The 122,098-nt window shown below is 44.5% G+C and overlaps 1 protein-coding gene across 1 annotated transcript; it reads left to right on the top strand.

Moving 5' to 3' along the window:
• Nucleotides 1–46,914: 46,914 nt before the first annotated feature.
• ASPSCR1 (ASPSCR1 tether for SLC2A4, UBX domain containing) lies at nt 46,915–120,642 on the top strand. The gene is made up of 16 exons (XM_088474813.1): nt 46,915–47,112; nt 47,567–47,622; nt 55,526–55,640; nt 61,999–62,102; nt 63,286–63,346; nt 68,072–68,145; nt 68,228–68,747; nt 68,830–68,969; nt 80,065–80,146; nt 96,120–96,186; nt 96,277–96,339; nt 98,915–98,967; nt 105,572–105,623; nt 119,885–119,954; nt 120,046–120,224; nt 120,390–120,642. The coding sequence occupies exons 1-16, from the start codon at nt 47,023–47,025 to the stop codon at nt 120,398–120,400; spliced, it is 1,737 nt and encodes a 578-aa protein (XP_088330939.1). The 5' UTR covers nt 46,915–47,022; the 3' UTR covers nt 120,401–120,642.
• Nucleotides 120,643–122,098: the final 1,456 nt, after the last annotated feature.

The raw sequence follows: 122,098 nt of genomic DNA on the forward strand, positions 1-122,098 counted from the left end.
TAATTATTTATTGCTGTTGTAGATTTATGAAAAAAATACAAAGAGACTAACAGTGCAATAACAGGGACAAACAGCTAATCCTAAATTTCCACAAAAATTCAGTTAAGGTCAAGTAGAACTGTGATAAATGAAGATGAAGAGCAACATGATCCCAGAAGGACACAATTTCCAGAACTCCAATGTGTTGACAACGCCATTTAGAAGTTAGGTGAAGATAGGGGGCCAAATGTAATAGGGTGCAAGTTTTTAGTGTGGGACAAACTCAGAAAGTGTGAGTTTGTCTTAAAACATGCAAATGTGTTTTGGGACAAATGTGTGCGAGTTTTAGTGTCACAGTTCAACTTGCATGCGAGTTAAACAGAAGCCTTGACAGATCAGTGAGATATATGAAGGCTTCTATGTTAAAAATCCTATTAAAATTTAATAAAAAAAAAACCAAAAAACAATGATATGGGGTACCCTCCTAAAAGCAGAACCAGCACCGGGATTTTCTGAGCCAGTCCTTGTTGTGAAGATACATGGGGAAATAAGTAGGGTTCCCCTGTATTTTCATAAACCAGCACTGAGCTCAGTGAGCCAGTCCTGGTTGTGGAAACGTGGGACAAAATGAGTAGGGGTTCCCTGTATTTTCCACAACCAGCACCAGATTATTTCTAGCGGGGGTGTAATGCCACAGCCATTGGACTCCTTCACTGGGTGAAGCATTCATCACCTGACCACTAGTCAGGGCAGGCCGTGGATCCCTGGGGAGGTAGGGACTCCCCCCTTCTTCAGGACACCCCAGGCATGGACTGATATTCATTGCTATCCCCGGAACCCCTCAGTGCCAGATTTACTGCCAGGCAACCTAGGACCCAATGGGTCCCATGGAACCTGCGGACGGGTCCCTCGAAATTCGGCCCTGATCATCTGGCAGACTCAGTGGTTGACATATCGGCGGTGCTGGTGCCATCCTTTGCCTCTCCTTGTCACTCTCTCTTTTTCACCCTCTATTTCTCCGTTACCATCTCTGTGTCACCCACTGCTTCTCAATATCACCCTCTGCTTGTCACCCTTTCCCTGTCACCCTCTGCCTCTCTGTTACCCTCTCCCCATCACCCTCTCCCTCTCCCCATCACCCTCTGCCTCTCCCTGTCACCCACTTCCTCCCCCGTCACCCTCTGCCTCCACCTGTCACCCACCGCCGTGGGGCATATTGTGAAATGTACATATATATATTCCTTCATTTATATGGCGCCACAAGGTTTCCGCGGAGCCTAACAAAGTACATGAATTGTTTGAGGGAGGGTGGACCCCAAACCTGTATGTTGCCTAGGGCCCCATGATGTCTAAATCCGGCACTGGCACCCCTTGGTGGTTGGTGTAAAAATTAGATTAAATAATATTGTCTTTTACAGTAGAACTAGAGGTCTCCACCGCATGCCGGTACATGGAGAACCACAAGTACCAGCATGCGGGGCATTAAGGGATCGCTGGTCCTCTAGTTCACATGCAAAATAGATATTAAAATAAACACAGGACACACACCATGAACGTACAAGTTTATTTACACACACACTCACACATACTAACAATCCCTGTAGCCATTCCCGTCTTCTTCTCCATGTAGCATCCACGTAACTTGGGTCAGTAATAGTGTGCGAGTTAAAAACTTGCACTCTATTACATTGGCAGAGTTGTATTACCACAATGGCAAAACATCTGGATGAGATTTTTGCCATTGAGAGTTGCGGGGGTGTGAGAAACATGCAAGTTTGCATGTTCTCGCACCCTGTTACATAGGGTGAGTTTAAAAATGTGTGAGTATAGCGCTGTAATCGCACATTTGCAAAACTCGGACCCTATTGCATTTGACTCAAGAGCTTAATGAACATGAATACCTTATGGAAACAATAGTCAATGAGCTCAAATTCGAAACTTAAGAACTTACACACCTATACAATCACACATTTGATGCGACGGTTCGTTTGTCAATGCTCCTTTTTGAAAGTGCCGATCACAGTGCCGATACGTGCAAACACACATATACAATCCAATGTGCGGCCTTCGATCCCGCGCTGCCAAAATATCGCAAGGAAATGATTGTACCAGCGTACACATTTTCCCAATTTCAGGCTGATAGTGGGTGTACCTAAAATCATCATAATGGGCAGGGAGGGGTGTGATTATGAGATCAAAACAAGTGTACGTGAATATTTTCAGAGCTATTACTTGCGTTCGTTTCTGAACTAGCTAGTTTTAGTTTAGAACGTTCTTTTGTCTTTGTCATTCTCCAGCATGAGTTTGATTTTGAGAAAAAGGAAGGCTCGAGCTTGTATTCTTGCAGCTATGGCAACAACAATTCAAGCTATCAGGAGGAGAAAGAGGAACAGAAATTGGAGTTGTTGGACCAGGGATTCCAGGTGGGACACCTTCTCCCACATACCTCTCATTCAAGAAATACGTGAAAACAACCCTGATGACTTTCCAGAATTTCTTATGTATGGATGATGCATCCTTCAAGGAGCTTCTCAGGCTAGTAACCCTGCTCATCGAAAGGTAGAACACCTATATGAGGAGGGCCATTTCTCCGGAGCAGAGATTGGTTGCTACACTGCGCTATCTTGCTACAGGGAGGTCACTGGCTGATCTACGGTACAGCACCGCCATATCATCTCAGGCCTTTGGGGCAGGGGTGTTTCAAGACAGGAGGGGGCCTGTGTGCAGTCACCATCACGGGCCCCCTCCTCTCATTCTGGCGCCCAGCAGCGCACTGAGCGCAGCGCAGTCAGCGCCACACTGATAGACTCTGGGCACTAGAATGTGGCCAGAGTCTATAGTGCATGCACAGGTCACTGGGAATATGGTCACTGTGGCCATTTTTCCTGTACTGCGCATGCTCAAAATGAAGGGAAAATGGCCGCAGTGGTCATTTTCCAGGCGTTGTTACAGCGCTGATACCGGCGTTGATGTGGGACTCCGTAGAGGTAAGTATAATATCGGTACACGGTGCGCCCCCCTTGGACCCAAAGGCCTGTGTGCACCGCACACCCTGCACCCATTATAAATACGCCCCTGCGTAGGGGCATTTCTAGTGAGGAGGGGGCCCGTGTGCAGTCTCCGTCACGGGCCCCTCCTCTCCGTTCGGCAGCCGGCAGTGCTCTGAGCTGGGCGCGGCCAGCGCCAGAGTTATAGACTTTGGGCACTAGGGTGTGCTCAGAGTCTATAGCGCATGCAGAGGTCACCGGGAAAATGGGCATGGCCATTTTCTCTGTACTGCGCATGCGCAAACGACAGGAAAATGTCCACTGCGGCCATTTTCCAGATGTTTTTACAGCGCCGGAACTCCGGGTTGACGTGGGGCTCCGGAGAGGTAAGTATATTATGGGTGCGGGTGTGCGGTTCGGGGGCCCCCTGGACCCAGGAGCCTGTGTGCCCGCACTCCCTGCACCCATCATAGATACGCCCCTGCTTTGAAGTTCATATTCTCACATTGATAAAGGGGGATGCCCATGGCAACACCTTACTTGGAAAGACAGAACTGTCCAGAAGTCCTTCCCATTGTATTCACAAAGCTTACTATTATGTGACAAGGTCCTCGGTCTGTGCTAGTATATACATTTGAATTTAGACAATGGATGGGAGATACTGAAAGCAATATGCTGCTAAGAGGCATCAATATCGGCTATAATGATGCAGTTAAAGATGAAATGTCCCTGTCAGGTATCTGTGTTTTGTTTGTGGGCACAGGAATTGGGACCACTGGGATGTGCTTAACTGTTAACAGTATTGAAGTTCTTTATTAGCAATGAACAGCTGGAACCATAAGATGACTGGACTGGGACTGAGACCGGACTAGAACCGAGAGATTACTGGATTATAACATGTATACTGGATGCTGGGCTGGGTCCAGCTAGCCCCGGATACTGGGCTAGAACAGGCTAATGCACACTGGACCAGACTGGAACCGGTAGACACAATGGATGCCGGGCTTGGATTAACTAATGCACACTGGACTGAATTGGGACCTGTAGGCTCAATGGATGCCGGCGTGGGACCAGCTAACGCACACTTGATCAGACTGGGACCGGTAGGCTGGATGCTGGGCTGGGACCGGCTAACACACACTGGACCAGACTGGGATGGGTAAACACAATGGATGCCGGGCTGGGAGCGGCTAATGCACACTGGACTGGACTTGAAATGGAATGCTGAGAACCAGTTTGGGACTGGAATGCTGGAGAACTGGAATGGGACCGGAATGCTGGGACTAGTATTTGCTGGAAGGAGTAGTACTGCAGAGCTGATAAATGCTGGAAGCAGAAGTAACCAAACTGGGACTGGTATTTGCTGGAAGCAGTAGTGCTGCAGACCAGGTGACGGCCCTGTATCAGAGGTCCAATAATTTGATCTGCAACCGAGCTGCATCTTTGAAAAACCACTGGTGGATGTCTCAATACAATCCAGGCGGCTGTGACATTTGCATATTTTCGCGCAGCCACTGCGAACAAATTCATAGCTGCGGCGGCATTAGCGTATATCCCAGAATTAAGCCCAGCGACATTAACAGTGGTTTCAGAGAAATGTTTATTTAATTTATCTTTTATAATCAGTGTTACAACACATAACCCAGTATATACTAGAAAAATTAGTATGATATCATTATTTCTCCATTGATATATAAGATTGGGCAAACAAAAAGTCAGTCATTTCAGTGATTACAATGGATCCTAATCTCTTTGTGGCAGGGTCTGCAAGCTAAAATTCCCAGCTGCAGCGTGTGATCCTTAATCTATATAATAAGCGAGAAACGTGTCTGTCTGTCCATCTATTTGTCCTTTATGCAAGGCCAAAGTTTTGGACTTAGCTCCACCAAATTTGGCAGGGTGGTGTAGTTTGACCAGGATTAGGTTTTTCACCTAGGTTTGAACTTCATGAGGGCCACACACTGTCACACAATTCCTAAAAATGGGGACACTTAAATTACACAGGTTCTGGGGCTGGCTCCAGTGGAAATTGGCAGTCTGACAAAAACCTGTGAGAAAGCTGCAAAGTATCCTTTTAAACTCAGTCTGAGCAAACTTGATGACTCATTCAAGTTCATATTAAATCCAGAGCCTCTGTGTTTGTATGCAAGGGCGTAACTAGAACTTTGTGGGCCACAAAGCAAGATCTTAAAAGGGCCCCCCAGAGGTAATAAAAAACACATACATTTGCCCCCACACAGAATCCATTCATATTATGTCACACAGACCCCATTCAGGTTGTGCCACACAGTAGTACCCCTTATACACATTATGCCATGCAGTAGTAGTGCCCCTTATAGATTACACCACACAGTAATGCCCCTTACACATTATACCACACAGTAATGCCCTTTACAGATTATGCCACATAGTGGTAGTGCCCCATATAACACATTACTGCACACAACTATAGTGTCCTTTACACATTATGCCCTCCCCCCTCGGCAACTCACCTCCCTGTGTACTATCAGCAGCCGGCAGGTGTGGATTTGGGGCCGGGCCACCAGTTAATTACAGCTTGCGCCCCTGCAGGCAGTGGCAGACATGGACAGACAATGCCTGTGCAATTTGAATCTGGTGCCGGTCGCCTGTCAATTGGAGCTCACGGACTGGCAGCCAATCAGGAGCCAACACTACTGATTGGCTGCTTATCCGCGAGCTCTGATTGCCTCGTGACCGGCAGGCACTGTCTCTCCATGACTGTCTGCCAGTGTGCGAGCTGTAGCACCAAAGCACCAAATCAACATCACTGACACCTGGGCCCCCCCAGCTTGTGTTCATGACTGGGTGCAGGGGATGCAGCGAGCCACAGAGGCTGCTCAGGCACCATAGCATCCACACCCCATGCAACCACATTAGTTACGGCACTGTTTGCATGCATGTTAGCAAACAGTGGGTCCTTTTCAGGATCAATGGAATGGGGTTATAGGACAATGTAAACAAATAAAGGCTGCAGGTGTACTTCAGGGTTCAGTCTTCAACCTAGTCAATGCCGGGTATCGCAGCTAGTAAACAATATAATTTACTAATTTTTTTGTATTAGCGGCATGACGAATGGCTGTAATAGCTGCTTGTTGTATAGAGCCCTATTTATCACAATCCGTATCTCAGATGCGGAGTGATGTGATAAATTTGCCATGTGATGCAGCACAGACGGCATAATGGTTAGCATTACTGCCTCACAGCACTGAGGTCATGGGTTCGATTCCCACTATGGCACTAACTGTGTGGAGTTTGTATATTCTCCCTGTGCTTGCGTGGGTTTCCTCCAGGTACTCCGGTTTCCTCCCACACTCCAAAAATATACTGGTAGGTTAATTGGCTCCCCACAAAATTGACCATAGTGTGTATGTGTGTGAGCATGTGATAGTGAATATAGATTGTAAGCTCCACTGGGGCAGGGAGAGAAGTGAATGGTAAGATATTCTCTGTAAAGTGCTGCGGAATGTGTGCGCGCTATATAAATAACTGGTAATAAATAAATAATAAATGTGATATTTGAATACATTGAAAGGATGTATCAAATATCGCATGCAGGAACAGATCTTGAGAGACAGCTCTGTCCCTGCAAATCCTCTCCTCACACTTCTCAGGCTATTTTTCACAAAAAAACACCCTGAAAGTGATTCTGCGCATGCACTGCTGCCGCTCTCCTATCAGTGTCACTCTCTAGGAGGGTGTGTCTAATGTTTCAAGGGGGTATTTAGTTTTGTTACTAAGTTTCTTTTATATTTGTCTTCTATGTATATAAATTAATTGCCATGTTTATGTATTGTTAAATCATTAGCTGCAAAAAGTCAGCTCATGGCTAATGTATTTGTTCCCATTATATCTATACTTTGTATCAGAAATTATTAATTGATTATTTGGATTGCAGACACATTATCAATTAGTTGTTTAATTATCAATATTGTCAGTATATAGTTGACAACATAAAGTATGTATAAACCCCAATATATTAGTATTAAATGACATATTGTTCTGTTTATTAAAAGATAGACGATATTATATACATATTCATGGGTTAATGAGGCTGTGTATTAATACCATATTACATAATGTATATATTATATTATGTATTGATATATAGGGGTAAATTTACTAAAGTTAGAGTTTTTAGAAGTGGAGATGTTGCCCATAGAATCCAATCAGATTCTAGCTATTATCTGCTAGAAGGTGCTAGTTAAATGTTAAGTAGAATCTGATTGGTTTGCTATGGGCAACATCTCCACTTCTAAAAACTCTCACTTTAGTATATTTACCCCATAATGTGAATATATTATTTATTGTGTTTATACTATATCTATAATTAGTTTTGATTGTGTCATAGTTAGAAAAAATAAGAACTATGAATTAATAAATAATAAATACAAATTTTAATTTAATATGACTGAAAATGCAGAGCTGTGATAAAAGTGATATTCTATATCTGAACTATTAAATTATATTTGTTGGAGATTCATTGTTTTTTTTGTGAATGAGTTGTTAAATATAATAAAATTAATAACAGCAGGTGTATATCTTACTAGTATGCATAGTGAAAGGTAAAATGTGATGGTAGTATTGTAGTAAAGAGTGTAGTGTTAAAATAAAATTTATATTATGTTATGCTCAAGAAACTTGAGAAATTAAAGGATACACATGACAAAAATATAATAATGAATACAAAAAAGAGGTTTCTACATTTAATAATATTGATAGTATAGTTGTTGTGTAAGCTGTAATTTAAATCACCTATTATTTTCTCTGGGTAATATAATCAAGTCAAGAATGCTGTGTATTGATTGATCTTGTTCTTATTTATTTATTTATTAACAGTTTCTTATACAGGTTGAGTCTGCCGTATTCAAATATTCCAAAATACGGAATCATTTTGGCATGACTGAGATAATGAAACCTTTGATTTTTGATGGTTCAATGTACACAAACTTTGTCTAAGGCACAAATTATTAAAAATATTGTACAAAATTACCTTCAGGCTGTGTGTATAAGGGGTATATGAAACATAAATTAATTTAATTTCTGTACACAAACTTTGCTTGAGCCACAAAATTATTGAAAATATTGTATAAAATTACCTGCAGGATGTGTGTATAAGGTCTATATAACACATAAATGCATTCTGTGTGTATATTTGGGCCCCATTCCCAAGATATTTCATTAACATATGCAAATATTTTGTTATCCAAAATACCCCTGGTCCCAAGCATTTTGTATATGGGAGACTCAACCTGTATAGCGCAACATATTCCGTTGCACTTCACAATTGGTTCTCATTCATGCCATGTGGTCCTATACTATCCATTAAAATTATTTTGTCTCTCATTTCTTAGTTCTTGTGTAGTGTCCCCTCCTCTAATTCCTACATTTACATTTTCCATTCCAAAAGCCTTCAGGAATTTGGGGTTTCCTTCATGATGTGCCAGGAAGTGTTTAGACACGCTAGTTAAGGTTTTAAACTTGTCCTTATCAAATCTAGCGTTCCTAATATTCCCTGCATGTTCCAAGATTATTTGTTTTAATTGCTCTTGGTCATATCAATATAATATTTATTACAGGGACATATTAGACAATATATCACTCCATAGGTGTTACAATTGATAAATGTATTTATTTCTCTTGTTCTTTGATACTTTTCCTTGTACTCATTTTTTGTTGTTCCATATGTTGACATGCTTTGCAATTCCAACATTTGTGACTTCCTATAGTCTTATTATCATGTCTTAGAAAAGTAGAATAATGGCTATCAGTGCTTAAAGTGGTCCTAAAGAAGCGGGGGAACTCACCCTCCTACTCCTAAAAAAATTACAATGCGCGCCTTAGGCATGCGGTGAAAAAGGGGTGTGGCTCTCAAAAGAAAGGGGCATGGTCACAAAATAAATGGGCGTGGTCGCACAATTGTATTCCCAATTCAAATTACACCACTCAGTAGCACAATCTTGATTCACCCGATTCACATTATGCAACATAGTAGTGGCCCTTATTCATGTATGACACACAGCAGTGTCCTTTTTACACAATGCCCACATTTGTGCACCTTATACACAATGCCCACAGTAGTAGTGCCTATTATACAATGCCCACAGCAGTAGTGCCCCTTATGCAAATGCAATTCCCATTGTAGTGGTGCTCCTTATTCAGTGCCTCCAGTAGTGGTGCCCATTATGCAGTGCCCCCAGTAGTGGTAGTGCCTCTTTTGCAGTGGTCCTAGTAGTGGTAGTGCCCTTTATGCAGTGCCCCTTATTCAGTGCCAATAGTGTGCCCCTTATGCACTGCCCCTAGTAGTGGTGCTCCTTATTCAGTGCCTCCAGTAGTGGTGCCCTTTATGCAGAGCCCACAGTAGTGGTAGTGCCCCTTGTTCAGTGCCCCCAGGAGTGGTGCCCCTTGTAGTAGTGCCCCCTAAGTAATGCCCCCAGTAGTGGTGCCCCCAGTAGTAGTGCCCCTGTAATTGTGCCCTGAGTAATGCCCCCAGTAGTGCCCCCTGTAGCTGTGCCCCTAAGTAATGCCCCCAGTAGTAGTGCCCCCTAAGTAATGCACTCTGTAGTAGTGCCCCCTGAATAATGCCCCCTGTAGTTGTTCCCCCTGAGAAAAGCCCCCTGTAGTTGTGCCTCTTGAGTAATGCACCCCAGCCCAGTATTGTGAAGCCGATACAAAAAAAATAAAACGTAATACTTACCTTAAGTCCCGCTCCCGCGTCCACTGCCGTCGCCTACTCCGCCGGGCTGCTCCTCTGAACCATGGGAGTGACGTCATGACGTCTCTCCCATAGTGCACTGCACTCAGCGGGAGCCAGAAGCCGGAGCTCATGAGTGAGCTCTAGCCTCCGGCTGCCGCTGGTGCTGTGAGGAGGGAGCTGGGTGCCCACTGGTAACAAAATCTCAGCGGGCACCGGGCAAATGCAGCCTCCCTGTGTTAGGTGGGTCGGAGGAGGCAGAACTGGTTCCGTCTCCAAAAATAAGTGAGGGAACGCAGTTCTGCCCCACTTTAACCCCTGATGGCTATTGACTAGTTGATCTTTCAGACTTGGGGATTTTCTACAGCTTAGTTTGTCTCCCAATGTATGTTAGAGGACTACCTCTGTTGTGAGAACCTCCAAATGTTTCTGTAGTACCCTCTTTATTTCTTTCCACTGTGTACAGAAGGTTCAGAGAAATCTGGTTTGGTTATCCTGTTGTGGTTCTGATGTCTTGTGTTGTGTGTATATTAACACTTCCCTTTTTTGTTTTCCCTGCTTTGTTATATCCTTTCCTTATGGCTTTTTTGCTATTACCTCTATTTTGGAATGCTCTTTTAATTCAAAGATTATTTCAAAGGTTTTTTGGTCCAAACAGTTTCTCCTTATCTGCAAAAATTCTCCCCTGAGAACCCCTTTAAGAGTCACAGGTGAGAACTTGATTACTGAAAGATAATATTAGTCAGCATCTTTTCCAGTGTATATATGTGAAGATGTTCCCTTCTTCATTGATCTTAAAATCTAAGAAAGTTATTATTTCTTGTATAATTTTTAAGTTAAGTTGTAGATTTAAGAATTAATAGTGATTTAAGCAATAGTGATCCGTAATGAATCAGGTCTTCTATTACAATCAATCATCTGAATAACCTTCAGGTTACTCAGGATGGCCGGTGGTTTCACACATGCTGAAGCCAGTAAAGCTTCAGTCAAAGACGCAGCCACTGACTTCAGCATGCCAAGAAAACAGGGCCAAAACGCGTGTATTTTCTGGGATGCTGCCAGATGCCGCCCCCTGCAAACAGCCGATCATTCAGGCTGCAGCATCTGAGCACTGAAAGCAAGCTCACAGATCTGCACATGCACAGTACAGATACTGCGCATTCCGCAGGTCTTCTAACTTCGGAGTTGATCGCAAACCATCGGGTTTGCGTACAACTCTGAAGCAGGCCAATAGATTTTGAGATCTTGACAATATCATGTTCACTAATTATTTTCTTCAGTGCCCACACAAATGATATCTTGGGTTTTTTTCAGAAGTGTTTTGAATTTCAGTAAATACCATTAGACTTTTTTACTTCTTTTAACATGTCACATAAAATGTGATCAAATTGGCTATTACAGTGGCTCTAATTCAGAGCCGCACACAAAGCTGATGTTCATGTAGCCTAATTTTGTGATTTTTTTCAAATGCATATGCACCAAAATTCTTAAAACTCCTACGGCAAATGCCTTACACAGGCGCTGTTGTGATCGAGTTGCTCAGTATCAGAAATGTAGTGGAAAAGCGATGGGCATAACTGGGCGGTGACTGGGAGGTGGCTAGAAATGCATGCAAAATGGTCCGTTCAGTGGGTGTGATATGGGATTGCAAAGTGGCGGACTGGGCCGGGGGGCAGGGTGCCATCTGCCCCCCGGGCTGGCACAATTTAAGTCCAGGGGGGCCGCCAGCTGACTGCAGCCATTTTCTGCATACACATGATGGGCCGGCACTGTAACCTCATCACCGAGGGGGAGGATTGGAAAGGAGCGCCACGCTCGCAGCTCCGCCTCCCCTCCTGGACGTTACGGCTCAGTGCTGCATACTCTTGTTAGCAGCAGCCTGCCCGGGGCTTCCGAAGCCCCGCCCCCAACCGCAGGCCCCACCCCCTCCAGCGACCCTCCTCCTCCTGTAATTTCAGACAATTTTTATTTATTGTGATTGCTGCCGGGCAACTGCTACTACTGGCAGCTGGCAATATAGCAGGCGCAAAAGCAGCCATGCCCGGGAATCTCCCAGCAGAGCTCAAAGAGGCGGAGCTTCTCAGACTCAGCCTCCGGGTATTGTTGTGATGAGTTTGGACTGGAAGACCAGCAGTGACCGGCATCAGGTAAGGAAGTTTTTTTTTTTTTTTAAATAATGCTGCAAAGGGGGGATGTTTGTAAATTCTGCTGGTGTTAGGGAGGGGGGAGTGTGTAACTGGTGTTGGTAAGGTGGGGGGATTGTGTAACTGGTGCTGAGGTGTTGGTAAGGGGGGGAGTGTGTAACTGGTGCTGGGGTTTTGGGGAGGGGGGAGTGTGTAACTGGTGCTGGGGTGTTGGGGAGGGGGGGAGTGTGTAACTGGTGCAGGGGGGGATTGTGTAACTGGTGTTGGGGAGGGGGAGTGTGTAACTGATGCTGGGGTGTTGAGGGGGGAGTGTGTAACTTCTGCTGGGGAGGGAGGGATTGTGTAACTGGTGCTGGGGTGTTGGGGAGGGGAAGTATGTAACTGGTACTGGGGTGTTGGGGAGGGGGAGTGTGTAACTGGTGCTGGGGAGTGTGTAACTGGTGCTGGGGAGGGGGGGATTGTGTAACTGGTGCTGGCATGTTGGGGAGGGGGGAGTGTGTAACTGGTGCTGGGGAGGGGGGAGTGTGTAACTTCTGCTGGGGAGGGGGGGAATTGTGTAACTGGTGTTGGGGAGTGTGTAACTGGTGTTGGGGAGGGGGATTGTGTAACTGGTGCCGGGGTGTTGGGGAGGGGGGAGAGTGTAACTGGTGTTGGGGAGGGGGGAGTGTGTAACTTCTGCTGGGGTGTTGGGGAGGGGGGAGTGTAACTGGTGCTGGGGTGTTGGGGCGGGGGGAGTGTGTAACTGGCGCTAGGGTGTTGGGGAGGGGGCAGAGTGTAACTGGTGCTGGGGAGGGGGGAGTGTGTAACTTCTGCTGGGGTGTTGGGGAGGGCGGAGTGTGTAACTGGTGTTGGGGAGGGAGGAGTGTGTAACTGGTGCTGGGGTTTTGGGGAGGGGGGATTGTGTAACTGGTGCTGGGGAGGGTGGGGTGTGTAACTGGTGCTGGGGTGTTGGGGAGGGGGGAGTGTGTAACTGGTGCTGAGGTGTTGGGGAGGGGGGAGTGTGTAACTGGTGCTGAGGTGTTGGGGAGGGGGAGTGTGTAACTGGTGCTGGGGTGTTGGGGAGTGTGTAACTGGTGTTGGGGAGGAGGGAGTGTGTAACTGGTGCTGGGGTGGGGGGAGTGTGTAACTGGTGCTTTTTCAACTGCGAGGAGGGGAGGGAGAGGGGAGGTTAGGTTTAGGAACTAGGGGTGAGGTTAGGTTTAGACACCGGGGAGGGAGGGTTACAGTTAGGGTAGGGAGAGGGGGAAGGTTGAGTCACTGCTCATGGGCTGGTGCTTTGTGCTTGCCCCCCAGGATAAAATTCACCAGCCAGCCCATGGGATTGCCGTAGGCATGTCATTAAAAGCCGCTGAGTACATAGATCCACAGCCACAGGAGGCCATAGTCAGACGGAGAAACTGCACCTGCCATAAGTCAGATGCCAGTGTCAATGGTGCGCTGATGGATTATCTAGAACCATCACCGGTGTTACAGCAGACACGGGAGCTGAAACTCAGGGCTTGCACAATCAGGCACACGCAAGTACACAAGGCATACTTGCCGACTATCTGGCTGCGCCTTCCGGGAGAGAGCAGCCAGATCGGCTTGACTGGGGAGGCGTGGCCAGCAAACTGAGGCGGGGCCAGCCACACAAGTTTGCGGGCGGTGGCGGAGCCACATGATCTCGTCATTTGGCCCCGCCCCTGCTACACACTGCCGATATTACAGGCAATGTGAAGCAGGGGACGGGGCCAAAATGACGCGATTCTACGTGAATCGCGTCACAGGCCCCCCGCTGCCAGGGATTTTCTTGTAATTGCGGTGGGGAGCAGGAGGGGTCGGCAGCTGCCGGGAGACTTGCCTGCCTTCCCGGGAGCGGCACCCGATTTTCGGGAGGCTCCCGATCAAATCGGAAGGGTAGGCAAGTATGACACAAGGGGAAGGCTAAAACTAGCATTTGCATATTATTTCACCTGCAACTCTGGCAACAGACACTACAGCAAACACAGCAGCATCTACATCTGAATCAGGCCCAATAACTACTGAGGAACCCTTTCATTTGTATTTCAAATTTGGGTGCCCACGGATTTATGGAGGCCAGGCTAGGGGAGAGCTTCCTTCATTCCTGGGCTCCATAGTTTTTCTGTTAAAAAGATTGCCTTGTGATTACACTGACCGCCAGGCAATAACTTCTATTTGAGCCCCTAGTTTGAGTGACCTCAGCATTCTAAGTGCCATGGTGGGGAAGACATATGGACATAAAGTCCCTCTCCCATTCTTCAGCATGTTTTTTTCATTAACAAAACTATTGTTGTGCAACATTTCTCTAAACAATACACTGGTACACTGGAATCCACAAACAGGCATGAGAGGTAGCAGCTCCTCCTGAAGAGGATTAAAGGGAGACTATTAGCGAATTGGAAGCCTACAGCTCAATCTCAATCTTAATCATGGAAAATACATATATCTGCTATCAACTTTATTACCAATAAGCTTTAAAAAATGCTTGATTATACCCCCTCTACCTGTTGGCGAGGATGTGGACAAATGAGTATGTTTACATATCTGGTAGACATGTCCACAGGTCTCCTCCTTCTTTGACACAATTATTCGCTCACTCCTCCCATGCCCTGTTCAGAATATTTTTTTTTCTTTGCTATATAAAAATATTGATAGCCTTCTAGCAAAATTAGCCTCCAGCATTCTATCTGCTGCAAGGTGTCTGATAGGCAAGAACTGGAAAAAGGCTGAACTGCCTTCATCTGATTTATAGTACAAATGTAGATCAACTATCTACTCCATGCCAAAGAGGACACATTTTATCAAATATAGGCCCATTGATTATATATGTAATTCTATTCTCACCCTCCACAGAATGACTCTTGTATAACCCTCCCTAGGCTTCCTTGCACAGTCCCATTAAATGGGTTGAGCCCCCACTCATCTTCTTCATATCAGCACTCCTAAACATTTGCTAATGGATTTTGGCCCTCATTCAGAGGCGTTCGGAGGATGCAAGCGGTCACTCAGAAACTGGGCAGCCACTTGCATCCTGACCGCCCGCCTCTGTTGCGGTTGTTAGGCTATGGGTTAACACCCACAGCTCTAACGACCGCTCGAGTGATGGTCGCGATGGTCAGAGACCATCGCGACCATCGGGGCTTACGACGAGACCCTAGGGTAGGGTCTCACTTGTCGTAAGCCCCGGAGAGCTTCTGGCTCTGTCAGAGCCGGAAGCTCTCCACTGAAATCACTAGTGATGTCAGTGGGGCCTCCCCCAAACGGGATGTCAGTGGGACCTACATGAGGTGCGAGGTAAATCACGACAGCGGGGGACTCGCGCGCGGGGTCTCGTGGACACCTGCGCGTGGAATCCCTATTAATTGACTCACCACCAGCGCGATAATTAGTCGCGGGGTAAACTCCGCGGCTAATTGTATATACCCCTAAGGCTTCCGCTTCTTTTCGCTGTTCTGCTGACAAGTTGTCTGCCAGCGGGACTTCTGTAGGGCTAGGCGAACTAGAGCGGCCCCCAGGAACCTGAGGGGTGGTGGTTTCCAGCACATCCATGACAACATCTTTATTGGATATAACATCTCTGCCAATATTTTTGTCTGGCCATAACCGATCAAAGTGTTGCAGATTTCTTTCCTCAAACATTAATTGCGCAGAGGTTACCTCTCCAAAGAGGACTGGCCCAGGTGCGTTTCTAGTGAGGAGGGGGCCCGTGTTTAGTCTCCGTCATGGGCCCTTTCCTCTCCGTTCAGCAGCCGGCAGCGCCCTGAGCTGTGCGCGGCCAGCGCCGGAGTTATAGACTCTGGGCACTAGAGTGAGCCCAGAGTCTATAGCGCATGCACAGGTCACCGGGAAAATGGCCACGGCGGCCATTTTCCCTGTACTGCGCATGCGCAAATGATGGGAAAATGGCAGCTGCGGCCATTTTCCAGACATTTTTACAGTGCCGGACCCCGTGGGACTCCAGAGATGTAAGTATATTATGGGTGCAGGGAGTGAGGGGCCCTCCTGGACCCAGGGGCCCCTGTGCCCCACACACCCTGCACCCATTATAGTTACGCCCCAGGACTGGCCGTGCTTTTCCACTCTTCTCCCTGGGCAATTATGCTAACCTGTATTGTGCAATCTTGATATTCTGCTCTGTGCAATCCTGCTGAATTTGCACTGGACAATCCTGCTAACCTGCACTGTACAATTCTAGGCCATCTTGCTGAATTTGCACTGGGCAATCTGATATCCTGCTTTGGGCAATCCTGCTAAATCCTGATCCTGCTAGACCTACACTATGCAATCCTGCTATTCTGTTTCAGACAATGTGCAATCCTTCTGTTCAACATTAAAGTGGAGATGTTGCCCATAGCAACCAATCCGATTCTAGCTATTATCTTCCAGCAGGTGCTAGATAAATGTTAAGTAGAATCTGATTGGTTGTGAGGACTTATAACTTTAATGTATGCGGTTCCATCATGATTCAAAAACTTGAGATCACTGAAATATTGGACTATGGAAATTATTCATCATATCTTATGGTGGCCTTTTATGTCAGCAGAAATATATGGCTTCTTACAATATTTGTTAGGAACAGTAGGTGACTGTAGTGTTCTTAGGACTCGATTCAGACCCGCTCGCTAGATGCGTTTGCACGCACCTAGCGTATGCAAATCTGGCAAAGGCAGACGATCGAACAGCAAGGCATTAGCACGCCCACTATGTCTTTGCGTGTGATCGCTCTGTGTATGCAGACGCCTGTATTAAGACGCCCATTTGCGCACGTCATCTCCAGGAAGTGTTTGCAACCATCAGTACTATCGGGTACCATGAGAAGCGAACGGAGCACTTGTGGATAACCATACCCTACCACAAGCACTGCGAGCACTTCAGTATAAAATCCAGCCAGGTGACGTGTACTTTGACGCTACGTCTTAATTATGCACGCCTCTGAAACGCTGTTGAGATGCTCAGGAACGCCTGCGTTTGCACCTCCACTCCCTCGTTTTCTCAGACCAACCCCTGCCACCACCCACAAACAGCTTCTCCTGTCACTCACTCAGCAGGGCAGTCTATGCTCTGCGAACAAATGCTTCCCGATCACTCAGACTGGTTCGCGCACGCGCACTGCGATGCGTACGCATGTGCAGAATGCAAAAATCATCTGGCTGCGTGCGAACGCTTCCTAGTGAGCGGGTCTGATTTGGGCCCTTAGTGCATTCAGGCTGTCTATGGTTAGTTATATTCAGTTGCTGTAGTGTTATGTTATTGATAGCCATATGTCCTGCAAGCTTGTGGTCACATGTATAGGTGTCAGAACAAGGGAAGGGGGCATGGCAAGGGGATGGCTTGCTACCCCAAACATTTCAGAGGTGCCAGTCTGACATTTGAGATGCACCAAAGGAGCAGCGGCCGTGGACGGTCAGGAGCTGTGCATTGTAGCAATAGGCTGCAAGGCCCCTGCACTCCATGGAAAAGGAGGAGGTGTAATGTGCGGCCTTTTAAGTTAAAAGACCACTAATTACACCTCTTCCTCCGTGCAGTGCAGGTGCTGTGCAGCCTATTGCTATAATGCACAGCCCCTGCCTCCTACTCCACTGTGGTGCCCCTATTCCTCCCTGGTGGTCCTGCCCTCCACTTCTTCTGTGGTGTGGTACCACCTCTACCTCCACCCAACTACAGGTAACTTGAAAGGGGGGGTGCACCAAAATTAAATTACATCTTGTCCCCCAACATAAAAACATTTTGACACCCCTGGTCATATGCTTTTATATTCTCTCCATTCTTTTGGAGGATGGTCACATACCGATCGGTATTTGCTGTTTAAATTGAAGCTAAATTGAAGTTTAAATTGAAGTCCTTGCTGATTATAGCATTTCACAATAGTGTCCCATGCTCATTATGCCTCGATGACAGCTGCCTGTGTACCCCTATTCTGCTTTGTGTATGGTGCCTGGACTGACTGCTGTTTGTATACCCTGACTCTGCAATTTAAATGTCCCTTGGACCTACTACTGCCTGTATCCTCTAGTCTGCTAATTGTATACAGCCTACGCTGACCTGCTTGTGTATCCAAACTCTGCTGCATGGATCATCTATTACTATTATTTGTTTTTTGCATCTATCATATCTTGCTTGGATTATTTCTTCTGTGGCTCTGTCTTGGCTGCTCACTACTGCTGGACTGCTCTCACTGCCTATGTTTGATACTACATGCTGCTGACATCATCTGATGCCTTGGTGTGGAACCTACAGGATGGTCACTACTAACTAGTTATACATGATTTCTTGCTTATAGTGATACAGCACTTGATAAATGATCACTACTTTGTGTAAGTACTTGGTTGTCCTGGGGACAATCGATTGCTGGCGAACACTTAGCATTTCATGGTAAAGGGGAAACAATAGATGAAGGCATCTCCAAGTTTTGTCCTGGTAATTAAGTGCATGAGTTTTGTGACAATCTTATGAAGTATGAACCTGATACAAGATTCCTCCACAATTCTCCCAAATCTTTTACCACCTCATCTATTACCCTTTGCCACAGGGTACCGTTATTATTGTTATAATTATAATTTATTTATAAGGCTCTACAAGAGTTCCATAGCACTGTAAAAGGGAAAAAATGGTCAATAAGATACATAGTTACACACTAATACAGACAGTATATAAATTGACAAATACATAATTACAGTGTGTAGTTAGATTAATTATGTACAGAAGACAAAGAAGAGAAGGTCTTGCACATATGAGTTTACAATCTTTACAGAGTATGGGTGGACACAATCGAGAGAAGAGAGCAGGGACTGCAGACTTAGGAGAATTGGGGAGCTAGAATTAAAAATTAGTTTTAGCAGCAGGCTTGAAAGCTGGATGAAAGTCTAATGTAGGGATGGACGGCATTCCAGAAGTTAGGAACAGCATGGGAGAAACACTGAATACAAGACTGGCGAGTGGTGATCTAGGATTAGGTGAAACAGCACTCATTAGGATAGAGTATATAAGAAAATGAGCCTGGATATGTAGGGAGATGTGGTGAGGCTGAGAGTTTTGTACGTGAAAGAGAGGAGTTTAAATTTAATTCTGAGTGGTATAGGAAACGAGTAAAGCAGGGCCGTAACTAGGGCGGTGCGGCCGTGCCGCTTTAGAGTGCGCAGGTTGCTCCGGGGGCAGAACCGGCCACCTCCGCAATGTCATTTTGCAGGACGCCCACTGGTATGCTGTTACCAGCGGAGCACCCAGTGGCTCCTTCACACTGGCCGGCCAGACTGTTTGATGTATGTGACCCCACCCCCAGTTGCATGTCAATCACGACCATTGTTGTATGACAGGCACTAGCAGTCCGCCAGTGCCTGTCATTAGCCCTCAGCGTGGAGCAGCTCTAGGCTTCTGAACTCACGAGGAGATTGTCCTCTCGTGAGACAAAGCTCCTCACCATGTGGGTGCATGATCTTCTGCTCTGCTACAAGATGGCCATTCCTACTCTGTTCTCCTCCTACTGAACCCACTGCGCGGCTGTTAGTGCCGTCTGCAACAGCTGCAGCGGAATGGGTATGAAGTCCCGGCAGACCCGGTGAGTACTCTATCCCTACCCCACCCCCCCGACCCTCCCTTAGTGGTGCCTAACCCTAGCCTTCCCCCCTAGTGCCTAACCCTAACCCCCCCTTATCGCACCCTGAACCTAATTCTCCCGAGGGGGCCTAACCCTAACCTCCCCCCGGGGGTGCCTAACCCTAACCTTCCCTAACCCCGATATGCTCCCTAAACCTAACCCTCCCCTCCACGGCTAACGCTAAGGGCGCCCCCGGACTTGCTTCGTTTGGTCTGGCGTCCATCGGTGTTCCGGCGTCGGGATTAAGCGTTGGTATTTCGAAGCCTATCTGAAGTCCCTTGCCGGGATTCGGATGTTGGTATTGAGACTGGCGGCCTTGCGCCTGCTGGTCTCATAACTACATCCCACTGCAGCAGCAGAGTCCCGGCAGCAGTAAGTAACCCCCTCTCCCTGGTCGCTGAAGTCTTTTGTGAAGCAGCAGGTAGAAGACGAGTGGAGAAGGGGGGTGATGCTGAGCTTTAGGAATGAATGGTTGCAAACAGATGCCCCCCACTGTTCCTTCCACCCCTACAACATGCACCTTTTACCTCTGCACCCTGTAAGTACCAACCCTGTACAGTGTAACTGCCCCCCCTGCAACTGAAACCCCACACCATAAAATTATTCCCACTCCACCCTGAAACTGCCCCAAATGCAAGTGTGATACCCCTGAACCCTTCAACCTTCCCCCCTGCTCCCTGTAACTGCAAGGGGCATTACTAAGTAACATAAATTGTAAGGGGCATTACTGTGTGGCATAATATGTAAGGGGCACTACTGTGTGGTGTAATGTGTAAGGAGCATTACTGTGTGACATAATTTGTAAGGAGCACTACTGTGTGGTGCAATTTCAGTTGCGGGTACTATTGTGTGGTCACTTTCCCATAAAGACCATGCCCCTTTTTAGGACTGTGGGGGGGGACTACTAATGCACTTCCTGGCACAGGGCACCAAAATGTTATGGCTCTGCTGTGGAGTGACTGGCAGGTAGAGGCAGAAGAGGTAGAATATAAGGAGAAAAAGGATGCAGGTAGCAGAGTTGAGGATAAACTGTAGTAAGGCAAAGTTAAGGTTAGAAAGGCCAGAGAGAAACCGATTACAATAATCAAGGTGGAAAATGATTAGCACATGAGAGAGTTTTAGTAGCCGTCATGGTGAGGAGGGACCTGATTCTGGAAATAAAGCAGAGGTGGAAATGGAAGGATTGGGAAAGGGACCATGGCCCTGATTCAGACCCGGACGCAAGTGGCCGTTCGTACGTTCGGCGTACGTGCCGAAATATGTTAATTTAAGCGCTCGCTCGTAATTTCGTACGCAGCTAAACTTCCACCCCAAAGTCTCCCAACCCCTCCTCTAGCTAACGAGCGAGCCAAATAGCGAGCGTACATCCCCAATGTGGCTTGCAGGGAACGCTCGCACAAGTACAAACCGGAAGTGGGCCCGTCAGATTTCGATTACCTGCTCGTTCATTCTGCCTACCTACTTCAATCGTATCATGCCAATCAATATATCAATTAGGTTAATTGCTCTTCACGTGTTCAAAACCTTTTTTTTTCATTTTCAATAAACTTTACTCTTGTCCGTGTTTTTGTTTAACCGCAGAATACGTACGGTTTAAACAATGGTTTTCTTTATCCAAAATACATGTTTGATCCAATTATCAAATTGTTTTCCGTGTTTTTACCCACGCATATTTTACTTGTTTAATTTCTTTATTTAAATTAGCTTACGCATGTCACTGCATCAAGCCTATCATAACTCACAATAGATTTTTTGGCCTGTAGAACACATGACTCATACACTAACCAATAGAATGGTTCCTGTTAATTTCTCAACTACATTAGCCAATCAAAAAATTTTTCTGGTCTTTATTAAAACTGTTTTAGTAAAAATACACCATTGCCATCATGAGAGCCTCTGCATTCACCAAGCGGGAGCTTATTGTCCTGACAGAGGTGATGGACTGGCGTATCACCAGCCAGCCTCCCCCCATTAGCAATAGGGAGAAGTGTTCCGCCTATGCGGAGGTTCGCCGCCGCCTGCGTTCCTTCGGCTCACGCCGACAGATCGGCCAGCTGGAGTGCAGGTGGTCCGACCTTCAACGGCGGACGCCCCGCTTGCTGGCATGTTTTCGCCAGCGTATAGCGGAAAGTAAGTTATGTTTTGTTTGGTTTTCATGTTTTTATTTGCGGCCCTATCTGCGTGTTCATGTATTCTTGCTTGGCCTGTTTCTTTTTTTCACACATATCTGCGTGTGCATGTTTTCTTGCTTGGCCTGTTTCTTTTTTTCAAACATATCTGCGTGTGCATGTTTTCTTGCTTGGCCTGTTTCTTTTTTTCACACATATCTGCGTGTGCATGTTTATCTTGTTTGGCCTGTTTCTTTTTTAAAAACATATCTGCGTGTGCATGTTTTCTTGCTTGGCCTGTTTCTTTTTTTCACACATATATGCGTGTGCATGTTATCTTGCTTGGCCTGTTTCTTTTTTAAAAACATATCTGCGTGTGCATGTTTTCTTGCTTGGCCTGTTTCTTTTTTTCACACACATCTGCGTGTGCATGTTATCTTGTTTGGCCTGTTTCTTTTTTAAAAACATATCTGCGTGTGCATGTTTTCCTTTTTGTTTGTTAACCAATTAGCGTTTAGAAAGGTGAATTTAAAAACTAACCTCAATTGTTATCCATCATTTAGGGGCCTAGCGAAGACTATGGCGTCATCGCCTGCGAAGACGTCGCCCTCGTCCCCTCTCCCCAACTCCTAGCCAAACTTCCTCTCCCCAAAATTCCCCCTCCACCCCAGCCTGCCCAGACCCTGACGCCCCTCCCTCTTGGAGAATTCCCATCCCTCCAAATTCCCCCTCCCCTCAACCCACCTCTCTTGACCACCCCATCACCACTGTCCGAAATAACCCCGCCGACCTCCTTAGTCAATTGTCCCACCTCCGAGGAGGACGATGGTGTGGTTCCTGGTCCAGGCGTCATTCTGAACGGTATGTTTCCCTTTTAACCATTTTTTTTTTTTTTTTATGTGTTGATGTAATCCTTTGTCTGTGCCATTTCCATTTTTTTGTATTTTTAAACATTGGTTATATATATCTTTGTTTAAAAATTTCTCAGATGTTTTCCCCATACACATATCACACATGTCCAAACACTCATACTTGTATCTCTTGTTTACGGTAGCAAGAATGGTTTTTTTTGGGTTGTTTTTTTTTAGTTTTTTATTTGAAAAATGAATTGGTGTTTTTTTTAAAACAATTGTCACTTTTTGCTAAGTCGATTTTGCTTTTGAAGTTTTTTAGAATCATAAATTAAGGATTCATTTTAGTAAGCACCACAATTTTATAACCCACAGAGGACCAGAGGCGGTTGGCGGAGCTAGCCGGGTGTGTCCAGATGTTGAGGGGGCATGTTATCGGCCTGCTGGTGGTCCTGGATAAAATGACGAGGATCCTGTGCCACTAATTTTTTATTTATTTTTTTGTTTGCAACATTTTTTAAAACAATAAACATTTACATTTTGAAAACAGTCTCATTCCTTGTCTGTAAATCTTAGATTGTTTAAACTTACATAAGTAGACTATTGCAGCAAGTATTTGAAAGTAATGTAACTAAGATTTTGTAAAGCTGATTTTTTTAAGCAGGCACATGAAACACCTAACACTAACAATAGGTTTGGAGAGTTACCAGCATTTGTGTATTTAAATTTTTGTTGGGTTCGGTAAATATTATTTTAAACCTGCTTAGGCCGAGATTATAAAACATACTGATTCTACATAATACCTTTTGGTGTTGGTTTTAACCCACAAAGTATAGTAAAATACTGAGCAATTTTACACATTACAGTATTAGCCATTAAGCAACTTTTCCTTGGGTGAACCAGCTTACACTTGCTTGTAATGTCGAAAAGAAATTATGTTTTTAAAATAAGCGAAAATTTATTAAACATAAATAATAAACACAAAGTGTTGGGTCACAATCAATACACACAGTGAAAACAATCTCAAAAATCCAGCCTACACCATAATAAAAAAGGCAAAAAACAATCAAGAACTGGTTGACGAATTAGCATGCCAACATGATTCCACAAATGTGGCGTTGCAAAATTACGTCCAGAAGATATATCCAATGTGGCCACAAGAAGTCATTTTTTGGGAACAGGAAGTAGTCATCGTTTCATTCCAAAATATTATGAAATAAAACACAAGATGGGAAATAAAAAACCGATTAATGTGATTTTAAAATAATGACCTTTCTACATTGTGTCAAATAACTTATTTTGTGGCAATAATTACCTAAAGAATCTGGCCACCACATCATCGCGTATGGCCCCCCCACATACTGACCTCCGACCAACCTCGGGGGGGCCATCCTCAGGGAAGGCATCCTCTGGCTGCATTGGGACACCACTCCTTATGGCGATGTTGTGAAATATCCCACACAGGACCACAATTTTCGAAACCATATCCGGCAAATACATGAGCTCGCCACCAGAGCGGTGGAGGCATCTGAATCGGCCTTTTAAAAGGCCGATACAGCGCTCCACCACTTGCCTGGTGGCTGTAAGTGTGGAATTAAAATCACTTTGTGGGCCTGGTGTGGGAGCCAAATAAGGAGTGAGCAGCCAGGGCATGCAAGGGTAGCCACTGTCTCCTGTGAAAAAGAAGTGACAACATCAGGATCACTGTGTATCAAGCTTTGCATTGGTATCTACTAAAGGTCTCCACTTACCCAGAAGCCACGCATCACCAGCTTGTAGGTTGTTTAATTTTTGCCAAATCCCTGATTGCCGGATGACGAATGAGTCATGTGCACTCCCGGGTAATTTTGCATTCAGGGACAGGATCTGGAGGGAGGCATCACATACCACCATTACATTCAGTGAGTGATAGTGTTTTCGTTTCCGAAAAATTGCCTTCAGCCGTGCTGGAGGCTGAAGTGGTATGTGAGTACCATCCACAACCCCTATGATGTGTGGGAAGCCAGCTATCTGGTAAAAAGTGGCCTTGGCCACACTAAGGGAACCCATATCCAAAGGCGTTTTAATAAAATGATGGAGGTGCTTGAAAAGGGCCTCCATCACTGCCCTCAAGATCCTTGAAAAGGAGGATTGGGATATTCCCGCAACTATTCCCGTGGTTTGAAAGGATCCTGAGGCACAGAAATGTAACACCGCCATAAATTGTGTAAGTGGTGGTATTGCTGTAGGACTGTCAATTTGCCGCTCAAGATCACTCTCTATTAATGAGAGAGTGTCTATGATGATTTGGGGCGGAAGACGGTAGCGCCTTAACACCTCATCATCGGGCATTTCAAAAAGGGTGACACGTGTTCTATATATCTGGGGCCTTGCACGCCTACGATGCCTACGCCTGGGACGAGATTGAGGTTGGTCGGCTTCCGGTAGCATGGCCACAATAATACGACCAACATCAACCTGAAATGGTAAGAATTGTAGTTAAGGTATGTTGCCCCAAAAAAAGACTGAAAAATACTTATCTTTACGATACAATCCAAAGATGCTTACATGCCGGGGTATTGTCATGATTTCCAAAACCTACATTTCAACAGACCATAAAAAGTAAAGATTTTGGGGTGTCCATTTTGTAAGCTTGATTTTTGAAAAGGCACAAAAATAAAGGGGGTAAACACACATTTCTACAAATAGCAAACCGACATTGCGACGACTTCCACAATTTGGCCCCCAAAAAACAACCCAGATTGTGAACGCTAAATAGTTTGCATTTTAACAAGGGGAATCAAGCCTACAAAAGTGCGCTAAATAGTTAGCAGTTTTACAAGGGGAATCAAGCCTACAAAAGTGCGCTAAATAGTTTGCAGTTTTACAAGGGGAATCAAGCCTACAAAAGTGCGCTAAATAGTTCGCAGTTTTACAAGGGGAATCAAGCCTACAAAAGTGCGTTAAATAGTTTGCAGTTTTACAAGGGGAATCAAGCCTACAAAAGTGCGCTAAATAGTTTGCAGTTTTACAAGGGGAATCAAGCCTACAAAAGTGCGCTAAATAGTTCGCAGTTTTACAAGGGGAATCAAGCCTACAAAAGTGCGCTAAATAGTTCGCAGTTTTACAAGGGGAATCAAGCCTACAAAAGTGCGTTAAATAGTTCGCAGTTTTCACATCCCCAAAAACCCGGAAGAAATCCGTAATGTCCCCAAAAGATGCGAAAAACAAGTCATGAACATTTAACAAACAAGTTAAAATCCAAACTTACCAATACACGATAAAGAAGTCACAGAACAAAAAGGTCGTTGGGGCAGAGCCAAAATAAACCTACAAAAAAAAAAAAACAATAAAAATGAATTTTGAGCCAAAACCAAACAAAAAGGAGAGCCATATTTTACAAAAGGATGACGGGAAAAAACTTACACAAAAAATACACCACAACTAAAAGAACCACACCAAAAAATGCGAATGGAAAGTTAAACACAAAAAAAACGCCTCTAACAAATTCTAAAACACCTCCAAACACAACTCCCGCCAACAATCCACTCCGGCCAACGTAACCTCCAACAAACAACACCCGCCACCTCGACTCGAGTCGCCAAAAGCCATAGTGATTTTTTTCCCGCTCAAATTAAGGACGGATCATAGGAACGCACAATCAATGATGCGGCCGAATAATAAGGACGCATGTATAAATACGTCACGGAAAAAAACAAACGGTCTGGTGTAGTACAAGTTTTGGCATGAAAAATGGCTACAGACCAGCCAAACAATGGTCAAAAGGCGGCCGGTAAGTATTTCTCACATTTCTAATCAAGGCTTAGTTTGAACCAGAATATAGTGAAAGATTGACATCTAAATTCAAACTAATTTAATGTAAATAGGTGTTGAGGATGACATGGAAGAGGCTGCTGGGCCCAGTATTCCGGCCAAAGCTGGCAAAAAGAAAAGGCAGCCACAATTCACAAGAAAGGAGATGGAGGTTTTGGTTCAGAAGTGTGTGGACATCCTGCCACAGGCAGACAGGAATATGGGTGTAAGCCAGAAGTGGAGAATGTGGGAGGAGATAGCCAGTGCTGTCAATAGGGTGGGTGATTATGTCCGTCTAGCCCGGGATGTCAAACGCCAGTAAGTAAAAACTTGACCCACAAAAAAAAGGGTCGAATAATGCCTACTTTTTCACCCACAGATGGCAAGACTTCAAATATCGCCTAAAGCAAAAAATGGCTGACAGGGCTAGGCATGCAAGGGGGACAGGTGGGGGTCCCACCCCTTTGTCATTGGAGTTTAATGATTTGGAAGAGCTGGCACAGGGGTGTGTGCAGGATGTGGAGGTGTTTGGCGTGTCCAACATGGATACGGACATGCCAGACTTTGCGGCTCCTCATGTTGTCCCAGGTAAATGTTGTGATGTAACCAACTCTGAAATGTAATTGTGACAATATGTAGATTGTAATGTTCCTCTTTTCTCTTTTTACTCACAGACACAGGCGGATGAGTCTGCTCCAGAGGGGAGCCTTGGCCGCAGAATTTCTGCTGGCTCTGCAGGGGAGGAACCAGTACATCCGGCTGAGGACCCTGCAGAAGCCAGTCCTGGGCAATCCCCCTTGCAGGCAGTGGCACTCCTCACAGAACTCAATTTTAAATCGGATTACCATATGGAGATTCTTCAGAGGATGGACGCCAGTCTGCTATGGGCGGCTGAGGCCCTGGAGCAAAATGCTGCTGCCAACGTGACCATTGGTCAGGCCCTGGCTTAAAAATACCAGGGCCACCATCAGAATCGCCAATGCCCTGGAGCAGCTCGTTCGCCAGCACATGGTGGAGCCGACCTCCCTTCCTGCCGGAACATCTGGATCCTCCACCTCTGGCACAACAACAGCCATTCCTCCAAATGTGCCTAGCCCTGTGCCTAGTCCAAAGGCCACAACATCTGCCTCTGGACAGGCCAGCCAGAGGACATCCCGGACCCGGTCTGGCGCCCACCCTACCCCAGCCAAATGGGGAAAGAAACGATGACAGCACTGGCTACTTTTCCCACACTCCTTCTGTGCTTGCCCCATATTCCTTAAGGCCCAAAACTTCCCTCTCCTTTCTTGTGAATTGTTTTTAATTTGTTGTTTTTTTGGGCCCAAAATTGGCTTTTTTTTAAAGACAAATGTAAAAAATATTAGTGGGTAACAATGACCCCAAACTTTTAAGGCAAAATGCACATGATTTGTTCAAAAATGTGTTGAGTAAATAAAAAAAAAAAAATGTTCTCAACTGTATTGTGACATTATTTGAAAAATGGTTTAGAGTTAATCCTGTACCACAAGGCAAAAACGAAATCTTAGCTTTAAAAAAAAAACCTTAAAAAAAATGGGTTAAAAAAGGAACACTTTGTTAAAAAAAAAAATCTCCAGGCCAATGCAAAAGGTTACAATACACACAAATATGATGACAATATTGTTACAATATCACAAAACCCTAACAAAATTGTAAAAAACATTCCTTCAAAAATACGCTAATTGATTGTGTAATCCTGAAATTAGCAGCTGAGATTTTCAGCTGCGTACGGTTTTGTGCTAACCCAAAGAAAAAAAAACAAAACACATTACAAGCTGGTTTTCAATCCAAAGTTGATTGTTTTTCTGAGAAGCCGTGATAAATCGATGAAACATCGAGGAGGCCCGGACCAGAGGACAAGGCCATCGCCATTGTGGTTGAGTAATCCAGACCCCAAGCTGTGCGAGCAGTTTGAACGGAAAGAGGATCAGCCAGTGACGTATGACTTGGTACGAACACATTTGACGTTCGCATGAGCTAATTTATGTACGCCCAAAAAATGCCTCGCCACGCCTGCGTTTTCCCATCTCCACCCCCGTCAACGCCCAAAAACGGCCTGTTCTGTCCCAATCACATTTGACATGTCACTTCCTGTTTGCAATTTGCCGAACGAGTGAAAAAAAGCTTGCAAACTGCCGTACGCACATGCGCAGTGTTACACCGACGCATGCGCGGTTTCTCAACATTGAAACGCAACGAGCGTACTCCTGCTAACGAGCGGCTCTGAATGAGGGCCCATATGTGGAAGAGAAAAAAAGGGCAGAGTCAAAGGTGACACCTAGATAACGGACTTGGTGAATGGAGAAGTGTGAGATATCAACAGATAGGGAGAAGGTGGTAATAAAGTTGGCATTGGTAGGGAAATAAATCATGACTCCACAGTTTTTCAGATATTGGTTTAAAGGAACGGTTGTGCCATCCAACATGAGCTGGCTGATACACAGGAGGTGACAAGGAGAGCACAGAGGGACAGATGTCCGTGGAAGAGAGGTACATTTGTGAAGACGCGTAAATAGGGTATTTGGTACCCAGGGCAAATTGAAAAAGGAACCCCTCCAAAAAAAAAAATGCACGTTCACGGCAGACCAGGGGCAGTACTGCCCCTTATACACATACTGTCCACAGTAGTAGTGCCCCTTTTGCAATGCCTACAGCAGTAGTGCCCCCTATACAATGTTCACAGTATTCAAGACCCCTATACAATGCCTACAGTAGTGTCCCGTACACAATGCCCACAGTAGTAGCACCCCTTATACAATGCCCACAGTAGTAGTGCCCCTATACAATGCCCACAGTAGTTGTCAGGGTTCAGCCTAGGATCTTACCTAGGCTGAACCCTGACAACAAGGGCTGTCTCTTACCTCCACGCTGCCTTCCCCTGATTTCTCATGCGGTCAGACTTCTGGTGCGGCAGCGGGTGATGCTCTCAGTATTCTCGCTGACTTCCACGGTTGGCACTATGTCTTGGAGATCATGGTTTCTGGCATGAGCGCCACCATAACAGTCCTTCTCATGTGACAGTATCTACAACCAATGATAGCATGGCTTCGGTCAGCTGACGCTGTTCTCCTATCAGCTGCTACACGTGGGTATATAACTGGCTCCAGGAAATTGCTTGAACGTTTGTCATTCCTAGTGTATGCTAGTTGAGTCCTCGTTCCAGGTTCCTCTGAGATTACCTCTGTGTCTTCTCTAGTGTGTTTGTCCATCTCTGCCAGAGTGCTACCCTGTGCTATCTTCAGTGCAACAGTGCGTCATTCCATCTTACTAGCTCAGCCTGTGTACAAATTAGCGTCTCCTTCCGAAGCAACAGTGCGTCTTACCACCTCAGCCTGTGTACAACTTAGCATCTCCTTCCGGAGCTACAGTGTGCCACCTCTGCCTGTGTTCAATACCAAGGAGCCATCCTTCAGCGTAATAGTGTGTCTACACACTTCTACCTGTGGGTACCTCAAGTACCAATTTCTAGTGCAGTTGTGCCTCATAGGGAGGCATATTCCTTGGGCCACTGTCTGTGTGTTTCTCTATTCCTACAGGGTCTGTTTACCAGATCAAAGGACCGTGACCTGCCTGCTGGGTGCAGCTAAAACCCATATTCCGATTGGTAGGGGTCAGTGGTGAATACCTCCTAGCAGGTTAGACTCCGCACCATTGATAGGTTATCGTTAACGTCCAAACCCTGTGGATGAGGAGATCATACATTCAGGCCCCTTGCCTCAGATTTCTTCCCCAACCTCGGCTTTCAACCCCCTCAGTGGCAAGTGTGACAGTGGAGCACCTTATACAATTACGACAGTAGTATATCCCCTATACAATGTCCACAGTAGTGCCCCTTACACATAAAGACACACAGACACAACACTGTACTTACCTGAATCCCGCATTTGCGACTACCTCGGCTTTCAACCCCTCAGTGGCAAGCGTGACAGTTTGTTCAGGCCAATGGAAGCCTCAGGATCCAAGGGGACAGGGGCGCTACAAGACCTCGCCTCTCGTATGGACAATCAGGAGGCAGCTCAGCATCATGTATCTCAGTATTTACAGGAGCTCTCAGGACAATTATTATCTAAACAACCTACGTTGGCCTCAATACCTCCATCAGATCCGGCTCCTTTAGTTCCTCTGGGTCTGTCTCAGAAATCTTGTCTACAGTTGGTGACTCCAGAATGCTTTGATGGTAACCCTCGATGGTGCCAAGGGTTCGTCAACCAATGCGAGATACAATTTGAGTGTCTGCCCCAGAACTTCCCTACCTCCAGGTCTAAGGTGGCATATGTCATCTCCTTGTTGACAGGAACAGCGTTGGACTGGGTCTCCCCGCTATGGGAGCGAGCTGACCATCTGGTGGCTAACTATGAAAGTTTAATTTCTTCATTTAAAAGGATTTTTGATGAACCAGGTCATGCTGCCTCAGCCTTTTCTGATCTCCTTCGTGTCAGCAGGGGACAATATGTAGTCCAATTCCAAACCATCGCCTCAGAATTAAAGTGGAACCAGGAAGCTCTCAAGGCAGCCTTCCTCCATGGTCTTTCTGAGAAAATAAAGGACGAATTAGCTTCTCGAGATCTTCCAGGGTCTTCGCCGATGTAATATCTCTTTGTATTAAGATTGACCTACGCCATAGAGAATGTTGGGCGAGTAGGGGACGAGGAGATCGCTTCCAGGACCAGCCATTTCCGAGTATCAGCTCTTCTCCTGTTGCCAACAAGGTGGAGCCCATGCAAATCAATAAATCTCGGCTGACCTCAGCTGAACGGAAACGTCACTTTCAGAGCAAGCTTTGCCTGTATTGTGCTGCTCCAGAATACATGCTCAAGAATTGTCCTCTTCTTGCGGGAAACGCAAGACTTTAACTGAAGTCAGGAGCATTCAGTTAGGAGTGGTGATCAAACCCTCCCAGTTTATGGATAGCCTTCTACGAGTATCCCTTTCCCACAAGTCCAAGACAAGGAATCTTAAAGCCCTGGTGGATTCTGGTGCCGCTGGAAATTTTATTTCTGAGTCCTTGGTACAACAGGCATTCCAGTTACTCCTCTACCCAACAAATTGACTCTTTTGGGGATATATGGCAACATCATTCTAGGGGAGTCCATTTCCTCTGTTACTGCTCCAGTGTCCCTTGGTGTTGGATGTCTCCATCAGGAAATGTTGGAGTTTCTAGTCCTACCTAGGTCCTCCTACGGACTAGTGTTAGGTTTACCTTGGCTGAAACAACATAATCCTACATTAAATTGGTCTTATATGGAAATTCTTGCCTGGGGTCGGATTGCCTTCACCGATGTTTGTCCCGCATACTTCCTGTATGGACTCAGCAAGTTTCTTCCAAAATTTCTGTGCCCGATCAATTGAAAGTTTCCTCGGCTCTCTGCCTGCCCGAGCCTTACCAGGACTTTGCTGATGTCTTTTGTGAACAGGCTGCAGACAAGTTACCTCCTCATCGGCCTGGAGACTAGCATAGAACTTATTCCTGGGAAACTGCCACCTCATGGTCGAGTCTACCCTATTTCTGTTCTGGAGACTGCGGCAATGTCCGAATATATTAAAGAGAATTTGACCAAAGGATTCATCAGACCATCTTCTTCACCTGCCGGGACTGGATTTTTCTTTGTACAAAAAAAAGATGTAGGTCTCAGGCCCTGCATGGACTATCGTAGTCTTAATCAAATCACAGTCAAGAACCGGTATCCTCTTCCCCTCATCTCAGAACTCTTTCACAAGGTTCGTGGGGCTCGCATCTTCACAAAGCTGGATCTCCATGGAGCGTACAATTTAATCCATATCAAGGCTGGGGATGAGTGGAAATTTTCAGAGATGTTCTTTAGAAGTTTGTCGTGGTCTACCTAGATGACATTTTGATTTTTTCGGAAGATTTACGTTCACAACAGTGTCATGTACGAGAGGTGCTATCCCATCTTCTGAACCATTGTCTATATGGAAAACTTTCCAAGTGTCTTTTTTAGCAATCTTCTGTGCCATTCCTGGGACATATTATCTCTGAAAAATCCTTGGATGGATCCGGACAAGCTAAGGGCTATCCAAGATTGGCCTCAACCTAACTCCTTGAAGGCCACCCAACGATTTTTAGGATTTTCTAATTATTACAGAAGATTCATCTCTAATTTCTCTTTGCTGGTTGCGCCTATTACAGCACTCACAAGGAAAGGAGCTAATCCTTGCTGTTTGACTCCCTCAGCAGTTTAAGCATTCCAAAACTTCAAAACAGCTTTCTGTACTGCTCCAATTCTTCACCAACTTCAGCTTGATACACCTTTCACTCTGGAGGTGGATACATCGTCAATGGGAGTGGGAGCAGTGCTGTCTCAAATGGCTGATGGGAAAAACCATCCATGTGGGTTCTTCTCAAGAAAATTTTCCCCGGCTGAGAGGAATTATACTATTGGTGACCAGTAGTTACTGGCAATGCGCTTGGCACTTGAAGAATGACAATATCTTTTGGAAAGGGCTAGATTTCCTATCACCATCATCACGGACCATAAAAACCTGGTATATTTACAAACTGCTCATCGTTTAAATGCCAGACAGGCTTGTTGGTCTCTCTTTTTTGCCAGATTTAATTTTAAACTTCAGTTTCGCCCTGGTTTTCTAAACAAAAAAGCTGACGCCTTGTCTCGGGCCTTCATGACCACTCAGTAGAAGGAGGATCAATCCCAAGCTTATCCAATTCTTGATCCTCTTGTCTTTGCACCCACTCAGCTGCTGACTCCTCCACCTGGCAAAATGTTCATTGCTCCACAATTGCGTAGGAGCATACTAACTTGGGCTCATGCCTTACTTTTTGCTGGACACTCTGGTATCTTCAAGACATACAAGTTTCTTCAACGATCATACTGGTGGCACACTATGAAAGAAAACATCCGAGATTTGTGTGAAATGTGTCCAACACAAAGTGTGTCACAAAAAAACGGTTGGTCCATTACGCCCCTTACAAGTTCCAGTTGCTCCATGGACCCATCTCTCTATGGACTTTATTTCAGAATTACCGCGGTCCAAGGGAAATAATACTGTGAGGGTTGTCGTGGATCATTTCTCTAAAATGGCTCACTTTATTATGCTGGTAGGACTTCTGTCTGCTCCTCAGCTGGCCAAGATCTTCATGGGATATCTTCAGGCTACACGGTCTTCCAAAGGAGATAATATCTCACCAGGGCATCCAATTTGTGGCCAAATTTTGGAGAGCCCTATGCAACACTTGTGAAATTAAATTAAAGTTCTCCTCTGCTTATCACCCATAAACAAATGGTCAAACTGAAAGGGTTAACCAGGAGCTGGGGACCTTTATTAGGCTCTTTGTTTCCTCTTCTCTGCATGACTGGATGGACCTCTTACCTTGGGCGGAATTTTCACACAATTACAAGTACCATTCCTCTTCCAAATCTACTCCACTCTTCTCTGTCTTCGGTAGGCATCCTAAAATTCCAGATTTGGATTTACCTCCAGTAGAGGTTCCAGCAGTAACCAGTCTTGTAGAGTCTTTTTCAGTTCTGTGGAAGAAAATTAATGGCTCTTTGAAACAATCTTCAAAAAATAAAAATTTTTTTTGCAGATTACGCCTTGCGGTTCCACTGCTAAGAGTTGGAGATAAAGTTTGATTGTCCTCTAGGAATATTCGGTTGAGGGTGCCGAGCATGAAATTTGCACCACGCTTCATTGGTCCTTACCGCATCCTGAAAATAGTTAATCCAGTGGTGTACAAGTTGGAACTTCCTCCACAAATGAAGATATCCAATAACTTCCACGTGTCTCTTTTACATCCTTTGGTTCTTAACCGTTTTCAAGTTTCTTCTCCCAAGTTACCTCAAGTACAGACTCAACAGGGTACTGAGTTTGAAGTTGAAAGGATCCTGGACTCCCAACATCAATTCAATGGTCTTCAATATCTCATTGATTGGAAAGGGTACGGCCCTGAAGAGCATGGATTAAGGTCTCTGACGTCCATGCCCTTCAACTTGTTCGAACCTTCCATAGGAGGGTTCCTGATAAACCTGGTGGGTGTCCGGAGTCCACCCTTAAAAGGGGGGGTAGTTAGGTTTCAGCCTAGGATCGGCCGTCTCTTACCTCAGTGCCGGCTTCCCCTGACTTCTCGTGTGGTCAGACATCTGGTGTGGCGGTGGGTGATGCGCTGAGTATTCTGCCTTAGGAGCTTGCGGACTTCCATAGTCGACTCTATATCTTGGGGATCATGGTTTCTGTCAAGGGTGCCGCCATGACAGTCCTTCTCATGTGACAGTATCTCCAACCAATGGTAGCATGGCTTTGGTCAGCTGATGCTGTTCTCCTTTCAGCTGCTACCCGTGGTTATAGAACCGGCTCCAGGAAGTTGCCTGAACAACGTTTGTCATTCCTAGTGTATGCTAGTTGAGTACTCGTTCCAGGTTCCTCTGAGATTACCTCCATGTCTTCTCTAGTGTGTTTGACCATCTCTGCCAGAGTGCTACCCTGTGTTATCTTCAGTGCAACAGTGCATCATTCCATCTCTGCCTGTGTGCAACTCAGTATTACCATCTCTGCCAGTGAGCCAACTCTGTGCTACCTTCAGGGCAGCAGTGCGTTTCAGCATCTCAAGCCTGTGTGCAAATTCTGCGCTACCTTAAGCGCAACAGTGCATCATAATACGTCAGCCAGTGTACAAATTAGCGTCTCCTTCCGGAGCAACAGTACGTCTTACTACCTCAGCCTGTGCACAAATTAGCGTCACCTTCCGGAGCAACAGTGTGTCTTGCCACCTCAGCCTGTGTACAACTTAGTTAGCGTTCCCGCTAGGCTGTTCTAGCGGGGCGCGGCGCCCTGCCCTCCTTCTGGAGGGCAAAAAGCACCGTGCCCTCCAGGAGGAGGGCAAAAAGCGCCCTGCCCTAACAGCCTGCGGGAGCCGTTCTCACCCGTGGGACGCAGTGTCCCGCGGGTGGAGAAACATGCTGTGACCCGGTCACCGCCGGAGAATAGACGCCGGGCGCATGCGCCCGGCATCTATTCTCCCTGTCTGCAGGGCTTGGGGGCTGCCCAGCGTGTCCGTAAGTGCCGGGCACGCCCCCAAGAGTGACGAAAAGGGGACGCGTCTTATAGACACGCCCCCTTTTCCAATGACCATGCCCCTTCTCGGTCGCGCGCACGCTTTCGGCGCGCGCACGGGCATGCCCTCTCTAGCTCTGGCGCCCTGCCTCCCGCCGGAGCTAGAGGGAACACTACTTAGTGTCTCCTTCAGGAGCAACACTGCATCATACCACCTCTGCATGTGTTCAATACCAAGGAGCCATCCTTCAGCGCAATAGTGCATCTACACACTTCTACCTGTGGGTACCTCAAGTTTAGTTTCTAGTGCAGTTATGCCTCCTAGGGACGCATATTCCTCTGGCCACCGTCTGTGTTTCTCTATTGCCACAGGGTTTGGATACCAGATCAAAGGACCGCAACCTGCCTGCTGGGTGCAGCTAAAATCCATATCCCGATTGATAGGGGTCACTGGTGAACACCTCCCAGCAGGTTAGACTCCGCACCATTGATAGGGTCTCGTTAACATCCAAACCCTGTGGATGAGGAGATCATACACTCAGGCCCCTCACCTCGGATTTCTTCCCCAACCTCGGCTTTCAACCCCTCAGTGGCAAGCGTTGACAGTGAAGCACCTTATACAATGTCCACAGTAGCAGGGCCCTTATATAATGCCCACAGTAGTAGATCCCCTATACAATGTCCACAGTAGTGCCCCTTACACATAAAGACACACAGACACAACACTGTACTTACCTGAATCCTGCACTTGCGACTGCCATCATCCGACATTAATCCACATACAGGCTGCTGTATGGAATGACGTGGCCGTCAGCCCTCCCTTTGGTCCCCGCCCACCCATGACTTGGCCTCCCATCCTGCAGCTGTGATGCATTAAACTGACAGAGGACCTCATTCAGAGCCGCTCGCTACTTGCGGTCGTTCGTTTCAAAAAAAGGGGTGGCTATTCAAATGAACCGTTCGCTCTTTGCGGTCTGTTCACGCCTCTATGTCTGAACGAGCGAGCAAAACTTGCGGTCGAAATTTTGAAAAATACCCCCCTTGCCGCTCGCACCATACGTCATGTCCGCTATTTATTTGATTAATCGAGTACATCGAACAGCGTATGAACTGCTCGCTATTCTTGTGGTTGGTTTTTCCTACCACTATATTGCGAGCAGTTCTGACTATAAAACAACCAGGTGACGTGGTCGATGACGCTGCTGTATTAATTATGCACACCCTTAAAACGCCCGTTTTGACCTTTAAGCACGCCTGCGTTCTGAATTCCACTCCCCATTTTCAATCACCTTCCCCTGTTACCACCCACATACGCCTTATCCTGTCACTCAAAATAGCAGGCATTCGCTATTTAGCGAACTAACGATTTTCGGCCGCACTGACTGGTTCACGCATGCGTATTACAAACCGTACGCATGCGCAGATGTGCGAACATCGCTCGGAACGAACGAGCGGCCTCTTACGAGCGGCACTGAATCAGGCCCAGAGTTCACTCACGGCCTGGCCCCTCATAAACCCTGGTTGTTTTTGCCTTTTTTTTAAATATTTTATTTATTGAAGCATCAAGTGTGAAACAATAGTATACAAAGAACAAATCAGAGACCATTACAATGTCATATGATTAAGACAAAAACAATAATTGAAAAAAAAAAATCACTGTACAGAAACATACATAATGTGGAGGGATTCTGGAACTGAACCAGACAACATCTGTATATTAAAAGGATATCAGGGGATCCTGAAGAAGAGTACGAGTTTCGTACCACAGAGTGCAATGATAAATAGCCTCCTTAGTAGAAGTTCAAGTAGGAATAACCTCTATATAACTCTCCCACATTGCAAAGAATTGTTTAGTACATATCTTTTTCTGGAGAGTGGCATCCAGCCAATCCATATGGAAAATAAAAAAAGTTTGCAAGGGTTGGTGGAGAACTCTGTATCCATAAGTGCAAAATACTTTCGCAAGCAGCTGAAGAAATTGCCAGTAGCAATCTCTTAACATCCCTAGGAACCCGGGTATCTGTAGGTATAAGACCAAATATGGCCCATTCGCGTGTGAGGGGGACATAGTTCACTAAATGAGCAGTAGCAAAACGCCAAACACCCAGGGCCAGATGTAATAGGGTAAGAGTTTAGAAAATGTGAGAGTTTAGCAGTAAAACTCTCACACTAATACATTGATCGAGTTGTATTTTCAAAACAGGAAACATCTGGATGAGAGATTAAATCTTGACAGCTTTTTGAGTCTGAAAAACATGCATGTTCTGTGACTTTATTACATTGGCTGAGTTTAAACATGTGAGTTTTCTAAACTCCCACCCTATTACATTTGGTCACCAGCCAGAACAGTCTAACAAGAGGACATGCCCACAAACAATAGTAGGGGTAAACTGAAGGTTGTCCACATTTAGGACTAGCAGAATCATCCAACATTCCCATAAGGAAACCTCTGTGAGGGGAGATGTAAGAATGATGGCATAGGCAAACGCAGGGGGGGTTTCCGTCTGCCTGGAAACCCCCCTCCCCAGCACACACCATGACCACAATAGAAATAGTAATATAATAGAATGTTACTAGTGCTGCATGCTCTTCTCAATATCACAAATGAAATAATTAGCACCACCTGTGGATCTTTTAAAATGTGTCAGCCAGTAATAAATACACCTGTGCACCAACTAGGAGATGTGGAAAACATGAACTGTTAAGCTGGCCACACATCTAAAGATTATCTGTCCAACCAGCCAACTAGTTGGCTGGTTGGAATGAAAATCTGGTAACGTATGGGAGTAACTGATGGTCAGCAATTTGCTCCTAAATGCCAGAAAACAGATGAAAATGGTCGTTCAGACAAGTTTGTTAAATGTCTGATCTAAACAATTTGTTCAAACAACAGTTTTTGTTCATTTTCCGGCATTTGGGAGCAAATTGCTGATTGTCATTTGCTTTCATACCTTACCAGATTTTCATTCCAACCAGTAAACTAGTTGGCTGGTTGGACAGATAATCTTTAGATGTGTGGCCAGCTTTAGGGGTGCACTGCTATAGACCATCAATAGGGTTAATTATTAATACTGTATAATAATACACTATCCAGTACATAAGGAGACCAATATGTACATATATATGTACAGGGCAGTGCTAGGTTCTTCTGCTGCTCCCCCAGACTCCCGGACTTGCTCCAATGCTCAGGAATGGTGCCCACATCTGAAAAAAGATATTTATCTCAGACAGGATGGCCCTACTGCCGCATCTAATGGCTTACTGTGATCGCTGGTCCTGTATATGCTGGAATTATGAAACACAATATATTAAAGCTGGATAAGTGCTAATTATGTCCTCTTCATGGACTGGCCACACTCACTCTAAAATCAAGCATTTGGAAACCCCCCTCTAGAAATCCTGCGTTTGCCACTGGATGGAGTATGTCGAAATACGTTTCTGTATATTTAGCAGTGGGAAATGTGTTAATGAAGTATAACAACATACATTCAGAAGGTCATCTATAGATAAGGAAGGAAAAAGTTCTAACCATTCGGACATTAGGGAAGAGTAGCCCACAGGGGTTCTAAGAAATTTATAGTAGGAGATAGCTTCCCTAGAAAGAGGAGGCTGCAATAAAAAAAGTGTGCAGAGGGTAGTCCCAATTTATCGCTGGGAGAAATATACCGTATATACTCGAGTATAAGTCGACCCGAATATAAGCCGAGGTACCTAATTTTACCACAAAAAACTGGGAAAACTTATTGACTCGAGTATAAGCCTAGGGTGGGAAATGCAGCAGCTACTGGTAGTAATCCCCCCTCTGGTACTGTCCCCAGTAGTAATCCCCCCCTGGTAGTGCCCCCAGTAGTAATCCCCCCCTGGTAGTGCCCCCAGTAGTAATATCCCCCCCTGGTAGTGCCCCCAGTAGTAATATCCCCCCCCGGTAGTGCCCCCAGTAGTAATATCCCCCCGGGTAGTGCCCCCAGTAGCAATATCCCCCCCTGGTAGTGCCCCCAGTATTAATCCCCCCTGGTAGTGCCCCCATTAGCAACATCCCCCCTGGTAGTGCCCCCAATATTAATCCCCCCTGGTAGTGCCCCCAGTAGCAATATCCCCCCCTGGTAGTGCCCCCAGTATTAACCCCCCTGGTAGTGCCCCCAGTAGCAACATCCCCCTGGTAGTGCCCCCAGTATTCCCCCCCTCCCTGGTAGTGCCCCCAGTAGCAACATCCCCCCCTGGTAGTTCCCCCATTATTAATTTCCCCCCCCTCTGGTAGTGCCCCCAGTAGCGATATCCCCCCCTGGTAGTACCCACCGGTAGTAGCCCCCACAGTAGAAAGAAATGTAAAAAAAAACAAACACTTACCTGTAACCCCGCTCCTGGTCCCGACGCTGCTACAGGCTCCTCCGCCGCTTTGCATAATGGGAGAGACGTCGTCATGACGACGTCTCTCCCATTACCCACTGCGGGAGCCGGAAGATGGCTCCCGCAGTGGGAGCAGCAGTAGCCGCTGAGAGTCTGACAGACTCTCATCGGCTGCTAATTACACCAAACACATAGCTGCCGGCTCCGGCGGCTGTGTGTTTAGCAGTGTGTAGTGCTGACCGAACTCCGTCCGGTCAGCGCTACACAGGCGGTGCAGGCTGTGTCACTGTGACACAGTCTGCACCGCGGCCCGCATGGTACGCTACTCAGCAGCGTACTATGCGGGCATGACTCGAGTATAAGCCGAGGGGGTGCTTTTTCAGCACAAAAAATGTGCTGAAAAACTCGGCTTATACTCGAGTATATACGGTAATATATAAGCACCAATAACAGGGAATTGCACTATAGCTGCAGAATAAGACAATGGTTTGTGCAATTGAGGGTCAATCAGTTGACACAACAAATGAGGCCCTCCTGTCCTGCAAACGGAAAAGATAAGTGCAGCTTCACCAGTTTTAACCACTTGCCTGGCATGGTCGTATCAGATACGATCACACCAGGCTGGGCTTTCCCTGACATGGTCGTATCTGATACGACCAGTCAGGAATGGCCACTAGGCGGCTATGGGAAGTTAATCTTCCCACTGCCGCCTATATCAGAGGGACCTTCTGGTCCCTCTACACCCGCGCCTCCCCCTCCTTTGTGTCCCGATCACTGCTGGCCACAGTGATCGGGCATCTGGCGGGACCCCCCTCCCGGCGCGGCTGCAGCCTCCAGTATACCCCGATCACTGTGGCCAGCAGTGATCGGGCAGCCCAGCCGGCCCCACCCCCTTCAGTGAGAAGCAGCAGCAGCGGCGGCTCTGGTAGCCGCCGCTGCTGCTATGTATCGGAGCCGCCAGCGGGAGACCCTCCCGCTGTGGCTCCGGGAACACAGTGATAAGTGTGATCACTGTGTAGAAGCAGCAGCAGCGCGGCTCTGGTAGCCGCCGCCGCTGCGTAGCCGGGCCGCCAGCGGGACACTCTCCCGCTGTGGCTCCGGCACAGCAGTGATCACATAGTGATCACTGGCTGAGCAGAAACCGCCGCTGTGCTATGGGTCCGGGCCGCCAGCGGGAGACCCTTCCGCTGCGGCTACGGCAGTGATCACTGGCCGTGTATAGAGAGCAGCGGCGGCTCTGGTAGCCGCCGCTGTTCTAAGTATCTGGGCCACTCCCTCCAGCCTCAGCTGCTCCTCCTCCCCCATAATGCCCACATATATAAGGTGCCTGGCAATAATCTATATATATATATATATATATATATATGCGCATATATATATATATATATATATATATATATGCGCATATATATATATATATGCATATGTGTATGCATATACAGTCAGGTCCATAAATATTGGGACATTGACAGAATTTTCAGATTTTGGCCTCTATTCACCACCACAATGATTTTGAAATGAAACAAACAAGATGTGCTTTAACTGCAGACTTTCAGATTTTATTTGAGGGTAATTACATCCAAATCAGGTGAACGGTGTAGGAATTACAACAGTTTCAATATGTGCCTCCCACTTTTTAAGGGGTCAAAAGTAATGGGACTATCAACTCAAAAGCTATTTCATGGACAGGTGTGGGCTATTCCCTCGTTATTTCATTATCAATTAAGCAGGTAAAAGGTCTGGAGTTGATTCTAAGTGTAACATTTGCATTTGGAATCAGTTGCTGTCAACTCTCAATATGAGATCCAAAGAGCTGTCACTATCAGTGAAGCAAGCCATCATTAGGCTGAAAAATCAAAACAAACCCATCAGAGAGATAGCAAAAACATTAGGTGTGGCCAAATCAACTGTTTGGAACATTCTTAAAAAGAAAGAACGCACCGGAGAGCTCAGCAACACCAAAAGACCCGGAAGACCACGGAAAACAACTGTGGTGGATGACAAAAGAATTATTTCCCTGGTGAAGAAAAACCCCTTCACAACAGTTGGCCAAATCAAGAACACTCTCCAGGAGGTAGATGTATATGTGTCAAAGTCAACAATCAAGAGAAGACTTCACAAGAGTGAATATAGAGGGTTCACCACAAGATGCAAACCATTGGTGAGCCACAAAAACAGGAAGACCAGATTAGAGTTTGCCAAACAACATCTAAAAAAGCCATTACAGTTCTGGAACAACATCCTATTGACAGATGAGACAAAGATCAACTTGTACCAGAGTGATGGGAAGAGAAGAGAAGGAAAGGAACTGCTCATGATCCAAAACATACCACCTCATCAGTGAAGCATGGTGGTGGTAGTGTCATGGCGTGGGCATGTATGGCTGCCAATGGAACTGGTTCCCTTGTATTTATTGATGATGTGACTGCTGACAAAAGCAGCAGAATGAATTCTGAAGTGTTTCGGGCAATATTATATGCTCATATTCAGTCAAATGCTTCAGAACTCATTGGACAGCGCTTCACAGTGCAGATGGACAATGACCCGAAGCATACTGCAAAAGCAACCAAAGAGTTTTTTAAGGCTAAAAAGTGGAATGTTATGCAATGGCCAAGTCAAACCCCTGACCTGAATCCGATTGAGCATGCATTTCACTTGATGAAGACAAAACTGAAGGGAAAATGCCCCAAGAACAAGCAGGAACTGAAGACATTTGCAGTAGAGGCCTGGCAGAGCATCACCAGGGATGAAACCCAGCGTCTGGTGATGTCTATGCGTTCCAGACTTCAGGCTGTAATTGCCTGTAAAGGATTTGCAACAAAGTATTAAAAAGTGAAAATTAGATTTAGGATTGTTTAGTTTGTCCCATTACTTTTGGCCCCTTAAAAAGTGGGAGGCACATATAGAAACCGTTGTAATTCCTACACCGTTCACCTGATTTGGATGTAATTACCCTCAAATTAAATCTGAAAGTCTGCAGTTAAATCACAACTTGTTTGTTTCATTTCAAAGCCATTGTGGTGGTGAATAGAGAACAAAATATGAAAATTCTGTCAATGTCCCAATATTTATGGAACTGACTGTATATATATATATATATATGCATACATATATATATATATATGTTCTATATGCATATATATATATATATATATATGCATATATATATATATATGCATATATATATATATATGTTCGATAGATATTGCAGATCCTCTGTTTAGGGATGTCAACCAACCATCGATGGTTTGTGAACATCGATGGTCTGACTGAAAACAGGTGGTTTGCCATTGCTGGTGGCCATCAATGTTGCACCATCGATGGTAGCCATCAATCGATGTTTAGGAAACATCGACAATTGTGGTCTACACAGATCTTGCCCAATCGCTAAACAATTGATGGCTTCTAACGATGGTTGAACCATCAATGGTACAGCTGTCAATGGCCATCACTACAGTATAACATAAAAAGTGCTATTTTTATGGTATACTGGGTTTTAAAAAAAAATAAAAATTTAAATAAAATAGTGATGGATAAGTTTAAAATTATGTTCTTGACCTAATTCAATCATAAAAGAAACCGACAATTTTGGAGCGGTTTTTGGAAAAAGAATTTGTCAGTTAAGTGGTTAAAGTTCGGGTTACTGTATGTAAAAAAAATAAATTAATTGCACAGGACTGATGTAGCTTAAATTTCTGGTGTAATAACAACCAGATTTTTCTTGTGGTCATGAGAAGAGTATTAACATGTACTTTAGATGGTATTTCCCAATCCTGTTTTTGCCTTTTAAATTGTTGGCGATTTAAAAAAAATGGGAAGACTCACTGGGATTCTGCCAGTGTCTGCATCTCGCGGGCTATTACATTTCCCCCCATATTTTCAAACATGGGCATGTTGCTAATATTTACGTATTATAAAATATGTAAAAAAATATCCACAATTAGGTAATGTCAATAAAAGAAATATTATACAAATTAAAAGGTCATGAGATTTAACCACTTAACCTCAAAGTCACTATTCAAACTTATAAGTGCTAAGATCTTTAATTGGGAGATTAGCTTCATCTGTGCTCTCACTAGTTATTCAGCAATATTTTTAGACATTCAATTACCTGTAAGTAATTTAAGTGTTCCAAAACTTTTTATACTCCTTGTGGAGCAATTGTCTTGAGTTTTAAAATGGGCGGATAATGAATGTGAATCCAGAACTTTGGTAATGTTTCTGAAATATTCAGACAGCTACATTTTTATAGATCTGGACATTTTTTTTCAATATAAACATTCAGCAAATGCATTCCACAAAATGATATCCCGTTGTCTGATCGACCTCAGTTGAATCGACAATACATACATCGACCACCGTACATCGACTCCATTGAGGTCGACAGGTACTATAGGTTGACAAACTATAGACCGACCGCACCTCTAAAATGACAAACACGAGATCGACACGGACATTAGATCGACACTACATATGATCGAAACATAGCATACCGATAATATGAAGATCGACAACACACATGATAGACATAAAAAAAGATTAAAACTAAATAGGTCGTCAGTTAATAGATCGATATATAAATAGGTTGACAGTTAATAGATCGTCATATAAAAGATCGACGAATCCAAGTTCGACACCAAATAGTTTCACAGTTAATAGATAGACATATCAAAGACCGACAAGTCCTAGATCGAAACTAAATAGGTCGATAGTTAATAGATCGACAAATAAATGATCGACACGTTGCAGTTAAGACAATACAAAAAGGTATAAATCCTAGATGCTGCCTCGCTAATAGCACATTCAGGCGTGGCACTACAAGTCCCAGCCAGCCCTTACATCCCTGCAAGCGCCCCTGGCAATGCAAGCCCCAACAGCCACCCTGCAGCCCTTTTCCCTATTTGCTGGGCGCTCCCATGCTCTGCAGTGCACCCCTTTATCAACCCCCCCCCCCTGTGCTCCCTGCTATTCCTGGGTGCCTGGACCTGGGGGCATCTTCACCCCGGCAATAACAAGCCGTCTAGCTTAAGACGCTGCCCGGCAGCATCTTAAGCTAGACGGTAGCCTGGATCTAGGTGCATCTTCTCCCCGACAATAACAAGCCGTCTAGCTTAAGACACTGCCCGGCAGCGTCTTAAGATAAACGGCAGCCTGGACCTGGGGCATCTTCTCCATGGCAATAACAAGCCGTCTAGATTAAGATGCTACCATCTAGCTTAAGACGCTGCCCGTACCCCCGAAAATCCTTGCTAAAGGTATTTGGGGTTTTTAAATGGTCTCGATAGGTGCTACTTTGCGTGTTTGAGCAAGTGGTGAAGAATAGCATTTTGCAACTTTTTTGGGGGGAAAATAAGTAGTCCCATCAAATTTGGGGTACATGAAAATGGGTGCAAGCATAATTCAAAATAACTAAAATCAAGCTTTAAAGTGCAGACCCCCTCAAACGCTATTTCGATAGTTTTTGAAGTTGTACCCCCACTTTGAAATTTTTTGCCCACATTTTCAAAGTGCCTTTTTGGGGTATCCTTTGTGTTTTTTTTAAGAGTTTTTTTATGCAGTTTGCATCAATGGGGTGTACAATACACCCCTTGACGCAAACTGCATATAAAAAACAGAAAGGACACCCCAAAAAAAGCACTTTGAATTTTTTAGCCCACATTTTCAAAGTGGGGGTACAAATTCAAAAACTACGAAATAGCCTTCTGGGGGTCTGCAAGTATGGGGGAGGGTTTTTTTTTTTGGTGCACTTTCTAGCTTGAGTTTATTGAACTTGTACTATGCTTGCACCCATTTTCATGTACCCCAAATTTGATGGGACTACTTTTTTTTTTTTTTAAAAGTTGCAAATGTTATTCCTCACCACTTTCTCAAAGACGCTAAACAGCTCCTATTGAGACCAATTAGGCGGGACAAGGCCTGAAAGGTGTATGTTGGGGCCAGCATTGCCAAAAGCGCTTGCATAGATGAAAGGGCTGGCTGGGACCTGTAGTTAAATGGTTGAAAGTAGCGTCAGGAGATGCGCTATTAGCAGGCAGTGTCTTGAGCTAGATGGATGCGCCCATGTCCAGGCATCCAGGATAGCGGGGAGCACAGGGGGGTTGATGAAGGGGTGCACTGCAGCGCATGGGGGAGCCTAGCAATTAGGGACAAGGCCTGCAAGGTGTACGTTGTGGCTAGCATTGCCAGGAGCGCTTGCATGGATGAAAGGGCTGGCTGGGACCTGTAGTTCCACGGTTGAAAGTAGCGTTGGGGGATGCATTATTAGCGGGCAGCATGTAGGACATGTATACCTTTTTGTATTGTCTAAAAATAACGTGACGATCTTTTATCTGTCGACCTAGTTGGCATCGATTTTGGACTAGTCGATCTTTTATCTGTCCATCTATTTGATTTCGAATTGTTATTGTCTTTTTGTGTGGTGTCGATCTATTAACTGCCGATCTATTATTTGTCTACCTATTTGGTTTCGAACTTGGAACATTATCTATTAGTTGTCGATCTACGTTGTGTCGCCCTTATATACCTTTCGATCTTACATATTCGATATATTACATATCAATCTAATGTTCCGGTCGACTATATTACTGTCTGACTATTGTTACTGTCAATCTATACTTTGTCTATCTAAACTACATATCGAACTAACGTGGTCGACCATTTAATGGCCGAACAAGTTGTGTCCGATCTAATAATCCACACCCCATGACACCGCAGGGCAGGGGGCACTGTTTGGGCCTGTCAATTTTCCTGTTTATTATCATTCTCACTTGTAGCTTTCTCTTCTTTCATCCCCAGCATCTCCTAGTCTCCTCTAGCTCTTCCCCATGAGGCCATTATTGCCCTTTTTCAGGTGCACTATCTTATGTCTCTATATAAAGAAATTGCGGGGAGAGGCAGCAATGCTCTCTCTGGAACAGGGCACCAAAAAATCTAGTTACGGCTCTTCTATTTATGCATGATTAATTATTGGAAGGTGTACCAGAGGTTCTGAGTTTTTACCTTAAAAAAAAAATAAAAAAAAAATAACCACTCAACTGCGAAAACATCGGCACAGCGTACAACTCTGAATCAGGCCCTCAAGTCATACTAAGGGCAAAAGGTGATAATTTGGGCGATATATATATATATATATATATATATATATATATATATATACACGATTTTCCCTACCTATTCCCCTACTGAACATAACCATGAATAAATGTTGTGCTTCCTATAGGTAGATGTTGCATACAGACACAAGTGGCCCTGTGTGTTTGTGTGCCCACGGATACCAGGGGAATGACGCCGGTAATGATGAGCAGCTTGGAGGAGCTGAGAGACTGTCGGGGTCTCCAACCTCTCTTCCATCAGGTTTCTCTTCCTACACCGCCGCCTGAGCTCCCACACAGCACAGAGCGAGGATTTGTGAGCGTTTTTTGTCTCAATAAAGTTGATTGAAAGCTTTCGCTACGTCAGGCAATATGGCAGCCAGCGGCCCCGGGGTGTCGGTTTTGGCCCCCAACGGGCGGCGGCAGACTGTGAGGGTGACGCCTGGGACCCCTCTATTGCAGGTACGCCCCGGCCACAGAGCATGATGAAGCACATAGGTGAAGATGGGCTTTATGCGGTTATCCCCATCGCTCCCGGGCTGCCTGTCCCGGTATCCACCTGGTAACAAGGGGGTCACAGAGGTCTCTGCTTTGGCATAACATGGCTGTCTAGTCATGCTGGGACCTGTAGTTAGCCAATATTTATTTGTTTTCCCTATGTCCATGTCTGACTCAGACGTGACTGACTCATACCAGCTAATAACATCATATGGTTCTGTATAGTGTTGGCAAATGGGATCTATTCTACAAACTGTAGTTATTCATCCAATAAATTATTCTAGTAATAATGAATCACTTTAATAGTTACAACTGTAACCTTATGATTAATACATATTCATCCTTTTGCTACTTCAAAGAAACGAATTCCTGGGATGAGATTATCCATGTTTCATCTTCATGTAATGTTTATTTGCAGGTGCTAGAAGAAGTCTGCAAGAAACATAATTTCAATCCTAGAGAATATAATCTAAAGTGAGTATATACTGGTGACATCCGAACAATATGATCTGCATTTGTATGCACTTTAAACCATCTCTCATGTTTTTCTGCCCATGCTGATTCCGTCATCAGTCTATATGCATCTTGTTTACATGTCACATTACTGTGTCAGAATTTGAGTATACATCTGTTACATTGCTGTGCCCGCACCTTGTTTACTTCTGTCACTTTGCTGTGCCCGCACCTTGTTTACTTCTGTCACTTTGCTGTCCCTGCACCTTGTTTACTTCTCTCATATTGCTGTGCCCGCACCTTGTTTACTTCTGTCACTTTGCTGTGCCCGCACCTTGTTTACTTCTGTCACTTTGCTGTCCCTGCACCTTGTTTACTTCTCTCATATTGCTGTGCCCGCACCTTGTTTACTTCTGTCACTTTGCTGTCCCTGCACCTTGTTTACTTCTCTCATATTGCTGTGCCCGCACCTTTGTTTACTTCTGTCACTTTGCTGTCCTTGCACCTTGTTTACTTCTGTCACTTTGCTGTCCTTGCACCTTGTTTACTTCTGTCACTTTGCTGTGCCCGCACCTTGTTTACTTCTGTCACATTGCTGTCCCTGCACCTTGTTTACTTCTCTCACTTTGCTGTGCCCGCACCTTGTTTACTTCTCTAACATTGCTGTCCCTGCACCTTGTTTACTTCTGTCACTTTGCTGTGCCCGCACCTTGTTTACTTTTGTCACTTTGCTGTGCCCGCACCTTGTTTACTTCTGTCACTTTGCTGTGCCCGCACCTTGTTTACTTCTGTCACTTTGCTGTCCCTGCACCTTGTTTACTTCTCTCATATTGCTGTGCCCGCACCTTGTTTACTTCTGTCACTTTGCTGTCCTTGCACCTTGTTTACTTCTGTCACTTTGCTGATCCTGCACCTTGTTTACTTCTGTCACTTTGCTGTGCCCGCACCTTGTTTACTTCTGTCACTTTGCTGTGCCCGCACCTTGTTTACTTCTGTCACTTTGCTGTGCCCGCACCTTGTTTACTTCTGTCACTTTGCTGTGCCCGCACCTTGTTTACTTCTGTCACTTTGCTGTGCCCGCACCTTGTTTACTTCTGTCACTTTGCTGTGCCCGCACCTTGTTTACTTCTGTCACTTTGCTGTGCCCGCACCTTGTTTACTTCTGTCACTTTGCTGTCCCTGCACCTTGTTTACTTCTCTCATATTGCTGTGCCCGCACCTTGTTTACTTCTGTCACTTTGCTGTCCCTGCACCTTGTTTACTTCTCTCATATTGCTGTGCCCGCACCTTGTTTACTTCTGTCACTTTGCTGTCCCTGCACCTTGTTTACTTCTCTCATATTGCTGTGCCCGCACCTTTGTTTACTTCTGTCACTTTGCTGTCCTTGCACCTTGTTTACTTCTGTCACTTTGCTGTCCTTGCACCTTGTTTACTTCTGTCACTTTGCTGTGCCTGCACTTTGTTTACTTCTGTCACTTTGCTGTGCCCGCACCTTGTTTACTTCTGTCACTTTGCTGTGCCCGAACCTTGTTTACTTCTGTCACTTTGCTGTCCCTGCACCTTGTTTACTTCTCTCATATTGCTGTGCCCGCACCTTTGTTTACTTCTGTCACTTTGCTGTCCTTGCACCTTGTTTACTTCTGTCACTTTGCTGTCCTTGCACCTTGTTTACTTCTGTCACATTGCTGTCCCTGCACCTTGTTTACTTCTGTCACTTTGCTGTGCCCGCACCTTGTTTACTTTTGTCACTTTGCTGTGCCCGCACCTTGTTTACTTCTGTCACTTTGCTGTGCCCGAACCTTGTTTACTTCTGTCACTTTGCTGTCCCTGCACCTTGTTTACTTCTCTCATATTGCTGTGCCCGCACCTTGTTTACTTCTGTCACTTTGCTGATCCTGCACCTTGTTTACTTCTGTCACTTTGCTGTGCCCGCACCTTGTTTACTTCTGTCACTTTGCTGTGCCCGCACCTTGTTTACTTCTGTCACTTTGCTGTGCCCGCACCTTGTTTACTTCTGTCACTTTGCTGTCCCTGCACCTTGTTTACTTCTGTCACTTTGCTGTCCTTGCACCTTGTTTACTTCTGTCACTTTGCTGTCCCTGCACCTTGTTTACTTCTCTCATATTGCTGTGCCCGCACCTTGTTTACTTCTGTCACTTTGCTGTCTCTGCACCTTGTTTACTTCTGTCACTTTGCAGTCTCTGCACCTTGTTTACTTCTGTCACTTTGCTGTCCTTGCACCTTGTTTACTTCTGTCACTTTGCTGATCCTGCACCTTGTTTACATCTCTCACTTTGCTGTCTCTGCACCTTGTTTACTTCTGTCACTTTGCTGTGCCCGCACCTTGTTTACATCTCACTTTGCTGTGCCCGCACCTTGTTTACATCTCTCACTTTGCTGTGCCCGCACCTTGTTTTCATCTCTCACTTTGCTGTGCCCGCACCTTGTTTTCATCTCTCACTTTGCTGTGCCCGAACCTTGTTTACATCTCTCACTTTGCTGTGCCCGAACCTTGTTTACATCTCTCACTTTGCTGTGCCCGAACCTTGTTTACATCTCTCACTTTGCTGTGCCCGAACCTTGTTTACATCTCTCACTTTGCTGTTTACTTCAGCCTGTTGCATCTCTGTACTTGTGTGATATGTTTGAACCTGTGTGTTTTGCTTTTTTACACCTAAAATATTGTGGTTATATTTAAACCTATGCATATTAAAGAAAAGAAGGCACTAGGTCAGTGGTTCACAACTTTTTCAGTTCAAGGCGCCCTTAGGGTCTCCTTAATTTTTTCAAGGCACCCCTAAGCCAAATTAATTACAGAGCAGTACCTTTTTGACCCAAGTAGTTGCAGACAGTAGCAGTGCCTCTCATAGCTATCTGTTTCCCCCACCCCCTCCCTATAGTTAGTATACAGTGCCAGTGCCACTCATAGCTGTTACCCCCCCAAACCCCCCTCCCTATAGTTAGTATACAGACAGTGCCACTCATAGCTGTTCTCCACCCCCAACCCCATCCCTATAGTTAGTATACAGACAGTGCCACTCATAGCTGTCCCCCCCCAACCCCCTCCCTATAGTTAGTATACAGACAGTGCCACTCATAGCTGTCCCCCCCCCAACCCCCTCCCTATAGTTAGTATACAGACAGTGCCACTCATAGCTGTTCTCCCCTCCAACCCCCTCCCTATAGTTAGTATACAGACAGTGCCACTCATAGCTGTCCCCCCCCCAACCCCCTCCCTATAGTTAGTATACAGACAGTGCCACTCATAGCTGTCCCCCCCCCCCAACCCCCTCCCTATAGTTAGTATACAGACAGTGCCACTCATAGCTGTTCTCCCCTCCAACCCCCTCCCTATAGTTAGTATACAGCCAGTGCCACTCGTAGCTGTTCTCCCCCTCAACCCCCTCCCTGTAGTTAGTATACAGACAATGCCAGTGCCACATAGCTGTTCCCTCCAACCCCCTCCCTATAGTTAGTATACAGACAGTGCCACTCATAGCTGTTCTCCCTCCCAACCCCATCCCTATAGTTAGTATACAGACAGTGCCACTCATAGCTATTCTCCCCACCAACCCCATCCCTATATAGTTAGTATACAGACAGTGCCACTCATAGCTGTTCTCCCCCCCCAACCCCATCCCTATAGTTAGTATACAGACAGTGCCACTCATAGCTGCCCCCCCCAACCCCCTCCCTATAGTTAGTATACAGACAGTGCCAGTGCCACTCATAGCTGTCCCCCCCACCCCTCCCTATAGTTAGTATACAGACAGTGCCACTCATAGCTGCCCCCCCAACCCCCTCCCTATAGTTAGTATACAGACAGTGCCACTCATAGCTGTTCTCCCCCCCCAACCCCCCCCCTATAGTTAGTATACAGACAGTGCCAGTACCACTCATAGCTGTCCCCCCCAACCCCCTCCCTATAGTTAGTATACAGACAGTGCCACTCATAGCTGTTCTCACCCCCTATAGTTAGTATACAGACAGTGCCAGTGCCACTCATAGCTGTCCCCCCCCAACCCCCTCCCTATAATTAGTATACAGACAGTGCCAGTGCCACTCATAGCTGTCCCCCCCCCCAACCCCCTCCCTATAGTTAGTATACAGACAGTGCCAGTGCCGCTCATAGCTGCCCCCCCCCACCCCTCCCTATAGTTAGTATACAGACAGTGCCAGTCATAGCTGTCCCCCCCCAACCCCCTCCCTATAGTTAATATACAGAGTGCCACTCATAGCTGTCCCCCCCCACCCCATAGTTTTATATACAGACAGTGTGTGCCGCTCATAGCTGTCCCCCCCTCCCTATAGTTTCCACAGGAGCTAACGTTACTTACCTTTACTACAGAGCTCCAGCGCCGCAGCCGTTCCCTCAGCTCCTCAGATCCTCCAGCCGCAGCGTCAAAACAGGCAGCTCAGCCCACTGCCTGCTCCTGTGCAATCACATCTGACTGCCGCGCTCCGCACTACCCGTCATGCCTCCGGCTCCAATAGTGATAAGAGCAGCTTCCCTCCGGCTGCGTCCCCCTCCTGTGACAGCGCCTGACCGCCACCCGGCCTCCGAATCCAAACGCGATGCAGATGATAGGGAAAAAACTGGCAGCAGCTTCTCTCAGGGCCGCGGCACCCTGGTGACAGCGCTGCACACAGTTTGGGAACCACTGCACTAGGTTTAAAAATAAAAATTCTAAATATAGTATCAAATTACAAAAATAAATAATTTAATCCAACTGCAGCAGCTTCGCTTTACCTTATACCAATGTTTCCCAAACTCATTCCTGAGTGAGCACTAATGGTGCATACACACGGTCAGATTTTTCTTCAGATCTGAACTATAACGATTTAAAAAATTGTTCGATCGTTCATATCTAAAGGAAAATCTGACATATCTGAACGATGCGCGTTTCCGATGGTCAGATAACGATATCTGACATCTGATGTGCTTGCAGTCAGATTTGGACGATTCCATTCATTTTAATGCAGTCAAAAACCGGTCATAGTTCAAATCGTTGGTAAAATTGTTCATCAAATCGTTCAGATCGTTCATTTGACAAATCTGACCGTGTGTATGCTCCAATATTTGACATGTCTGAACGATGCGCGTTCCCGATGGTCACATAACGATATCTGACATCTGATGTGTTTGCAGTCAGATTTGGACGATTCCATTCATTTTAATGCAGTCAAAAATCGTTCATAGTTCAGATAGTTGAAATCGTTCATCTGACCAATCTGACCGTGTGTATGCTCCATAACAGTGCATATTTTCCAGGTCTCCTCACAGAATCACAAGTGAAATAGTTAGCTCCACATGTGGATCTTTTAAGATGTGTCAGCCAGTAATGAATACACCTGTGTACCAACTGGGAAAATGAGTTTGGGCAACACTGCCTAATATACTGGCAAAACAAACATGATATTTATGGTGCTAAACAGATGGAATATGTTTACACAAATAATAACAAAAAAAGTTAAATAGAAACCACTATAGGCTATATGTTAACATTGATTAAACTGTTTCTAAAAACATTATTGAAGCATTGCAAGTTTACATAACATTTATAGTTTTTAAGTCAATGTAGCCATGTTTCAAAATACATAACAAATCGAGGGTACAATCTATACATTTATAAAGGTGATAACCAAGGTTCCATATTTGAGAAAATAAATTTTCATTGTGCGTGGAACCCAAGTGACGCAGTTCAATCAGTAGAATTCCAAATGTTTATTAAATTGAACCTGACATGCTACAAAATACAAAATTATTTAATTTCTAATAATTGTGACAATATATTGTAACAATAACTAGTAATATTATATGACAAGTTTCAATCATATTCTACATAACAAAGAAGAAAAAAAATGTGTGCAATGCAGTCTTTGGTGCAACCTGAACACAGAATTTGAGTGGTTTAGGGGGAAATTTGTCAAATCTTGGAGAGAGTTAAAGTACCAACCTGTCAGCTTTTGTCATTGTTCTAGCATAGCTGGTAAAATGTCAGTTAGAAGCTGATTGGTTGGTACTTTATCTCTCTATAAAATTTGATAAATCTCCCCCTTAAAAACATCTAGTCTGAGGTTTACATTCTTATTTAAGTAAGGATATTTCACCGACGTATTTTAAAAAATAAGTAGGAGTATTAGTAAAAATATGGGTAGAACATTAAATGGGAAATAGTCTATAATTTATATGTTTTTTGAAAAGTATCAGTTTAATAGGTATGGTGTTCCGAAATATTTGATGTGTTCATAAACCTCTTGGAATGATTTCCCCAAAAGATGAATGAAATGATCCCTCTCCACAGGGCAGCCATAGAATTAGTGCAGCCCAAAGGAAAGAGTGGGTGTCCCCAGAGCGGAGTGAAAGGGGGTGGGTGGGTAAGGGGATAACTCGAAAAGTCTTTCAACCTGTTACCAAAGCGTGTGAATTAAATGGCAAGGGCCGAGTATTAAATATTTTAATCACATTTATATTATAGTTGTGTTGATATTTTGTATCATTGATGTTGTGATGTATGGAAAATGCTCTACATTAGAGTATATGTATTGGTGAAGGTAACCAGGTTAAATGAAATAAGACTTCGTTGACTGGTTTTATAATTATAATGGAAAACTGAAGTATTTCAATGTTATTGGCTTTACATGCTTTTAATATTGGCAGTTTTGAGGTGCCAGGCCATCTCGTCTCCTGCTGGAAAGTCTGGTACCATATGTTGTTGGCTTCTATATTAAAGCTGGTCATGTGTTAATATGCTGGAAAAGTTTACCTTTTGGTATGCATAATTTATTTTTAATCTGTTCTTTCTAATAAATCTACTGTACATTTTGTAATGCACTATGGAGCCCCCTGTTTGATATTTTTTTTTCTAGATTGAGAATATATATCTATAATTTTTCCCTACTATAGAATATGATTAAACCTAGTTATTGTATAACTTAGTAGAATTGCTAATTATTGGTACAATGTATTTCATTAACATTTACTTATATAGCGCCAGCATATTGCATTGCACTTTACAATATTACAATGCCATTGAAGCTGAACTACTTCACACTTCGGACATGATTACCCCCTCCAGGACTCACTTAACTAAAGCTGGGTACACACTAAATTATGTGTACCCAGTTCGATATCGTGAGCGGCGGGGGTGCTGACATCGGCAAGTGCATATACAGCAAGTGCGAACTCAGCATGGCCCCCTCTGACGGCCCGATGGGCGATGCCGCTGACGACACTAGGGAGCGCACATCGTCAGCGAGAAAGCGGGTACACACTAGCCGATGGGCCCTATATGTCGTCCGACCCTGCCGTATCAGACGACGTATTGTCAAGGTTGTACCCGGCATAAGACCAGAGGCTCCGTACCACACTGTATACTATGCATTTAACTCTTCCAACTGTGGCATTGGGCTCCAATTTCAAAGTTTATTCTTTTATATTCAGAACCTTGGAAGTCATCTTTATACATTAATAAATTGCACTCAGTTGAAGTATAGCTTTTCTGGATTAGTAACTATACTCCCCTTTTGTTTTCTTTGTATTTAAACCAGTCTTTTACATCACTATAAAGCAGAGTTTCCCAAACTGTGCCATTTCAGTCTAGGTTTTAATGATATCCATGCTTGGGCACAGGAGACTTAATTATGTACTCAATTATATATATCCTTCACTGTATTGGCGGAGTTTGGGAAACTCTGATATAAAGGGTATCTGTTTTATCTTAGGTGTTTAAGTAGTTTTAAAATCTGCAGTACTTAAGTATTTTAGGGTCAGTCTAGCTGTGATTTCAGTGTGTCTATTCTCACTAAATAAAAAATAAATTCCTTTGCTAGGACTGTACTTGTTTGTTGCTAAATCATTTTTATGTCCTGGGTCTTTATAAATGTTAGTCCCTGTCTGACACCTTGTTTCTTTCATCTGCAGGTTTCAGAGAACAGTACTGGATCTTTCTCTGCAGTGGCGATTTGCCAACCTTCCCAATAATGCCAAACTGGAGATGGTGAGCTGCTCTCAGCAACGAGCTGGAGTGGAGAAATCGGTGAGATGCTTTCTGCATGTTTCCTGGAAGTCTAGTTCTCTTGTGATAAATTGTATTTGTGCACATAGGACCTCATTTAAAATTTGACGCAAACGCAAGTGTTGCCCGCAACTCGCTCTTTTTTGTGTTGAGCATTCACTTTTTTTTTTTTTTTCACAGCACCTGTTTTATTTCCTGGCAAGTTACACTTATGACTCCCTATGACAAGGGGGGCTGGGACAGGGTTTGGAGTGGGGGTGTAGACGTCACACAACCAAAGTACAGTAAGAGCTTGTTAAAGAGCCCCTAAGATGGCCACCTAAAAGACAGAAATGCGCCTGTTAGGAAAGACATTACTTGTGGTTACTCAAACCTGTTGCGAGTTGCTTATGGTTATGGATGTGTGTAAATCGCTGAATGTGTCTTAAGCTGGGCACACATTAGACAATGTGTACCCAGCGCGGCAACGGGACCTGGCATGCGGCAAGTACATACACACTTGCCGATGCCGCGTCCGACGGGTGGAAGGGACGTGTAGCATGACATGGTTAATGACATACCCCGTCGGCCCTACTGCAGGGTATGAGTTGTGCTCACAGTGAAGCCGCACCTTCTGTCATATTCCTGGTGCATTTACTCCTGTTACTCGCATGGAGAGGGAACTGCATTTGCTACCTATATAGAGTTGGTTGCATCTCGCATTTGTGGCCAACTCTGAATAGTTAGCAAAATTTATATATATATATATATTAGGGATGTGCAGGCTCGGATAGGTTCGAGTTTGCACGTGGAGTTCGGATTTTTCCCTCCAAAAAAACGGAACTCAGAACGAGGCAAAACGTCATCTTACATGGACGAACATCATCATTCCTGGACAAAAGACAAGGAATGATGATGTTCGTCCATGTAAGATGACGTTTTGCCTCGTTCTGAGTTCCGTTTTTTTGGAGGGAAAAATCCGAACTCCACGTGCAAACTCGAACCTATCCGAGCCTGCACATCCCTAATATATATATATATATATATATATATATATATATTTATTTTTTTTTCCGCTCTCTGGTTGTACAGAGTACCCTGCTTCAACTTGTATATCCCTGCAAAGCCTTTCCTTCTATATACTGCATGCGTTTCATTCCACATGGATTTTAGATCAGTAACAGTCTGACGGAATGACAACCAGACTTATTTTTATCTGGATATTAGATTTTGGTTTGGCTGGGACATACAATTTTGCATACATCATGTAGGATTTTGCAAGCTATGGTTACTGCGAGGGTGCTTACACCCACATTACTCACATATATGGCAATACACAAGCTTTAATTTCTTTCAAATTAGAGTGCCACTTTTACGGATTGGGATCATTATTACTCTAAATACATTTTGTATTATTTTGACAGCTAATAAATGTAAACTGTTCCATCCAATTAGGTTTGTAGTGTTGTGAATATAGGGCTATATTTAGTTTTGTACGCAATCCATCGAGTTTACGTACAACTCTGAATTAGGCCCTATATTAAAACAAATATATATAGTTTGCGTACAACTCGGATGATAGGTGGACTGCACATGCGCAGGTCCCGTACTGCGCATTTGCAGGCCAAGTCCTGCGAGATCAGATGCAGTGACCCCAAACCACAGCATGTCAATCATTGACATGCTGCGGCCGTTTAGGGACGGGGCGACGATGCCTGCATTTCTAGAAAACTGGGGTGTGTTAGCCCCATTTTCTGGGAGTGCAGAGTCCAATGTCTGCGACTTTTGATGCGGATTTACTGGCCTTGCAAGTGGGCAGGAGGTGGCCACTCAGATGGCCGATGCTGCAAACATCGCCATTGATGGTCGAGATGTCGATCCGATCCTGCGTCTTCGGACGCAGGCATCGTATCTTGTTTTTCGGCAGGAGGTATCTTTTTCCTTTAGACGCATCCTGCAGGCATTGGAACGTAAAAAACGTCCATCAGGCCCATAGTTACTTTTAGAATCATTGGCTCTTTTGAGTGCTGAATAATGCCATCTTAATAAGCTGGTGGTAAAAAAATGAAACCGAATAGATCATAGAAAATTGTGTAAAGTATTCAGGGCTACCTGCTGCATAGAATTGATTAGGAAAACATTTAATAAATGTCAGGTCCCCTTTATGTAGTAACGTAATATATTTCGCAAACGACGGTCATTTTTAAGCGTTCTATATCATCAACCAGACCCAAAAGAAACAAAATACCTCTGCTCAGGGACTGTGTAGTCTCAGCTCGTACTCGCCTTCTGTTGTTTTCGCCGATTTAGCGCAAGTTCGAATTTATCTTATTGGCTATCAAAGCCGGATAACCAATAAGATGCCGTTGTTGAGATCTGAACATAACCGACTAAAATGAACCACTCATCTCTACTTTTTAGTTATGAAAATGTACCTTTTTTTTTTTTTTTTTACAAATCTTTTTTATTGAAGTATGGACACGTAATACAATCAAATTGACAATATATAAAAAAAATTACATTGAAAACATAAAGAACATCAACATAGTATATAAAAATAGAACACTATATCAACAATATTCACATATTGAGAAATACAAAAAGTAATTAAAATAAATACACTCAAACCTGCATAGCACTGTCACCTCGGGTAGAGAGATTATATCGATGGATATTGACGGTCTTGGGAACACATACACGTATCATACCAAATTTATTTATTTTATCCTTGTCAAGGGAACACAATGCAAACAGCTAATTAGGGTATGATTATGCATTTAGTTAATTACTTCCAAACTTGTAAAACTCTCATTCTGGAAAATGTAAAGTGAACAGTTACACCTTACTTGGATACACATATGTTTTACACATGAATGTACTTAATTACCTATCTCTGAATGTACAGTACATATTTGAATATTCATGTGGAAATGCTATTGCGATGTTTCCATAATTCGTCAACCGAACCTTGTTTAAAGTACACAAATTACTTTATTAAGTAGAAACTGTTTAAAAAAATGTATATATGTGTCCTCTTGAGACCTTACACATTTTAATTAGTCTATGTTCCTATCTATGATAACAGTCAAGTGACCGAAGTTGGAGGTTTGTTTTTTTTCTCCTCAGTCTGACCAAAAATAAACAGTTACAATGGTAGACAGTTGGCAAATACTTTGCTTTTTATGTAGACTTGGTAAATCCCCTGCAACAGCATTTCAGTGGCGGATTTTACCTAGGGTAAAAGAGTAGGCTGCTTGGCCATTTAGGCTGTTAGGGCGTTTAGTTTCTTAAGTGTTTAGTTCTAAAGTTTATTGAGCATTTAAAATTAATATCAGCGTTAAACCGACGGAAAACATACTGGAAGCCAACACTTACACAGATGGACTACACTCAAGCAACACAGTCAACAAAATAACTCCAGCAGTCTGCATAACCTGCACACACTACACTGATCACCCTGGTTTGGACGCTGCAAAACTTTTCTCCTCATCAGCAGCATTAACTTGCATTTGAAATGTCAGTTCTGAGAAACATCTGAATGCACATCCCAAACAATGTCATTCTGCTTTTTATACACTTGATTACCCTGTCTGAATTTACTTCCTGCCAGTTTATTATTTACTACTCTTCATTTGACTTTTATTCCTCCAACACTATTTATCTACTCTTTTCCATTACTTCACCAATGTATTATACTGCCTAATTGTCTGCCTTCCCTCTAAATACCTTCTTCCTCTGCTGTGCTTTCCTGTCCTCCTCCTATTTGCTCACTTGCCATCCTTCCCTCTCGCCTTTTTACCTCCACACTGAGTCAGCCACCATGCCTCCTCGCCCCTGCCCCATACCAACCATCTCCACCAGCTCACACCTTCCCCGTAGATCTAGGCCACCTTCCGTCACCTACAACCCAGCCAATCTCATCCAAATATCCCCCGTCCCCTCCCTCCCATTCTCCTGTGCCCTCTGGAATACCAGATCTGTCTGCAATAAACTGCCCGCTATCCACAACCTCTTTATTTCACACTCTCTAAATCTTCTCGCCATCACTCAAACCTGGCTATCCTCCTCTGACTCTGCTTCCCCTGCTGCCCTCTCCTATGGGGGCCTCTCCTTCACCCACTCTGTTAGACCTGACAACCACCAAGGAGGCAGAATGGGCATCCTCTTATCCCCCAACTGCACATTTTGCTTTATCCCACCTGAGCCCTCACTTTCTTTCTCCACCTTTTGAGGTCCACTCTATCCGTCTCTTCTACCCCATTCATCTCCGTGTTGCAGTCATCTACCGTCCCCCAGGCTCCCCCACCCAATTCATCAAAACAACTTTGCTGCCTGGCTTCCCCACTTCCTCTCTGCTGACCTCCCCTCTATAATTCTTGGTGACTTTAACATCTCTATTGACATTACGGATCCTGCATCCACCAATCTTCTTGCCCTCTCCTCCTCTCTTGATCTTTCTCAATGGAACTCCGCCGCTACCCACTGTCTCGGCCACTCCCTTGACCTTGTCTTCACCCATCTGTATGCTCTCCCTTCCCCCTCTCTGACCACCATCTACTCTCCTTCACTCTCTCAACTCCTCCACTCCTCCCCCTCACCCAAAGCCACCATCACCAGGTGCAATCTTGAGACTCTTGACACTGCTGTCCTGTCTTCCTCACTTGACACACTTCTCTCTCCCCTATCAACCATGGCCTGCCCCAACCAGATGGTCTCCTTCTACAACGTCACCCTCACTTCTGCACTTGACCCCGTTGCCCCCATCTCCTCTGCCTCAGTCCAAACCCCAACCCTGCCACTCCAAACTGACCCGGTTTCTCCAAAAATGCTCACGCACCACCGAGCGCCTCTGGAGGAATCTCAGTCTCTGGCGGACATCCTTCACTTGAAGTTTGTCCTCTCTTCCTACAGCTCGGCCTCTCCCTCACCAAGCAATCCTTCTTCCAATCGCTCATCTCCTCTCAGTCCTCCAATCCCCACCGCCTCTATGGTACATTCAATACTCTCCTTCGACTCCCCCCTTTCAACCTCCCATCCTCCCTCACTGCATTTGACTTTGCCTCAATATTAGAAGAGAAGAAGGAGGCAATCTTTCAAATTTAAATCCTCCACTCTCCCTGCTGCAACCCCACCATCCGCACCTCCCAGCCTCCCCACTTTGTGCTCCTTCACCCCCTCCACCTGCCCCCTTGACCCCCTCCCTTCTCGCCTTCTACGGTCCCTTTCCATGACTGCCTGCTCCCACCTTGCTCACCTTTTCCACTTATCTCTCTCCACTGGCATCTTTCCCTCATCATTCAAACATGCTCTTGTCACACCTATTCTTAAAAACCCAACCTCAAACGTGCACTGGAAACCCACCTGTTCATCAAAGCATACCCTTCCACCACATTACCGTGTCACCAGGTCGCTCTCCCTCCTGCCTCAGCCATCTCCACCTTGCCTACTTCCTGCACTCAGGTCCCCTTCTACACACTCATGTCTCATGTCATCTGTCTGTTTCCCCTCTCCCCTAGATTGTAAGCTCCTAGGAGCAGGGTCCTCCTACCTACTGGCTCACAGCCCTCTTCTCAAGCACTTCAATGACAGCCTTCACCTTCCCAGTTGTATTGTATATGGAGAATTGTGTTGCTATTTGTTACTTGTGCTCTGTTTATATTTTGGTTACTGTATTGTGATGTCCTGTGCACCCTGTACTGTATGTATGGCGCTGCGGATCACTTGTGGCACCCATAAATAAAATGTAATAATAATAATAGGGGCTGCGGGACTGCAGCCCCCCCCTCCAGTAAAGTCCCCCACCCGCAGGGACTGCATAGGCTAGCAGCAGTGGTAGTGACTTCTCATTGTAAGCACTCCATGCTGATCACAGCCAGAAAGGCAGTCCCAAGAGAAGGTGTCTTCTCCCCCTGGGACTGGCAGTCCGGACTACAATAGCAGAGAGGGGGCTTCCCATGGGAAGTCACTCCCCTGCATAACGGCAGCCCTATCTGGTTCATAGGGGCTGCAGCTAATGTAGCCACTAAAAGCCAGCCTGTCTCTGCTAGCCTAGCAGCAGCTCCAGATTTAGTCCACGCCCTGTGGCCGGCGGACTTAAGCCCAGCCTCCCGGTGACATCAGCTGTCAATCACCAGGATGGAGAGGGAGGATGTGCATTGCAGACCCCCGGCCAGACAGGTAAGGAGCCACCGCTGATTATTATGTATTATTATTTTAGTCAATTCCCAATTAGGATAATTGGATATAGCTGAGGTCCCAATATACTCCGCCCTGCCCAAGGGAGTATATTGGGAACTGCAGAGACTCCCTGACTCTTTAAAGTCTGCAAGATTAAGAGGTTTTATGAATATATGGAGAGACTGGTACATGACTGTTACGTTCCCATGTATTTCTGTACTAGAAAGTTCGGGTAGCATTGCAGTTGGAAGATGGCGTAAGGTTACAGGATGAGTTCCTCGGCAGTCAGACTCTATGGGATGTGTTGGCCCACTTTTCACAGACTAGGTAAGAACAGAAATGGCCTCTGCCATAACATATCTGCTGTTCCCTGCATTTTTATGACTAGTAATGTAAATATTCTTTTTCAGTAATAGTATTTTTTTTTTTACTGTTTTATAGAAATGCACAAGTACTTGATGTTGTATATCAAATAGTGCTAAATCAAAAAGTACTGCAAAAAAAGGTGGGGTGCAGTTATAAAAGAAAAACAACTGCAAACTGTCTCAATAATAATAAAAATGTAATTAATGTGGTTTAAAAGGAAATACATTTTTGTTACTGCAGCTTTAGAGTAGTTGGTGAGCAGCTTTGAGTACCATTCTCATAGGGATCACATATGGCCCATCTGACTAGGCTTACTCCTCACTTTTATACCTCTTCCTAGTAAATTTTATGTGGAAGATGAAACTTTGGGCCGGATTGAGAGATGGTTGCAGTTGACATCACTTCTGCGTGTGCATCGATGTGAAAATATGCTAATGCAGCAAGTGGCGTTTGAGGAGAGAAGACTCCTCCTGACAGCATTGCAGATCTGAGTGCTGTGTCCGAAGATCCAGCATCGGATTACCATCGTGACCATCAGTCGTGATGGTTGCAGCATAGCCGAGGCCAGGAAATCTGTGTCTTCCTTGTCATTTGTATCAAAATGGGATTTTCCACTCATTTGCATATTTGTCCTTCACCTATGGTCTTCCAGTATATTTGTTTTATAGATACCTACAGCTCCAGCATCCTCTCTGTGCAGTATGGAGGGGGTTGCCCCTGTTTTTTCTGAAACCCCAGTGGAGTTTTTTTCTACACCATTGCACATGCGTGGTGTGCCCTGCCCTAAAATGTCATAGTAGAATGGGAAGGTGGCTGGCCTAATTATTAATATAATATAGAGACAGCAGTGCTGCTAAGTAAAGCCAGGAGTAGGAAACCTTAAGCTGCTGCTGTTTTCTGCATGCTGGCTGCACCAGATTTTCAGTTAATAAAATGTCAAACACAGAAATGAAGATGACCAAGTTAAGCAGTTTTTAAATCATAATCATCATTTTTTTTTCTCAGTTGTGATAGGTACACCTTAAAAAGCATGGTAATTGTTGGTGTGATGATAACTGTATTGGAATACATTCGCTCTCCATATATTGTTCAGAGTAGATGATGTCCTTCAAGTTTACTGTTAGGTGGTGTTTATGTTTTTCAGGGTGTGTTTGGAAGAAGTTCCTCATGGAAGTGTTCCTGTATGTATTTATATGCGGGATGAGGTAAGGTGATGCACAGACAGGAGAATACTAATCCAGACAGCTCGTTAATGAGTGATTCATTTGCTCCTGTGTTTCTAGCTCGCACTTCTGTGTCATCAAAAATCAGGAACTGATGTACCAGTATGGACTGAAAGAGTCCCACAAACATAATTTAAAGTTGTAATAAAAGTACATCGTTAAAAAGAGTTAAAAAATAATAATAATACATATGACTTCATTATATATATCACATGGATGCTCCACCCGGCACTCACCAGTGATATCAAACGCTGAAGCTGACTTGTAGCGAGGCACTCTTGGAACATGGGTCCTCCAACACAGGTCTTATCAAAAACAGGCAAAGTAGAGGAACCAGGGCATTCACAAACTTTGAGCTTATAGTAAGCCAAGTTTATTCACACATAACAGCTTAGGACATAGCTGAAAGCAACAGATATGCACAATAGGAGAACATCTCCCTCCTCAGGTGCATAAAAAGTTGGTTTACTAGAGTGAGGTTTTATGTCTCCACCTTAATTAGCAATATGTCTAGTGATATAATGGAGGTATGGGTATTCTTTGTTTATTCACATTTCTGTGTCTGAGCTATTTTACTCCAAGACTGTTGTGTGTTTCCACTGCTTTCTGCTGTGTCCTAAGATGTGATAGTATTACATTCGGCTTAATATAGCCTTTGCTACTTGTGAGTGTACTGGTTCTTCATCTACTTGGCCTGATCATTGTACAGTTAACACTGAACTGTTTGTGTCCAGCATCTTTTCTTTATGACATTGTGAAATGGGAAAGTTCTTTTTATGTTCCGGAATATATATTCAGGTTTCTATTTATCTTTTCTTTGCAATGATCTCCATCCTTTGCACTGTTATCTCCATCCCTTTTATTTGCCCAATCATAACCATATAGGTGAGGCCTATCCCTGGAAGCCCGCTTTGTTTGTGACGGCAGAATAAATTAGGCCTGCAATTACATAGTTTGGACACTGCAGGGTTCTCTGTTACCTTCCCACCGTACCCTGCTATATACATTTTGCTAGTATAATGAGATGGGGTGTGGATTAATAGACAATAAAAAGGTCAACAGTGTCTAGATAGAGACAACATGATAGACAGTCAATAGGTCGGCAGGTACAAATGGTCGACAGATTCAAAAGGTTGCCACAAAAATGGTCAACCCATTATTATTATTTTCCAGTCCTAATCTTCACCCTAACTCTCCCTTTGGTACCTAACACTAACCCTCCCTCCTGGAGCCTAATCCTAACTGTCGGGGTAGGTACCTGACCCTAACTGCCTCTTCTAGTGCCTAACCCTCCCTCCTGGTTCCTAACTGTCGGGGTAAGTGCCTAACCCTACACAAAAAAAAAAAAAAATGTGTCGACCATTTTTGTGACGACCTTTTGACCATGTCGACCATTTGTACCTGTTACCCTTCTTGCATGTCGACCATTGGCATGTCGACCTTTTCTCCCTTTGCCTCTCTAACATTTGGTGACTATCTAGACATTGTCGACCTTTTTACTGTCTATCTATAGCCCGGAACCCAATGAGATGTGCAAGTCCCACAGCAATAAAGATCAGTGCCATCCAGAAATGGAATTGTCCTTGATGCTATATAGTGTGAATGAACAGTTAAGGAAATTCTCTTGTTTAAGCTGATGGTGTATGTAGCAGATTCAACATAAACTTAATTTTGAGATGTGTACCATCATCATCCTTTATATATATATATATATATATATATATATATATATATATATATATATATATATATAGAATTTTTTTTTTTTTTTTTAAAGAAATTGTTGTTTAAAGAATGTAGTAGTAGTTAGAATTTTACAGCCACAAAACAGGAGAGGTGCAGATATCACCAGTGATTGAACACACAAAGCCAGTAAATGAACAATGTAACTTACTTTAATAAAAGAAAGGCAACAGGTTAACTTAATTCGATGGTACGTTAAATCAAAGTACAAGATACTACAAGTAGATTAATAATTGAAGAATAAGATAAGTTGATGTTTAAATGCTATTAAGCATCTTTATTATTTTTTTTGCCTATTTTTAAGTATCTCTGTAACACTTTATACTCCATATCCTCTTGAACCAGTTATACTTGGAGTAAATAATTTTTTCCTTCTCAATGTTACTGTCGTATCATATCCGCTCCTCTTTCTCAGATCATTTCCAAAAAGTCAGGCCTGACAATGTCATGGTTTACTTCATCTTGGTTATTGATTTTATCTTCCATTATTCCTGGATAAAACTCTCCCTCATATTATACAATAACATAGTTGTTAATATATAAAGTTTCTACCATCTGTTGGCCCCCATCTATACTCTCCATTAAATTTCTCACCTGAATTCTCGGGGGAATTCAGTTGTTTTTGTGCTCCCAATTGCCTGTCTAAACTGACGGGGCAAAATATTCAATTGTTCCAGTTTTTCGCTCATGTCGCTCCCAAATAGACTGGATTTAGTTGCGTAAAGCCCACAATCAAAGCTTAGCCCTCCACTTCTTACAGTCTAAAGAGAATAAAGGTTCTAGGTGTGGATTGTGTGTGGGGTGGTCGGTTAAAGTGTGTTTAAGAAAAGCAGTAGTTAAATAGAAAATTATGACGGTGAGAGGACACATCGTAAGGAAAGTATTCACAGCGCTTCACTTTTTCCACATTTTGTTATGTTACAGCCTTATTCCAAAATGGAATAAATTAATTTTTGTCCTCAAAATTCTACACACAATAGCCCATAATGACAACGTGTAAAAGTGTTTTTGAGATTTTTGCAAATTTTATTAAAAAAAAAAAAAACAACGAAGAAATCACCTGTACATAAGTATTCACAGCCTTTGCTCAATACTTTTGTTGATGCACCTTTGGCAGCAATTACAGCCTCAAGTCTTTTTGAATATGATGCCACAAGCTTGGCACACCTATCTTTGGGCAGTTTCGCCCATTCCTCTTTGCAGCACCTCTCAAGCTCCATCAGGTTGGATGGGAAGCGTTGGTGCACAGCCATTTTCAGATCTCTTCAGAGATGTTCAATCGGATTCTGAGTCTGGGCTCTGGCTGGGCCACTCAAGGACATTCACAGCGTTGTCTTGAAGCCACTCCTTTGATATCTCGGCTGTGTGCTTAGGGTCGTTGTCCTGCTGAAAGATAAACCGTCGCCCCAGCCTGAAGCTGCCCACACATATAACGATCTGCACACGATGAGCCGATGTGTACGATTTCCTTTGAAACACTCCCCGGCAGCTCTGCACACGATCTCCACATGATCTGCACACGATTTGGTATCCAATCTTCAAACGATCTCTCCTGCATCCAGACTTTTACAGTGCATCGTGTCCTAGATTGTCAGATCTGCCCTACTGCACGGCAAATCTGGCGATGCGATGTGTGACCAGCGGGGACGCACATCGCATCGTGATCGTGAGTGGGGGACTCACGATTTACTCTCAATTTGGCCATATTTTACACCATCTGTTGTTCCAATGTGTCGGAATCGGCCAGATCGGGTAAAATATCGCTATGTGTGTGGCCAGCTTTAGGTCAAGAGTGCTCTGGAGCAGGTTTTCATCCAGGATGTCTCTGTACATTGCTGCATTCATCTTTCCCTCTATCCTGACTAGTCTCCCAGTTCCTGCCGCTAAAAAACATCCCCACAGCATGATGCTGCCACCACCATGCTTCACTGTAGGGATGGTATTGGCCTGCTGATGAGCGTTGCCTGGTTTCCTCCAAACATAATGCCTGGCATTCACACCAAAGAGTTCAATCTTTGTCTCATCAGACCAAAGAATTTTGTTTCTCATGGTCTGAGAGTCCTTCACGTGCATTTTGGCAAACTCCAGGTCGGGCTGCCATGTGCTTTTTTACTAAGGAGTGGCTTCCGTCTGGTCACTCTACCATACAGGCCTGATTGGTGGATTGCTGCAGAGATGGTTGTTTTTCTGGAAGATTCTCCTCTCTCCACAGAGGAATGCTGTAGCTCTGACAGAGTGACCATCGGGTTCTTGGTCACCTACCCTGATTAGGGCCCTTCTCCCCCGATCGCTCAGTTTAGACGGCCGGCCAACTCTAGGAAGAGTCCTGGTGGTTCTGAACTTCTTCCATTTACGGATGATGGAGGCCACTGTGCTCATTGGGACCTTCAATGCAGCAGATATATTTTTCTGTACCCTTCCCCAGATTTGTGCCTCGAAACAATCCTGTCGGAGGTCTACAGACAATTCCTTGGACCTCGTGCTCTGACACGCACTGTCAAGTGTGGGAACTTTTATAGACAGGTGTATGCCTTTCAAAATCATGTCCAATCAACTGAATTTACCACAGGTGAACTCTAATTAAGCTGTAGGAACATCTCAAGGATGATCAGTGGAAACAGGATGCACCTGAGCTCAATTTTGAGCTTCATGGCAAAAACCGAATATTTATGTACATGTGATTTCTTATTTCTTTTTTTTAAATTAAATTTGCAAAAATCTCAAACTTTTTACACTTTTGTCATTATAGGGTATTGTGTGTAGAATTTTGAGGACAAAAATGTATTTATTCCATTTTGGAATAAGGCTGTAACATAACAAAATGCGGAAAAAGTGAAGCGCTGTGAATGCTTTCCGGATGCACTGTATACTAGGATTGTTACTGTCAGAACTGAATACTGATGGTTGCTTGTACAGGAGGTCTGTTGTTTGACAAATCCATGTAAATGACCTCTTAACTTTAAGGTGACAGGAGAACAGACTTTAAAACAAACCACACTTCAGTCTCTGGGACTCACAAGTGGAAGTGCCATAATCAGGTTAGTGATCGTTCCTATTTCATTAATTTCCGTAAGGTGCATGTGCTCTTATTGCATAAGTTTTATTTTTCTCTTTGACAAGGTTTATAGTGAGGAAGTTTGATCAATGTGAGAACAGACAGCCCATGAAACCACAAGAGGATATAAAAAGAGAAAAGACTCCTGTCTATAAGTTGGAGTCAGAGGATCCACCAGTAATTGAGCAAGTAAAAAATGAGCCTGCTGTTTGCCAGGAAGAACAGGTGTCAATCGAGACTCCTAAGAGAGTAGAACCCCCAGCCGGAGTAGCGCTTAAGGAAATGGATACTGGTGTCTTGGCTTCAAACGCCATCAAGAAATCCAGTGTGAGGAAAGTACAGCCAGAAGTGGAGAGTGAAAAACCGGGTCCTTCCTCTATAGACCTTACCCAACCTCTTGCTCAGTCTCTGGTGACTTCATTTATCCCTTTCCAAGGAGGTGGTCATCGACTGGGCGGCGCCAACGTTCCTGCAGCTTCACCAGAAGCAGACATGCTATGTGCCACTGCTCAAGAGCCTTTTCGCAGCCCCGGGCCTTCTAAGCCAAAGAAATCCAAAACCGATGGAGAGGAAAGTGAGTCAGAGGTAAGCCTTGGTGTTACAGTATATAGAGCACACATACATTATGGTTGGAAATCTAAACTTTATAAAACTTTTTATTTTGTAGCTAATAGACAGAGAGCCTGTTGTGTGCCACTTGGATTTGGAAGAGAATGTTCAGGCCAATTTCCGAGACCTCCCAGAAGACTTTTTTGAGGTCACAATGGACGATGTGAGAAGAAGATTTGCTGAACTAAAAAGTGAAAGGTGAAACAAGTGTTGGTTTTGCATATCTTATATTGTATTTTTCTAGGGGGGGAGGAAATAGTAAATTCTTTACACACCTATTTAATGAAATACAAAACCTACAGACTCAGAAGTGAAGTTAGGATTACAGAATAGAATTGCGTATAACTGATTTACTCCAAAGGATTATTTCTGGAATGCCACTTATGTGTATGCATGGAGATCGTGGAGTAGCATTAATGAGACATTGAGCATATTACCTATTTGTAATTTTGTTGTATCTTCTTACTTTAGAGTATTCTAGACCACTATTGGACACCTCCAACCCCCCCCCCCCCCCCCTCAATACATCTGTAGTCATTTTATTACATATCAATTTGGGAAAAATAAACAATTGCTAGTTCTATGAGGTGCATTTTAAATTGTGCAATATAGTGGGATGAGTAACTCTTCTAAGGTAGTTAAGACATTTTTTGTATAATCTATTTTTATTATTAACCACTTAACTGCAGTCAGCAGTTCTTCAGCTGGCAATGTCGCATCACATGTGACCGCGCTACCCCCGACTTTCGCAGAGGAGACCCATTCTGCACTTCCAGAATGGATCTTTTCTGACTCTCCGGACCCCCCGAAAGTGATGCAGCGGTCTGTGACCGCCGACATCACTTCCAGAATAGAGTACCAGAATGCTGTGTAAACGGCAGTCCGATCAGCCAAACACTGTTTGGCTGATCTACGTGCAGAGATCAGCTTCAGCAGGGTGGACTGATAACCGATTCCCCCCTGACATATGTTCCGCACTGCATATGAAGGAAGGGGGGGGGTGTATGCCCCTGGGGCTTTGGGGTGATCTAGCATCAGTGAGGGAGGGAGGGGGGCTAATAAAGAGAAATATGACTCTGAAGGGGGGAGTGGGGGTTAAATAATAAAATAAAACTAGTCACAGGGTAGGAGAAGGAGTGAGGGACAAAGAAAGAGGGTCTTTTTACAGGTCAAAAGGTGGTTTAGAAAATAGGGATTTTTTTGACTACTAATGAGGTGTGGGGGGTATTATTATTATGATTTATGCGCTCTGGGGGCTCTATTGCCTATAGAGGGTGGGGGGTTATCTTATAATGGGGTGATTTTGCATAAGACCCCCTAGATAAATATATTTTTAAAATAAAATATTTAAATATATTATTAGAAATCCTTTTTTCAATTTTATTAAATAATTAAAAACCCAACCATTTCTGAGCAGTTTTCTAGGAACAAAAATTGTCTGTTAAGTGGTTAAAGAAGTAACAAAAATTGTATGTTGATATTCACATTTGTTAACAAACATAAAAGATTATAAAGAAGGAATAGTGACATAACATATTTCAAACAAGAAAAATGTCAAGACAAAGCCAATTTTTTATTGCAGCAGATATTACAGACGTAGAAGTGGGGGGAGCAGAAGGGAGGGGAGTAGATAGGGGAGGGAGAATCATAGAAAGTATATTGTGGTGAGTCTTGATAAAAAGCCAGGAGTTTATGGTGGGAGCTTGATCTCCCTAACCTAGCATAGAGCGTTGTGTGTCAGGTAGGGTAGCAGACATATAGGTCTTATAATCATCAGAGGATTTGTATTCTAACCACGAGAACCATGTCCCACTAAAATCAGAAAGTTTAACAGCTAAAGAAAACAAGATGTCTTCCATGGACATAATATAATATTCTGATTATAAACTTCTGAAACCATTCTTTATGTGTAGGAGGCCTTGAGGAATTCCACAGAATGGGGAAATTGGAGTGAGCTTAAGTGGTGTACAAGTGACTTTTTGTATTTTGCCACTGATATTGAAGTGTGGCTCAACAACCAAGAGGCTAGGTCGTGGGTTCATCAACACCCAGAATTTGTTGAGAAACACTTATAACATTGGACCAAAAATTTGATAGCTGAGAGCATTCCCATCAAATGTGGAGAAGAGAACCTAAAGCTCTAGAGCATCTACAGTATGTACCAGAAGTGGAGTGAAACATGGCATTGAGGAGGGAGGGATGCCTATACCAAATTAAGATTTTATATTGTGTCTCCTTCAGCCTGTGGCATTTTTGTGGCCAGCTAAATAACTGTTTGAACAGTACCATACATCGTACCCCCAATAATCTATAAATTGAATAAATCAATAATGTAATTAGGGGAAACTGCAACACTTGTTTTGCTAATCAAGGTAAAATACCAATTATATAATATTATTTAAAGGATTTGAAAATGTCGGTTTCTAAATTACTCTTCTGTGAACTTTAGAGACCATAGTATTCAGTGGCGTAACTACTGTATATGAAGCCCAGGGGAAATTTGAAAAATTGAGGGCCCCCCCCCCCAATGTGCACGTGCCGAAGGCGCGCCCTGACAAAAATGGGCGTGGTCATTTAAAAAATCCCCCCCTATGCACTATCCCCAGTAGTGATCCCTCTTATGCAGGCCCTCAGTAGTGCCCCTTATACAGTTCCCCCAATATTGGTCCCCATTATGCAGGCCCCCAGTAGTGCCCCTTATACATTACCCCCAGTAGTGGTCTCCCTTATGCAGGCTACCGTATGCAGTGCCCCATGTAGTGGTCCCCCCTATGCAGGCCCCCAGTAGTGCCCGATATACAGTGGCCCCAGTAGTGGTCTCCCTTATGCAGGTCCCCAGTAGTGATCCCCCTTATGCAGTGTCCAGTGTAGTGGTCCCCCCTATGCAGTGTCCCTTATACAGTGCCCCCAGTAGTGATCCCCCCCCTATCCAGTGCCCCTTTTTACAGTGCCCCCCAGTAGTCCCCCCCCCACCCATGCAGTGGCCCCAGTAGTGGTCCCACGATGCAGTGCCCCCGGTGGTGGTCCCCCCTGATGCAGTGCCCCCAGTATTAGTCCCCCCCCCCCCAGTAGGGGCCCCCCCTCAATGCAGTGCCCCAGTAGTGGTCCCCCCCGATGCGGTGCCCCCAATAGACAAACACACGAGTGGCTAACTAGGACGGCCGGTAACATGGCCGGCGGTGCCCCCTGCGCCGCTGGTCCCACGGTGCCCAGGGCACAAGGTCCGGCGGCCCTGCCCTAGTTACGCCACTGATAGTATTAATAATATAGACTTTTTATAGAAAATACACACCTATCTTCATAAAAAGTGATAAAGACAAAGTATGCTGCTGTCCAGTGGACTATTAAAACCACTTTCTTACCGCTCCGGTGCCTGTCCAGGATGGCACAGAGGTCCGCTCATGCTGCACATCGCTCCCGGCTGGTGCTGAGGTCTGTCTGTGCTGCTCCTGCCCCGTCCACTCAGTGTCCTGTTACTGAGCATGGAGATGACTCTCTGCAGCCTCTTGCTCACAGTGTGTCTTCCCAGCATGATGACAAACAGGCTGCACGCCAGAGTTCCCTCCTAAACAACAGTATGGGCACAGCCATGTTGGACTCACCTGGCGCTCTTCCTCCACTCAGAGTGCTGCTCCCAGACCAGCTGATCGCAGCATCCAATGCCTGGGGATCCTCCCCTATAAATTCCATTTCCAGACTGGCCTCTGTTGCCAGTACAACGTCGTTTCTTGCTAAAGTTACAGCTCAGTGCTGAGCTCCCAGGTACTCTGTATCGGAACTGTCCCAGTCAGTTATATCCAGTTCTTGTATCTGGTAAGAAAGTCTCCTATACCATCTTGCACAACAGTCTGGTTTTTATCAATGAGACTTGTTCTTACAGCCATCAGCCGATACCGCCAAACATCTGTCTCATCCGAAGCTTCCAACATTGGACTCATATTAATTAAGTTCCTCAATTCATCAACATCCGTCCCAATCGATCAAGTTCATCAATTCATGAACATCGGATTCAGATCCATCAAGTTATTCAAATCAACATTGGTCTCAAACCGATCCAGCTCTCAATCCAGCATCATCGCACCCAATCCGATTCTGCTCGTTCAGTCAGTATTATCATCTCCAGTTCTTCCCACCTGCTGTTTAATAAAGACATTCCATTGTTGTTCTCGCCTTAAGACCCATCATCCTCTGCAGCTCCTCTACATCCTCACAGGAATACATGAGGAAGTTCTGGCTCAAGTCATCCAGGTTTATTCACATCTCCCAAGTCTCCTCTTCAGCCTCCTACGCCTGTTCCAGCTCAAACTAACCCTCAGGCGTGACAAGCCCATTGGAGTACACTGAACTCATTGCCGTGTCCATGGAACCAGTTTCAGTTTACGTGTGCTTTGTGGCATGGCACATTATTTTGCTAGAAGTAGCCATTAGAAAATTGGTAGACTGTGGCCATAAAGTTGTGCACATTCCCAACACTGCCAGCAGCCTGAACCATGGACACAAGTCGGTATGGATCCACAGATTCATGATGTTTACACAAACTTCTAATGTGAGGTTCTTCAGACCTGGCAACATTTTTCCAATCTTCATCTGTCCAGTTTTGAAGAGGCTGTGCCCATTGTAGCCTTCATTTTCTGTTATTAGATGACAGAAGTGGAATCTAATGTGATCTTCTGTTGCTGTAGCCCACTCCAGTGGTTCCCAAACTGTGCGCCGATTCACCCTGGGGAGCCTCAGGACACTTGCAGGGCTGCCTCAGGTTGGTGGTCCAGCATCAAATCAAATTATTTATGGTCAATGTAATGTAAATATGTGCACAAACAGAAGCACAAACCTGTCCACCACTATATAACCAAACCTAAGGATGACAGGTAAGCACAATTTACTTTTTTCTGAATTTCTCAATAACAAACTTTTGGCTTAGGGGTGCCGTGAAAACAATTCTGATGCACTAGGGTGCCGCGATTCAAAAAAGTTTGGGAACCACTGGCCCACTCACTTCAAGGTTTGACAGACTATTTATTCCGAGATGCTCATCTCCCGACGGGTAGGATTCCGATACTTGTCGGACGGTATCCTAACCCTCCCCCTCTTCCTAAACCTAACCCTCCTTTTAGTGCCTAACCCTAACGGTAACTCTCCCCCCCAATCCCGCTACTTACCTTCGGGATGTCGGCACAGGGACAGCTCCGGAATCCCCGCGGTGCGGATTATGATCGCATCCTGTTGTAAATGGTTCTTATATCAGTTATTGTCCTCTTAGACCAGTCTGACTATTCTTCACTGAATTCTCTTTAACTAGACATTTTCATTTATTTTCTGCTGTATTGTATAGCACAATATTTGACTTAAATATAGTTGAATTAACGTGAATAAAATGTATTAAATCACTGTGTTTTACTGATCTAGGTACGCCAATTATACTGTCTTTCCAACAAAATTGCAATTGCTAGGTGGGAGTATCTTCTCTAACAGAGCAGATTGTCATCAGGACATCTATGCTTTGCAGAAATGCACTGTGGTATTTACTAGAATCATCATGGGCAATGATGTGACTGAAGGCTAAGCTGCTTGACCTGTATGTGGTCCTAGTACGACACTGGGGTCTTCAGCTGTAATTATTGGTGTGTGGAGGTAACATATTACATTTTATTAGAGCTGTCAGGATAGCGCTGAGCAGTCGGTTTTACCTTCATGGCTTATGTTTGTCATTTTTTAAAAAAATTTTTTTATTTAACTTTGTTCTGCAGTAACAAAAAGAAATGCACATACAAGCATAAACTAAAAGAAAACCGTTTAGGGTTTCAGTGTTCTCTTAACATGAGCCTTTTGCCATTGCCATCTCCTGCACTGTTCCTGGTTGATTCAAGGCACTTTCTATGATTGTTATTCTTTCCTACACCTTCTTATGTTCTTAACTTAACTTAGATTGTTAGGAGATGATTACACTGATTTTATGACAGGCGTGCCGATAATCTGGCTGCCTCTTCCGAAAGTGGTGGGGGAAAGGGGGGGCATGACGCGATTTCGAGGGTGGGACTGGGCGTGGCCACGCGATCGCGTCATCTTGGCCCCACCCCCGCTACACAATGCACATTGTGTAGCGGGGGCCCCGATGACGCGATTCAGTGTGAATCGCTTCACCAGCTCCCCCAAACCAGCCACTTAAACAGGGGGAGAGCGGACGCTGGCAGGGGTATGCGGGCGGGTTACGCCGGCCGGGAGACTTGTCCGCTCAACTGGGGAGTCGGGAGCGACACCCCATTTTCAGGAGGGTAGGCAAGTATGTTTTATGAGAGTCAGTGAATTGTCACTGTTGGGTGAGGACAGTGCTGTCTGTGACATGATATGGGGAATGAGGTAAAATTAAGCTGGCCATACACCAGACCAACTTTCCTCCAACCATCCAACTAGTTGATTGATTGGAATGAAAATCCGGTAATGCATAGGAGCATATGACAATCAGTCCTTTGCTCCCAAACACCGGAAAATGGACGAAAGCTGTTGTTCAGACAAGTTTTTTTTTTTTTTTTTTTTTTTCAAAATTGGTTTAACCAACTTGCCTGAACGGCCTTTTTTCGTGTTTTCTGGAGTTTAGGAGCAAATTGCTGATTGCCATTTGGTCCCATGCATTACCAGATTTTCATTCCAACCAACCATCTAGAGGAAAGATGGTCTGGTGTATGGCCAGCACTATAATTTGAGAGTCCTTTTCAGCACTTATACAGTCAGGTCCATAAATATTGGGACATTGACAGAATTTTCAGATTTTAGCCTCTATTCACCACCACAATGGTTTTGAAATGAAACAAACAAGATGTGCGTTAACTGCAGACTTTCAGATTTAATTTGAGGGTAATTACATCCAAATCGGGTGAACGGTGTAGGAATTACAACAGTTTCAATATGTGCCTCCCACTTTTTAAGGGGCCAAAAGTAATGGGACAAACTAAACAATCCTAAATCTAACTTTCACTTTTTAAGACTATCAACTCAAAAGCTATTTCATGGACAGGTGTGGGGTATTCCCTCGTTATTTCATTATCAATTAAGCAGGTAAAAGGTCTGGAGTTGATTCTAGGTGTGACATTTGCATTTGGAATCAGTTGCTGTCAACTCTCAATATGAGATCCAAAGAGCTGTCACTATCAGTGAAGCAAGCCATCATTAGGCTGAAAAATCAAAACAAACCCATCAGAGAGATAGCAAAAACATTAGGTGTGGCCAAATCAACTGTTTGGAACATTCTTAAAAAGAAAGAACGCACTGGAGAGCTCAGCAACACCAAAAGACCCGGAAGACCACAGAAAATAACTGTGGTGGATGACCGAAGAATTATTTCCCTGGTGAAGAAAAACCCCTTCACAACAGTTGGCCAAATCAAGAACACTCTCCAGGAGGTAGATGTATATGTGTCAAAGTCAACAATCAAGAGAAGACTTCACAAGAGTGGATATAGAGGGTTCACCACAAGATGCAAACCATTGGTGAGCCACAAAAACAGGAAGGCCAGATTAGAGTTTGCCAAACAACATCTAAAAAAGCCATTACAGTTCTGGAACAACATCCTATGGACAGATGAGACAAAGATCAACTTGTACCAGAGTGATGGGATGAGAAGGAAAGGAACTGCTCATGATCCAAAACATACCACCTCATCAGTGAAGCATGGTGGTGGTAGTGTCGTGGCGTGGGCATGTATTGGCTGCCAATGGAACTGGTTCCCTTGTATTTATTGATGATGTGACTGCTGACAAAAGCAGCAGAATGAATTCTGAAGTGTTTCGGGCAATATTATATGCTCATATTCAGTCAAATGCTTCAGAACTCATTGGACGGCGCTTCACAGTGCAGATGGACAATGACCCGAAGCATACTGCAAAAGCAACCAAAGAGTTTTTTAAGGCTAAAAAGTGGAATGTTATGCAATGGCCAAGTCAATCCCCTGACCTGAATCCGATTGAGCATGCATTTCACTTGATGAAGACAAAACTGAAGGGAAAATGCCCCAAGAACAACCAGGAACTGAAGACATTTGCAGTAGAGGCCTGGCAGAGCATCACCAGGGATGAAACCCAGCGTCTGGTGATATCTATGCGTTCCAGACTTCAGGCTGTAATTGCCTGCAAAGGATTTGCAACAAAGTATTAAAAAGTGAAAGTTAGATTTAGGATTGTTTAGTTTGTCCCATTACTTTTGGCCCCTTAAAAAGTGGGAGGCACATATAGAAACCGTTGTAATTCCTACACCCTTCACCTGATTTGGATGTAATTACCCTCAAATTAAATCTGAAAGTCTGCAGTTAAATCACATCTTGTTTGTTTCATTTCAAAGCCATTGTGGTGGTGAATAGAGGCCAAAATATGAAAATTCTGTCAATGTCCCAATATTTATGGACCTGACTGTATGTGTGGTTTGTAAATCATGAGCATTTCTTATGGCAAATATTTCTTTATTAGGTTGTATGTGCAGGTGTCATTGCTCTGTCATTGAGAGAGGTGTACTTAGAAAATCTTTTGGTCGACCCCCGCCCCCCTCCCCCCATTCTCAATATAACTAACTTTAAATACTATGTATCAACCATTCACATAAGTCAGGATGGAGCCATGGATTCATGTCATTTTTACCAAGTTCTGGATCCATCTAGCGGTCTGCACTACACAGTAGCAAACACACCGCTGCCAGGTAGTACACTCTTACTACCCTGGCGGCGGTGTGTTTGTTTTAGCAGGCAATGAGAATCAGACGGACTCTCATTGGCTGCTGCATCCACGGAGGGAGCCGGGCTGGAGCTCACTCATGAGCTCCGCCTTCCGGCTCCTGCAATGGGTGATGGGAGAGACGTCATGATATCTCTCCATAGTGCAGAGCGGGAAGAGTGGACAGTGGCGGGCGCAGGGGTGGGCATTCAGGTAAGTATATTGTGTGTGTGTCTTGTGTTATATATGTAAGGGGTGGACCACTACTGGGGCCACTGTATAAGGGGCACTGCATAGGGGGAGCCAGGGGCGCCGAGAGGGGGGGCGCTGAGAGGGGGGGGGAGCGGGTACAGATTACCGGGGCCCAGGCTTCCTGAGGGGCCCGGGTCCTGCGCCGCTCCCCCCCTCACAGCAGCCCAGCACACAGTTTGTGCTGAGCTGCAGCGGAGACTGCTCGAGTCTCCTATGCCTGTGGGGGGGAGCGATCACACTGATCGCGCCCCCCCCCTGGCTTTGAGCAGGGCTGAGGGGCCAGGAGGGCCCCCCTCCCCAGCGCGCAAATCTTTTTTGTCTTTTTTCGGGAAGGGGGCGTGGCCATGCCTTCTTCAATTAGGCCACTCCCCCTATGACCCGGGCCCGCCGCGGGCCTGCTGGGGGCACTACTGGGGCACTACATAGGGGGCACTGTATAAGGGGCACAGCATAGGGGGACCACTACTGGGGGCACTGTATAAGGGGCACTACTAGGGGGAGGTGGGTCTTTAATAAATCATGCTGGCTGTATTTATTTTCCTGCTGCATCCATGTTTTTCAGTGATAGAGGTGTGTGCTGTGTGTGTGCACCTGTCTATGTGTGTTTACTCCGTCATAGGCTGAGTGGTATATTTTACTGTAGTTGTCCTAAATCATGTGTAAGCTGCTTCTATGTGTGTGTGTATGTGTAATATATATATATAGCGTTCCCGCTAGGCTGTTTTGGCGGGGCGCGGCGCCCTGCCCTCCTTCTGGAGGGCAAAAAGCACCCTGCCCTCCAGGAGGAGGGCAAAAAGCGCCCTGCCCTCACAGCCTGCGGGAGCCGTTCTCACCCGCGGGACGCAGTGTCCCGCGGGTGGAGAAACATGCGGTGACCCTGTCACCGCCGGAGAATAGACGCCGGGCGCATGCGCCCGGCATCTAGTCTCCCTGTCTGCAGGGCTTGGGGGCTGCCCGGCGTGTCCGTAAGTGCCGGGCACGCCCCCAAGAGTGACGAAAAGGGGACGCGTCTTATAGACACGCCCCCTTTTCCGACGACCACGCCCCCTTCTCGGTCGCGCGCGCGCCGAAGGCGCGCGCACGGGCATGCCCTCTCTAGCTCCGGCACCCTGCCTCCCGCCGGAGCTAGAGGGAACACTATATATATATATATATATATATATATATATACATACACACACATAATTTGTGGCTAGATGTATTTTAATGGGTTCAGTAACCAAGGATTTGGAAAGCCCCCTTTTTTCAAAATTCTGTGTTTGCCACGCCGCAGAGAGGGGAGGGAGAAGGTACTGATTCGGCATGCCTGGGCCTCTTGGAAATGTCCGGCAAGGGCCCAGCCAGCTACTGAGACTTTTGCAGCTTGGATGTAGCCACGCCCCTTCAGATCCCCACCCTGCGGCTGTCTCAATGGCCCTGCTTGTCACTAAGTTAAACGTTAATTGCAGCCACTGACAGACCTATAGGTAAATGTACTGTTTTATGGGAGGAGGTTTACATGTGTCTCCCATCTGTGTATTCTGGTGATACGTGAAATTTTGGTGACAGTGAGAAGGGATAGCCATCTGTTGTAATGCTTACATTGTTATCAAAGCATTGTAAGAAAAGATTTAGTAACTTGTATATACTTTACCTACATACAGCTTATGATGTGTAACAATATGGCAGGTGGAAGTTCTCTGTCATTTATGTAACTCTATTTATGTTGTTGCAGTGTCTTTTTGGGGCCCATTCATTAATGATCGCTTTTGCAATACGATCAGGGCATGTCCGTACCACCCATGATCGCATTGCAAAATGCGATCGTAATGGCCGAATGTATTAACCGGCACATGCAAGGAGACAGACTCTGAAAGCCCGTCCCTGCGATGTGGCCGGAGTGCACTTCGCATGCTGATATGCGGTAAGTAACCATAGGCTACGGCGGCTAACGTTATCTTCAGATGGCGTTAGCTGCTGGGGCCAATATCGGGAATGCTTCGCATTCCGGATATTGGTAAATTTGGCAGCATTGCATCCCCCCATAGAAACCAATGGGGGAAGTGGCTGCCAGCGGTACTGGAGGGATACCTGCTGCGGTCCCTCCTCGATACATCCGGGGGATACTTAATATTTGAGGTAAACCCCCGAAAACATGGTTTTCTGGGATTTTACCTCAAATATTCAATGATAAAAGGGCCCCTTTGTGCTCAGTGAAGTCTTTCCATCTTCCTCCTTCCTTATCTAATGTAACCTGATACTTTCATTCACAGTACGTAAATTGATACTTTTATGCACAGTATGTTGTCCTCATTAACAGCTAATCCTAGTATTTAATCTATTGCTATGTCTTCTTCTCTCATCAGGCATAAACTAGAGGAAGCCCCTTTAATCACTAAAGCTCTGAGGGAGGCTCATTTGAAGGAAAAAATGGAGCGATACCCAAAGGTAGGAACCTGGAACCTTGTATGTCCAAGAATTCTTTATTCCTGGTGTTCATGCGCCTTATCTGAAGTTTCTATTCTATTGACAGATAAGTGAAGAATAATTGCAGGAAGGTAAAACAGATAACTAAATTGTACTGTCAACAAGAGCAGTGGGAGGGGAGCTTATGATTGACAGGCTTAAGCTGGGTCCACACTAGAGGTGCGTACACACGGTACGATAAAAATGAACGATAACGATATCGACCATCGCCAGTGCATGCAGGCCAACCTGGTCGATATCGATCAGGTTACATAAGGACTCGACGCTGACGGTCTGGTGGTGTGCTGGAAGAACGAGAACGATGATCCAGCACACAGTGCAGGATGATCAGTCAGTGATATAGTTATCGCTGACTGTTCGTACCGTGCGTACGCACCAAAGGTTGACAGTTCGGCCAACCTAGCTGACGATTGGTATGTGTATACACACTTTCCAATTCATCTGCTCGATGTGCTGGGCTTGACAGCTCAATTGGGCAGGCATTTCATTTGCCCACTCTGTGGTGCTGTTAATCACCGCCGGGTCCCCTAGCATGTGTATGGGCGATCGGCTGGTCGTCCGTACACAACAGCAGAACGGGCGATATATTTGTCAGTTTGTACCCAGCTCTAGATACACAGCCTACGGTGGCTGGGTGGTGTGGAACTAGCCAACGGGCAGGACATTCTGAAGCTTGTAGATCCATGAAAGCAGATAGTCGCAGGTTTCCTATCTCTGACTTTACAGAACAACTTGCTGAAACAATACTTCTGTGAAAAATGTAAACGAGTAAGCTATTACGTTTTCATTGAAATATATTGTGAAATAGTTTTTACTGATTGAAAATAAATTAGGTAGTGACAAAATGTTTTTTTGTATGTTTAGTTGGTCAACATGACTAAATAATTTTCTATTCGGATTGCTAATAGAGGTTAAGTCTCCCATATCCATATATTCCAAAATACGGAATCATTTTGGCATGACTGAGATAATGATACCTTTGTTTTTTGATGGTTCAATGTACACAAACTTTGTCTAAGGCACAAATTATTAAAAATATTGTACAAAATTCCCTTCAGGCTGTGTGTCAAAGGTGTATATGAAACATAAATGAATTTAATTTCTATACACAAACTTTGCTTGAGCCACAAAATGATTGAAAATATTGTATAAAATGACCTGCAGACTGTGTGTATAAGGAATATATAGAACATAAATGCATTCTGTGTGTATATTGGGGTCCCATTCCCAAGATATTTCATTATGATATGCAAATATTCCAAGCATTTTGGATATGAGAGTCTCAACCTGTATATCCTTTTGTCATGTTATTTGGATTCCGTCACTTTAAGGGGGAATTCAATTAGCCGTGGTAAATTACCACGTGCTAATCACCCGGGGGCTATTCAATTAACCACACTTAACAGGGATTTCTTTTTGGGTCTCACGAGACCCGAAACTAAATCCCAGATAAGGGTGCTGCTTTTTGGGGGAGCAGCCAGTTAATGCCCAAATCCGTGAACTTCTCACGAATTCTGGGGGTTAACGCTCGATAACCTGAGTTAAAGCACGTTACCCCATTCATTTAACGTGTGTTAACACAGGCATTGTGAGAAAAAGGGAGCCTAATGGAATAGCCGGTACCTCCCTTTTAGTCCCCCATTAATATATTGGGGCTAATTGAATTCCCCCTGTGTTGTGTTTTTGCATTAGTAGAATATTCGTTTCTTCTTCAGGGTCCATAGGGTTCCATAGGGGAGACAATGGGGTGTAGGTGGGAATTGGAGGACCCGCACAACAACAGCAAAGCTTTTCAATCCCAGGATGCTCTAGTCCTTCCCCCTATACCCCGCTGTAATTCTCATTACATGCTTGGATACCTTAGGAAATATCGGTCATGAGGACTTTCAGAGGCCCAAAGGGCTGACAAATAAGCTTCTATAACTGTAGGCGAAATACTACCCCTGAAAGGTGCCCATCTTTTTGTGTTTAACGCTAGTTTAGAAGCATGCTTACTTTAGAAAGAGTCATTCCTGAAATTCATGTAACTGGTCAATATTTGCAATAATAAAAATATGATGCTGGTTTTAAAGAACAGGGAAAAGGCTGGGCCAATATTCTTTTTCTAAATAAATATCGTGGCCACATTTTCATTTAATAAATACCGTTTCTTCTTTAGGGTCCATAGGGCTCCACAGGGAGACAGTAGGGTATAGGTCAGACTTGGAAAACCGGACACCAACAGCAAAAGCTTTTCAATCCCAGGATGCAATGGCAGAAGTGTCCCGCATTCTTACATGGGCCGAACGCCATCTCCGCACTGTTCATCCCAGGAATTCTCAAATGGGAAGTGGATTTCCTCAGCCGTCACGACGTGCATGCAGGAGAGTGGTCTCTACATCCAGAAGTCTTTCAACTCCTGGTGGACAAATGGGGTATACCAGATGTGGACCTCATGGCCTCAAAACACAACTACAAATTCCAGTGTATGGAGCCAGGACAAGGGATCCCAACACGGCCTTTGTGGATGCATTATCTGCGAGGTAGGCCTTCCTCTTCCCTCCAATATCCCTTCTTCCTCTGGTTCTTCGGAAGTTCATACAGGAACGGGGCACGGTCCTGTTGGTAGACACCATTGGTACTTCGCTCTTCAAAGTCTTTCCATAGACACTCCTCTTCAACTTCCTCTCTGACCAGACCTGTTGTCCAGGGTCACTGTCTACATCTGGACCTGGCCCATCTGTCTTTAACGGCTTGCCTCTTGAGACATCCCTCCTAAGGGCTAAGGAATTGTATAATTCTGTGGTCCAGACCATGCTCAGAGGGCCTGATTCAGAGCCGGACGCTATTTGCGCTCGCTCGTTCAGAAAAAGGGGCCGGCTATTTAAATTGAGCTCTCGCTCTTTGCGGTCTGTTGACGCCTCTATGTCTGAGCGAGCGAACGAAACATGCGCTCGCTATTTTGTCAAGACGCCCCCTGGCCGCTCGCATCCTACGTCATCTCCGCAATTTATTTGATTAATCGAGTACATCGAAAGGCGTCTGAACTGCTCTCAGTGCTTGTGGTTGGATTTTCCTACCGCAATCATGCGAACAGTTCAGGCTAAGAAACAACCAAGTGACGTGGTCGATGACGCTGCTTTGTTAATTATGCACACCCATAAAACGCCCGTTTTGACCGTTTGGCACGCCTGCGTTCGGATCTCCACTCCCCGTTTTCAAGCACCTTCCCCTGTTACCACCCACAAACGCCTCATCCTGTCACTCAAATTAGCAGGCACTCGCTATTTTGCGAGCGCTCGATTTCCGACCGCAATGGCGCATGCGCATTACGACCCATACGCATGCGCAGATGTGCTAACATCGGTCGGACCGAACAAGTGGCCGCTTACGAGCGGCTCTGAATCAGGCCCAGAGCACAGAATTTATCACCGAATATGGCATACATATTTCCAGTGGGCTGCTTCTGGAAACTATGGGCCTGATTCAGAGCCGGATGCTATTTGCGCTCGCTCGTTCATAAAAAGGGGCTGGCTATTTAAATTGACCGTTCGCTCTTTGTGGTCTGTTGACGCCTCCATGTCTGAACGAGCGAACAAAACATGCGGTCGTAATTTTGAAAAAAAGCCCCCTGGCCGCTCGCATCATACGTCATCTCCGCTATTTATTAGATTAATCGAGTACATCGAAAGGCGTATGAACTGCTCGCTATTCTTGTGGTTGCATTTTCCTACCGCAATCATGCGAGCAGTTCTGGCTAAAAGACACCCAACTGACGTGGTCGATGACGCTGCTTTGTTAATTATGCACACCCTTAAAACGCCCGTTTTGACCTTTTGGCACGCCTGCGTTCTGATCTCCACTCTCCGTTTTCAAGCACCTTCCCCTGTTACCACCCACAAACGCCTCACTCTGTCACTCAAATTAGCAGGCATTCGCTATTTTGCGAGCATTTCGGCCGCTCTGACTGGTTCACGCATGCGTATTACAACCCATGCGCAGATGTGCGAACATCGCTCGGAACGAATGAGCGGCCGCTTACGAGCGGCTCTGAATGAGGTCCTATGTCCATCGAGTTTGTAAGGTTTCTAGAATACTTGCCTTTCTTCAGGCTGAATTGGATATCTGAAAGTGCACGTCTCCGCTCTGTCCATCTGGTTCTAGCGCAGAATTGATCCTCTATCGGATGTTCACACCTTCCTGCAAGGTGTTCTAATTATACAACCTCCCTTTGTCCCTCCTGTGTCTCCGTGGGATTTGTCAGTGGTTCTCCACGCACTTCAGGAACCTCCATTCGAACCCAGAGAATCAGTGGATGTCAAATGGCTCACTGCGAAGACATGTTGCTCCCCCTTTTTAATCTTTCATCAGGACAGGGCTGTTCTGAGAACGCACCCGGGCGGTTCCCAAGGTGGTTTCTCGTTTCCACCTTAATGAGGAAATTGTGGTCCCAGCCTTTCAATCACCAGGCCTCTTGGCTGGTGAGGCTTTCTTGGATATGGTCCGTGCTCTGAAGATATACGCGGACCGTACTAGTGCCATCAGGAAATCGGACTCCCTCTTCATCTTATATGGATTCCATAAGTAGGAATGGCCAGCTAACAAACAAACTCTGGCCACATGGTTTTGATGACTATCTTATACTCAGACGAGTCTTCCTGTGCCGCTACAGTGTCTGATCATTCTACTCGCTCTGTTGGTCCCTCGTGGGCAGCCCAGCGTGGCGCCTCTGCTAAACAGCTATGCAAGGCGGCCACCCTTTCTAATGTTCTATGCCTTTGATACATTTGGCTCTCAAGATGCTTCCTTCAGGCGCCGGGTTCTCCTCTCATCTCAGGAGTGTCCCCGACCTTTGAACAACTGCTGTGGAACATCCCCATTGTCTCCCCCATGGAGTCCTATGGACCTTGAAAAAAAAAAAAAAGGAGAGTTATGATAAAACTTACCCTTGTTAACTCTTTAATTGAAGTCCATAGGGTCCACTGGGCACCTGGCTTCTATGGGTTTATTTTCTTTGTCACTTGTTTCCTTTGCTGTTAGCGTCTAGTCCTCCAAGTCCCACCTACACCCCATTGTCTCCCCTGTGGACCCTATGGACTTTGAAGAAAGAGAGTTAACAAGGGTAAGTTTTACCATAACTCTCCTTTTTTAAGTACTGACCACTGCCTACACTTGAGGCTATTCCTGATGTCATCCCTGCTAAATGGGAACAACTAGAAATAATACATAGTAAAGTTATCTTATGAAATCAGCACACAAGGTGACTTTTTCAAGAAATGGTTCAATTTTCCAGGTCAGTTCCTGAGATCTCTATGGGAATGGACAATTCTTGTGTTGTAGTTATATTGCTAACGGGAGTGTGTATGGTATGCGTTTATGATGCCGGCGGTCGCTATGCCGACCGCCGGCATCTCCACTACAGAATCCCGGCGAGGGTTAATTAACCTACGCCGGGAGACCGGCGCCCGGCATCCCGGTCGAAGGGATGCCGAGCGTGGACAGCCGCGTAGGTTTAGGGTTCCGGGGGGAGTGGGGGGGGGGACTTAGGGTTAGGCAACCGCACAGACAGACACTGAGGGGGGAGAATTAGGTTTAGGGTTCCCGGGGGGGGGGTCTTAGGGTTAGGGGGGTAAGGTTAGGGCACTTAGAGGGGGGATTAGGGTTAGGCACAGGGGGGGGATGTTAGGGTTAGGCACCCTATAGGAGGGTTAGGGGGTAGATTAGGTTAGGAAATACTTACCTTTCGGACCATCGGGATTTCCTTCCACGTCGGGCTGGCGCTGCCGGGATTTGGACCGACGCCCATGCGGCCGGCGGTGTAACATACCGATTCCGTGTGTATTTAATGAGGCAGGTGTTTCAGGCATATTTTTTGGGGAAAAGTCATTAAAATGTATTTAAATGTTCTTGATGCCTGTGTGTGTGTATGTATATATGTATGTGTGTATGTATATATATATATATATATATATATATATGTATGTATGTATAATATAGGAATTGTATTTGCCTTGTTGGTAAATCTAACATTGCTTTAAAATAACCATATTTATCTTTTAAAGTGCACACAGTCATAGTAAATATTTATTGTAGTGTGTATAAGGGATGAGAAGACGCCATATCAGTTGCAGCCTTAGACAGACCCCTGATTGCTAAATCTTCTCTGCTTTGTTTCCCTGATGACTTTTCTTCTGTGTTGCAGAAAAAAAAAAACGTCCTTAGCGATGATAATAAAAGAATGAAGAAATGTTTTCATACTTTGATTGCCTGTTTTGTGACACATCATTTTCACAGACTTGTAATCATCTTAAAAATGGCAGTGTCTCCATTGTGGTATGCAATGGGTTGCAGACATGCTAGATCAGTCCCTCAAGGTCCCATTTAAATTATAATAAGTAGTTTTCAAATGCCTAAGAGAGTTTAGTATTGAGTTTTTTTAGTGGATAAAAGAACATCTGTGTTTTGTTTAACCCTACAAAATGTATATAGTGTTTGGACGTCTTGTATAACATCATTGGTCCCATCTAGAACCAGGCTATTTGGATGAAAAAAAGCTTTTAATTATTGCCACTTTGAAGCATTTCCTCAGCATCATGTAGAAGTTATCCTGACGCAGCTCCATCACAAATATTTAGGTTGTTATTTAAAAGATGGATGTGACATTACTTCATTTCTTTGCTACAAACAATCAGTTTTCCATAGGTCTTCTTCTAGTGTTTTCTATTAGTTTCTGCCAAGTTGCCTATTGTACGATTGATGATTTTGTTTTCATTAAACATCGAAACATAATGAGGCACACTCAACACTGATACAGTTCACGGAGACTAAAAGTACATGACATAGGCAGGTATTTAGGATATATGGATATATATCCAAAGTAGTGTATAGTTTTTCAGTCCTCATACTTGTTATGGTCCTATAGATCTTTAACCCTGACTAGCCATTGTGCCAGAAGCACTTACATTTGTTATGTTGGAGAAAACTACCTGTCCCTCAGTTAGGGATGAAAGTAATAACACCCAAACAAGGAATTTCATAATTAGACTGATTAAAACTAAGCCAAATTAGATGACCTATTGTTCTGAAGTTTTTTTTTTTTTTTATTAGTACCTCCTTTTATAGGGTTACATAATATATATTTAAATATAGTCCTTTTTTCCCCTCAAGCTGTCACCAACATTTTATTTTTCCCTTTTCCCATATGGACTGTTGCAACATTTTCCTTAATTGGTCTTCCCATTAATTGCATATTTCCTAATCCAAAATTCTACTTCCAGACTACATTACACAATTGCTGTTCTTCCTCTGCTTTTCTGCACATTTCTGACATGGCCTCATCTTGTATCACTTCTCTTCTACATACTCTACAATGTGGCATTCATAAATATCCTTGTTGATTTCTGCAGCAAACTTTGTGGCAACCACAAACTTCTCATTCCTTATCTCATGCTAAGCCCTATCCCTCTCCCATTGAAACCTTTTGCAGTCCTCATCACATATCCACTTCCCATACTCTCAATGCTATATTCATGTCCAAAGCCTAGTGCTGAGATATTGTAAGTTTCAGCCCCCTCACGGAGTCTGACTGCCTTGGGTTCCAGTGAAGGGGTCAAGGACCATTTCTTATGGTTCCTGCTCATCAAATCACTGCAGAAAGCCTTTAAAGTGTGGCTGCCTGGACTTCACTATTGACCACAGGAAATCTTGTGTTGACACAATAGTGATTTACTTGATGATTTACCCTATTTGGAGCTGAATTAGAAATCCATATTAGGTCTTTCTTGTTTATCAGCAGCAATAGATCCATTTTATGTAGGATCTAACTGTGGTTGATTGTTACAAACATCTGATTATTGATTCTGAGGTTACAAGCTCTACTTTATTAGTCTGTGACATCTTTGAAGCTCCATACAGATACATACATACGTGCTCTCCCTAGAATCCTAGATGGATAAGGGAATGCCTACAGCTCTGTGTCATAGACATGTTTAATTTTTGTAATTTCCTAGCACCAGAGAGCTCGCTTGTATTTCAATTTGTACCCGATGGGGAAACCCTTATATCTCCTTAGGCTGCAGGTACAGGGTACTCTTTGGTGCCGCACATACCCCCTGAATATCACACATTAAGATTAACAATATTGCACTTCCACTGGTCACCTGTAGAGAATATGCTTAGTGCTTTATAAATAATTTATGTTAATGTAATTAAAAACATTAGCTGTCTGCATTGGGCAGTACTCCTAGTCTTATTTTCAGGTGTACTTTGCTATGGACATAAACAACTGTTATTGTCAGGGTCCTGGTTGTATTTGTTTTTTATTATTATTATTTATAATATATATTTTACTAGAGTACAAGCTAAGGAATACAGAAAGGAGATAAAAAGGAGTAACGACACAGTATACATACGTCGTATACATCAGTGATATTACGTTATATATTAGACAATGAATAAGCAAGGCAGCTTAACTAGATATTGTGACCTCCCCCCTCCTCAGAAGTAGAATAGGCCTACAGTCCAGTTGTGTTTTCAGTGTCCAGAAGGATCATCAATACATTTACCTATCACATACCAGGTGGCATAATCTGTTTGTTTTCATATAATATACAAGTAGATGATATGTAACCAGGTGAATACGATAGCTTGGCTTTTACCTATTTTTGACTACCTCCCTTTATCCTTCACCAGTTGTCTATTTTATAATTTGCACCTAAAACTAGGAAGACAAGAAGAGGTTAGTTATGGATACAGAAGCACGGGCATTAGGACATTAAACACACTGGAGGGAGCGGAAACGCAATAAAATTGTATTAACTGGTAAAAACCTTGTCCATGTCCTGCAATATTCTGTACTGGAAGTTGCTTGATTTTTTGTTTTGTTCATGCTACCTCTGTCTATGTATTTTGTAAGGTGCTGCGAACCTAAAAAATAAAGGATAAAATAAATAAATAAAGGATAATAATAATAAAATAAAAAACTAGCAGGACCGTCACTGCCTTTTGTGAAAGTACTTTACTCATTCTCTACGGATAACTCCTGCCATGGCTCATGTTCACATTGGCTTTACATCCAGGAGTAGTGGAAAAGCTGCTCGTGGTTTCGCCTATGAATACCCGGTGGAAAAAAGTGCAGAATTGCGGTTTTTGGTGCGGAAACCACTCTGCACCCTTTGTACACCCCCTTTTAACGCTAACTGCGTAAAAAAACACTTACAATATTCAAAGGACACCCCAAAAAAGCACTTTGAAAATGTGGGTGAAAAAGATAAGTCATGTTACAAATTCAAAAACTAGCGAAATAGCCTTTGCAAGTATAGGGTAGGTGTTTTTTTGGATTGCAGGTGCTTGCTGAAGGTGCATTTTTTGCGCCTTTTTAATGCTTCACTTTAACGATTCTTAAATATGCTTGCACTCATTTTCATGTGCCCCAAATTTGATGGAACAACTTATTTTTCCCCCAAAAATTAGCAAAATGCTATTCTTCACCACTTTCTTAAAAACGCAAAACAGCAGCTATTGAGACGGTTTAAAGACCCCACCTACCTTTTAGCAGGGCTATTCGGGGGTACCCATAGTGATCCTCCATGTCAGAGCATCTTTTGGGGTGTGTCAGACCGATTTCCCCAAAAATGACAGGACTTTTTGCTGTTTTCGTTTTCGCCGGGTCCCGTTTTCTCGGATTTGGAATTGAATACGGGGATACACGGGGACGCGCGCAATACTTTTTTGACCCTGAAACCAGCGATGATGGCGAAAATTCCGGCAATGGAGTTTTCGGTCCAAATTGAATATGCCCCTTAGTCTGAAGGTCACAGAATATTCCTGTTTTGAAGAAGAGGATAAAATGAGAAGTACTCTTCACATGTCTTGCTTTTTTCACAACTTCTCATTCCTGCCGCTTTTACTTCTAGTATTTCCAGGATCAGGCCCCTACCTCACCCTGGAAGGAAGTAAAATATCATCCACGCTCTTATCTCCAGCCCTGTCTAGTGTAACCTATTTTTCTCTTGTCTACCTACACTCACTTTGCCTTCTCATTTTCCTGTCCACTTCTGATGCCCCCTCTATCAGCTCTTCCATTGGCTTCCTATCCTATACAGAATAATTTAAAAACCCTTTAACTCGCTTAAAAGGCTTCAACCCACACACATCTCTAAACTAATTTCCACACACATTCCCTCCAGCCCACCCAACTCTACTAACTCTGGTATTCTCTCCTCCTCCCTGATCACCTCTTCCTGCTTCCTCTTTCAGAATTTCTCCTGTGCTCCTCCTAACCTCTGGAATACCATCTCAATTAGACTTTTGAGTACCCTCCTAGCCTTTAAAAAATATTTCTTCTTCAGGGTCCATAGGGCGCCTCAGGGAGACTATGGTGTAGGTGGTACTTGGAGGACTGGACACCAACAGCAAAGCTTTTTCCTGTCTCAGGATGCTCCGGTCCTCCCCCCTATACCCCGACCACAGCCTGGGGGTAACACCGTTTCGTTGGTGTCCTGCAGGAGCTGGACCACCGTTAGAACAGAGGGACTGCTAGTAAGCCTCCCAAGATTTATTTTCATTTTTAATAAGTGCAGCAGCGCTAGACATTCCTCTGGACGTCTGCACTGCTGCTCCATCACCCATCCGTGGCGCCGCGACACCAGTCCTCGGCTAGGTACTCTCGGCAAGGCTCTGGGGGGACCTAGCTAGCGGGGGGACCTAGCTAGCAGGGCTCCTCGGAACCCAGACTACAGCTAGGACTCAAAGGGACAGGTAAGGTGGATCCCCGGAGCCGGGGACCTGCGTCTATGGCTCCGGTCTCTGGAGACAGACCGGAGGCGCTGATGTGGACACAGGTTCATCCGGGACTCCACTAGACCACCAGGGCATTACAATACTGGCGCAGGGCACAGATTAAGGCCAGGGACCTGGTGGTCAGTGTCCACATAGGGGATCTTGCCGCTCCTGAGCTGCTCCTCCCTCACTCTCCGCCCCCTCTGAGACCTACTGCAGCCATTTTTTTGTCTCCGGGAACACTGGGTCCGGTCGCCCTGTATACCTCTCCCAAAAGCCAGGTTATACAGCGCTATTTCCTACCAACCATTGCGTTCTGTGTATTTGACTTTAGTGCCCACTGCAGTTATACTGTATACTCTGCATTGTATGTGACTTGTGCTAGCGCTGCTGTCTGTTTATTTTTCTCAAACTGTCACCTTTATACCTTTCCCTTTCTTTCATTATAACCCTGGAATACTGAGGTATAGGGGGTTTATTGTGCCTCACATCTACCTATATTTGTGAGGGCGATCACATACTGTATATCTGTGTTGCGCACTACACTGTGCCATATTGTACATATACTGTATGTGGGTTGCTCACTGCACTGTGCCAGATTGTGTGCTACAATTATCTTTGCATCTATGTCTGGCAAAGGCAAGAATAACAAGCAGCCTGCTGCTCCCACTCTGGTGCCTTGCAGGCCTGGCTTCTGAGGATCTCATTGAAGATGGTCTATGTGCATCTTGTTATACGGCACCTGTCCCTTCAGCCCCGGCATCCTCTCCTCAGGACCCCCCTGGGCTTCCTTTTCACAGATGTTGGCAAAAATTTGGACCACTTAGCAGTCCCGGTGGTAGCTCCCACTATGAGATGGCCACAGCAGGTACTCCCTGCAAATTCATTGCCTCCCCCATGGGTAGACGTACTTTCTACCTCAGTGCAGAGTCTAGAAGCTACCTCTACAGCCTTTCAACAAATGCTACAAAAATAGAGACCCTTATCTAGTAAACCTGCTAAGCGTGCTGTGTTATCTTCCCAGTCCACCCAACTATCAGATTCTGAGTTATCATCTGGGGAGGCAGAAAACGCAGACCTCTCTCACTCTGACTCCCCCTCAGGAGAAGAGGAGGCCTCCCTCTAAATTGAATATACAGAACCCACTCCTAGGGCAAAAGAGTCACTATTTAAGCGACAGAAGGTAGTTTTGCCAGAGTTTCATCACTCGGATCAGCTATCTGATCATATGTGTGAGGCATGGAATATACCTAGTAAAAAGTTTCAGCTGCCTAAACGCTTGATTTCCTTTTACCCTCTTCTCACTACTTATTGCACTAAATGGGAAGATCCCCCTGCAGTGTATTCTCACATAACATGCTTAGTTAAGAACGCTTCCTTACCTATCCACACTGCAACCTCCTTAAAGGAGACTACGGATAGAAGGTTGGAAGCTTGCCTAAAGTCTATATACTCTCTCACAGGAGCTATTACTTGTCTTGCCAGGGCTACGGCCTGGGTGGCAAAAGCCATTGAGAGTTGGGCAGAGGCCCTAGAAGATACATTTCCCACTGATGCTTCGAGGGAACAGCTGTCATACATAATCTCACATTAGAGATAAGGCATCTGCTACTTCCATGGTAGTCCACCGTATTATATGGCTTTGCTCATGGAAAGAATATTCGGACCTAAAAAGGCTTTGGAGTCTCTGCCTTATTCTGGGTGATCCTGTTTGGTTTCAGAATTGGACAAGATTGTGACTACCTTGGCAGCTTCCAAGACGGCGTTCCTGTAATCTGCATCTACTACGAAGCCTTGGATGTCATCATTTCGGTCCTTTGCACGGCAGTTGGCATCCACAAAGGCCTAGGACCAAACAGGCCTGGGCTACTAGACGTCCACCGACCAAATCTGAGGACAAGCCCTCAGCCTGACCAGGCAGGCCTCACCGTGGGTGCTCCCAGGGTGGGAGGCCGACTTATTCAGTTTGCCCAGTACTGGCGTCAGGCCACCTAAGATGCCTGGACAACAGAAGTGGTCTCCCATAGATTTGCCCTCTCATTCTTGAGGCGGCCCCCCAGCAGTTCTTTTGCACAGGACTGCCATCGGACCCAAGGAAAGCCCTGCTCCTCCATAAGGCCATTCAGTCCTTACTACTCTCGGGGGCAATAATTCCGGTCTTCTCATCACAGAGAGGGAAGGGCTATTATTCTACTCTTTTCTTGGTTCAAAAGCCCAATGGGTCTCATAGGCCTATGCTCAGCCTCAAGCCTCTGAACAATTTATCAGGGTTCCCAGGTTTCGTATGGAGACCCTACGCTCTATTGTCCTGGCCATGGAGTCTGGGGACTTTATGGTGTCTCTGGACATTCAGGACGCTTACCTACATGTACCTATAGCGCCTTCTCATCAGCAGTATCTCTGGTTTACTGTACTACAGCAACAGTACCAATTTCAACCACTGCCTTTTGGGCTTTCTACAGCTCCTATGGTCTTTACCAAGATCATGGCAGTTATGGCGGCCTATCTTCATCGTCAGGGGATCATCCTGCTCCCATACTTGGATGATCTCTTGCTCTTAGCAAGCTCCCCAGAAATTCTTCACCGCCATCTACAAGTAACCATTGCTTTTCTGCAAACGCACGGTTGGCTGATCAACTGGAAAAAGTCTTCCCTGACCCCTTCTCGAAGAATGGTACATCTGGGAGCCTTCCTGGACTCTCAGTCTCAGAGAATCTTCCTGAGAGCAGACAAAATCTCTGTATTACAGCACTGAGTGTGCAGATTACTCCTCAGTCGCCGCATGTCAATTCACTCTGCAATGCAAACCTTGGAATCCATGGTGTCCACCTGCAACATGGTGGAGTTTGCTCAATTTCACTCCAGGCCCCTACAACACCTGATCCTCTCCAGGTGGAACGGGCTGCCTCATCTCATCAGATCCCAGATGATGGGCCTCTCTTCGGAGGTTCGCCTGTCCCCAGCCTGGTGGCTACAGATGTCCCACCTAAACAAGGGTCGACCCTTTTGGATCCCGGACTGGGCACTCCTTACAGCGGATGCAAGCCTCTGCGGGTGGGGCACAGTGACCGGCCAGCTCTTCTCCCAGGGGGCGCTGGATTCCAGCTGAGGCAGTATTACCAATCAACGTACTGGAACTCCGAGCCATTTACAAAGCCCTCACTCTGGCTCAGGATATTTTTCAGGGCAAGCCTGTACAAGTATAGTCTGACAATGCCACGGCACTGGCCTACCTCAATCACCAAGGAGGCACTCGAAGTCAGTCAGCAATGGCAGAAGTGTTCCGCATTCTCACATGGGCCAAATGCCATCTCCCCAGTGTTCATCTCGGGGATTCCCAATTGGGAGGCAGATTTCCTTAGCCGTCACGACTTGCATGCAGGAGAGTGGTCTCTTCAGCTCCTGGTGGACAAATGGGGTCTACCGGACGTGAACTTCATGGCCTTTGGACACAACCACAAGCTTCCATTGTACGGTGCCAGGACAAGGGACCCTGACGCAGCCTTCATGGACACCTTATCTGTGAAGTGGACCTTCCATTTGGCATACCTCTTTCCTCCGGTCTCCCTTCTGCCTCAAGTTCTACGGAAGTTCAAGCAGGAAGGGGGCACGGTCCTGTTAGTAGCTCTGGCTTGGCCTGGACGCCATTGGTACTCTGATTTTCAAAGTTTCTCCATAAACGTTCCTCTCCAACTTCCTTTACGACCAGACCTGTTGTCTCAGGGTCCCTGTCTACATCCAGACCTGGCCCGTCTGTCTTTAACGGCTTGACTCTTGCCTCCTAAGGTCTAAAGGGTTTTCCAGCTCTGTAGTCCAGACCATGCTCAGAGTGCTTTTCTTCAAGCTGGATTGGATCTCGGACTCCGCCTAGCCTCTCTGAAGGTGCACGTCTCCGATCTGTCCATCTGGTACTAGCGCAGAATTGCTCCTCTGCCGGATGTTCACACCTTCCTGCAAGGTGTTCTACGTATACAACCTCCCTTTGTACCTTCTGTTACTCCGTGGGATTTGTCAGTGGTTCTCCACGCACTTCAGGAATCTCCATTCGAACCCCTGGATTCAGTAGAAGTCAAATGGCTCACTGCCAAAACTCTGTTTCTTCTGGCTATAGCATCTGTTGGTATTGTATCGGATTTAGGGGCTCCTTCCTGTTGCTCCCCATTTCTAATCTTTCATCCGGACAGAGCTGTTCTTCGAACGCGCCGTGGCTTCCTTCCGAAGGTGGTCTTTTGTTTCCATCTTAATCTGTAAATTGTGGTTCTGGCTTTTCAATCACCAGACCTCTCGGCTATTGAGGCCTCTTTGGATGTGGTCCGTGCCCTGAAGATCTACATGGACCGTACTAGTTCCATCAGGTAATTGGATTCCCTCTTCAGCCTATATGGATTCCATATAAGGGATAGCCAGCTAACAAACAGAATCTGGCCAGATGACTTTGCATGACTATCTCACAGGCTTACACGCAGACTGGCCTTCCTGTGCTGGCTACAGTCTCTACTCATTCTACTCGCTCTGTGTGTCTCTCGTGGACAGCTTCTGCCGAACAACTATGCAAGACGGCCACGTGGTCTTCTGTCCACACCTTTTTTTTAGGTTCTATGCCTTTGATACATTTGCCTCTCAGGCGCCGGGTTCTCCTCTCAGCTCAGGAGCGTTCCCACCCTTGAACAACTGCTTTGGGACATCCCCATTGTCTCCCGGTGGAGCCCTATGGACCTTAAAGGAGAGTTATGGTAACATTTACCGTTGCTAAATCTTTCTTCGAAGTCCATAGGGTCTACAGGGCACCTGGCCTGACGCACCTGGCTTCTATGGGTTTATTCTCTTGGTCACTTATTTCCTTCTCTGTGTGAGAATGTGATTCTTCAGTGTACCAGTCTTCCTTCTCTCCTATCCTACTCCTGCCTTGGGCTTGTTAACAAAACTGAGTTGCCCTCAGGTTGTGGGCGGGGTATAGGGGGAAGGACCAGAGCATCCTGGGATTGAAAAGGTTTGCTGTTGGTGTCCAGTCCTCCAAGTCTCCCCTGTGGACCCTATGGACTTCGAAGAAATTGTTGTTCACTTTGTATTTATGTAATTTTGTTATGTGCTCTGTGTCTGTCTATGGCGCAGTGAACCCATGTAGTGTCCTATAAATAAAAATAATTTTATTAACTATTATGAAACATTTTTACAGGTTGTTCTTCGAATCCTTTTTCCAGAGCGTTATGTCTTGCAGGGATTTTTCCGTGCAACAGAAACAGGTATGTGATATATTTTCTTTCTATCTCTAATTTAATTCTGCATTTATTTATGCCATGTAAGTGTTCATTGCAATTTCTTATCTTCTGCAGTTGGCGCTGTGAAGGAGTTTGTGTGTAGCCACCTGGAAGAACCTGACATCCCGTTCTACTTATGTATGTCAGTTATACCTGTGTATTTCTTGTGGTGCACACTGTTGTGTCATCTATGCCTTGAAACATAAATGCACCTAAGAATCAGCAATATAAACACTACTATTGGCTATTTCTCTTATTACTGTGTTTGAGCAAAAATAAATAATGCCTATAATAGCTACGTCCCAGTGGCCGCAGTGTAGGTGCCCTGTCTCAGCAGATGTTGACCACTTCCTCCATCATACATATATTAATGAATGTAATTCCCATTTGTTCTGCTACTCTAGCTCATGGTAAATGGTTGGAAGATTTCTAGTGATGACACCTGTGCTATAACTACATTTTGGGGAAATTAAGGACTAAGGGCCTGATTCAGAGGTGGACGCTAATGCCGGCGTGACTGTGACTTTTTATGCAGCGCTACTCTTGCTTTATTCTAATGCCGCAGCTGAAGGAATTCATACATAGACAGCTACTGGCTGCAGCGCTGATTCATCACTTTATGTAAAAATATGCACCATCGCACATTGCACCAGCTCTATGGAGGCGCAGAATGTCCATCTTAACATGGCCGCTGGAATCATTGCAACTACAGAAAAAGTAGCAGCCTCTGACCACGACACTCCCACGTCTGGCTAGCCACCCCGTTACCACCCAGGAACACCCACTGAAATTGCCTCTCTCTTTGACTTAATTTGTTCTGCGTCCCCCTGCAGTAACCATGGGGATGCATGTGAGATGCATGCAGACTGAAAACATTGGCAGCTTGCGTCCAATACCACAACAGCATCCACCTCTGAATTAGGTCCTAAGTGGCTATGGTGTTTTAGGCTTCATACCCACTGATGTTAATATCATACATTGTAAACAGGGATGACAGGAAAACATTGGGCCTGATTCTGAGTTGGGAGCAAAGCAAATAAAGCATATAACTTTACACCTGTGCAATACCATGTGTAATGCAGGTGGGGCAGATTTATAATGTCCAGAGATTTAGATTTGGGAGAGCTGTGTCCAAACTCGAATCTAAATTGCAGTATAAAAATAAAGTTGTTGAGCATTTTTGGGCTACATGGAAAATGAGGGCGTATATATAATGGGTTGTGTGGGGCACACGGGGGGGCCTACACCGCACCCATACTTCTAAATACTTACCCCTCTGAAGTCCAACATCGGCTAGAGAGGCGCTACACATAACGCCTTGAAAGTGGCCATTTTCCTGGCATTCTGCGCATGCGCAGTAGGGAAATTGCCGGGAAAATGGCTGCCGCGCCATTTTACTGGTGTACTGCACAGTAGACTCCGGGCACAGGCAAGTGCCCGGAGTCTACTGAATGTGTCAGTACGCCGCGGCTGCCGGAGGGGGGGGGGGAGGCCACGGATGGTGAGTGAACACGGGACCCCTCCTCTCTAAATATGCCCCTGATGCAAAAGCAGCAAGTGTTTGCCACATTGTGTTTAAACATTATTTGTCTAGAACCGGTGCAAAGTTTATTTTATTTTTTTTCTTTGCTCCCATCTAATACCGCTTCTACAGCAAAGTCCTGGGTCTTACCCGGGATTTGGAACACGGTTCCAAACTAGGTCAGATTCAGGACAGACCCCTTTTCCACCGCAGTGGCGATCCGGGTTATTCCCGGATCGGCGCCATTCACACTGCACACGGGTGAAGTGCTGGTGGTTGGAGATGACATCTCATTGCACCAGAAAACAGCTCTCCCTGTGCTGTAGATAGGACCCAGGTCGGACGACCTGGGTTACCTGTTTCCACTGCAGCTCACCCAGGTCTGTCCCGTGTAAAACCCTGCTAGGTACCTGGGAAGGATTCCTGGTGACTGAACCTAGGTGGAGACGTTTTCACTGACAAAAACAATCCCTGGTTATTGTGCGTTCATGTACAATAAACCAGGATTTTCAAGTCAGTGGAAAAGAGGTATCAGTCAATTCAAATCCCTGCAGCTCCAGCATGACATGGATGGAAATCCCAATCGTCTGTAAGGTAAGTATGATCTAACCTAATCTACCCCCTAACCCTAACCCACCCTTAGGGGTGCCTAACCCTAACCCCCCCGTGCCTAACCCTAACCGTCCCTCCCCCTAGTCTAAAACTAACCTCCGGGGGGGTTGCCTTACCCTAAGTCCCCAACCGGAACCCTAAACCTAACCCTCCCCCCCCCCCCCCCCTGCGGCTGTCCGCGCCCGGCATCCCTTCGATCGGGATGTGGGGCGCCGTTCTCCCGGCGTAGGTTAATTAACCCTCACCGGGATTCTATAGTGGAGATGCCAGCGGTCGGCATAACAAATCCTGACCATACCCACTATTATTGTTACAGTATTTGCCAGCATTGTGGCAGTGTTGCATTTATGATCTGAATTTTGGATGCAATTTGTTTTATTTGCTTAGTAACAAATGTATGTGTAAAACCTTTGATATTGGAGCATTTATGATGCATTTGCACAAGTTTTTCTATTTTTAATGCAAGCACAATGCTATGGAAGTGGATATAAAGCAGTATATTGACTTTATTGTACATAGGGGTTTAGAATTGTACTGTCCTTAATTGTTTGATTATATAAAACTTGTTTCTCTGTGCAGTTATCACACCCCCTCGAACAGAGCTAAAGGATGACTCCCAAAGCATTTTCCAGGTAACTACACAATGTATACCAAGGTTTTCATTTTTTTAAGCCTGGCCTTTAAAGCAGTACAGTATATACATTTATTACTGAATTACTATTACTGAATAGTATAAAGGGATATGAAGCCTATATCGCCACTAGTGAGGAATGCACAGGTATAGCCATTAACACCAAATGTAAAGATAAGTAATGCCTGCCTACCAAATAGTGAGAAACATAAAGGGATATAAAGACAATATAGATTAATAAGTATTGTCATTTGGTGTGTAGAAAACACAGCCATTTGTAACGTGTGAAAAATTAACAAAGATAACAAATACGGAGTAGGCATTAAAAAGTAGTATAAAAGAACGGAATGGGATTCAAATTCCGACAGAGGTAAGTATGCTAACCTCCCCTGTGGTGCCTAACCCTAACCCCCCCTTACCCCTCCGTAAACCTAACCCTCCTGGGGGGGTGGCTAACCCTAACCACCCCCCCAAAACCTAACGCTAACTGCCCTAAACCTAACACCCCCCGCGGCTAACAGGACTGGCGTCCTGGACTTACCTCGTTCGGGCATGCATTGTCCTGGATTCAGGCGTCGGAATTAAGATAGGCGTCGGTACTTCGACACCTATCGTAAATCCCTAGCCAGCTGCCCGACAGGATGAAAATCCCGATAGAGGTAAGTATGCTAATCTCCCCCGTCCCCCCCCCCCCTAACCCTCAGTGGTGCCTAACCTTATCCCCCCTTACCGCTCCCTAAACCTAACCATCCCGGGGGGGTGCCTAACCCTATCCTCTCCCCGGAGATGCCTAACCCTCCCCCCTAGGGGTGCCTAACCCTAACCACCCCCCCAAAACCTAACGCTAACCCCACTATCTGCCCTAAACCGACTGGTGTTAGGATTCCGGCGCCAGCATCCCGACAGCCGGGATTTCATCTACCTCCCATTATTTTGTTGTGTAAAGAGATATGAAGTCAGTATTATAATAGTGAGTATTCTAAAGCTAGGCTAGCCATTAGCGAGAAGTACCAAGGAAGTTTAAGCCTAGCTAGCTAGTTATAGTAGTAGTGTGAAGGCATGTAAAGTCTGGATAGCCCTTCCTGATGACTTGTAAAGGACTGCGGAGTAAAAAACTATAATAGGAGGGTAGAGATTTGTAAAACTCGCATTGCCAATCATAAGGCATATAAATATATGTGAACCCAGGATAGCCACTAATGGGAAGTATTAAAGGATGTGAAGCCTAAATAGCCATTAACACTGGTGGTGTGAATGCTTGTCTGGATAGCCCTTCCTGCAAACAAAACAAAAAAAAACAATAATAGGATGGTAGAAAGATCTAAAATCAGCATAACCAATTGTAAGGAGTATAAAGAGATGTGAAGCCAGGATAGCCAATAATGAGAAATGTTAAGGGATGTGAAGCCTGGATAGCCATTAATAGTATTGTGAAGGCATGCAAAGTCTGGATTGCCCTACCTGCAAAAAAAAAAAAATCATAGGATGGTAGAGAGATTTTATATCAGCATAACCAATTGTAAGGAGTATAAAGAGATGTGAAGCTAGGATAGCCATTAGTAAAATGTGTTAAAAGAAGTGAAGCCTATAGATAGCCATTAATAGTAGTGGTGTAAAAGCATGTACAAGGCCTGGAAAAACCCTTACTGATAAATGTCAAGGCATGAGGAACCAGATTGCCATTAGTGACAAGTGTAGTTCTGTCCTTATGAAGAATTGCTTTTATCATATTATAAATACTTTATCTTTATTTTCCTTAAGGCATATGCTCTTCCCACACAAGTCCTACTGGTCAATTATGTGTGTGACAAGTTAGTTTTCAGTACCACACAGCTCTGCGGGTCTTCCCATCCTCCTCTACAGTAGTAACTTGAGCCCCCTGCTTGTGTGTTCAGCCTGAAGTAGGTTCCTGGGACGAGAGGGGGCTTTGAGCTCTTGGCAGCTTGTGAAGGGGTCTTTCTTCTCTGTAACGCTCCGGCAGCGGAGCCTCTCCTGCCTCATACTTTCATCTTGCTGGCAGCCCTGTTATTTTTGGCTGGATTTTCATGACTGCTGTTCTTAATAGAGGCGCTTCCACTGAACCTTAAACCACTCAATAAAAGTGTCACCGGAGGAGGGAGGTCCTTCCCCAGGGCTCAGAGGGCAATAAGACGCATCCTGTCGTGATGAAAGTTGTGTACGTCGGGGGAAAAGGGTACTTAGATCTGAAGGAGGATGAGGAGACGACAGCACATTGATGTGTATAGTGAGATGAGATTTCAGTCCTCCTGATGCTGGATGTTTATTTTTATGTGGAAAAGTTATCGGTCTTTTAAAAATGTTCTAGTGGGAAGCAAATAGTTTTCCTGCTATTTCTATTTTCTCTTTAAAAATACAATATGATAAAGTATAATTATAATTGTGTTTACCCCAACATTATTTTTTTAAAGTACACAGCAATCTTGTAGATTTTAACTAAAAGTCACTAAGTGTAATGGTACCCAAACATTTTACATTCTTTGTTTTTAGTCAAATTATTCCATTGGTGGTGATATCAATCACTCTACAATGTTACAGCCTTTTTTTTCATTATGTTATGAGAAATTATGATTGTGTTGAAGCATAGCGTTGAATTGTGTGATTACAGTATACATGTACAATATGATTGTATTAAAATTAAACTTTTCCATTTTATCCGAACAGTTATCTGCAATTTGATTGCATATGTCCAATCACAATTCAAAGTAATTGATCAAATATAACATATTGACAATCAGACTGTAACAAATGTGATTTGAGGACTGAGGATAGTATACAATATTAAAATTCTAATTCGTATTATTAGTTGGTAGCTCCTAACAGGTTCACACATCTTTCCAATTATAACAATTGTTACTGGGATGACTTAATAAGCACAACGTTTCTTCTTGCCTGATTGTATGTCAGTCCATATGCACACAAGAAAAGGCCTTGCTCATGTGTGTCATTCTCTCTGCTGCTCATAATGGACTCACCCTGCACCATGGCCTCTGTTCTAGCTGGTGTTTGTTTCCTGCACTTCCTTCTCCCAAAGTGTGTCATACATATTTGTGTCCAGTAACATAGACACAGGATGTTGTTGACAAATAGCAGTATTTTTGATAAATAAAATACTTTGGGTTTTGTCAAGGTCGCCCTCTGGTTCCCCAGCCGCAGACCCAGTAATTATAGTGTAGTTGTTCTGGGAGCCAGGGACTTGGTGCTCTGGTTCCTCTCCGCTGTTCGCTGGTGGTTCCTTCCTGTCTGAAGCTTTTGATCTGCGTTTTGTGAAGACATCGCTCAACCCTTTAACGTCATTTCAAAGCTTGCTTGTCCTTTCAGATCCTTGTATGTGTCTCTAAATGTTTGCGTTTTGGATTTTGCCAGTCATCCCCACTCACTCTTTGAAGTGCTCATAGTCTCATTGATCTTCAAACATCAAACTAAACAGACCTGTGGAACTTTAATCAGCTCCCATCCTGGGATGGAAAGAATGCCTCACATGCCACCAGCTTTCGCTCCTCATGGACACTTGATTGTTCTGTTACATCAGAGTTGTTTATGTCTGAAGAAACAAACATATATTTGCTGACAGATCTACAGATTACTGTTATTTACTATTCTCCCCCCTTTATCTCTGAATCACTTTTTTTTTTTTTTCCCCTCTGCTTTACTATTTATCTTTATTACTTTTTATTCGGTATGACTTTATTCTTTGTGTATATCTGGCTCAGTGTCGCTGTGCTCTGTTGTCTTTGTGTTTCTCTTGCTGGGTGTATGTGCAGCCCGTTCCTCCCTGCAATGAATTCTCCCTGACCCTCGGGGCCTTATTCCTCATGAGGCTTTGAAGTGTTTGCCCAGAGATTGACTGACAAGGAAGTTTTAGTGGCGGCACCAGGGGGAACGGACAAAAAAGGGACGTGCTTTGAACTAAAGATCTTTCAGTTGGGAGATGCTGGCTTTAGTTATCTCCTTCACTATGTTAATTATTCACCACGATAATTGGGGGGGAAGAGTAAAGAGAGAGAGGAGGTTATTAAAAAATTCCAGCACTAACACGCTACACAAACCTCATTTTCCAGCCTCCAGAGTGCATAAAAGAAATGTTGTGTTTAAAGGGGGCTAGTGTGTTTCCAGGGGGAGCGAGGGGCCCTTTCAAAGCTGTCCTTTTTCTAAATAGTGAAATCCCTACAGATGAAACATCAAAGTATTGGCGAGTGTTCTCTCTCTGAGTTTTGACCATGTCTGGTACTCTGTAATTAAAGTTTACGGAAAGCTGTCTTTGTTTTCCGATGGCATGCAACCTTACACAATACAGATTGAAAAGGAAATGTTAAAAAAGCCCCATACTGTGTCCTATTGCTGTCCTTTTTCATGTACAGCTCCTATCCGTCCTGATAACACGGCGATGCTCCTGGATGAAGCCTGCACTGTTACACCACATCACTTGTGGCACGTGTAATCAGCACACGTTTTGAATTAAAAGAGAAGTATACCCCTTATTACTCCAAAAAAACACAAAAAATGTAGGGTCTGTCTTATTATAGCCAGAGCATTGATGGTGATTTTATCAGAAATAAAATGTCCATATTTTTATATATTGCACTCTTTTTGTTTCATACCTACAAATAATCTTCCCATTGGCTGTCACTGACATAACCTTATTCTAATTAGGTTGCACTGAGCCTTATAATGGTAGTAGTAGTAGTAGATAGTGACCATGTGTGTGACAGCTCCTATCTGCATCTGTATTTCATTGCAGCGTTTTATTTAATTACTATTGGTTTATTTCAATAGTAGCAGAGAGAGAGGCTCAGTTGTCCTGCCTCCTGCTTATTTCAGGGCACACAGCAGGGCCGTAGCTAGGGTAGTGCGGCCGGTGCCATCGCACAGGGCACCACAGGTCAGGGGGCGCTGCTTGGGCCTGTCAAATTTCTGTTTATTATCATTCTTGCTTGTAGTTTCCTCTTATTTCATCCCCAGCATCTCCTGGCCTCTCCTATCTCTTCCCCGGCCCTTCCCCATGAAGCCATGGCCCTTATTTGGGTGCATTATGTCCCTTTGAAAAATGAGGGGGGCGCCAATGCTCTTCCTGGCACAGGGCACCAAAAAGTCTAGTTACGGCTCTGACACACAGTATTGATGTGTCTGTGAAAGACAATTGAAAACCACTATGTAAAGATTTTGCAGCTGCCATTTATCTACTATGCAAGACTTTCACTGTTTCTTTTGGTGGGTAAAACCTTCTCTGTGTGCGCATTTCACTATGCAGCTCAACTATGCAGGTCTTCTTAGCTAAAGAACATAGTGTGGAGATGGTATACTATTTTTTTATCATCTAGATGAGATACTTTAAAGGAGAAGTGAACTTTTGTACTCTGTTACTCTGAAATTCATTTGGGTTGCTCAGTAGATAGTGCCATACTTGTGTACAAAGTCTATCCCAAATCCAAACTCAGCGTCAGATGGATACATTTCCCTTTCATCAGGAATTTATAGTACAGCAACGATTTTTACTTTGGTTACACCACACACATTAAGAGAAATAACAAAGTGAAGCCGCAAAATTATCTTGCCTCATGGATAGACAGTACAGTCTATTTTGTGAGGGATATTATCACAGTAGCTTGCAATCAGGAAAGCCTGAGAGCAGCATTTAGACCAGTATACATTACATAAGTATAACTTCAAAGGCTTTAATTACATGGATCTTAATTTCTATTTAGTCCCGCTTTAAGTGGCTGTGATGTGAAAATGTCAGGCGTCTCCCTCATATTTTATCACCCTTTACTCTCACTTCTCATTTCACCTCTGCAAGGTTCTTAGAATAACATTGTGCGTACCCTGCAACTAAAACGTTCTATAAATGGCACAGTATAATCCATGAGACAGCAGCCCACTGGCAGGTCATGTTTATGATTGCAGTGGCTGGCCTCTTTTGTTGAAAATCTGCACTAACATATATTAGTTGGCTATACATTTCCTACCATCAAAATAGTGATGCCTCATATCTTCCCTATTCCATTCCCTTTATATGTGCTCAGCTCCAATAATACATTCTCAGGCTTTGCAGCCTAGTAATTTGGAAAGTTGTTCCATTTTGTCTTGGAGTTTGTTGGTAGGTAACACTTCTCAGGCAATAAGGAGTGGCAGGGGTCTATGTTTTAATTTTCTAGTGATTAAAAGACAATAGTCGGCTTATCCACTAAATATGGTTAAAAGTCAGTAAGGCTCTTAGATGGTAGAGCTGCTAGATAAGTATAGAAAATGTGCAGGCAAAATGCCTGCCATTCACAACCTCTTCAGTGTTTCTGAAGTTCAATGGGCATGTGTGTGAGCTACAAATCAAACTACACTGGACAGATGCATGTAGTTTTGCTGTGTGCTTATAATGCACATGTATTGGTGCCGATAAACAGGTAATGTGAAATGTACTGGCATGCAGAATTGCATTTTTAATGCTGTGGGTATATGCATTTTTCTTCTTTTTAGGTGACTGACATACTTTCATACTAAATGATGCATGTCGATTTAGATTAAACTTTTCTATTCCTTCACATATATTTGTCTGTCTCGTATATGATGATCTTGTACCATCTCACCCTCAGGCTCAGCTTTTTCCTGCTGCTGTGGTTCATTTTGGATCCTCGGTGCACAGAGGTATGAATCCATGGTTCTTATTTTATCACCTGTCAAATATTGTAGTGACTGTATAGCAATGAACACAGATACTTTGGTTGCATGTACATATAAAGGGCCCTATCCATTAGCAGATCTTTCTGAAAGGCAAAAGACAAAAGATTTATCTTTTGAAAATTCCTGGGGCTGCTGTGACAGATATCTGTCATGTACATGACAGATTTTTACGAACGATGTTGCATGACATCATTCTGGGAGTGGATTTTTTTTTTTTATGTTTCTATTCATTTTCATTAAAAAATCGTTCGTTGTTTACCGAGACAGATATTTCTAATATCTGTCAGCGATAAACGATAATTGACCAAAATGGTGGAGAGACAAAAGACCAAATTTGTCGGCCGCGGGAGTGCGCATTTTTTTTAATCCAATAATTTTTTATTGATTGTATAATAACATAAACAAAACGAGTACACATATATTGACTCCATTACAAATTATGCCAGATACAGACTCGGTAGAGAGCAAAATCACGAATATATGAAGCCTACTTTTGTTCAGGTGTAAAACAAGTTGCATAGACATTGACTCAAAGAATAATATTCGGTATCCCCTTCTTAAATGGCATAATTCCCAATAGAGAACTTAGAGTAAAACACCCAACAACAAATAATGGCAGACAGAGTAACACATACAATATACAAAAATAAATATAATCAGGCAATAAACATAAGTAAAGACAAATAACCAATATATCAGGGTATAAAAAGCACCACAAAGTATATCAATAAACAGTAAGAGTCCATAGGCGCCATATGGGCTCATTTACCAAATACAGAATACAAATAGCCAGTGCTAGAGGCATATACAACTACAAAAGTACCTTACATCTTAAGCCTGATACATAATAATTGCAAAATTTTACTAAATAAAATTAACAAATACTAATAATCTGCAATAAATCAAAACAAATCAAAACCCTCCAAAACAACCCATCCTATAACCCCCCACCCTGTATGGCCTAACCCCAACTCAAGCATACTTGGATCCCAATTCCCCTTTACCAACCTACAATATCCTAACCTATAAACCCCCTCCCCCCACCCACACAGAAAAAGGATAATAAAACACATATGTGACAAGGGCAATATATTGTTGACCTTAGCTAGGCTAGACTTTGCTAAACCCAGCTCTCCCGCATAGTAACGATAAAACATTTTCCACAGACATACTATAGAGATAAAACGGTCTTCACATACTTAAGCTGCATACACACACAACGATTTTTTTAATGAACGATTTGAGTAAACGATTTTTTCCCTTGAAAAAATTTACTAAAATCGTTTACTAAAGTTGTTCATTTACTAAATGTCATGAACGATTTTCATGAACTACAAACGATTTTTGCATATTCCCTTAATGAAAATCGTTGAGTTGACAAGTCTGACTGAACGACAAACTACAAACGACAAACTACAAACGTGAACGCGCATGAACGATAATCGTTCATCGTTTGACTCAGAAAGTGAACGATTTTTGCCATCAATTATCGTTTAACGATAATCATTAAAAAAATCGTTGTGTGTGTATGCAGCTTTAAAGCTTGGCAACATACTACTTTATATACTAGGATATTATAACCAACGAAACAGAGAAATATTGGGACATGAAAGCATAATGACAGGCACCAAATTATTAATCGTTAATCCGGCCAGGCCTCAGGAGGCAGTGAAAATAAAGGCATAGTTCCATTCCCATTCGCCCAAAGACATACAAAAAAGTACTTGGAATGCTTTAATGATGTATCCTGGCGACATCCATCCTTCCAAGGGCACACAGAAAATAATATGAAAAACTTGAATGGCAAAGCCCGGTGCCTCGATCCCTCCACTAGAAATGTAGCACTCTTTGGAAAATGCACAGTAGACCCCGACCGCCTAGGGTTTGAAAGGGTATCCAGCATGGGAATAGACACTTCCCTAGGTGAGGATAAGCTCCAGACTTGTTAGTTCTTATAAGACATGTAGAAGGTGACCTCATCAGTTGGGAACACAGCCTTCACTTCTCTAAGTTTATTGAGAAGCCTCTGTGTGGAAGCAGCAATAGCTTGCAGAATCAGCTGCACTGAACTAGCCACCTGTAAGACAATCAAGCCGCAAGTATCCGCAGTAACTGTAAGCAGGTACAGACTAAATGGTGGTGGCTAGCACACCACCTATGCTCTCCAGCAACAGCTATATACTGCAGCCTGCGTCAGGATCTGTTGTTATGAGGAGCTCAATCCCACCGCCAGAGGCACTTAAAATAAAATGGCTGCCAACTGTCCAATCTGATTATCAGGCACAGGAACAGAATCCCTTAGTGAGTAGCAGGAGACTAGAGGTACCAACAACAGGGAGAAACCGCAGAATAATGAGCAGCAGTGGAAAGATCAACGTGCCAGCAAGATCATCAGCAGCGCTACTTCAGGTAGGGTGCGTTCCCAAAACGGCGGCCGCTGTCTTCAACTCGCCGGACTAAGGCAGCAGGGAGTAGAGACCGGGCAGGCAGTCGGCAGCAGAGGGACCGGAGCACCAGGAACAGCCGGATAACGGAAGCAATCAACCAGGTAAGTAGTATTTTGAGAAGCAATAGTTAAGAGCAGGGATGGAGACTCCGGGCCAGCAGGAGAAGTTAACAGCCACCTCCAGGCCCCTTAATTGTGTGTGTGGCATTGTACACAATTTGTTTTGCTGCATGTATGTATAATTGTGTGTGTAGCATTGTACAAAATTACTTTTGCTGCATGTACATATAATTGTGTGTGGCAATGAACAGGCCCTTTTTTCTGGCTGTGATATAAAGGATCGACAGAAGGTCGACACCGAATGGTCGACATAACAAAAATGAACTTTTCATCTGGATCACCTGTTTTCTTTGTGTGTATATGTATATATATATATATATATATATCTTTATAAATACTGCACTCACATCCTCTTCAGTAGAGTCCATGGGGTGCACCACTAAAGAGAACACTAAACGTGCTCTATAAATATGTCCATTGGCGACTTTTCAGTCAAAAGAGGGGACTCATCATAATTTGATGAAAAAAAGGTTTAACTTTTAATATAATTACTTCATCTCAGTAAAGCAATATGGTCATCATAATCATCGACGTTTCGACCCATCCGGGCCTTTCTCAAGACAAGTTACCATCATCAATACACAATAACATCTTAATCAACCAATCAATGCCTACTGATATCACATACAAAGGTGTATCTACCTGCGCCCGATTATCCCTGCTGAGCACCTGGCCATGGGGAGGGAACTCCCACAAAGCAGCCAGTCCGTGCTAATTTGGTCAGTATGCATCATCAGCCAGCGACCATGCGTGTCACCAACCCGGAAGTACGGCGGGACACATACCACACGCCATCAGCTAATGGGGTAGTGCTGGAGAATAAGCGTACTTTGTCCCAGCACCTCAGATCATCCGGTCATGCCTGAGATCGCCGCGAATCGCGCTGCACAACAGGCTCCCTGTGAATGCGTAGCTCTCACTTCCCCATGCATGCCAACACTCCGGAAGTCAGCAGCATGGTGAGTGCCCTCTTTTGACTGGAAAGTCGCCAATGGACATGTGTATGTGTGTGTGTGTGTATGTGTATATATATATATATATATATATATATATATATATATATATATATATGCAGACCCCCCTCCAACATGACCCGTTCCATTAGGTACAAAATGCTCTGCTCCTGGACTTCCTCCTTTATTGATGATTGCAGCCACCTGTGTTGAAACATCATTCTCATCAATTACCTAGCTCAACACAGGTGACTGCAATCATTAATTAGGTGGTAAGTCCAGGAACAGAGCACTTTGTACCTGATGGGAGGGGTCATTTGGAGGGTAGGTGTATGTATATATATATATATATATATATATATATATATATATATTTTATAGCGTGTGTGTATAGATCAATAATGTGCGGTGCAGTGAGACAGAGCCTTTCCTGTTATACTTAGGTATACTCCTCAGTTTTTACTATAAAAAATATGAGAAATTTAAAGAAAATATTATATCTTCTTTTTTTTTTTTTTATTCTAATTATGTTTATAGGCAAAACTCTGGAGTAAAACGTGTATGGCAGATGAGGCACTGCCTCCCCTGTCTACCTTTTCCGCACCTTCCTGATCAAACACACCACATTCCCAGCACTATATACTGGGAAGTATATAGTGCTGAGAGTATATAGAATATAAATATATTTTGTGTTTTAATTAAACTTTCTACTTATACATTTTATACATCAAGTTGTCTCTCTAGCCTATAATGTTATCTATGACTTACAGCCTGTTACTTCGGCTTTAAGTGTAGGGCAGTGCCTCTATATATAACCGCTTTAATGAACGCGTACTTGATTTAAGTGAAGCTGTTAGAAAAATCTCCTCCTTTGCAATCCACTATTATGGGCAACTGTTTTGTTGCCACAGGGTGCAATTTATGAGGAGATGACAAAGGGAAGAAAGAGAATATAAAAAATAGTTACATAGATAAAAATCATATTCATTGTGTTTTTATTCATTTACATAGAGTGACTTTTAGTGTTAGACAATGTTGTGTTGACAAGTTAAGTAAAAATCCGGCTAGATATTGTTATATTATTTGAAAAAAACCTGTACGAAATGGCACGTACCACTGACTTTATTTCAGTCATTAACTGCCTTGTTTTGCCACCTCGTATGCCTGTTTATAAAGCTGGGTACACACATATACATCGTCGGCCTGTTCTTTTGATTTAAATTTGTTAATTCGATATCGCAAGTGTTCATACGCACCTTCGTTCGTGTTTTGTCAGATGAAAAGTGGACGAATCGAAGGACCGCATCTTATGTGCTGTTTAATATTTATACGATTCGATGGTGCCATATCGGACCAAAAGTGAGATGGATGCTATTCACGCAGCCGCTGCGTCTTTGTATGCATCAGCTGTGCAAAAATTATGCAAAAGCCGTAGGAGGCGTCCATGTAAAAAAAAAAAAAAAAACCCACTGCTGGCTTCTCTGATCCAATCTGCCCGCGAAGACTGCCATCGGTTCAACTGCGTGACCATCGGACATCAGTTTACTGAAGATGTCCGGTGAAATCACGCTGCTGGAGCCAGTAAAGCTGTGTCCAAGGCAAACTGGGCCAAATGCTGGCCATTGCACTACGAGTGACATTTGCAACCCAGACCTGCACATACACAGTGCAACTTCTTCGCATATGTTAAAACATCTGAGATGTGTGTTAACATCGAAATAATGTACATCTCTGAATCGGCCTCTAAGTGGGGAGGGGACTTGTGTGCAGTCTCCATCCAGGCACCCTCCTCTCTAGCCAGCAGCACAATAAGTAGACTCTGACGCTGTGCCAGAGTGTACAGCGCATGTCTCCTGGAAAATGGTGTGGTGCCCATTTCCCCAGTTTTCCAGTATTTTTTTTTCTACTGTGCATGGGCAGACCACTGGGTAAATGGCCGCAGCACGATTTTCCCGGTGATATGTGCAGCACTGCCACTGCTGCCGTGGGACTTTGGAAATATAAGTATAACAGATAGCAGTGTGGGCCCCATTATAGATACGCCACTGAGGCTGAAGTTCGCTATTTGGCCAGCTTCTGATTCACTTATTTGTGCTCCAGCTTCTTATTCACTTCTTATTTGTGCCCCAGCTTCTTATTCACTTCTTATTTGTGCTCCAGCTTCTTATTCACTTCTTATTTGTGCTCCAGCTTCTGATTCACTTCTTATTTGTGCTCCAGCTTCTGATTCACTTCTTATTTGTGCTCCAGCTACTTATTCACTTCTTATTTGTGCTCCAGCTACTTATTCGGTCATCTTCTTATTCACTTCTTATTTGTGCTCCAGCTTCCTATTCACTTCTTATTTGTGCTCCAGCTTCCTATTCACTTCTTATTTGTGCTCCAGCTTCCTATTCACTTCTTATTTGTGCTCCAGCTTCCTATTCACTTCTTATTTGTGATCCAGCTTCTTAGTCACTTCTTATTTGTGATCCAGCTTCTTATTCACTTCTTATTTGTGCTCCAGCTTCGTATTCGGCCAGCCTCTTATTCACTTCTTATTCATTTTCCATCTTCTTATTCACTTATTTGTGCTGCAGCTTCTTATTCACTTCTTATTTGTGCTCCAGCTTCTGATTCACTTCTTATTTGTGCTCCAGCTTCTTATTCACTTTTTATTTGTGCTCCAGCTTCTTCTTCACTTTTTATTTGTGCTCCAGCTTTTTATTCGGACAGCTGCTTATTCAGAACATGTTATATTAAAACAATGAAATCACGTTGGATCACTAAGTTAACATTGTATAAACAAAAAAGCATATCGCTTACACAAATTTCAATTGTATTGGCTCAACAAGGATTTGGGCAGGAAATATGGTGATAAAGTGGGCACAGGTACTAATTTTATTGATTTGTAAAAGTAGCTGTAGTTTTGCAAGGGTCAAATAACTATGGCTCACAAATTTGACACTTGCAACCAACAGAGAATGGACACTTCCATACAATACAATTGTATTTTGCCTGGTCCAACAAGGTTTTAGGCATCAAATAGGGTGGCAAAGTGGGCACATGTACTAATTTAATTGATTTGTAAAAGTAGCTGTAGGTTAATCATGGGTTACATAGCCTTATACCACAAATTTGCACACTTGAAACCAAGAGAGGCTGGTCACATGCCCATTGTAGACGCTTTTTGGGTGGTGGACAGGGATCAGCATGGGCACTCTGACCAGAGTTCCTGTGTGTTCTAACACCTTTTTATCATAGCCAGCTTTAACTTTTTCAGAAATCTGTTCTACAGTAGCTCTTCTGTGGGATCAGACTAGTCGGGCAAGCCTTTGCTCCCCACATGCATCAATAAGCCTTGTCTGCCCATGACCCTGTTGCCAGATTAAAGGTCGTCATTCCTTGGACCACTTTTGGTAGGTACTAACCACTTTGTACTGGGAGCAACCCACAAGACCTGCAATTTTGGAGATGTCCTTATCCAGTCGTCTAGCCATCACAATTTGGCCCTTAGCAAAGTCACTCAGATCCTTATGCTTGCCCATTTTTTTTGCCTCCAATACATCAACTTCAAGTACTAAGTGTTCACTTGCTGCCTATTATATCCCACTCCTTGAAAGGTGCCAATGTAACAAGATAATCAATATTATTCACTGCACATTAGTGGTCTTAATGTTATGGCTCTCTCTCTGTAGTCATATGTGTGTATATATAACATGGATGATGTAGTGTTTAGCATTACCTCTGTGTCAATGATAGGATTGTTATATGAAATTAAAGTAAAAAATGTGTCATTTATATAGTTTCCCCTTGCTCGAATGTGTTTTCTCTGGGTACTCCAGTTTCCTCCCACACTCCAAATATGGGGTGTTGGTTGAGTACTGGGCTTTTCACATCTCTATATTTCACCTTCTAATATATGCAGCAGTAGCTACTCCTAACACTTTTTTACACTTCACCTTTCTCATTAGGGTGATGCCCTGGGGTGGCTCAGCTGAGCTGGTTTGTGGGTGTCCTGCGCTCTGGATTTTACCCCATTATGTTAGGGATCTACCCTAAGAGGTTACCTGGACACGGTGGGTAGGCCCATAACCTTGGCCAGGATTATGCTAAAACCTCTATTTATTTATTGCAAAATGTATTATATGTAATTAGTAATGTTGGAATTGTGCACTTGTAACTTTTCTTTTTGTATGTAGCGCTATAGGCTACCAGATGTTGAGTCACTTACCACAGAATCTGTGTAGTTGATTGTAGTGCCATTCTGCAGTTATATTGTATTTCTGCATTGTATGTGACTTATGCTAGCGCTGCCTGTCTGTTTATTTCTCTATACTGTCAGTATATATCTTTCTCTTTTTTTCTGACTTTTCCCTAACATACAGGTGTATTCAGGGTTTTTCCCAGTACCTCACATCTCTACAATAAATGTATTGGTGAGGGTTGTCACATACAGTTGGTTACTGCACAGTGTCATATTTGTGCTGTGCGCTCCTGCCACATGCCCAAGCTTAAGACAGGATCAGTATATTGCATTCCTATTAGTATCCTACATACCAAGTGGTTGCATTATACCCAGTGCCATATTATGTGCTATACTACTCTACAGCTATGTCCTAGCAAAGGAAAGAGTAGCAAGCAAGCATCTGCACCCATACTGCTATCATGGAAATTATGTGCTACATACTTAAGTGAGGAGGATTTGATACAAGATGGGTTATGTTCTACTTCACCAGGCCCATCAGACCCGCTCCTGCACAAGATTCCCCCCTGGGCTTCCTTTTCTCAGGTGCTGGCTACTATTGTGGACCGCCTATGGGGTTACCACAGCAGGCCATAATTCCCCCTCTGAGGCTGCCACAGCAGGTTCAGGCAATACAGGTACCTCCTGTGCCCCCTCCATGGGTAGACGTATTGTCTAGCTTGGTAGTCTGGTGGCTACCTCTACAGCCTCTCAAACTATGTTGCAAGGCGAGAAGCCCCTACCCAGTAAACCTTCTAAGTGTCCTGTGTTATCTTCACAATCCACGCAGCTCTCAGATTCTGAGGTGTCATCTGAGGAGGCAGAAGATGCTGATCTCTCTAACACTGACTCCCCTCAGGGGGAGGGGGAGAGTCAGTCTAAAATTAATATTCCTGCCTTGGTGCGAGCTGTTAGATCCATCTTACTAATAGAAGATGACGAGCCAGCCCCTAAATCAAAGCATCCACTATTTAAACGACAGAAGTGGCTTCAGCAGAATTCCCTCTATCGGATCAATTAGCTGAACACATGGCGGCAGCCTGGCAGTCGCCTGGTAAGAGGTTTCAGCTCCAAAAACGTCTGACCTCATGTTATCCATTTCCTGCGGCTCACTGTTCAAAATGGGAGACTCCCCCTGCAGTGGATTTGCATGTTAAGCGTTTAATTAAAAGCGCTATGTTGCCTATCCCTACGGTACCCTCTTTGAAGGATCCTACGATAGAAAGGTTGAATCTTGCCGTAAATCGATATACTCTCTTTCAGGAGCTGTTGCCTGTCCGACCATGGCTATTGCATGGGTGGCTAAAGCTATAGAGAGCTGGGCTGACGCACTTGAAGACTCTTTTCCCTCAGGTGCTTCTAGGGATCAGATGTCTTTCGTTGCTCACATATGAGATGCAGCTTCTTATATTGGAGAAGCGACTTTGGATGCCAGTCTCCTAACCTCCAGAGTCTCGGCCACGTCAGTGTCTGCCCACCATACCCTGTGGCTACGCTTGTGGAAGGCGGACGCTGACTCCAAAAAAGGCCTAGAAGTGTTACCCTACAATGGGGAGATCTTGTTTGGCCCAGACATTGACAAGATTGTAACCACATTGGTGGCATCAAAAACTGCATTTCTGCCTTTAGCAACTACTACTGCAAAACCTTGGACTACATCTTTTAGGTCCTTTCGTCCTCAAGGAAAATCTAAAGGTCAGTCCTTTCCTAGGAAGTCGGCTCCCACTAGGGCCGCCAAGCCCAGGAGCAAGCGGGCCTGGACCACCCTGCTTCCAAGGATTAAGCCATCAGCCTGACGGAACGGGCCTCCTGCTGGGGGATCCCAGAGTGGGAGGCCGACTTCTCCAGTTTGCCCAGTGCTGGTGTCAAACCACCATGGATGCTTGGGTAAGAGAAGTGGTCTCTCATGGGTATGCCCACTCACTTCTTCGACGGCCACCCCACCAGTTTTTCTACACAGGCCCTCCTTCAGACCCAAGCAAGGCCTTACAAATCCAGAAAGCATACAGTCCTTGCTGCAAGCAGGGGTGATTGTGCCAGTCCTGCTATCTCAGCGGGGGACCAGTTACTATGCTACGCTTTCTGGTTCAAAAACCGAATGGGTCTCATCGGCCTATCCTCAACCTCAAATCCCTGGACAAATTCCTCAGGGTACCCAGGGGTTCAGGATGGAAACCCCACACTCTATCTTCCTAGCTATGGAGCCTGGGGACTTTATGGTATCTCTGGATATTCAGGACGCGTACCTACATGTACCAATAGCAGCCTCATATCAGCGATATCTCCGGTTTGCTATACTACAGCAGCACTTCCAATTTCAAGCTCTGCCCTTTGGACTATCCACAGCTCCACAGGTGTTTACCAAAATTATGACTGTCATGGTGGCCCACCTGCGTGGTCAGGGTGTCCGACTGTTACCATATCTGGATGACCTCCTGCTCTATTCCCAGAAGTGCTTCACTGCCATCTGCGGCTAACCATTGCTTTCCTTCACAGGCACAGATGGTTAATCAACTGGAAAAAGTCCTCCCTGAATCCCTCACAGAGAATGATTCATCTGGGAGACCTGCAGGATTCTCAGGATCAGAGAATCTTTCTGACATCAGACAAGAACTCCACACTTCAACTACGAGTGCACAGTTGTCTCCACAGTCGCCGTGTGTCGATCCACTCCAGCAATGCAGGTTCTGGATCCATGGTGTCCACCTTCGACATGGTGGGATATGCTCAGTTCCATTCCAGGTATTTGCAAAGACTGTTCCTCTCCAGGTGGAATGGGTTACCCCATAGGATCAAAGCTCAGACAATAGTACTCTCTCCGGAAGTGCATCTGTCCCTCTCTTAGTGGCTACAGACATCTCATCTAACCAAGGGTCGCCCCTTTTGGATCTCGGACTGAGTACTCCTAACAACGGACGCCAGTCTCCGGGACTGGGGTGCAGTGACTGGTCCTCACTCATTTCAGGGTTGCTGGACATCGGTCGAACCAACCCTGCCAATCAACATATTGGAACTTCGAGTTGTGGCATTGTCGGACTGTACAGGTACAGTCCGACAATGCCACAACTGTGGCTTACATCAACCATCAAGGAGGCACTCTAAGTCGGACAGCGATGACAGAAGTGTCACGCATTCTGACATGGGTCGAAGGTCACCTCCCTGCCATCTCTGCGGTGTTCATTTCAGGAGTTCTCAATTGGGAAGCAGACTTCCTCAGCCGTCACGACATGCATCCCGGAGAATGGTCTCTTCACCAAGAGGTTTTCCAACTCCTAGTGAGCAGATGGGGCCTCCCTCTCCTCATGGCCTCACGATACAATCACAAACTGCCAGTGTACAGGTCCAGAACAAGAGATGCTGAGGCGACCTTTGTAGAGTGGACCTTCCAGTTTGCATACCTACTCCCTCCAGTCTCCCTTCTTCCTCGAGTTCTTCGGAAGTTTAAACAAGAAGGAGGCACTGTCCTGCTGGTCGCTCCAGCTTGGCCAAGACGTCTTTGGTACTCGGAGATCTTCAGAGTCTCTCCATCGACACTCCGTTCCTGCTGCCTCAATGACCAGACCTGTTGTCTCAGGGTCCTTGCCTTTACCCGGACTTGGGTTGTCTGTCTTTGATGGCGTGGCTCTTGAGACATCCCTCCTGAGGTCCAAAGGATTCTCTAGCTCTGTAGTCAAAACTATGCTCAGAGCGCATAAGCCAGTCTCTGCTCGGATGTACCACAGAGTGTGGCATACATATTTCCAATGGTGCCATACCAGAAGCTACGACCCCCAAGTGTTTAGGGTTTCCAGGATCCCAGCCTTCCTTCAAGCTAGATTGGACCTTCGACTCCGCCTGGCCTCACTGAAATTGAATGTCTCTGCTCTATCCATTTGGTTCCAGCGTAAACTTGCTCCATTTCCCGATGTCCACACTTTCCTCCCTTTGTCCCTCCAGTGGCTCCATGGGATTTGACAGTAGTGCTTCGTGCCCTCCAGGGTCCTCCTTTTGAACTCCTGGATTCTGTAGAACTCAAGTGGCTCACAACGAAGATTCTTTTTCTTCTGGCTATGGCGTCCTTCAGAAGGGTGTCAGATTTAGGGGTGCTCTCCTGTCGCTCCCCATTTCTGATATTCCATCAGGACAGGGCTGTGCTTCAGACCTGATTTCCTTCCTAAAGTAGTTACTAGTTTCCACATTAATTGTAGTCGGGGCCTTTCAATCACCAGACCTATCGGCAGGTGAGGCCTCCGTGGATGTGGTCCGTGTCCTCAGGATAAACGTGGACTGTACCAGTTCCCTTAGGAGATCAGACTCCTTATTTGTGCTCTATGGATTTAACAACAAGAAGGGATGGCCAGCCAACAAACAGACATTGGCTAGATGGCCGCATGACTATCTCACAGGCTTACGCAGGCAGGCCTACCTGTACTGGCTATTGTTACTGCTCACTCTATTCGCTCTGTGGGTCCTTCGTGGGCAGCTCGCTGTGGTGCCTCAGCTGAACAGCTTTGTAAGGCGACCAGGTGGTCCTCTGTCCATACATTTCTGAGATTTTATGCCTTTGATACATTTACCTCTTAGGAGCGTCCACACCCTTAAATGACTGCTTTCGGACATGCCCAAGGAGCCCTATGGACACTGAAGAAGAAAATGAGTTATGTTAAAACTTGCCTTTGTTATCTCTCTTTCTTCAAAGTCTATAGGGTCCACAGGGCACCCCCCCTGACGCACCTGGCTTCATATAGGTTGTGTTTCTGGTCACTGGTGTCCCGTCTCCTTCTCTGTCAGAGTTTGATTCTTGTGTGTACCAGTCTTCCTCATCTCTTCTCCTCCTCTGGCCTTTGGCTTGTCACAAACTGAGGTGGCTCGGGGGCAGGATATAGGGGGATGGACCGATACATCCTGGGAGCTTAAAGCTTTAACTGCGTGGTGCCCGTCCTCAACCACCACCTAACAAAAGTACCATAACTCTCATTATATAACACCCTAGTTTGTGTGTACATGTGATAGGAAATAGTGTATCCGGAAAGTATTCACAACGCTTCACTTTTTCCACATTTTGATATGTTACAGCCTTATTCCAAAATGGAATAAATTTATTTTTGTCCTCAAAATTCTACACACAATACCCCATAATGACAACGTGTAAAAAGTTTTTTTGAGATTTTTGCAAATGTTAAAAAAAAAAAAAAAAAAAACACTAAGAAATCACATGTACATAAGTATTCACGGCATTGTCCATGAAGCTCAAAATTGAGATCAGTGCATCTTGTTTCCACTGATCATCCTTGAGATGTTCCTACAGCTTACTTGGAGTCCACATGTGGTAAATTCAGTTGATTGGACATGATTTTGAAAGGCATACACCTGTCTATATAAGGTCCCACACTTGACAGTGCATGTCAGAGCACAAACCAAGCATGAAGCCCAAGGAATTGTCTGTAGACCTCCGAGACAGGATTGTCCCGAGGCACAAATCTGGAGAAGGGTACAGAAAAATATCTGCTGCTTTGAAGGTCCCAATGAGCATAGTGGCCTCCATCATCCGTAAATGGAAGAAGTTCGGAACCACCAGGACTCTTCCTAGAGTTGGCTGGCCATCTAAACTGAGCGATCGGGGAAGAAGGGCCCTAGTCAGGGAGGTGACCAAGAACCAGATGGTCACTCTGTCAGAGCTACAGCATTCCTCTGTGGAGAGAGGAGAACCTTCCAGAAGGACAACCATCTCTAGACGTTATGTTTGGAGGAAACCAGGCACCGCTGATCACCAGGCCAATACCATCCCTACAGTGAAGCATAGTGGTGGCAGCATGATGCTGTGGGGATGTTTTTCAGTGGCAGTTACTGGGAGACTAGTCGGCATAGAGGGAAAGATGAATGCAGCAATGTACAGAGACATCCTGGATGAAAACCTGCTCCAGAGCGCTCTTGACCTCAGACTGGGGCGACTGTTCATCTTTCAGCAGGACAACGACCCTAAGCACACAGCCAAGATATCAAAGGAGTGGCTTCAGGACAACTCTGTGAATGTCCTTGAGTGGCCCAGCGCTGCAAAATATGTGCACTATATAAATAACATAATAATAATGTTTGTGTGTTTATGGCACCAGTGGTTTAAAATGTACCTATTGCCCTAAACACAATGATGGTAGCCATTATGTATGTTGAACCAATATTAATTCCTCTATTAATATCAGTGATCTCACTGGTTGTTTGTTAACGTGTAAGCTGCATTCTCAGGAGTATACGTTTAGGCTGGAGGTTCCCAAACTCCGCCATTACTGTATAGGTTTTAAGGATATCAATGCTTGATCACAGGTGATTTAATTAGTACACAATTTGATTTATCCATCTTGACTCAAGTATGGATATCCTTAATACCTGGACTGTAATGGCTGAGTTTGGGAACATCTGGTTTAGGCAAAAATGGGAACAGGTGCACTTTAATGTTAACATAAAGATATTACTTAAATTTAAATATTTTTGTTCAATCCAACAGATCATTTCCTGTGCCAACATCTACTCAAAGAGCCAATGTCTTCTTCCCAAGCTGATATATTAGTTGCCAGGTACCACAGATTTAAGTAAAAATACAGAGGTCTAATGTGTATTCTGTTGATAATATACATGTGCTCAGGAATACCTTTTATACCATGACAGAGCAATGCCACGTGTTGCTGCTGAGTATACAGCTCCTGTGATAACGCACCTTCCAGGCACTGACTCGGAGGTTGTTCAGAGAGCACCAGAGAATTATGAAGAGGCGATGGGGATTCCTGATTTTCAACAGGAAGTTCAAAAGAATCTAGGCAAAGTACCCAAGTGGCTGAAACTACCAGGTAAAAAGTCCCCCTTCCCTTCCCCCTTTGCAACAACTGCACATGTCTAAACCACACTTGAGATGCATGTGGTGTAACTACATGGGATTAAATATGAGGCCTAGGATTATTGTATTGGTATCTAACTGTACTCATATGGTGATAGCTAATCCTTTGTTTCCTCAGTGAAGAAATGAGCGAGATTCTCCTGTGAGTAGTGTGCTCCTGCGCTTGCACTAAAGACATCGGAGTACCAGTTATTTGTTTTTGATTTTCCTCCTGCTGGATGATTATGTGATGGGACCTTGCAAACTATCGTGGTTGAACTGACACAGATGCGACTTTTGTGCTATACCCATTTGCACTTCTTGCTTCAGCTAAACTGAAGTTTGTATCTACAAGGAAAATAGTTTATGCATCATTAAACTAATTAAATTAATGTTTTCTTTTGCTATGCCGAGTTTATTTTTTTATTTCCATTTCCTCTCAACCTTTACCACTGTTAGCGCCAGCAGCATGAATCCGGTGAGAACAGGAGTTTGACATTAAGGTTTGGTGTGGAGCCTCTCGTCTTGAGTGGCGGTAACATTTTCTAAGTGGAAAAAATAACGTTAAATGGATGAACATGTCCTTTTGCAGGTTGTTTTCTAACTGTTTTGAATAATGAGCTAAAATGATGCCTCCAACTGCATAACACATCACACAGCCTTGCGCTAACGATGCAGGAGTCTACATAAAATGCCCATATGACTTTGAAGTCAGCTTCTTGGCTCTGATCTCTTTCCACTTCACTATATTGACTTTGCTAATTACTCATCCTCCAAAAACAAGGAACCCAGGCTGAAAAGGTCCTTGTTACGTAGAGTTTGCCTGCACTCCCAGTTTCCTTCATCCCATGCTTTCCTTGGCTGGTGATTTTCATGGGTTGAAATTGTCCTTTGTTGGCACAGCTTCCTCGGTGAGGTTGCGTCTGAGCCACACATGAGATGCCGGAGCTGATAAAAGGGACAATCCTTGGCATTTATAACCAGCAGGGAATAAAATGCACTCAGTGTTCCTAATACGCATTTGCATGACTTCGTTCTACAACTACACAATTTTCCTTCCTCTAATCACACAAGGCTACTTGGAAAACAAGCTTGCGTCTATAGTGGCACTCCCCAACTTAGTGTTTATGTGCTTAATGATAGGCTGTTAATTGTGACTGCACCGACACCTCTGTACATGTGGAAAGTTACTTTAGGTCTTGCACATTTCTAATAGTGACCGTCCCTGCAAACATGGCTTAATATCAATTGACTGAGCATCAAAGCAACACCTGTCTTTGTCTCTGGTCAGAGAATGTTTTCCTTCATGCCTAATGACTTCCAAATGCTTTACGAAGGGGGGGTGGGGTGACAGGGACATTAGAGGGGCTATGGTGTTAACAGTCAGAAAGAGATGGCTGCGTATTTAGAGAGAGATTGAGTTTAAAGAGAATTTAGGGGATGTGTTAAAACGAGAAAACATTTTGGGAGGCTTTCTGGACAGAGGAGTCACACTGTCTGAAGGGCTTAGTCTGTTTTCGGTCATTTTTTGCAAGACGCTTATGAAAACGTTTTTTCTGCTTTTTCCCAATTTACTCCATAAAATTCTTTGAAGGGTGGCCAACATTGCAAATGACGAGCAGCATGTTCTAGCAGATGAGATAAGCAATCTGTGATCAGACTGCAGATTCATCAGCAGAGAATTAATACATGTGGTTAGGGGTTGTGTCTTTCTGTGCTCGTACTGATGGATGTGGGTACAGCTAAAGCTACACCATTGAGCTATATGGAAATGACCTATGTCCCAGAGCAGTGAGAATACAGGTGATCAACTTTATTATTATCCATATCCTATTTACAGACATTACA

The sequence above is a fragment of the Taudactylus pleione genome, unplaced genomic scaffold (genome assembly GCF_031769625.1).
Source record: "Taudactylus pleione unplaced genomic scaffold, aTauple2 ptg000016l, whole genome shotgun sequence".
NCBI classification, from domain to species: domain Eukaryota; kingdom Metazoa; phylum Chordata; class Amphibia; order Anura; family Myobatrachidae; genus Taudactylus; species Taudactylus pleione.

Excerpts from the sequence above, each read along its gene's own strand:
- ASPSCR1 (XM_088474813.1), top strand. The coding sequence starts at position 47,023 with ATGGCAGCCAGCGGCCCCGGGGTGTCGGTTTTGGCCCCCAACGGGCGG. Across the intron at positions 96,187-96,276 it reads TTTCCGTGCAACAGAAACAG|TTGGCGCTGTGAAGGAGTTT; the intron begins GTATGTGATATA and ends TATCTTCTGCAG. Across the intron at positions 105,624-119,884 it reads TGGATCCTCGGTGCACAGAG|ATCATTTCCTGTGCCAACAT; the intron begins GTATGAATCCAT and ends TCAATCCAACAG.